General features: G+C 36.3%; 3 protein-coding genes across 5 annotated transcripts in view; 1 reads left to right on the top strand and 2 right to left on the bottom strand.

Moving 5' to 3' along the window:
* Positions 1 to 24928: 24928 nt before the first annotated feature.
* cd302 (CD302 molecule) lies at positions 24929 to 35025 on the bottom strand. The gene is made up of 6 exons (XM_079881968.1): positions 34715 to 35025; positions 32767 to 32892; positions 32574 to 32684; positions 27421 to 27603; positions 26127 to 26150; positions 24929 to 25949 (listed from the first exon to the last, which is right to left on the bottom strand). The coding sequence occupies exons 1-6, from the start codon at positions 34800 to 34802 to the stop codon at positions 25747 to 25749; spliced, it is 735 nt and encodes a 244-aa protein (XP_079738094.1). The 5' UTR covers positions 34803 to 35025; the 3' UTR covers positions 24929 to 25746.
* A 7058-nt stretch (positions 35026 to 42083) lies between these two features.
* rbms1b (RNA binding motif, single stranded interacting protein 1b) lies at positions 42084 to 121064 on the bottom strand. Of its 3 annotated transcripts, none has more exons than XM_079881962.1 (14): positions 120776 to 121064; positions 95193 to 95374; positions 84167 to 84225; positions 78464 to 78555; positions 68575 to 68732; positions 66113 to 66192; positions 64041 to 64156; positions 57057 to 57106; positions 55809 to 55896; positions 54421 to 54471; positions 51771 to 51881; positions 49958 to 50038; positions 49061 to 49139; positions 42084 to 44446 (listed from the first exon to the last, which is right to left on the bottom strand). In XM_079881962.1, the coding sequence occupies exons 1-13, from the start codon at positions 120839 to 120841 to the stop codon at positions 49068 to 49070; spliced, it is 1206 nt and encodes a 401-aa protein (XP_079738088.1). In that variant the 5' UTR covers positions 120842 to 121064; the 3' UTR covers positions 42084 to 44446; positions 49061 to 49067. The 3 variants fall into 3 exon arrangements, with proteins under 3 accessions (XP_079738088.1, XP_079738087.1, XP_079738089.1); XM_079881961.1 differs by lacking the exon at positions 120776 to 121064 and adding an exon at positions 114415 to 114540; XM_079881963.1 differs by lacking the exon at positions 120776 to 121064 and adding an exon at positions 105694 to 106231.
* A 17838-nt stretch (positions 121065 to 138902) lies between these two features.
* Positions 138903 to 142267, top strand: part of tank (TRAF family member-associated NFKB activator) — a 28627-nt gene continuing 25262 nt past the window's right edge. The window contains exon 1 of the mRNA XM_079881966.1: positions 138903 to 138988. The gene's annotated coding sequence lies outside the window, so the exon portion shown is untranslated. The remainder of the gene's footprint in view (positions 138989 to 142267) is intronic.

Consider the following 142267-nt stretch of genomic DNA (forward strand, 5'->3'; position numbering starts at 1 on the left):
TGACCTTGTTATTCGTACACGCTGTGACTATACAAATCACAACATGTAAATAGGAAAATGTTGGCGTTATTTTGTCACTTATTGGGAGCGGTATGCTAGCTGGAGCCGTTTACCTCCAGTCTTTGTGCTAAGCTAGGCTAGCGGTGGGTGCGTCAGACAGAGTTACGGCACGCATGGAGATGAGAAGGGTATGTATTAGGGCTGAACGATATTCTGTTTTAACATCGACATCGCGATGTGCGCATGAGCGATAGTCACATCGCCGGAACATGCGATGTGAAGGGTAGTAGCACTCATGGTGTATTAAAAGAACGGTAGCACACAGTAAACACGAGTTTGTTGTATGGCTTGTTGCTGCGAAGACATTTGCACGTTCCGCATGCCTGCACAGTGATTGGTTCGCTGTGCCGCTGCTCACCGCTCACAGCCAACATTCACTGGCAATCCTATAGCTAAAAATGGGCGACGAAGAGGATCCGCCGCAAAAAAAATGATGATTTCATACCAAAAATCAAAATCAGCTATTTGGAACTATTTCGTCTACAAAAAGGAGGATGTTGACCAAAAAGAGGTACTTTGCCTGGAGTGTTATAAAGTTGTGGATGGTTGTCTTTTTTAAAAAGTCTTTTGTCTTTTATTTTTCGTGTTCGCATTTATGAGGAAAAAAACAATGCTACGTGACAGTTCTCCATTACGGACGCGACCGTTATGATGCGGCACTAAAATAACTGCTTTAAAACTTTCACAGAGACCTCAAACAGAAAGCACAAAGCCTTTCTTTAAAACGAATTTCGTTTTGTATTAATTGTATCTTAATTTTAATCAGTGTTTCATTATCCAATTTCCTGGATTTAATAAATAAAAAGTTAATATAGCAGACAATAAATAATCACGACACGGAGGCGCCAGCGACTGAACAGCTTAAGCTATCATCCATGAACCGAAACCTGTAGCTTATCTATCTAAATATATCTATTATCTACAGAAATCTCTACTTTTAAAAATAACCATTCAAAACAAAATAAAACTGTATGAAATGTGCATTTCTCTCCGGCGTGTTCACTACTGCGAAGATCGCGAGTCAGTATCATCAGTATCGAGAGAGAATAAGTTTTTTTTACTTATTTTGAGGAATTAGGCTATAGCCTAAAGAAAAAACAAACATCTGTTAAGAGCGTCGCCACGTTGGATTGCGTAGAACGTTCACCGAATTCTTACAGAAATATGTTCTAATTTTGGAATAAAATATTAAGTGACCTTTTTGTCACTTGTAATGAAGCTTGTTTATTAGTGAAATTATTAATATCATGGAATGGTAATTATTGACTTTAGCCTGGATTGATGGCTCGCAATATCGCAATATATATCGTTGGGAAAAAAATATCGCAATGTGTTTTTTTTTCCCAATATCGTGCAGCCCTAGTATGTATGGACTTATCTAACTCTGGGGGATACGGTGAATAAGCTAAAGTCCCAAAAAGTCATCCTGCTCCTTTAAATGAACAATGTTGTATAAAAAATAAAACTGCCATACACAAATTGCTTAAAAATGTTGATTAAACTAAAAATAAAAAAGACTAAAAAAATATAATTATAAATTAAGTTCAAAAGTTTGGGGTTGGTAAATATTATTTATGTTTTTGAAAGAAATCTATACAGTTAAAAAGCTGAAAGATAAAGATACCCCTTTTCAGATATTTTTCAGCTTTTTAAAACACTGAGAAACATTTTCTGTTCATTCCCCGGCCCTTGCACGCACATATCTTTGTCAGTCATACCTGACTGAAACAACAATTCTAGGCTATAAATGCCTTTCATTATATGAATCTACAAAACACAACATGCTAGTCAGAGGCAGGCGATCATATACTTTCCCACAAGACAAAGCATTTCAAACGCGAGCTCGCCTCCTGTTAAGACATTCTGCATTACGACAGGTCTTTCCTGCCTTTACGAACTGCCGGAATGACTTGATTTCTTTTATGAACTCCATGTTTGGTGGAGGTCACTGCAAAAAAAAAAAAAAAAAAAACCTCTTAAACTCTTTGAAGCGCAGCGTTAAAGACACGGCTTGAGTTACAGATCGGTCTCTCTGCCTTTGTTTAAAGAGAGAGAGAGAGAGAGAGACAGACACATTGTCTTCTCATGAGACAGGACTCGTGATAATGATAGTAAGGAACAACTATGTTGAGAAAATAGAGACTATCCTGTTCATCCACACCCCACCCTATAACTTTAACTTTAACGGATTATGAGGATACAGCGTTTCCTGGTGAGACGGGAACATGCCAGCTAACAATCACTCGAGGACATTTTCATTTCTCCACCTTTACATCTCAAACTGATCTGAAGTTCAGGAACGGTTAATCCAGGGGGGGGTTTCACAAAGGAACGAGGCAGTGTCACCTAAAACAAAACCCTAAAAAGATCAAATATAAACATAAAAGTACATTAAAAAGGGAAATAAATTATTTGTATTTGGTTGTATCAGGTTTTGCTGTATTTTATCTATATTGCTACCACACTGTACATGCATATACATTAATATTATTTACTTGTATTGTTTTGTAATATACTAGTATGTTTTGAAGCAAGCATTTATAACTTTGTTAATTTTGTTTTTGTTGCTGAATCAGAGAGTAAGAAATACATCTGCTTAATTTCATCCGTATTTCTTAGTCAATATGTCGAAACAAACACGGTCTTTCTTTTATTATCTCTCTGATAGGAAAAGATAGAGTTAAAATAAAAAGATCAAATATGTCAACCACTTATTTTTATAGCATCTCTTTTGTCTCCTTTGAGCTTTCTGTGCTTCACATTTAGCTTTTAAATCTTGATTTAAATGTGACGGGTCTCGGCAAAATACAGGTAAGTAGTGATCCATTGAAATTTTGCCAGATGAAAATATATTAAAAAAATATATATTTTAGTAACCAATTCAACCACTTGTTTATCACCACTTTCAGTCACATTTGCACCAAATCAAACTAAGAAAAGGGACTTTGCACCCCCATTTCTCCACCGTATCTCATGGACTGATCATTTTGAGAGGATATCCGGCCTTCACACATTCCCTAGTCATGTACACTGTAATCTGGAGACCGAATCTGACATTTCTGACAGATGAACTGAAGAAGATCATCCTGTACTTCCACCTGGATTAACACTAATAATCAGTTCGCTGACTCTTGAAAGAAAACAGGTTACAGAAGTGCAAAAATATATTAGAATCCGTTGAGCATGTTCAGAGGTTTTCACCTAACAAGAACAAGAAACATTTTCCCCTTGCCTGTCAAACACCATCAGATAACAAAATAATATGTCATATCATTTGTAGCATTCACTTCAATGAAGAAAACGGGATCATTTTTAAACTGATTTTCAGCACCATCTATATTTAACGGGCCCCTCAGAGACAGAAAATATGACGAACTATGTTGACGAACAATATTTAGCATATTGCACATGCAGAAAAATGCAAATTAAGCATGTATTTGTTTGAGACCATCACTATTTTTAAAGCCCATATGTTTGAGCAGATTTGTGGTGTTTATTTAATTTATTCTATCTCATTCTCTAATATGACATTTCTTCTATTATTATATTTTACGGTTTTCAATTTTATTTTCGGAAATTGTACAGCACTGTGGTTTTTAAAGTACTTTATAAGTAAATTATGATTTGATTGATTTTTATTGATTGTATTTCATTAGATGGAAATGATCTAAAAATCCAATTTTTACTTTTTTTTTTTATGTGGATGATCTCTGATTTACTAATTGCAAGTAAAATAATAGGACATGTGTGCGAGATATAAATCAGATAACAACATGCTGGAGTAATCCAGGTAAAAGAGCTGTGTTTGTGTGTGGATGAGGTAAACAGCTCTCACAGATCTGTGCTGTAAAGCTGGTATTTACTGAGTGGAATAGAGCAAGAGGTTATTAACGCTTTCTGAGAGTCAAAAACAGAAGAGCAGCACATTTCACACACAGGTCACCTTCACGTCAATCTCAATAATGGGACGTTCACACAGTCAGCGATGCCAGCGATCTTATCTCGGTTCTGCTGGACATTCACACTGCTGGATGCCCTAGCGTTATTGGTCATAAGATGTCAATCTAATCTAATCTAATCTAATAATCTGTTAAAAATGTGTATTCTAGAAGGAAACATGTGAATATATTTGCAGCCATGCAACATGCTCAATCAAAGTCTGGATGCTTAGAATCAATTTCTAACATTTTTACCATGCATCACTTGCAAGCGCATAAAGACAAATCATATAAACACTGAAACCTCACAGTGACATTCACTTCTCCAAATTTCTGACACTAAATATCTGATCTATAGTGCGCTGGGCAATATCAATCAATTGCATTATAACATTACAAATAATCACAATATTTGTGTGTGCTTTTAATTTGCTCATTAAGTTTCGACTATTTTCACATTTTGTGATTTAAGTAAATGCAATGTTTTAATACTAGCATCTCCGATTTTAATGTCAGAAGAAAAAAAATTGTTTCTGTGAATCAGTTTTTTTTTTAGTTTTTTTGTCGCATTTTTCACACATTAAAATGCATTAGTAAAAAATATATGTAGGATTTTTTTTTTTTGCTGTTTATCGCCCTTTTAAACTCAATATATACATATTCAGATATATCAAAAGGCTAAATAAATCAAGATAATTATGTAATTTAATATAAACAGAATGTATAACATACATTATAAGATGAATGATTTATAAGAATTCCTATTATATTAAAAAAATGTGAAATGTCTTCACTGAAATCCCAATTTGAGGTTAAATTCCCCATTGTTTTCCCACCAGGCATTCCAGCCTATGACAAACATGCAAACAAGAGGTAAAAGCACTGGCATTTTAACATGAGCTCTTAACACCACAGGAAGCCTCAGTGACATCCAAGATACTTAAGTGACAGACGGAAAGAAAGATTGAGGGAAATAAATAAGTGTGAGAGATTGAGACAGTCTTTGCCCACACAGTCATCACTGGGTGTTACACTTAACCCAGTATCACACACACTACAGACCTGTGACTAACACCAGCAGCACAACGTCTGGGAGGACTGCACACTTCATCAAAATAAAACACAAATACAATATGGCTTGCATTTGAAACATGAACCATCTTCCTTTACTTGTAATGAGAAGCGCTTATCAACAAAAGAGAAGCTTCAAGGGCTCCCTTCGGTATTCTGTCAAAATAAATGTTTGATGGATTAACGTTTTTAAACTTTACGTATGAAATTAAAACAACCGTAAATATAAGTATTGAAATTGAACACTTGTAAATGTAAAATAAAAATTATTATTATTACTTCATACATTTATTTTACAGTGAATTACGATGGCATTCTTCTTATTTTGTTTTTATTTAGTAAGTTTTAAAAAATTTATATTTTTATTTATTATTAATAATGATACTATATTATTAACAATTATATTTTAATAATAATACAGTATTATTATATTTTTCTTAAATACAAAATTTATTTTATTTTGCAGTGAATTACAATGTAATTTTTTCTTATTTTGTTTTTATTTAGTCATTTTTATTTATTTTATTTATTATTAATAATGATCATATATTATTATTAACAATAATATAGGCTACATTTGAAATAGCCTACTAAATTTGTTTATTTTGCAGTGAAGTACAATGGTAATTTTTCTGATTTAGTTTTTATTTAGTCATTTTTAGATATTATTAATAATATTATTATTATACAGATATATAATCTGATATATAATCCCAAAATTCTGGCAAAATTGTGCAGCCCTACAAACAAGCACAGCAGACCTGGATTTGTTATTTTTTTATTTATTTTATTTTTTATCTCATATTTTATTTATTTATTTATTTATTTATTTATTTATATATATATATATATATATATATATATATTTTTTTTTTTTTTTTTTTTTTTTTTAAATCTCATTTTAAATTGCAAACAATTATCAGAGAGAGAAAGATGAAAAAAAGTATGTATATATATATATATATTTTTTTTTTTTTTTATTATTATTTTTTTCACAAATCATGCAGAACTAACATCTAGTCCATTTATTCAGCCCACTTGTACATTAAAGTGAATAAACACTGATTGATTCGAGTTCACTCAAAACTCTAAAACTCAAAACTAAGTATTGAAGATTAAAAGCCACTAACCAGGCAAACCCTAGTAATCCTGCAACTGACTAATGCACAATCCTCCTGAAAGTTGCTTGCTGTCACACAATCTGAGCACGCAGTTTTAACAAGAGCTTTCCAGTTGTGTGCGTTACGCATGAGTGAGCGGATCACGGGCGGTCCGTGGGAGTGCCGTCTGAGCCGAGAGACCATACTTAACTCACAAAAAGACTCATGTCACGTCTGCAATCTTCCAAAACATTAACCAGAAACAAAGAGGAGATATTGAATTATGCATTCAAAGCCGTGTCACATTTACTCTGCTGCATTGTGGGGTCTAACTGCTGTCTTCAGACCCCCAAACGGCCCGGCGGAAGACAGACCTCCCGAATCCCCCTGCAGGAGATCCTGATTAATGAGTGGAAGAGTGTGGAAGAGCGAGCGAGAGAGAAGTGAAAGATGGATGGTGCAGAGCAGACGCAAAACTCGCATCAAGAAATCTGCCCTAATTACTGACGGCCCTGTGGTTCATTTGCTTTAAACACACCCAATATTCCCCCTTTTTTCCAGCCAGGAAGAACATCCCCCCCTTCAGACTCATCTTAATGACCCCGTTCTCAAAACCACAGCGATTAGTCATTTCCAACCAGTAAAACATCTACATGAACTTCCCCCTCCATGAAGACCTGCACAACAGAATGACTGCTTGCAAAACATGATGTGAAAGAATAGGTCTATTTCAAAATCAAGAAGCCAGAATCTATTATTCTCACATACAGACTTTAGACTATTAGCAAATTCTGTCCAGTTTGCAACTTATTCTGGCCAAAAACTGCACATTAAGACATGAGAAGACTAACAAGAAAAGCATCCAATCACAGTTTGTTTTGATGTGCTCTTTAAGGCCGGGTTCATTTCAAACAGACTTGCACACTTTGGGGATTTTTTTGTGATAGTAAGTGTGATTTTAAAATGCAAAAAAAAAAAAAGAATAATAATTATATATATATATATATATATATATTTATTTATTTATTTTTTTTTTTTTTATCATCTATTTTTCTAAATTTTTCGCAATTTAAAATGCTTTTGAAAAAATGTTTTTTAAATATATATATATACATATATATATATATTTTTTTTTTCCTGATTACAAAATTATATTACATATATTACATATATATATAAAATTTCTTTTTTACAAAAGCATTTTAAATTGCAATCAAAATTTGCAATCAGAAAAAAACAAAGAAAAAAAAAATTACAATTAGATCTTTATCAGCCCTAACATCTGATCCACTTTGAACTGTCCACTTGTACATTAAAAGATCATCTGACTGACATGTGAACTGAGGAAACTGTAGGTTTGTTGTGGTCAGAAATGTTTTGATTATATTATATAAATAATAATAATAATATCATTATTATTATTAGCCGTTTACATGAAGGTAAACACAGTGCCACGCTTCACTCTGAAACATGCAGCACATATATTTATTTCAATAAATTGCAGCCTTTGAGATTTGATAAATCACAGTGAATGATTAAAACAAAACAGCAAAAAAATATGCACAAAAATCATCAATTATTATTTTTAATAAATGTAACTGTGTCTATTATTATTATACAGCTGTTTTATGAAAGCAATAAGCCAGTCAGTTTGAGAAAATAAATAGTAATAACTCTAATGCACAGCCTCTCGTGGCTTCATCACTGTATTAAACTAAAGCGGATAAACAAATAAATGTTGGAGAAGGCTGATAGTCTCTGTGCGCTGCGATCGGAAGCTGCATCATGTTCATTCTGTATTCAATATGAACACATGTGTGAGTAACATTTTGAATAATCAGAATCTGAGCTGTGATTCGGCTAGCATTTAAAAGTGCTGTTTCAAGCACTATTACTGTAACCTTGAGCTAATGTTGTTCCCTGCCTGCCGGGAGAGCGGAGCCTGATAACATGCACCACATTCAAATGGCACTGTGTTGTTTCTCATCCCCTTAAACACCAGACTGTGATGCAGAGTGGTTTGTATTCATGGGCGGATGTTGCACTTTCAAGGATGACAGTTCTGAATAAATCTGTGTTGACCTTCTGAATGCAACTCTGCTTTATTATTTGAATCTCTGGCCAGATTAATTCAGTATAATCTAATTTCCCTCATCGTTGCGGGTCTTCCAGCTGTTTAAGTCAAGCATTTCAGAAGCAGTGTATGTGTGCGTGCTTTACATGTTTAATTAGATTCACAATTAGGTTGTCTGGGGGAATCTCACGAAACCGATCAAGAACATGTCCGGATGCCATTCCTTTAAAAATTTGATTTAATATTGAAAAATAAGTACTTACTTAGCCTAAATGTCTAGTAGGAATTGTTGTACTGCCTTCACTGATTTAAACTAAAAATTGATTTTATTTTCAGTAGTTTTAATACAGTAATGGAATCTAATGAGAAGCACTTTCAAGAATTACACACAAAAAAAAAAAAATGTTCAGAATTATTACAGAAATGAGAATTTGGGGCAAAACGTGTTCAATTGTCATTGTCTCAAATAAAAAGATAGATAAATAATTAATTAAATAAATAAAAATCTCCCAAAATAGGCTTCAATTTGTTTGAAAAATCTAACTTGTTTTTATTTTTGGGCTATATTGTGACCTTAATTTATGAGGGATCATATTAAAAATGACAACAACAACCAAGGATCCAGAAAATATCGGCACACAGACACACAGTACAGGCTTTGACACACTTTTCTCTTATCGTTACTTCATCTGCTATTGTTGGTTCTAGAATAATAGTATCTGTCCTACTTCCTCTTTACCTCACTGTGGACTTGAGTAAACTTCTTCTAAACTCCCAATATGCATCGTTAAAGCAAATGCTCTCCAAGTTTCTTTACATCTCAAAAGATCAAGGGAAATGCAAATCCCATGATACATAAACTGAAAATAAAACCATTACATTCGCAGTTGCTGAAATAAACACAGTCTAATAAACCTTGCATGTTTTTGCTATTAGTTCATTCATATAAATATTCAACCTCAAGAGTTTTTTCATAAACGATTCTGAGCAACGCCTCCAAACTGGTTTCAGCAGAGACTTTGTTTGTGAAACTGTTTTTTTTTTTCTTTCAAGTGGCAAAAATAAAAGGTACAACCACAAAACAAGTCCTGACAGCTGTGGATTCTTCCTGCAGCTGAGATACAACAAGTACATCACAGGCCGCTTTTGTGTTCAACTGCAGCTCTACGCAAAGTAACAATAGGCATTTGTTTGCACTACAAAACGCGAGTTTGAGAGAATGTATTAGTATAATCCATGTCTCCGAGCGTGTGTGTCTAAGCAGCAAAAAAAAAAAAAAAAAAAAAAAAAAAAAAAAGGAGCATGCTCTTTTGGTTTCTTTCAATTCATTTCCACTAATGGCTTCCAAGCATCTCCACACAATCGGGCAGCTGCTGCGTGGTCGATGCATCAGCGAGGACGAGAGGAGATGCGCATTCCCAGTAGAGATGCGAAGAACACAGACACTCAGCAATACAGCTGCTCCCCTGCATTAGCTCAAAGAAACGCTTTAAAGCACTTATCATCGAAAACAACAACACTGAACGCTGTTCTGATGCAGTGTCGGGGAATAACTCACTAAACGTAGCACTGTCTCCAACTTAAATACTTATTTCGAAAGTGAGACAGCTGTTTTTTTTCTCCCACACATAAGAACAAATTATTCACAGATGCAAATTCGAATGCATTTTTAGCTCTCCTGCGTGAAGCTTCAGTGTTGAAACGGGTCTTGTGCAGCAGTGTGATGCCGAGACTTCATTCACAGCTGGTATAAAGAGCTCAAATACGACGAGATTTAAGCTCATTTCACGGATCTCTCGTGGTTTACAGCACAATGTCACGCTGTTAGGAAGACGCTCGGCTCTCTGGCGTCTTCAGTTCAGCTGGTGTCACCCGAAAGAGCGGAGCATTTGCAACAAAAAATAATAAAACATAAAAAGGGGGCAAAGACAAGGGATGAGGGAAAGAAAGCCATTGGATGAATTGCACAAACTGGTTTAAGTCCCAAAATCCTTGACATTTTCATGATAAATTGTCTCATCCAGACACAGCAATTCTTATTTTTTTTTATTTTTTTTAATAAAACACCCACTTTTATCTTTATGGCCAATGACAACAGTCTCAGTCACAGGATTGAATCTGAATTGCATCGTTTGGGTTGTGAGTACGTCACCCTTTGAGGTCTCAAGGTCTGATCGGCATATCTCACTGGACGAATCCTATGCAAGCAAACATAAGTTCAAGAGGTCAAACTGACAATACAATATATCTAATAGGATTTAAAGAGAGGAGGCATGTTAACAATACTTCTTCAAAAGTCAAACAGATCAAGGTGATCTGGCTCAATAACTCATTTCAATATCCCACAGATTTCAACAAACAAGCAAGCCACACATCACAATAAAACTTTCTAAAACTTCGAACTGTTCAGGTTTACAATACATAAACACGCCACTTTCTTCATAAATATGGACATTTTAACCCTCTGATGCATGAATCATTAAATCACAAAAGACTCAAATGCATATTTAAGTTAGAAATAAGATTATCTCACTCTGATTCTTTCCAAAATTATGCATTTTAAGAGGTAGAGTTATTTGTTTAGTGCATTAGAAGATTTAGGTCAAGAATTTATGCATCACCGCCTTGTCTAATAATAAAAAAACAAAATGACATCTAAAGAGGACAGTCATATTGTCATAAATCATCCGTGAACATCACACCCAGAATAACATCTGTAAAATCAAACCACCCATACTCAGTCTTTTCCTTTCCACTACGACAAGCTGCTTTGTTTAAGACAATATTTATTGCTAAGAATTGTATTGAATGGTAAAGGCTAATCCATAGAAAACAGAAGATCAGCAATATAGAACTAAAATATTAACATTTTCTGACAGAAAGCAAAGCTGAATACTAAGAAAAATGACACGATTTCATGTTTCACTCCTCTACTACTAACTGCAGCTGACATCAAGGATGAGGTTAGGAAGAAATTAATCTTAACCATATTTAGGGTGCTTTATTATAAGCTCCTTTAATTTGAGCGACGCAATATTTGTACTTAAAAATCCATCTGTCGTACAAAAAGGTCACTTAAATGAACTAACAGTTAAACACTTGTATGCCCCTTCCTTCATAAAATATGTAGATGTGAACATAAAAATTGGTTTTGAATGAGAAAAGAGCCTTACTGACATGTAAACTAGCCTTTAACAAGATGACGCTAATGTAAACAAAGGAACTCGGAGCACTTGACGTGTCTGTCATACGTCAACTAACTACTTTACGCACGGTTTTAAGATTGAAAAGCCGCGTTTTCATTTAAATATTTTGGACAGGCTTCGTATACTTTTTAAAAATGAGACAACCGATCACTTTAACAACAGATTATGATTAATAACACATCTTTTGGTGAGTTTGTGACTTATCAATCTGCTTCAGTGCGCAAACAACAGCAACTATCCACAAACCAACACGGGCACGCGCTCAGCGTTACCGGAGGACGCGCGATCTCCGACAGATTAACGTTAACGTTAATGAAACAAAATCACTCACCTTTTGCTTTCACTTTAATATAGACCATCCAGGGAACATATAATGTGGAAACAGATAATTTCCAACGGGTTTCTTAGAGTCCGAAAGCGTTGTGAAGATCTGTATCACAGCAGTGCTGTGTGTGTGTGAGACTTTAGAGCCCGTGTGTGTGTATGTGTGTGTGAATCTTCAACGGCAGAGTGACGGTTCACGTTCGTTTGTACTTGAAGGAAGCGGCGTGACGTCACCAAAGGGCTTATTCACAACACATCACTCCTTGAACTATAACAAGACATCCAAAAAGATAATAAGAAATTAGGTTTACAATTTTTTTTTTTTTTTTGGATGTCTTGTTATAGTTGTTAATGTTTAATGTTTGTCTTAATGTCTAATTTAAAAAAAATATATATTAAAAAAAATTATAATAATAAATAAATAAAAATCAGTGTATCATGTTCATTTTCACTTATATATACAGTACCAGTCAGAGTTTGGAAACATTAGTATTTTTAATGTTTTTGAAAGAAGTTATGCTTATGCTTATCAAGTCAAAGATAAGTCAAGATCAAAAATACAGAAAAAAACAGTAATATTGTGAACTATGATTACAATTTAAAATAATGGTTTTCTATTTTAATATAAAATATAATTTATTTATCTGTCATCATTTACTCACCCTCATGTCATTCCAAACCCGTACGACTTTCGTTCATCTTCGGAACACAAATGAAGATATTTTTGATGAAATCTGAGAGCTTTCTGTCCCTCTATTGACAGATAGGCAACTACCACTTTGACTCTTCAAAAAGTTCATTAAGAGATTGTAAAACTAATCCAATTGAATTGAGCGGTTTAATAAAAAATTTCTGTAGTGACTGAATTTAGGCTTTTATTCACATATAAACATGAATAAACTCACACATCAGTTATGATAAACGGAGGCTCAAGCATGTTTGCTTGACATGCGAGAACCAATGAGGTTCATTCTCGTGTTACGCATCATGTTTGAGCTTCAGCAAGAACCAATGAGGTTCATTCTCGTGTTACGCATCATGTTTGAACTTCAGCAAGAACCAATGAGGTTCATTCTCGTGTTACGCATCACGTTTGAGCTTCAGCAAGAACCAATGAGGTTCATTCTCGTGTTACGCATCATGTTTGAGCTTCAGCAAGAACCAATGAGGTTCATTCTCGTGTTACGCATCACGTTTGAACTTCAGCAAGAACCAATGAGGTTCATTCTAGTGTTACGCATCACGTTTGAGCTTCTGCAAGAACCAATGAGGTTCATTCTCGTGTTATGCAGCACGTTTGAGCTTCAGCAAGAGGTTTGTTCTCGCTCATCAAACAGGTTCGGTTGAGCTTCTGTTTATATTCGCTGATCAATGTCTAAATGTCAATAAAAGCCTAAATTCAGTCTGTTCATTATAAAAGCGATCGAGTCTCTTCAGAAACGTTGGACTAAACCACTCAATTCATATGGATTAGTTTTACGATCTCTTTATTAACTTTTTAAAGTGGCAAAGTGGTTGTGTAGCTGCCAATAGAGAGACAGAAAGCGCTCAGATTTCATTAAAATGAAAACGACACAAGGGTGAGTAAATGATGGCAGAATTTTCATTTTTGGGTGAACTATCCCTTTAAGATCACATGTGTATTTGAATCCTGAAGTGTATCAGGTACATGATGACAGCATGGATGTAACATATCATGAAGTAATGAAAAGCAGTGAGAACACCTGATGTAAACCAGCCTGACCAGCTGACAAGTGCACAAAACCCCTCTAAAACCAGTTTGGACTGGGAGAGCAAATCATCTTAGACTGCAGCTGATTTTCAATAAACAGTTGGAGTTAATATGTTAAAAGCGCCATTGCTTGGAGAGAAAGGATCATTTGTGAGCACAAGCCTATACATACGCTATATTTAGACTGTTTTTTAACCAGCACAAATGGTGTGAAATATTTGTCGATATATATGAGAAGGTGAAAATGACCAAGTTAACTGTTAAAATATTGATACAGTGTTTTTTTTTTTCCACAAGGCCTGTGATTACACACCTCGCTCCTTTTAACAGTATGAGTCCAATTTACTGACAAAGTCACTCCTGAATTAAAGATGTGGAAAAAAAAAAATCCTTATTCAGCTTGCAGAATTTAAATCAGGTTTCCTGCGAGCTCATTGATTTTGCCTTCATATTCTTTTCACAGAGGTTGTTGGTTTGAGCTCAGCTTTTGGAGTGGCGTTGGGGACAGCAGTGAGATGCTGTGATTGTAATTATATTGGGGAATCTTGATTGGGAAAGCAGAGGGGGAAGCGAGAGCTCAAAGCAAATTCATTACCGCAGAGGCCATACATACCGAGCTTTTCTGCATGCAGTGAAAATGTCAGCTTCACCTCGGTCATTTGTAAAGTAATAAGCAGAAGCACAATGACGGCAAGGCGCAGCAGCACAACGGGTGGGGGGGAGGGCAAATCTGGCTGTCGCCTTAAAAAGGATTTTTAAAAGAGTCTTGATTAGAAAGTATAATGAGACTGAGAGGAACGCTGCACACTATCTCTCCAGAGGCTGATGGAAAACAAATTAATGTAGCTATTTTGTTTTAATTCCTATTTTTCCACATTAGTCCACGGCACATCCTGAGTAGTTGTCATCGTCGTCCACCACCAGAGCCCATGCAGACAGAGTTATTGATTTTCTGTAGACACATCAAGGGAATGCAGAGTAATCTTTTTTTTTTTTTTTTTTTTTCAGCAAAAACAATAACCATCCAGCACAAAAAGAAGGAAGAGGACAAATGGAAAGGTTGAAGAAAAACAACAACTAATCATTCTTGTTCTTCCGAACCTTTTAAACATTGTAAATTTTGTTGTTGTGTCATTTGATCAAATGGGCTGGAATGTTTTACAGTGACACAAACCAACCAACACGACAAAACATCACAGATTTCATCTGATCAAATCATATTACTAATGTTTTCCCACCAAAATGATGTCACTTCCTGGAGGATGATGATAATTGTTTATACAAGTTAAGACTGAAAGAAAGAAAGAAAGACAAATACAGTACATACAGTAGGAATGACCCTTTTCTTAAGCAGATTGTGACCACATTTACACAGTTAATTTCATTTATTAAAATTTCGCCCCTAAAAAAAATCTAAATTAAGCAACCCACAATCACACCATTTGTTTGCTATTGTGCTATTAACCTGCATTAGATCAACAACAGAGTAATTATGGCTTTGTCTCTCTGGTAAATGTTCTCTTAAATAAAGTAATTGCTCTATTATTGCAGATGAATCTGACAGTGGCAGGAATTAATTACTGTCAAGAGATTGTACGCTGCGTATGATTTGGATGGGTGACTATAGCTGCTTGCTGACATGGATAATGTATTCAAATATTCAAACGATTCATCTCTCAATGGTGGTTTTGTGTTTGTATTTATAAATAAAAAATACCCTTTTATTTCACTGCACAATTTACATATGCATATTAATAATTCATGCATTTGAAAATGAATGAAAGCAAGTACATTTTGATTGGGCATCAAAGCAGGATGAGCATTAAGAGCGTAAGGTTTTTTATTATCTGATGGAGAAGATCATACTCATATTACAGAGAAAACAGTAAAAAGGTTCTGACCTTTTGAGATGTCGAGTTCTGGGATCTGTAGTAACTGTCTAATTGTACTAATTTTTAGGAAAATGTACAGTCAGACGGTCATTATCACAAACTGAACCCAAACAGGTTGATCAGGAATCTAATTCACTCAACAAATACTTAAGCATATCAACATGGGTTGAAATTATCTAGAAGAAACGAGACATGAAATTATGAAACATTCACTTGGTTGCTTAAAAAAAGTGATGACAAATAAAATTGGCTAAAACATGCCCTTACTTTTTCAAAACTCATCAAAAACATGAATTAAAGATGAATATAACAATGACCCCTGGTGGATGATGTTTAAAGGGGCTACATGTAAAAATCATAAACCCGTGTTATTAGCGACACCAGTGGCCGTTAAGTGAACTGCAGCTGCAGATTATTGCTCGTGATCGACATAACACACAAGAGACTGAACTTGATTCAATGCACAAAATATTCACAAAATTATTTTTTGTTCTTTGCTTAAAAGTAAAAAGGAGTTGGAAATACTTTTGCCGCGATATACTGTCAATGAACTTCCAGAAACCGTCCAGATGAGTAGCCTAGTAAATATGAGCGCCGCACTTTCCTCTCATTAACAAAATAAACACACAACAAAAATGACAGCAGTGAGAAAGCATCTGATCATAGAGATGTGGATGTTTGCAACATCTCTGCGATTCACCGCCATCATGTCGTCATAGTTTGATTATTAACTATATTTGAGACTATACAGATGTGAGACTATAGTTTGAATCAATCCCTTATTTTTTCATGACACATTGATATTACTGTACAGAACAAACTCTTTTGTCATTATCCTGAACATTAGTTTCCCGTGTCATTGAATGGAAGAGAGATTTTAGGGAGTGTAAACGTCACTTCCTTTGGATTTCCCCGAGAAACCTTCACATAAAAATCAGTCTACAGGTTTTTTATAGACAAGGAGGTTGGGGAAGGTCTCGTTTTTTATGATTCGTTTCAAGCTGCACACATTGGCAATACAAAAAAAAATGATTAATACATGAACAATTCGTACATATAGCCCCTTTAATCATGATGCATGCATATTTCTAAATGAATCATTTAGGACAGAATCCATTTTAGGGATGTTATTTCAATCAACCAGTGATGATTGTGTTTTGATTATGTTTGTCTTGAAACAGCAACAGACACACACACACACACACACACAACTGAGCACAATTGAGGCCAAACGATTTCTTAAATCTTCCAGATCAAGAAAACAATCTGGCCATTGCAAGAATCAAGTGTTATCATATGACCCTGGAAAATCCCTGGCTTTTTATCTATTAAGGAATGTTCCAAAAGGAAACACTTATCATCCAGTGAACAGCAAGAGCAGTGTTGATTTGACAAGATGAATGAGTACAGGATCACAGGACTTGTATTACCCAGCAGCCTCTTGGTTCCTTCCAGTGTGCTGTTTTAATGGTCCTGCTTGTTTTGGCTCTGGTAATTGGGGCACGCTCACAGATGAAGACCAATGCGAGAGACGGCAGAGCACGGGAACAGAACAAAAGGAAAGAGAAACACTATTGTTAAGAAACATTAATGAGTTTACCTCGACCAAAAGAAACAGATGTGAATGGAAAACTCACTTTCAATGATATTTTTGATATTTGTCCTGATTAGCTGTGTGTTTGTCCCTCTAAAGCCACAGACGTGCTTCAGAGGCCACAAATGTGCCGAAAAACACATTTTGTAAGCTTTCTATTAGCTCTATAGACAAGAGCATTGCAGTTATTTTTGACGCTTATCAAGTTCCCTTGACAAAACCCAACTGGATTTTTCCAATGGCCTTTGGATTATTGCAGAAAATAAGCTCTGTGACCAACAAAAGTTTGTGATTCTTACACATTTTGTTCATAATGACAATCTTAAATCAAATTAACACAACTTTTCTGAAATTTGTAGGCAATAACAATAAACTACACCACATCAACATCACAACCATTAAGCTTCTGGCAACTCTATTGGTTTTTATTTAAAAACATTTCCCTTGAAAGTTTGAGTTACACACGAATTGCAAAACACAATAAGGCTGTGAAAGTAGATTAGGGTGTTGACAGCGTGATGACGTTTAATGTCTCTGAAAATCTTTGTAGTCCCAATTAGACTTGTTAGCAAAATCACAAGAGAGTATTACTTTTGTATTTTATGTTGTTGAATAAAAACAACAGTGATTACAGGTGAAACTCGAAAAATGAGAATATCGTGCAAAAGTTCATTTATTTCAGTAATTCAACTTAAAAGGTGAAACTAATCTCTGAAATTTTGAACATTTTCATAAGCTGTAATAGCCTGGTTAAAACCAGACCATTCTCAGTAGTAATTGAATTATGGTCTGGCAAAGCTTCATTAATAACTAATTTCCAAAGGGGCGTCACCAACGGACGTCGCTCAAATGCCTCTGGGCGCAGTTGGATAGACCTAAAACCAATCAGAGCAATCGGATCGTGTAAAGCCATATGCTGCGTCCCAATTCGCCTAAGTTACACTACGCCATAAAAGTATGTACTCTTTTTGTGAAGAAAAGGTATTTACTTTTGAATGTGTAGCAAAAAAGTAGGCAAGCTTTGGGACATACTACTTCGTCATCTTTATCGGACGGATCTGTCGCGTGCGTCCCGTCACTTAAACTGCCCTGTCAATCATCTTGTCACAGTTAAAATCCTCTATTAAATCTAATTTAATTTCCTACCGTTTCGGAGAGAAATGTAGCAGCACGTTCATCTGCCAGTGGGTCTTTCATGGAGACTGTCCTCATGTGTTTGCAATTTGAATATAATAATGCATTTAAAAGTTGAACGGACCTCGCTCAAATGCCTCTGGGCGCAATTGGATAGACCTAAAACCAATCAGAGCGATCGTCATCGTGTAAAGCCCGCCTCAACGTTTCTGATTGGTGCCGCGATTTCTAGGCCATGGAAATGGGCTTGAATGAGCTCTTTGCCAGACTACTTCTCCAGCCAATCTGAATTTGCCGGAAGTTGTCTGGGTTTTCCCAGGCTAAAGCTGTAAGCCATAATCATCAAAATTATAACAAATAAAGCCTTGAAATATCTCACTTTGCATGTAATGAGTCTATATAATATATTAGTTTCACCTTTTAAGTTGAATTACTGAAATAAATTAACTTTTGCACGATAATCAAATTTTTCGAGTTTCTCCTGTATGCAGGTGATGACTTTTGCATGGTAAGCGCCACTCTTTTTCTTCTGAAAATGTAAACTCAAATCATGTAGTTCTAGGTTAATCATGCAAATCTGCAATGCCGTTCTGTGTGCAAACACCATATTGTCTTAACAAAGGACGTGAGAAAACGGCACATGTCTGGTGGTGTGCATGCACACGGCATCTGCTAAGCACATTTCCATGCCAACTGTCAGTTTGTGTCTTGTCATATTAACGCTGAACGTTGTCCCTTTTAATTAGCTGTGTCAGGTCAACGCTAACCTTTTCCTCCTTCATGCACCAGCATGAGAAAGCGAGAGGCGTGCGAATGAGATGCCTTTGGTGTTATTTGATCAAAAACAGGCCATTACAGCCATAATCACAATGGTGGCAGGCTTCTCCGTAATGTATGCTCCTCAGAAACCATCCATCTCCTGGACAACAGACGGCTGGAAAAAAGTAAAGAGGGAGACGGAAGACAAAAGCAAAGGTCTGTTTGAAGAATCAAGCGCCGCGTGACACCGTATAATTAAAGTGGAAGCGGGTGGCATCATTTTAAAGGACTCTGGCTTCTCCTGCATTCGGTACCAAGAGCTCAATTAATCACGTAAATCATCCAATTTGAAAAATGCATTCATTCATTTCCAATGCTATAATATTTTTTAAGCAGCAGGAGGGATTCTTTTTTTATAGAGTCAAATTAATTAATCAAACAGTGGTAAGGTCCAGTACTAAATCATCACAAATAAACAGTATTTTACTTGCCATAGAAACCTTAGTGAATCTAACCAAAACCTTTTCACTCTTAAATAAAAAACAAAACAAAAAAACAAGAAATTATATTTTGCATAAGTAACATGAAATCTATTTTTCGGTCAATTAAACTGTGCATTATTTTCATGACATTAAGTAATTTTTTTTTTTTTTTTTTTTTGTAATTTCCATTAGATTCTCTGTAATATATTCATTTTTGTTGGATTACAAAAAATATTTAAATCAGAATAAATTAATTCTGTCAAATCAATTAATCGCGATTAATCGCATCTAACATAAAAGTTTGTAAATATATATATGTTAGATGCGATTAATCGCGATTAATTGATTTGACCGCACTAGTATAAATGGAAGGCAGTGGATAAAACAACTATAATGCATAAATAATTAGAATTATAAATAATATATAAAATTTTTCACATTACAGTAGAGAATTAGATTGTTTTGCATTATAGTAATTAGAATTTGTGTGTGTGTGTGTGTGTGTGTGTGGGGGGGGGGGGGGGGGCTTTATTGTTAATAATGGCTAACAGATATGGGGTTTTTAATACCTTAATGCCAATGCAGTGAGAGCAGATTGGCTGAAACACTGTAATATAATTTAGTGATGACAAGCAAAACACAAAATTGCTGAAACATGCACGTATTTATTCAAAACTCAGAGTGGAAGGTAAAAAAAAATATTCTTAAAAAATTATCTTAAAAACAGATTTATATCCTTTAAGAAAAACATAATTTCAGGTTTTTCAAAAAAAAAACAGGTTTGTGAAACTTACTCTTTTAAGAAAACTGCTGCCACGTTGAAATCTGAAAGAAAGAAAAAAAACGGACGGAGTCACTCAAACGAAACACTTGGGTTTGTCTATTGTTTCATTATTATTATTAGGCCCCGTTTCTTTCTCTCACACACAGATGCAGGAGCCTCCCCTCTCCCTCAGAGCAGCTATTGTGTCCTCCTCTAATAAATTAGGCTTTGTTGACCTGGCTTTTGTCATGTCCTAAGAGGTCCAGACAGCGAGCCGAACCCTGGGAAAGTGTGAGAAACCAGTACAAATCACCAAACGATCCTCAGCTGCCTGGTGTCTGACAGCATTTATGCCGTTCACACCCAGAACACCCTAGCAACTGCACAGAAACACACCAGTGACCACTCAAAACACCTTAGCAATCACATGACAACGCCCTGGCAACCACATAGCAACACACTAACAACAACAACAAAGAACACCTCAGATACCAGATACAATAGCAACACCCTGGCAACCACATAGCAACACACTAACAACAACAACAAAGAACACCTCAGATACCAGATACAGTAGCAACACCCTGGCAACCACCATGAACACCCTAGCAACTGCATAGAAAGACAACACTGACAACATGCAACACATTCTCACACAGCAACACACTGACAACCACTCAAAACACCTTAGCAATCACATGACAACGCCCTGGCAACTACGTAGCAACACAAACACAACCACAAAGAACACATTATAAACCACATAGCCACACCCTAGCAACCCTCTAGAATCCCCTAGCAACCACACAGCAACACACTAACAATAACTCAGAACACCCTACTTGGAAACCACATGGCAGTATCCTGGCAACCACCCAGAATAACCTCTTAGCTTAGCTTAGCTTAGCCACCATACTGCAACCACCTAGAACACCCTAGCAAATACATAGCAACACACTAACAACCACAAAGAACAGCTTAGAAACCACATACAGTAGCAATGCCCTGGCAGCCACTCAGAAAACCTGAGCAACCCCACAGCAACACACCAACAACCAATCAGAAAACTTTAGAAACCACATGGCAACTACCCAGAAAACCCTGGCAACCACATAGCAACACTACCATTCAAGACACCTTAGCAACCACATAACAAAGGCCTGGAAATCACATAGCAACACTAACAACAAAGAACACATTAGAAACCACATACAGTAGTAATGCCCTGGCAACCACCCAGAACACCCTAGCAACCCAGCAACAACCAATCGGAACACTTGGCAACCACATGGCAACTACACTTTTGCAACCACGTGGCAACTACCCAGAACACCCAGGCAACCACATAGCAACACAACCATTAAGGGCACTTTAGCAACCACATATCAAAGGCCTGGCAATCACATAGCAACAACCACAAAGAACACATTAGAAACAACATAGCAACAAACTGACAACCACAAAGAACACACTAGAAATCACATAGCAACACACTGACAACCACCCAGAAAACCCTTTTAACCACAAATCAAGTCACCAATAACCAGCACACTTCAGCAACCACCCCAAACACCCTAGCAACACAAACACAACCACAAAGAACACCTTATAAACCACATAGCAACACCTTGGCAACCACCTACACACCCTTCAGACTACACAGCAACACACTAACATCCACTTAGAACACATTAGCAACCACATAGCAATGCCCTGACAACCACCCTGAATGCCCCAGCATTGTGATATTGAGTTTTGCACATGCACACACCAGGCCTAGTGTTTTTATGATGTTCAAAACAGTTTCACAAGACTGGAGACAACTGCAGGAAGCACAAACTGAAGTGTGTGTGTGTGTGTGTGTGTGTGTGTGTCTTCAGTTGGACTTTGCCCTGACAGTTACTTGCAAAATGATTCACAATGTCTAAACCACACACGAGATAAGAATCCTGTTACCCATCAGCACATATAGGCACTATGATATAGTTTTTCATCATTTCACAATAGATTCATAACAAAACGGAAGCACAAGCCTTCTCTCTGAGTAACAATCTGACTTCAGTCTGTTGGCATAGCCTACAGAATGTGTGTGTTCTTAACTCTATATGGTGTTTGATGCTGTTGTGTGTTCTGTATAGTGTGTGTTGATATCTCTATCACTTTTTAAAGCACTTGTGCTGTTTTTAAATGTGCTATGGAAATAAATATTGACTTATAGTATGAACTATGGAAGCTTAAGTTTCCGCCACAGGATAAAACATTTTAAAAGATAATTGCGACTTTTTATCTCACAATTGCGAGTTTACATTTACAGAATTGCGTGTTATAAAGTAAGAATTGCGTAAACTCGCAATGCAAACACGTTGTAAACTCGTAATTGTGAGAGGAAAAAAGTCACAATGACCTTTTATGTACTTTATTCTGTGGCGGAAATAAGCTTCTATGTCGAACAGCAAAACACCACATGAAATAATATTTTCATAAGACTTATGTTATCTGATACTTTTCATGAGAAAAAATGGATCTGATTTCATTACGCACAAAATGACAGTGACAAGAGTATGTCCTAAAGATTGGATTTGAGATGTGTGTGAAGCCTCATGAAGTCATGGTTGTTTACCACATAAGTGCAATAAAAATCAGACTTTGTGTCTTTCTAAGCGTCTTCGTTCTTTGTTCCATCTTGTTGAGGTTTGGTGTTGTTGACGTGTCTGCAAGTCATTACTAATTCACCCAACATAAACTTAAAACCCTAGAAATATGTGCAAGGTAAGTGCTTTCAGTTCCTGTCAACAACAGAGCGTTTTATTATCTGTCTATGGGAATCTGTGCATAGAGGCGTATCGTTCACTTCTCCTGAACTCTCTCTTTACCTGTGCTGAGAAATGTGAAAAAACAGACCTATCCTGATCCAGACCGGACACAAACGTTTTTACAGACATTCTTATCATGAATCTAGAAATGCATTGAAACAAGAGAAAGGAACAGGAAGAAACTGATTGCATGTTCAATGAAAATGCCACCTCAGCTTGTGCATGCAATGCTCAAATGCAACACTAACCATGCAATCGTGCATAGCATTTTATATTATTTTAAAAGGAAGGAGGAAATATATCCAACACATACTCATATCTTTTCTTGTTGATGTCAAAGGTTGTTTCAAACAATCTTTATGCACAAAATGCATCTGTCACGTGTTGCCTGATTTCTCTGTCTGCAACTTCAGTCCTGCAGAGTTTAGCTCCAATGATAAAAACATCTGCCTGTAGCTCTCTAGTGATCCTGAAGACCTCGATCAGCCTGTCCATGTGTGTTTGATTAGGGTTCAAGAGCTAAACTCTGCAGGACTGAAGTGGCCCATCTCTGGTCTACAGGGATCATTTCACGAGTAACAGCGTCCTCCAGTGGTCATCAGTGACAATGCCAGATGAGGACAGTGAAGTCTCCGGGTTACACACCAAAATGACTAGTTTGCATGAATCTTAAATAATGTGCATTTATAGCTGAAAAGTTTAATTAATTATTGTCAACACTACTAGCATTAATATTACATACACACACACACGCACGCACGCACCCACCCACACACACACATTGTAAATAAATTCAAACAACCCTTAAGACTCTTACAAGCCATATTTTAGAAGGATCTGTGTTATTTTCACCAGTGAAACCACTTTGATTTCAATGACAATTTAGTAACATATTAAAATATCCCCCCCCCCCCCCCCCCTCCCCTATTTAGGAAAGTTTTAGGCCTAGCTTTAGGTTTTGAGAAGGGCTATTGCATTCTTCCAAAACCAGAAATGGTGAATGCACATTATTTCTAGCTAAACTGATTAATATCAAGTTATTGTGGCTTTCTGCATTTTCTGTAAAACGATCAGAACGACTATATTAACAGCACAAAACATCTCAGAATTCATCAAATCCATTGATAATACTTATTGATGTTGTTCTGTTGTTTTCCCCACCAAAACAATGTCCCTTCCAGGACGATGATGAGCAGGATCCTATTGTGAAACCTATAGATTATCAACCTCAAATTGTGTGCCACTTTGGTTTAAATACAGATCTGACTTAATAAATCCTAATGCAGTAGCAGTCATAACATGACCAAACATGTGTAGATGAAGCAGCTGGAGATACAGAGAGAAACTGACACTTTCAGGGTAGAAACATGACAGTGATCTATAAAACCCCAGAGGCTAATTCATCTGCCCTCAATTAGCTGTCCTACTTCATCCCGATCTCTCTCTCATTACACAATACACATCCAGCACACAGATTCATCTGGACTCAGGCGTCTGCTTTTGTTTATTACATGGCTTGGTTGAATTCTAATGTAGAATGCGGTGTGTTATTTCCATAGACTGTAAAAAAAAAAAGGGTTATTTCCATAGACTGTAAAAAATGGTTATTTCTTGATAACAGACCGCTGCTAAGTATAACACACACCGTTGCCATGAAAAACAGAGCGTTGCTATGGACGCATGGATTCTAACCGTAGAGACGAAACGGACTATTTTCTTTAGCGGAAGCAATACAATCGTTTTTAAATCAATAAACTCCTTTTTAAATCAATATTTTGTGTCAATTTAGGAGCTTATTTATTCAGCAACTGTCTAATAATTCTGCAAGTCTGTGTTTGCTGAGGTTTCATTGAGCCGCCGTGTGCTTGAAGTTGTCCTGAAATTGCTTACAACAGCATTAAATCGAAGCTCATGCGTGTATGGGATGAGCAGAGCTCGTTTTTGATTGGTTGTATTCTAGGTCAGTAAAAACAGAAAACAAACTGAAACGTTCGATGAATCTTTATTCGCTTTGAAAGACCAACAGTTGATTAGTTTCTCTTTGAGAAATGGCTTGTTGTTCACGTATGGATACATTCATAATCATTCGTAACGACACAGATACAGACGACTGTCAGTGGCAAATCCAAAATCATAAAAACAACAACATTTATAAAACATTGTGATTGGAAATTAGGAAGTATCCATATCTAAAAACTTAGTGCTAGCAGTGACAAACATGTATTTGAAACCTTTCCAACTGAGAATGAAAGAAAACAAACACTGGACAAAAAGAAATCGGACAAAACTTCCCATTTAGTAAATCTCACAAACAGAAACAGAGGCAAATTTGGCACTGGCAACATTACCACATGATCTCGGTTTGATTTGAGAGCTGCAGCAAGGCTAGATTTCACTGAATTACCACTTAATCTATAAACTGACCTGGATTATAGTGCACAAGAATACATGGCATTTTTTGCCCTTTTCAGAGCTCGATCAAGATACTAATCTCACCAGATTGACACAATGCAGCTCAGAGGAAATATTAGTAAAGCAAAAAGAGTCAATAACCAGATGAGAGAAAAGAAAGATGCTGTGAAATGAAACCCCAGCAACTCTTTTATGGCATTAATACAGTATTTCCCCATCCAGTCCTCCATTCCACCCACGAGAAAGAGATCATTTGAGTTACGACCGCCTGTGGACCGCAGTTGAGGAACCAGTGAAGAGGGAAGAGTTCACGATCTCCATGAACGCCTGCTGCTTATTCTAACCTGGGAACATCATCATCATCTTCATCGTCTTCAGCACAGCATTGAGCTCTAAGGCATCTCCTCGATTTCTTCAGCTTCTACCAAGCAGGTCTGATCGTTGGAAGGGGATCTGAAGGGCGGGTGGTACTCGATCAGGTTGAGGATGGATGAATCCGGGTTGCTTCTTTGGTGAAGGAACCAGATCACAGCAGAAACAACCAGAATCAGGACCACACTGATGATGACCAGAGCTGAGAGAAGAGGACTGTTCTCTGGAGACGAGGACACACAAAAACATGAACATTTAACTCCGGCCATAATGGCTCCAGACAAATTAAAAAAGCTGATTGAGGAACTAACAACATTACACATTTTGGACATTATGTGTCTTGAAAACTCATGTACAGGTATACTAGTAAAAAATATTACAAAAATAAGATCATACTTACTGGGTGGGCTTATCCAGACTGCCTCTGAAAAATAGATCAGAAAAATTGGGGGTCAAATTAATCATTTTTATGGGTATTGATATTTAAAAATCTGATCAAAGCGGCTGTTGTCAGACTCTTTATGCATACAAAAATCTCTCTAGATTATTACAATTAATGGGAAAAGTAATCTTTAGAAATGTAAACTGATATTTCCTACTGACACACTTAAGCAAAAGATATAAATAACTGGCTTCAAACCATTTTTTGGGTGAAAATACTAACGTGCCAAAGACTCTTGCACAGTACTGAGTATATATATATATATATATATATATATATATATATATATATATATTATACCCACCCATTGATTTTACAGTAAGCTTTCTCCAGATATTTTAGAGATCCCTCCTCCCCCAACTAAAACCAAAAAACTAACTTTAGAATCATGATTTTTTATTTATTTTTACAAATATTTTATTTATTTGAATTCATTATTCAAAAACCAAAAAAATCATAATTTTTTTAATGAATGATTGAATGACTTGCTCAAAGATTTTTTTTCATTACTGGATGAATCAGTGTTTTTTAACGAATCTCTTGAATGATTCAATGAGAAATATTTTTTTAACAGTCACTTGTCGCCACCTACTGGTGTAACGATGTAATTGATATTATATTAATTTGAAGCATCAATTAACTTTAAAAAGGTGATTTACATCCGATAAACATCAGTATTTATATCCGAACTATAAACTTTTATCCCAGTACTTCTGTGACAATTTTAATTATTGTAACAGAATAATGACAGTGTGTGGTTAAAACCTGTTTGTGACGTGGTAATAAGATTGTGTGGGTGAGATTGTGATGGTTTAGCCAATAATTGTGGAGCTCTAACTAAAAGCATAATTTTTTGTTGTTGTTGCTTGAAATAAAATAAAATAAAATATCCAAAAACTAGAGGGTAAGCATCTCTTTTGTGAGAATAACTTTCATTTTGTGCATTGTGTATAGCTTGTGTTTCTATGAGAGGCCAAAGGAGAATTTCCACATTTTAAAGTTCAAACTAGTTGCCAAAGCAACATTTCTAATTTTCATTTAGTTTAACTTGATGTACTAAAATAACTAAAACTGAAAAATAAATAAATAAATAAAAAAAAATAAAAATAAAAAAAAACTATTACAAATGACCAAAAAACACACAACAACATAAGTACAAAACTAAAAAACACAATTCAAAATATACATATAAAAAAACTACAATGGTATCTCAGTGCTACTAAAATACCACTTTTCACAATCCTGAACTTACTCGTCTGACACACGACCCCGTTCTCCGGCTCTTCCGTGCAGCTGATGTTTTCCCACTTCCCGGTGTTGGAGTGAAGAGCGACACACGTGTCCATGAGAGGCAGATCCGTGTCATCCGAGCCGCCGTCCTCCCAGTTATTATAGCGCAACACGCTGTTATCGTCATGCCACTTGAAGACATCTTCTGCAGAGACACAGTGAGAGAGTAATGTTTGTAACCGGACATATTTCATATAAACATTCTCGGTGAAAATAACAGGATAGCTTTCACTGTGAAATTTATTTCACAAGATCATATAATCCTTTAGTATAATGTAAACACATAAGTTTGCTGTTGGGACTCAACTTGATCACTAAAGCCCACCTGCACAGCTTAATAATAATGAAGATATTAATAAATCAAAGAAATAAAGGTGGATATGGATTGGTAGCAGCTGTTTATGTGTGTGTTGTGACTGTAAGGAGGATTAGGTCCTCCAAAACCTTCATTTAAAACTCTATACTCTATTATCAATAAATAAATAAATAACAGAAATTATAATTCATGCACATATTTTAGCTGGAAAACAATGACATACAGTAACTTGTTAATCATTTTCAACCCAATTGCAATTCATTCTTTGGTAACACTTTACAATAAGGTTCCTTTATTAAACATTAGTAAATGTATTAACTAACATGAACTAACAATGAGCAATACATTTACTACTGTTTTTGTTAATCTTTGTTAATGTTAGTTAATAAAAATAAAGCTGTTCATTGTTTGTTCATGTTAGTTCACAGTACATTAACTAATGTTAACAAGATTTTAATAAAGTATTAGTAAATGTTGAAATTAACATTAACAAAGATGAACAAATGCTGTATAAGTGCAGTTCATTATTAGTTAATGTTAACTAATGTAGTTAACTAATGAACCTTATTGTAAAGTGTTACCCATTCTTTCATCTTCAACAAAACCTCACGCCAAATGTTTAGGTTTGACACACTAAAAGTACATGCAAATACATGATGAACGAAACAACAATGTCATTCAGATGATCAAAGTTCACATTGTCCTCTGGTTCATTGTTCAATAACTCATTGAAGTCTTTCATCACGAAGCCTAAACAGTCTGATGCACACATGTGGCGTCTGGAATGTGTTTCTATAGTTTTCACTTGAAAGCATCTGGACTCTGGGTGTGTGGATGATATATTCTTTGAATCCGCCCCTAAAATAACAGGATTTCCTTGTGTTGTGTGATGACACGTGTGAAAAGTGCACTAGAGGAAAACAGCTCGAAAAGTTACTGTGTGTTTACATGTACATTGTGTATGGACTAGCAATCTAACGAAGAGACCGAGCAACTTTAAAGGACTATTTGTCATCATGTACTCACTCTCATGCCATTCAAACCCATATTATTTTTAGTTTAGGTGATGTCAAACCTGGGCACAGCCGTCAGAACAAACAAAAGAACAGCTTGAACATTCTTCCATGAAAGAAAGAAGTGCTCAGAACGACATGAAACTGGTGCCAAAATGTGTGCTTAAACCGTTTAAAAAAGAAAGTAGCAACTCATGATTCACTCATTTAGAAGTTATACAAACTGTCAGCAACACCAGGCATATAATCCACTATAACTAAACAGACTGGTTAAGATTTTTCAAAGCACTCCTTTAATGGTCTAAACTTAAAGCACTGACTAAGCAACAGTCTGGTAAACAACTCTTTTCCACAGGCCCTGGTTTGAACAGATTAGTGAAGTTCAGATGCATTCCAGTGCAGAGAAGCTGGACCACGTCCAATAACATGCTTAAAGGGGTGGTGTAATGCCCTTATCACAAGATGTAAAATAAGTCTCTGATGTCCCCAGAGTGTGTATGTGAAGTTTTAGCTCAAAATACCCCACAGATATTTCTATATAGCATGTTAAAATTGTCTCTTTTTGAGGGTGAGCAAAAACGCACCGTTTTTGTGTGTGTTCCTTTAAATGCAAATGAGCTGCTGCTCCCGGCGCAGGGGGCGGAGCTTCAACAGCTTGTGTCCTTTTACCTCACACACACATGCACTGAACATTTCTAAAACTTTTAGCCTTTTATGTTCAAACCGGAGTCAGACAATGATGGAGAGACTCAAGAAGTGACAACATGTAGAAGCAACAGGACATTTCTGAATGGTTAGTTGATGAGTTTATGAAGCTTATGTGTAGTTATCTTCTAGCCATTGATTAGCATATTCTGTCTTGATAATCTATAAATCGTGTTCCGGGGGCGGGGTTTATGTAAATTCTAGGGTTGGTGATGTCTCTAACCCGGGAGGAATGTGGTGTAGTCTCTACCAGCCGTTTGTTGTAGTCCTTAAAAAGTGATTTCTTTAAAAGCAAATATCTCCCTTTGCTTTGAACTTTGAGCGTTGTAACTTTGCAGATGTTGTTTATGCTCAAACAGCAACATTACACACTAACTAAAGTTAGAAAAGTCAAATCATAATCAACCACCCCTTTAAGCATCTACTGCATATGTTTTTGTGTTTTTAATGGGAAAAAACATTATCTTACTTTTAGAACGTATAACTCAAGAATAAAGTATAACCCGCATATTGCAAAAATTATTTACTCAAGAATTAAATGTGATTTACATAGTTAAGAACAAAAAGTGTGCACAATAAAAAGCAATAAAAAATATCCAAACATTTATATCTATGTGTAATTTGCTTTATTTCTTTAGAGAATCCTTTTTTCCCTACTCTTTACTATTTAAATTATTATTTATAATTTCACATATTTGAAATTTTACTTCTTAAGTGAAAACAATCCTTTAAAATCAACGTGAAATTGTATTCGATTACATCCATAATCTTGCATATTTCCGAGTGAAACAGGATATTCAATGAGGAAAATATAATGTAAGGCAAGACTGATTTTATTCATGAAATTGATTGAGTGGCTTTTGAAAAGTGGGTGTTAAGGACATTAACATCAAGGACAATAACTATAATAATTTTGATAAAGTTCTAAAAAAATATTAAAAAGTCCTATCAAAATATTAAAGAATACACCACAACTATAACAGCACAGAGAAACTATATCATTGAAATCACTTTCAGAACAATTTTCACCAGCTGATGAATGCTAAAAAAATTGACAGCCAATCAGAATCCATATTTTTTTTAAAGAACTCATGCATTTAAAGTGACAGGCGACAAAACTGCAGTGTACGCTTATAAAAAAACAGTACGATATCATCCGCTGATGTTGACACTGATATGATTATCTTATCATTATATATTTATCGTTCTTCTTGGTGTGAATGTGCCTTTACTTAGGGTTGGGCCATATGGCCAAAAAGTTATCAAGATAAAATCAGTCGATATTGATAATTATCGAGATAAATATCAAATCTTTATTTATTTTTTTTAAGGCAGATTTTTGCTCCTGAGTGAAAGTGCAGATGTAAATTTATGTTCATTAACAAACATAGTCACATCTGTTGAAATTATAACAACCTCCTTTTTAAAGGGTAAAGTTTAATATAGTATTTGGATCGTTAACCACAGGTAAAACCACGCACTGCACCTCACTACCACGGTAAAAGGTTACTCTACTGTTTCTATGGTATTTATTATTAAAAACAGTAGTTTAAAGACATTTAGAATAATACAAATGCACAAAAACTGCAATAGCTTAGTAACAAAAAAAATACTGTAATTAATTATAATCCATTATCCCTTTAATGCATTTAATACGTTTGTAAACCATGTTTTCCACCAAAATAAAAGCTTGATGCAAAAATAAAAGATCATGTTTTTATCTCTTTCAAATATAGAAATTAGTACAAAACTAATTATGAAAGTTTCCTTTATTTTTCAGTGCATTTGTGTTACAATATATGGCTATTACGGTCATGGGATTAATATTATAACTGTAGTTTGCTAGGACTTTTACGTGCTTTTCCCTAATCACTGAAGTGACCTCGATGTGCGGGTTAGCGGTATCATTAGCCATCAGGCAAGTGTTATTTAAATAAACTCCTGATGTACTTACAAACTTTCCAATGCCTCGTTTTATGAGTACAGAACCTATTTGTACAACTGTAGAAGTCTGGTAGCATTCTGGGCATTATTAGTGGGGTAATTTACGAGATACAGCCTTGGATCCATTAGCGCCTGCACTAAGCCATCCGGCTGATATCTCTAAATAAGCTCTAACTTTAATAATGTTCGACCAAGGGAAAAAAGGCTTCTGAGGGGGGGACTATAAAAGGACAAATAGTCCTTTTACTTCAAACCATCCCTTTAATGTCTACATTAATAATATAATAAAAAAATCAATATGAATATCCCACATTTCTGCCACAAAACCATGGTTACAGTTTGCGTTACTAGAGTAAATCCATGGTAAATGTAGGTGATTTGTGGATTGAAAAGCCTTCTAACAGCATCATTGTTGCTCAGTGTTTCTCAATGCATTAGTGTTGTTGAGAATGTCAGCACTGTCTCATCAGGCGTTAGTTTAAATCACAAGGCATTTGATTTGTGGTTTGTATGGGAGAACTCGAACGCTTCTCACTGGATCACAGCGTTGTTCAATGGTCATGTGATTGAGACGGTCAGCGAGTAAATGTATTCGCTCTAAGCTCACGCTGCGGTGTGTTTTGAGCCGAGCTGATAAACGGTCCGTGGCGCGCAGTTAAAACACACAGCTTTTCTGGATTGTTTCCCATTTAAAGTTTTCACATACGCAACAGAAATGGCAGCACCTATCAGTTATTGGCAACAGTGTGACGGTTTGCAACACGCATTATTTGCACAGTGCATAAACATTATATCAAACACTTATAGAACTTTTGTTATTATTTTATTACATCGCAATAATTGTCACTATCATTTTATCGCCCAGTCCTAGTGTCACTTTCTAGAATGAAGGCTGATGGTTTAAAAGTAAAAGGGATTCGCGATGTCAGCTGACAATAATATTTGTTTCAGAAGTGGAGCATATTATTACATTTTGATGAAAGATTACGAAAACAAAATGTTTTCTCTAGAATAACACGCACAGATGAAACATTCACAATAAGATATGGCATCAGGAAAGCAAATATAGATCATTCTGATGTTTAAAGACTTACATCACTAGGTTTTGAGGTGTTTCTGGATGAAAATTAAACTTACCGTCGCTGTCATAGTACATTCCCAGCCAAATGTTCATTTTGCCTTTCCACACAGAAGGGCTGTAATTAACGATGAAGTCATTCTCCTCAGCGCTTTTTACTGTCAAGAGTTCTAAAAATGTAATGGGAAGGTTAAACTCTACCATATAGTGTAGAAAAACAATACACAAGTTTAGATGCAAAAAAGCAATTACCAAATCTTCCACACTTGGCTTTTGCATCTCTAAAAGTGTAGCTTTTGGCTACGTCCTCATCTCCATGGATGAAATGATAGCAGTTGAGGCCGAGCGTCAACCATGTTCGTCCGTCTGCAGGGCAGTCTATACAGACAAGGCATTTTTTGGTTAACAGTTCAACAAGTCCTAACCAGGTTTGTACACAAGGTAACAAGTGCTAAAAACAATCACTTCTATGCTAATTTGAGGTTTTGTTTTAACCCGAACAGCACATTGAACATCAAATTTGTCATGGACTGGTTTAACAGAGGTGTGGTTCGAATCCCGCTCTGAACGGTGCGAGTAGAACCGAAGGGGTTATGTTGGTGCCGTGACCCGGATTATGGGAGTGAGGTTTAGGTGGGTTAGTGTAAAAGAGGTCAGCTAGTGCAAGTAAATGTCACTCCTTGACCTCAAGAGGTGCACTAGGCCCCGGTTTTTAGCGTTCTTGTTAGTGCACTCGCCTCCAATGCTGGTTCAAATCCTGCTCGAACCGGAGTAGAACCGGAGAGGTTTTCAAGATTTTTTCAAGGAACAATTGAAGACATTTTGAACTTGAACAACAGTTCATAGTGACGTCTGTCAAACTCAAAAATGACATAAAAACCTCATAAAAGTATCACAAAAGTATCTTAGCTGTAGTTCACATGACATATGAACTGTATTTTAATTGTTCTGAAGTTCTCAGATCAAAAATAGCACCAGACAATACGTAAATGACATGCACACTCCCAAAAAATATGCTCTTCCTCAGTATTTTTGTCTTGTTTTCCAGTACAAATATCTAAACATTCTTAAATCAAGATACATTTACTTGAGATGCACAATGCTATAAGATATTAAGTTTTATTTTCTGAAAAATTAATCCAAACTAAGTGAGTTTTTGCTTAAAACAAAAAATATACGAAACTTTTTTTCGCTTTTGAATGAAGTTGTACATTTTCAAATTCTTACTCCATTGGCAAATATATTTTCTTGTTTTAAGCATAAACTAAACTAAGCAACACTTAATATCTAATTAATTTTCTCCAGTAGGCCTAAATGTATCTTGATTTAAGAAAGTTTGATGTATATTTGAAATGGAAACAAAACAAAAATAATTTCATTATTTTTACAGTGCAAGAACCAATGATGTTTTGATAATGACTTCAGAAGACTTAAATGCAGTATAGTGCCTATGTTGTATGGTAGCATACGGGTTTGCATAAGTATATGAATACATGATGATAGGATTTTCATTTTGGGCGAATTATTACTAGAAACATTTAGAGGTTGAAAAACAACTCATTGCAGATGAAAATAGAAAAGTATAAGTAAACACTACAGGCATTTAAATTACTTTACTTATAAATTAATTTCAATGACATGCATGAAAATAATAATCACAGGAAAATCAAAATCAACCCGCATATTTCCAGAAAGTTCTGTCACTGTTACCAAAAACTGAAACAACGTGAAAGAAAACTTCAGAAAGCTCATTTAGGAATTCACGAGCCGAATCATTATAGTTTTACAGTATCGATAATTATTAGGCTACTAACTAATGGTATTACTAACAAAACAACGTTTATGTGGAGCTTCCCTTTTCATTTTTAGAGCCTGACTATTTTTCCCCAGTCTTGCTAAGATAGTAGTCAAAGCTCGTGACATTGTGATGCAGAGCGACTGACACGAAGAGAAGTTTGACGTTCCATTTTAGAACTTTCAAATGTAACTCAAAAGAAACAATGTAACTGTTTCAAAAGAAACAATGTATCTGTTTCAAAAGACACAATGTAACTGTTTCTCGTGGCGAGAACACTGGAGATCTCAGATGTACTCTGGTGAAGTTCACTCCTGTTGTTTTGCATCGCCATTAAAACAAACAATACCGTAACGAGCTCAGCGTTAAACGCGTGACAAACACTCGCTAACGCAAACTACTCACCAGCACTGTCTTCTCCTCGCGCGAAACGGCACGTAAGAACAAGAAGAATGGTGTAAAACACTGTAAAATGACGAAAACTGGACTCCATGTTTTCAACACAGTGCAGATATCATGGCTGAGCCTGAGCGCTGAACGCGTCACACACAGACACAGAAACACGCGCGCGCGCACACACACACACACACACACACACACGCACAGTGTCAACAATAACTTAACTTGGTTAGTTAAGGTTTTAAATGCATTGTTTCTAGTTTTGTAATAGTATTGCTACTGCTATGTCCACATATAGCTAATCTGAGACTTTGTGCATCATTAAGTTGTATTACTGTATATTAAAGCACAGAGAGATGACCGATGACCTTTCAGATTATTTTGGCACTGTTAACTAGACTAAAGAGCCTCTAGCCATCAAATCCCACAGGAATGTATATACGTGACTGCAACAGTGAACTCATACCATTATTACACTCGGATAAAACAACCTGTCTGACTGAACACAGAGATGACACATTTATTGTTTGCTTTTAAGGTGTTCAAACGATTAATCGCGATTAATCGCATCCAAAATAAAAGTTTGTTTTTACATAATATATGTGTGTGTACGGTGTATAATTATTTTCTATATATAAACACACACATGCATGTATATATTTAAGAAATATTTGCATGTATATACTGTGTATATTTATATTATATATAATTTATATTATATATAAATATTTTATATATAAATAACTCATTTTTCTTAAATATATATGCATGTGTGTGTATTTATATATAGAAAATAATTATACTCCATACACACACATATATTATGTAAACACAAACTTTTATTTTGGATGCGATTAATCGCGATTAATCGTTTGACAGCCCTAAAAATAATACTAATAAATACATCAGAAATTTTGATTCTTCTTAATCAAAAGGACATACATATGAAAATGTTTTCCCAGATGTTTACCATTTTGAATTAAATGTTTAAAATGAAATAAGATGGCAATGTCATTAATTATACCACAAATTATTACATTTATTCATGTAAAAAATTAGATACATTTATTCATGTTTTCAGTTGGTGTTAAAGCCTAACCCACCTCAGTATTGGCATTGAAACAACACTAACTTACACGGTTTAGGAATGTGTTTAAGATTTTAAAGGAAACTTTCTTATATAAACTTTCATTTTAAGCAGGCAAACATGGAAATATTATGAATATTATATATCAAAGTCTGAGAGACATAGTGCAAAAATAAACAGAGTTACAGTTGTTTAAAGAAATGAAACAATCTCTCACTCCCCAGACGTCTATGGAATAATAATAACATTAATAAAATAAATGTGTGATGATTGCCAGCTCATCGTGCTGGGATGTTCTTCACATTTTTAAAGAAACGTACAGTATTGTGGGGATAGTCTACTTTGTGAACCCTTTTAGGTGCAGTATGTCTTTAAAAACCTGTACTCAGAACATTAAAAGCAATTATTAAAATGATTAACTTAATGATAAATAATTTATAGTTACTTCAATTTTAAACTTGTTTAGTTAGTTGCCAGAGCAATATTTGGTGTGGATCTCAGATGGTCCTGTAGATGGCGCTCTCGCTGCATGGACTGATGCAGTGCTTCTTAAAGGGCAAGTTCACCCAAAAATGAAACTATCACATAAGTGTATATGACTTTCTTCATTCAGATGAACATAATCTGAGTTATATAAAAAAAAAATATTCTGGCTCTTCCAAACTTTATAATGGGAGTGAATAGTGGCCAAGTTTCTGAAGCTCCAAAAAGCGCATCCATCCATTATAAAAGTAATCCGCTCTAGTGCCTGATGGGTTTTTGTAAGAAAAATGTTTATGACATCAAAGTACCGCGAGAGTGATTTAAGCATACGGACATGTCAGCTCTCTAATCGCTCTCGCGGCACTTTAATGCCATTAATTTAATGCTGATCAGCCTGAAGGGGTTGTATTCGCTATAACAAACGCCTCGCTCTACATTATCCCGCTTATTACATGGCTACCTACCAAATAAATCAATAATTTGACACAAAATATTGATTTAAAAAGGAGTTTATTGATTTAAAAACGATTGTACTGCTTCCGCTAAAGAAAATAGTCCGTTCCGTCTCTACGGTTAGAATCCTGCGTCCATAGCAACGCTCTGTTTTTCATGGCAACGGTGTGTAATACTTGCTATCAAGAAATAACATATAAATAACAATATCAAGAAATAACACACCGCATTCTACATTAGAGTTCAACCAAGCCATGTAATAATGTGAAATATAACAACAACAGGGACGGATTATGGCGATGATGCGGATGTCTCAAAAGGCCCCATTCACCACATTTTGCGACATTTCTTTTTTGTTGCTAAATAGTACATATTTTACGAGTTGCCCAATTAATTCATTCTGGGCACAGTAACGTTATGCAACACATGCTCCTCTCTCATCTACTTCTCTCTTTCTTCTATCAGTCTCTTAAGAGAAATAGCCTATCTCCCTAGCTTTGATTGATACAGTCTTTGCAAACTGATTATTTCTGTCGGTCGCTTAAAACTTCTATTTTAAAACCGCTGTTTTGCCTCTTATCTCGCACTGTATGCCCGTTAAGTTAACGTTAACGCTTCAGTGAACGACGGTTTTTCTGTCTACTATATTGTAGGGATTAGGAAGTAGGGGAGGGGACAGTTGCAACAGGGGATGGTTGCAACGTGTCATTTTTCTCCAATCAGAAACAAGCTAGAGTGATGACACTCATACTGAACATGCACAGTTAGACCCTCCACCCACCAAAAAGACAGTAGACATATTCAACATCTGCTGCTGCATTTATTGAACAAAACTTGTTTTGGAGGTATGAAAGTAATTTTTTTCATGAGATGTATTTTTGTCATACTGTCCTGACATTTTGTATGAATTAATCAAAACTTACTTAGTTTGAATTATTGTTTTGTTGACTTCTAAGTGACATGGTTAGCATGTGTCAAAGTCAGTGTGTCTAGCAGGAATATGATGTTCTGTCATGGCTGATAGGGTCGGGGACGGTTGCAACAAGTTATAAATTGCATGTTTAATAAAGGTTTGTTGCATTGCAAATTGTTCAATTCTTCATGTCTGACACTGAAATATGGAGAGATTGAATATCATCTGTAATTCCTGCACACTGAATCTATGTAGGCCTATGTTTTTACACATACACAAACAAAACTCAATAACTGTTATTTGATAAATATGACTAAATAAATAAATTATAGGCTACAATAATATTATTGAAATACATAATACTATAATATTATAGTAGGCCTAAAACAGTTAATATTTTCAGAATTATATGCTCATTGAGACAAAAAGCTAAAATTAATTAGAGAAATTTAAGGTATTTTTAACGTGTTGCAACCGTCCCTTGGGTCGGGGTCGGTTGCAACATCTGACTTCTTCCATTCAAATAAATACTGTGAACGATATGTCATATATAATCATCTTTAAATGGTATGGGTAATTAGCAGACAGATGCAAGTTTAATATATACAAATTTGGTTGGTCTACTCCAAATAGTCTCTGAGTAACTGAGAGAAATGCAAAAAGTGTTGCAACTGTCCCTGGTCTCCCCTATGCAGTTTTGGATGGGTGTTTTTCATATGAACCCTCAAAGCATCAGTGCAGTTTTGTTGATCCATGATTTACCACCAGGACTCATATTTCCACCGAGACCTACAGAGCAAAGTTCAGATCATTTTTGTGTTGTCATTTTGCATTAAAGATTCTTGTAGCTCTTGTTCTGCTAGTGTTTGATTGCCGCATTACTTCATGAAACTGAATTACACACCCATCTCTCTTCAATGCTCCAGTTTTTCAGGATGCACAGCTTCTCACTGAGGCGTTCACAGTATCAGTGACAAACCTTCATTAGGATGGTTCATTTAAAGATTTGTCTGAATAATTGTGCAGTCTGAAGTTTGATACTGATTTCCTGTATTAAAAAGAGTGCCGTAAACTCAGTTTAACACATTTTACTGTTTAAGTCTATTCCACACATCCAACAATTTCTTTTTAGGCCTACTTTTACTGCTATAGTTTGGGGACAAAATTGTGAACTAGGATTGAACTAAATCTAAGAAAACCTTCCTTTGAGGATGCCCTGGATTCATAAATAATTATTTTTATTTTTTATTTTATTTTATGTATGTATGTATGTGTGTGTGATTATCGTTAGCTAAAACTATTAAAAATTGTTATCGCCAATTGAAATAAATCTGAAAAAATAATATTAAAATAGATGAAAAACAAACTTGAATGAAAACTAGTAATGTTTCTTTGGCAACAAGCTGAAATATATATAAGCTGAAGTACTAAAATGACTAAAACTAAACAAATTTATTAAAGCTAAATAAAAATAGTAAAACAAAAACTAATTTATATAAAAAAAATCTAAATTACTAAAACTTATAGTACTTATAGACATAAATACTTTAATAGTATATAAATAATACTAAAATAACAGTTTTTTTATTATAATTAAAATGCATAAAGGTTTTCTTCAGGGTTTTGGGAAGTCTATAGTATTTATAATGAACTTCATATAAAAACTGTGTGTGTGTGTGTCTGTGTGTATATATATATATATATATATATATATATATATGTGTGTGTGTGTGTGTGTGTGTGTGTATGTATATATATATATGTGTGTGTGTGTATATATATATATATATATATGTGTGTGTGTGTGTAACCACTCTTGTCTCTCCCTCTCTCATTTATTGTTAAGGTTAGTTAAATTCATAAAATATCATGTCAAACTGTAATTTACATGCTTTAATGTAATTTTTTTTTTAATGTAACTAGTTAATTACTTACCTGGAGCATTTGTGCACATGTGGTTAGGCTTGGTCTTGTAGATTAGATAGATTAATAGGTTTTGATATATACATTAACATTTGAGTGAACAGTTGGATCCTGATATATCACAGTGTATGTTTGATTCTTTTAACATGTTTTTAACCTTATGCATGTTACTGAATAATAGTCAATCAGATCTAATGAATCTGGACCAGAAAGAGCAGCTCCTGGTCTTTCTTTTCCCCATGTCTCTGGAAAAGTGCTGATATGAAAGCATTACACCTAGTTTGCTCCAGGTAAAGCTGGCTCTAGTGAAGTAGTGTGTCTCAAATGACACCTGCTGGTCAAAGTGAAGAACTGCAGAGAGGGACACACTGGTCACGTGGTAAACAGCAGGCAACTTCAAATGACAGTTCTGGCATTGTATGTTGTCAAAGAAAATACCATAAACATATCATAACAGACGTGATGCTTTAGGTGAATGAACGACAACATGAATAAAACAAAATGTGTTTTTATTCAAAAAATTCTCAAAGAAATGAACAGAAATAAAGCTTAATTAACAATCTACTGGAAACAAAGGGTAAAAGGGGAGAAAAAGAGCTTTTTTTTTGGCTTCAACAAACACTCCAGAAAACAAAAGAAAATATACAGAGGAAGGTTTCTGATAAACCGAACGTACAAGATGCCACTGGCAAGCGTGTGGCACGTAAAACAGAGAAAGAAATTACAAAATCAACTCTCATATAGATATCTCTATGAAAATCTTTTTATTGTTTTTATTTTTTCAAACAGTCTGTACAAAACTTCTCTCTTCATAAATTATTACTTTTTTTTTCATATAACTTAATGGCTGTCTAGTACATGATTTTTCATATTCATGAGCAATTTCTCTCTGCACAACAACTCTTTTCAACTCTTTGACCCAGACACAGATTGGCACTTCGGATTCAGATGTTACTAGCAGCATGAGCCACACAAGAACTCCACAGAAACACACTCGCTGCCACACACACACACACACACACACACACACACACACACGCACGTCAAGAATGGACTCGGCTGTGAGCTGAGCACCACGGATACGCCGTTAAAACTCTGTCTGGACTCGGTCTGAAAGCAACAGTATGGAAGCCCATTTCTGACACATAAGAAAAGAAAAATCGAAATTATTACACAAGTCATAATTATGAGATAAAAAGTCAAACTTATGATACTAAGTGAGATTTTAAAATAATTTTGACGTAAAAGGTGAAATAATTCAGATGAAAAATGTAGTCAATTTCGACTTTTTATCTCATAATTTCAACTTTTTACGTCATAATTTTGACTTGGCATAATTATGACTTAAGTATTTATTTTTTCATCTCAAAACTGAGTCATAAATTTGACTTGTCATAATTATGCCTTAAGTATTAATAATAATATTAAGTATTAATTTATCTTTTCATCTCAAAATTTACAGTCATAATTTGACTTATTATCTCACGGTTTTGACTTTTTAAGTCATAATTTCAACTTGTGTCATAATTATGACTTTTAAATCTCATAAATATGACTTTTTAAATCATAATTTAACTCTTTAATACCAAAAATATGATTTACCAGAGCATGATTTTTTGTTACATTTAATTTAGTAACACTTTATTTTAGTGTCCTTGTTACACGTTACATGTAGTTACTGTAGTAATAACTACAAATTGTGCATAATGACATGCAACTAACCCTAAAACAAACTTTAACCGTAACTCTATAGTAAGTGCATGTAGTTAATTATTATTACTCAGTACTTAAATGTATAATTACACTAACACGGACACCTTCAAATAAAGTGTAACCCTTGTCGTTGTTACATTGTACTTTCTCAAATAAGTACTGAGTAATATTAATTAACTACATGTACTTACTATAGGGTTACGGTGAAGGTTAGTAACTTATTATGCATTATTAGGCTTATTATAATACTAATTATGCATAATTTACTGTTATTACTATAGTTAGTACATGTAACGTGTAACTACGTCACCTTAAAATAAAGTGTTACCGTTTTTTTGTGTTATGTGCGGTAAATGGGCTTCATCTCGGGAAAACCGCGACTTTCAGCATCGCTGTTTCTCACTCTCTCTCTCTCTCTCTCTCTCTCTCTCTCTCGCTCGCTCGCTCGCTCGCACGCTTTCTTGTCTACTTCCTATGGACTACTGGAATATCTTGTGATGAAAAGCAGCATTGTTTTTTGCTTTCGAAACGATGAATCTGAATGCTAAACGACACTAAAACAAACGCACAACTTTCCTTATAACGATAACAATAAAAAATTAAAAAAAACTTTTTTGTTTGAAGAAGAAGAAGAAGGAGAAGAAGGAGGAGAAAAGGATCAAAGTATCTGAAAAGAAAAAACCTGAAAGAAATCAAGTGTACATGGACAGCTCCTGAGCGGTCCGTTTGGTCTGGAGGGGCGGGCTGAACCTGCTAGCCCGACCAATTAAAACAGAGGACAACAAAACTCTGAGGTAGATAACCGGTCAACAAGACCCACCAGGTCAAAAACACAGTCTTTTGGAAGACAAATTAATGAATAAAGCCTTACTAAAGTATATTGTGAGTTTAGAAGAAAATAAAAGACATTTTCCTGTAATGGATGCGATTATTGTTTCAAAGGCCGCGTCCTAAACCCTAGTGAGCTGCCCGTCATATTCTCCCCAACGTCACGTTTTTATCACCTGAAACATGGATACTATAATGCAATTAAAGTCTTTTCTTCCCTATTGTGAACGGGAACAAATGTGGGCGGGGCTTGATTTTGTCCATATTGGATGGTTGTGGTTTGCTATTGGCCGATCTCACGTGAGTGACAGGTTGCCCCGCCCCCGTCATCAGAGAAGAGAAGAGATGCTGCAAGAGGGACGGGAAGTTATTCTGATTCAAGATTATAAGGGAAACATTAACAAAATAAAATAAAAAGATGTGCACGGATAATTCATTTATAACAAATACGGCAATATTCCATAAAAAATATAGATTTCATGAAACATTTGGATTCTTTGGTAGTTTCAGTTTCGCTTTAAGGTTTGGTGCTTTTTTTATTTATTCTAAATGTTGTTTCTAATGAATGCACACTATAATTGACGTTTGTTTTATACTTGTGTTTTTCAGTCCTGTTCTGCTCTGAATACGCTTAAAGGATTGGTTGTGGAGTGACGGGAAATAAAACACACGTTTATTGTGTTTATAATATTTGTAAATGTTTCAGTTTATTTTCCTGGAAAATACGTAAGATACCTACAAATCCTAAGGGAGCACCATATATATCCTTCATTGAGAAGGCAATCCCATAATGCATTTCGAGTAAAAAAAAAGCATGGTCGATTCTAATGAAAAAGCACTAATAATTGTGTGTGCTCTGTACCTTTACTGCAACATGCCAATGCAAAACTCTCCTGAAGTCTATTTGTATGATGCATGTATTTCTTTAACAAATCATTATGAGTTATGATGCTCCCTTAGAAGGCAGCTCACTAGGGGTTTAAAACAGTGCCGTCGTTTCAACCTGTCCTCGTTCCACGTTTCAGTTGTCTCTGCTCTGTAGTGATGTTTTCGTTTAGTTTGTGGCACTTGCTGGATCCAAATCGTCCTTCACGCTATCGGTGTCCGCACCTCGACGACTAAAGACAGCTGAATGCATATGTACAAAGAAGGCACATTCTCCAGAACTGCAATCTAGTCTGTTAAAAAGTCTCAGCGTGGCCCGCCTCGAGAGAAAACGTCCGCACGATCCGCTTGCTTTGGTGAAGTAAACTCGAGATTTGTTTGCCTGCTATAATCGAGCACTGACATCCACACGTTCACCTCTCCTCGCCCGCCGAACCAACAAAGAGGTTTAACTCTGAACGCATCAAACCATTTTCGGTCTGACTGACAGGCCACGCCTCCCTCCCGCCCCCAAAATTAGAATACGAGTCAAGCCCCTCCCCCCTCCCGCCCTCCCACACGAGTTCATCTAAAGCTAAACTACAACACCGAGATTTATAAACGAAAGTAAAAGGCGATTATCAAAAATGTGATCGTTCAGCAGAATTTCTACCACATTCAAACAACCAAAGGATCATCACCTCTGATTATAAAAACATTAAATCCTATGAAAACTCCATCAATGTCGTCACTCGAAACGGTTTGTACTCTAAAAGATCCGAAAAAGCAAAACACCGAAATCCAAGCGCAGCGAAATTTTCCTTTTTGCGAGATTGCTAAAAAAGCCCTATTCAGCTGATTTACAAGGCAGCGGCCGCACACGTCTCTTCTTCGGCCACCGTACGGGAAAGAGTTTAAGGCAAATCGTATAAGACCAACAGATCGGTCAGACCGAAGATGAAGCACACAACAGAAAAACACATCAACGACACTCACACCGCAAGCACAAACGCATCTTTCTCAGGATGTCCGGCTGACAAATCTCTAAGAACAAACATCTGTTTCAGTACAAAAGAAGAGAGAGAGAGAAAAAAACAAAACAAAAAAACAAATCTGAAATCATAAACACAAGAATAATATCCATGCACATCGAGTCGCATGATGAAGTTCCTGCATCTATGTGACAATCCTTGGTAAAAAATAATCAGTTTCCTTATTAAAATAAAACTTTTCTTTTTCTTTCCATTTCATTTTTTTTTTTTTTTTTTTCTTTGTTAGCATCCTCTGATGAAATGAATCCTTGATTTGCACCTAATGGAACTTATACCAAAATAGTTGAAGTAGTTTTATTATAAAACCAAGGAACTCATCGTAGAACCTGTGCAAAATGTTGATTCATCGGTAGAGCCGGTCCTTCAAAGGAAGCTGTTATTGATTTAGCAGTCGTCTCCTTCTCTCTCAACCTCACACAACCCTGGAAGTGAAGCACAACGAAAACTTCAAATCAATAGTTTGACACAAACACTGTAAGACTTTTATTCTGCAAGGATGCATTATATTGATCAAAAAACAGTTATAATGTTACAAAAGATTTTGGTTTCAAATAAATGCTGTTTTCTGTTCATCAAAGAATTCTGAAAAAATAAAATGATCACAAATTCCACTAAAATATGAAGCAGCACAAAGATAATAATCATAAATGTTTCTTGAGCATCAAATCATCATATTAGAATGATTTCTGAAGGATCATGTGACTCTGAAAATTCAGCTTTGATCACAGGAATAAATGACACTTTACAATTTATTACAATATGAGTTATTTTAAAAGGTAATAATATTTCACAATATTACTGTCTTTACTGTATTTGTCATCAAATAAATGCAGCTTTTTAAAAATCCCATCCCCAAACTTTTGAATGTCAGCTGATAACATCATATATTTTCCAACATCTTTAACCAAAGACCAATATCTCGGCAACAAAATATTTTAGATCTGAGCATTACTATAAAAACGTATATTCAACAAAAAAACAAACAAAATCCATGCATGAAAATTACAAGTGTAAAATTTCTATTTTTACTTCCAGGTTTTCATTCATTTACTCACTCTAATGCCATTCCAACCTCTTTTTTTTTTTCTTCCTTGACACACAAAACGAGGTTGAAGTCTGACATGACGAGTCACATGACGAGTCTGCAAGACTTCATAAATCTTATTCACGACTGTACAATAAAAAAAAACCATGCCATGGATGAATCAAAGCAGGTTTGAGATCATTGATTCCTCCATGTCAATATCCGCGTTTCCATTACCCTTCAAATTGCGCAAATTGAAATTGCGAATTGAAAATACACTCAATGGAAACACGTAATTTGCGCAAAAACTCCCATTTATCGCAAAAAAGTTTTTACTCTCGCATGAGGTGGATTTTCAGGCAATTCGAAAAAGAAATATTTCACAGAACTGCAATGGAAACAGTTTTTGCGCATTTACAGGTCAGCTGACGTAGACGACGCGTGTGTTTGGACAGAATACGAGACAGAGTTCTTTATTAAATTCATATAAAACAAAAGAATTACATGAATTCTAAACCTCAAATAAATGCCACAATCAAGACCTCGAAGCAGAAATGAGTGAGAAACACCCAGAAACACCTCATATGAGCCGCTCACAAGTATAAGGGTCTTTCCTTACCATTAATGATTGGATAACACACATATGTCTCCTTCGATTAATAATAATGGCCAGTGCAGTGGCTGAGATACAGTACATAAACCGACCAACGTCCATCGCCATGTTTTTTGGAATGATTTTACTTATCACAAGAGGAAAAAATGAAGTTTTAGTCACATAACATCAGTTAATGGAAAGGCCGTCATTTCGCAATAGTTTTTTGTCGACATTTAGAAAAAAATCGCAAAAGTTTTGCGCAAATCTGTAATGGAAACGTGCCTACTGACAGAAAATGACAATTGACGAAACCAATTAGCTGTATTGACAACTTTTAAGATACTTTTTTGTTCTTTTTGGATCTTGACAGTATGAATAACCATCAAATAATAAGTTAATAAAAAAGTCTGGAATGAGGCAAGAGTGTGTAAATGAGGACCGAATTGTCATTTTTGGAAGAACTATCCCTTTAAGTTAGATCCGACACACACATCTGGACAAGTGAAGCAGTGAAGCATGACTGCAGGTGGCTCAAACTAATACCGCATTAAACCTGTTTATACTTCCAGACCAATCGTTTCAAACGGATGTAAACCGATGATGCATCAACACTTGAAATGACCTCTAAACATTTAGATAAGGATCCTCATGCACTGCTTCCACATGCACAGGCCGTCCTCCTCCTGGAACCCAGAACGGCATTTTAATCGTCTGTAGAATACATTAGTTTCTGTGAAGAATAAGATACCAAACAGATTTTGGGTTTGACCACATCTTCTGTTTGGTTGGCTTCCAATTTCCAAGGGGCTTCATAAGGGGCTTACGACAACGACGACGATGGGGGGGGGGGAATGCAAATTTTTTGCATTGCATAAAATGTGTGCTGGTCAACTAGTCTAAAATTAAGAAACCCCTATAAAACTGTAAAAAAAAATAAAAAAATTGTACAATTAAGATAGGCTACTTAATTTATTATTCCAATATCCAAATATGATACTAAATAGCACAGGGAAAAGGGCTTCTATTTGTGACGTGCTGTCTTTGCATTTGAACAATTGCGCATTTTAAACAGGACACGCATTAGCTGAATAAATGTTAGCCAATTCAAACATATTTATAGAAAACAGTTGACAATGATTAGACAGGAGTCCAATAATAGCATAATGAATCACTTATTCTAAAAAGAATATCAAGTATACCAGTAAGTTAGACGAATCCGACATATAAGGGCTGTTAACAGTAAAACGTTCGTCATTTAACAAATTTTAAAAACAAGGATGGATAATACAAAATGCTTTCTGACATTTTGACAGAAAAAAAACAAAAAACAAAAACAAGCAAGAACAAAATTTAAATTATAACTAATGATCGTTGCGACTGAAGTGAATCAATCAAAACTAACTTTAGCTGGACAATAACTTTATTCTAGAGCTGCTGTAAAGCCAAAACTATCTCTGTCTGTTACTTTAATTTCCTATTATCACCTTAAAGCTGCTTTGAAACAATCTACATTGTTAAAAGCGCTATATAAATGAGGGTGACTTGACTTGACTTGACTATAACCTGCTTTTTGGCGTGTTCGCACCGCAGGAACTGGGATCGATTTTAGCTCAAGGAACGCCTTTTGGTGGGACTAATTAAGCTCCTACTTCAGAGTAGGCTCTAACCCAGCACAACAGGAACTACCAGTGACGTAAGTGAATGCTGATTGGCCGAATGCATGCAAAACACTGACACACGCCATTTTATAGCCTATATATTTACTGCACGAACTTGTAAAACAGCGATAGATGGACTGACGCTGAAATCCAAGAACTTCTCAAACTTTCCGTTAAGGAGGGAATCAACCTGGGCATCAACCACATGGCAAATCCCTAAAATACATTTTCATATACCGCTTAATTTCTTTAACAGTTCTATCTAATAAGGTATTACACAGGACTGTTAAGCAGATCATAAACTAATGAAGATGGAGAATGGGAGAGCTGTGTGCTCAGACGTTCTCAGCGCTGTCAAAATAAAAGTCTGCAGTGCCGGTGCGAATGCAACCAGGAAAATGGCCCTAGGGGAAAATTTAGTTCTCGTGGGGACGGCCTTGGTGACTAGTTCCTATAACTACCCAGTGCCAAAGCCCCAATGGAGACAAAAACTAAACGGGTTTCCAAAAGCCAACTATGGTTGCAAGTTCTGTCGTTACCAACACAATTCAATAGAACATGCAACCACATTTGGCTAATGATGCTTTGGGGAAACGCACCTCAGAGCATTACTGACAGACTGACAAATATATGTGAAATAACATTCATGAAGCATTCATAAGCATGAAAACCTATTCTAGTAGACCCCGAAAACTAAATCAAGACTTTGAAAAAGGGCATAATAGGTCCTCTTTAAAGGGTAACTCTCGCCAAAATGCAACCTAGGGTCTTTTTGTTAATCCACCCGAGGCGAACTTTCATTTAAAGCCACTTTTAAGATTGACCGTATTTTCGTTTTTGGTTAAATTGCCTTGTGAATGGGAGTGCTTGGGGCACTTCTATGATAACATCAAAAATCGCTATTTAAAACACTAAGAAGACTCGACACAACATGAAACTGTGCTGGAAGTGTCACCAGGGGCTCTACACATGAACTCCAGCATTGAGAACATTGTGTACACAGAGTTTACTAAAAAGCAAGATTTTGAACAGCTCACAGTCTCTGTGTCCGCCCGCATTTTGACAGTCAAAAATAGTCGATCTCCGAATGCGACGTAAAAGGGAGGAGAGTAAAGATGGAAAGCTCCTAAAGCTTAGTTTCATATAAATTCACGGATAATTTGTTGTTTTGTCATTAGTGAAAATCAAAAAGATTTTGAAAAAGGATCCTCATATATTCAGAGTCAGTTCATTCGCATTCGGAGATCGACTAGTTTTGACTGTCAAAATGCCGGCGGACACAGAGACAGTGAGTTGTTCAAAATCTTTCTTTTTAGTAAACTCTGTGTACACAAACACTGTTCTCAATGCTGGAGTTCATGTGTAGAGCCGCTGGTGAGACTTCCAGCACAGTTTCATGTTGTGTCGAGCCGCATTAGTGTTTTACAAATAGTGATTTTTGATGTTATCATAGTCGTGCCCCATTCACTCCCATTCAAAAGGCAATTTGACCGAAAACGAAAATACGGTCAAACTTAAAAGTGGCGTTTCCTTTCTAATTATGCTTTTAAACGAAAGTTCGCCTCGGGTAGATTCACAAAAAGACCCTAGGTTGCATTTTGGCGAGAGTTACCCTTTAATGTTTAAATGGTTTACAGAAAAATCTCAGTTTTCTTGTCGATTTTTTGGGTTCCAAAAGCTTATGGTAAAACGACACACGAGCCGTTACATGATGTATATGTGTGTACAGATCAACAGTGAAAGAAGTGAGTTACAGTACCTCTTCATCACTTGGCCTGCTGATAGGTATAAGGTGAATGATCACTGGACGAATCCACCTGAGGTTGTGGACTGTTCTCCTACAACAGAACATGCTTCAATTTCTCACATTTAGACACCAAATCAACACAAGAAAAGCAAGTCATCATACATTACAAGCTGAAATCAGAACAGAGATCTGAAGCACTAATCTAATACAAGTCAGAATATAAATGACTGATTATTATTATTATATAATCGCTGATTATTTTGAAGGCAATTAACATGCGCTAATGGATGAATGTCACAAAAACATGCTCATGTCACTGAAAAACAAACAACATAATAGGTTTCCCATTCTGTAATACTGTAAAAAAATAATACTATTACAATATTATACTTTATCATATATATGTATATATATATATATATATATATATTAATTAAATCATATTAATTATGAATCAATAATTGTATAATTCATATTCAAAATATATCATTGGCAGATTATATATCAATATTAATATATCAAATTAAAGGCAATACACAAAATACTACCCTAATGTATAAATACTTTAATACTTAAATTTAAATAATATATTATTATTGTCATTTTTATTATGCATCATAATTGGGAGAATGTGCTTAATTGTCATGAAGATAATCTCACAGAAAAAAAATCAATAGCTCTAAAAACAAGTTTTATTTTTTTTTAGCAAAATATTCTACTCTATATCTTTAGTTTGATTTTGGAGTGAACATGTTCCCAGGACATGTTCTTAACACTCGGCACAGTTGCACAAGCCCAGTCTGTTCTTGAACTTTTCTCCATTTATGGTGATTGTGAACTCACACAGTTCTTGAGTACAGGACGAGGTTAAATCTGTGTCTGGGAAAGTGTGTGTGGACATGAACCCACCTCTACTGAGACTGCGGTGGTCTGCATGTGAGTGTATGGAGGGATGTACTGCCCCTGGAGAGCTGGACTGGCTGGCATATACTACAGGAGACACACACACACACAGAGAGAGAAAACATCAACATATGCAGCTACAAACCTGCACACTTTGCTGCTGTAGTGTTTTTTGTGCTCTCATTCTGTCAGCGTTTTTTTATTTGGTTACTTTTGTGTATTTCTGCTGAGATCAACTGTTGTGCATGATCCATGTGTGGCCTGTATATGTTTAAATATAGGCCTATGCATTGTTTTGCAGCGTTTGGCCAATTATATGCTGAATCAGTGTAACCTCAAAAAATATTACTGCACTATAAAAATGTCCAACATAAAAGTTTAATGCGATGTTTTGTTTACTCAAAATGTATACAATTAACGAGTACATCATGAATCCATCTTCAAGACGCATGCAGTTTAGTATATTAACCGCTAGAGCGCTAAAAGTTACATAGTGTACCTTTAAATTGTTCAATACTATAATTATCAGAAAATGTGTTCTTCCATATTGTGGCCTTTATGTTTTAATTGCAATTTGATAATTCACCAGTAGGTGGCGCTTAAGGTCAGTCATGGGCTGCATCCAAAATTGCATATTTCCCTACTTTACATTTACATTTTATGCATTTGGCAGATGCTTTTATCCAAAGCGACTTACATTGCATTTCAAGATTCTTTTCAAGGTACACATTTAAATTCTTATCAGTTCTTCCGTTCTTCTTTCACCTGCTACTTTATAGCAGGTGAAAAACAGTATGTGACGAATTGTATGTCCGAATTCACAGTACTCATAATAGAGTAGCAAAAAGTACCCAGATGACCTTCTACTTCCGTCGAGATTCTTAAGTGTGCATAAGATGGACACTTTACTATCCCATGAGGCCACGGGAGAGGACGCAATTGACGCTGGTAGGTCACATGATTACATTCATACTACACGCATTCATACTACATAGAATGCACTTTTTTAGAGGTTGCAAAGTAAGTACTTGCATGGATACCTGGATGATACGGTGCTTTTGCCAAAATGTGCAGTATACAACAAACTACTTAGTAATATTTAGTGTTGCATAGTGCATTCTGTTTAAAAAAGCATAGTAAGCAATGGATAAAGGCCATTACATTCTGAACACAGCCAGAGCTTTGAAGCGTTAGCTCACCCAAAAATGAAAATTCTGTCAGTAATCACTCTCCCTCATGTTGTTCCAACCCCGTAAGACTTTCGTTCGTCTTCGGAAACACAAATTAAGATATTTTTGATTAAATCTGAGAGCTTTCGTCAGAACGGAGGCTCACTATTGGCCGACGCTGGTCATGTGTGTGATGCTGGTAAATAGTGAGCCTTCGTTCTGATGTATAACCCAGAAGCGCTGCGCTGTTACACTACGTGAACTCACTCTGAGAAACACAGAAGAAAATGAATAGTTGAATAAAGTCGTTATTTTTGTTTGTTTTTGCGCACAAAAAGTATTCTCGTCGCTTGATAAACTTAAGGTTGAGCCACTGTAGTCACTTGAACTATTTTAACGATGTCTTTACTAACTTTCTGGGATGGCAGATATCGATTACCTAGAAGCCTACGGAGGAGTGAGACAGCTCTCAGATTTCATCAAAAATATCTTAATTTGTGTTTTGAAGATGAACAAAAGTCTTAAGCGGTTGTGGGAGAGTAATTACTGACAGAATTTTCATTTTTAGGTGAACTAACCCTTTAACAGCTGCAAGTGATTCAGCAGATTTCGAAGAAACGAGACAGTAGTGTGAGAAGATTTGTGCTCACCGTTCCTGCGCTGCCCAGAGAGAGGTGACCCATCTGCTGTGTGAGAGGACTCATCATGGACGTGGGCTGCAGAGACATGGAGTGATCTATAGAGGGCGATAGCACGGCTCCCTATGATGGAACGGGACATTTACATTACATTTATTCACTTAGGAAGAAAAGGCAAGAAAGCCACATATAAGGAGCACATCCACATATATACACTTCCTTTCATAATTGGCCCATTTTTTAAAATGAAATAAATAATATTTGACTATTTTACTCAATATGTGTGTACTAGGTATTTTCAAGCAAAATAATTAGCATGCTCTTTTCAAAAGGAAACTAAATTTAAAATGTGTTGTCATTAATTGAAATAAAAAAAAGATAAATATTCAATGAAAAACTTTAATGAAGAATATGAGAAACCTTGCAACTAACTGAAATAAACTAAAATATGTATTTTCAGGCGTTTGCAGCTCTTTCTATTGTTTTTGTTGTTTTAACTAAAATGATTAAATCTCATTAATCAAAATAAAGCTAAAATAAAATATAAATATTAGATGAAAATAATTTAACTTTGTAACTTTTTACTGGAAAAAAAATAAAAAAATTCACAATTACTGTTCACACTTTGTCTTCATAATGTTTGACCAATAAAATTTTGTTACATAAAATAAAATAAAATAAAATAATACCCTCAAAGAAAAAAGTTTGAAATAAGCAACTTATTAAATTCCTGTTTTTTGCTAATTTTCACTGATGTGCTTTAAAATAAATAAATAATAATGTTCACTAAAAAACAGATCCTGGTAATACCATAGATATCTTTGAAATGTATGATAGATGATGGTTTGTGAAGTTTAATATGAAGTAAATGAGACCCGAGAGTGTGTGTCACCTGTGAAGTGTACAGTGTCGGAGATCGGGGTCTGTCTGGGATGTGTGTGTAATGAGTCCTGCTTTCTTACGCTGTGAGTCAGACTCTAAAAATCTTCCGTATATTTAAGAGCTATGAGGCATCAGTGCCATTACTGGCCTTTAAATGCCACAGTTTCCACATTAATGACCCACGGCACTCAGCTCTATATGCACTGACTCATACAAAAATCATAAGCCCATTATACCACACATTACTTATATACATTATACACCCACTCAAATAGAAACACACACATAGAGTCTCTTCCTGTTTGATGTGTCATTCATGCAGCTGAGCTTCACTTAGTACCTGCAATCTTAGTACCTCATCACTGATCTCTATCTCACACACACACACACACACACACACACACACACACACACACACACACACACACACACACACACACACACACACACACACACACACACACACACACACACACACACACACACACACACACACACACACACACACACACACACACACACACACGCACACCCCTCAGGTTCTTTATGCTGGCGTGGGCTTCAATGACACTGTACTACAGCATCTGTGTGTGATTTAGTGTTAGTGCACTTATGCAAACACACACACACACACACACACACACACTCACACCAGTGTTTCCTGCACAACCGCGGCGGCTGCTGCTCATCAAGAGTAGGAAGCACATGTCACGTATCAGGGACAAAATGTGAACTTTTATGTTGTTATAGGCAGTGTTGCTCCTAAAAGCGGCTTCTCAAATGACAGAATGGAAATAATTGACAAAAATGTTTTTGCACGTTATTTACAGTAAGACATGACATATTCGTGACCGTCTGATGACTTATGATGTCCAACTGTGTTATTTTTAAAAGAAATGACGGTAATGCAAATTTGTAAGGTTATGAAAACTTAAATCGGTTTAATTATTAATTGTTTAATTACTGGTTGTTCATATGACAACATACAGTTAAAGACATATCTGCAGCAGAGCTTTGACATGCAAATGGTATTTTTATAAACAACAACATTTTTATTGTATTTTATTATAAATAAACTAAAACAAAATAAATAAAAATCTAATAAAAAGTAAATAGAAATTAAATATATAATTAAAAATGTAAAAATAAATTTAATGTAACTGCATTAAGGTTTCATAGTTAACTACATTATGCATTAAGAACTAACAATGAAAAATATTTCTAAAGCACTTATTAATCTGTTACGTTAATCTCAACTAATATCTGATTAAAATCAAAAGTTAACATTGGTTAAAGAACCTGAACAATAAACAATTGTATTTATAATAATTAATGTTAAGAAAGATGAACAAATACTGTAAGAAATGTTTTGCTCACTGTCAGTTAATGCATTAACTAACCTTAACTAACACACCTTTGTTGTAAAGTGTTACTAAAAAATAAATCAAATAATATAAAATAATAAAATAAAATAGGCTAAATAGGCCGTGCAGAAATATATATATATATTTTTTTATAAATGGAAACTTCTAAAACTCTGTTTGGATGAGCAATGCTGTCAAATATTGATGTGCCAGCCTACGGTTAGATTTATTAACTCTATTATTTGGCACAAGTTTGTTCATTCTGATAATCGATACATTGATGTGGTTTGCAGCTTTAGTGAGTCTGTTTAGACGTCGCCCACACACTCAGTCTAAGAGCAGTTCAAGTGTAGATCTCCCACACACACACACTGTTGAAGACCAGCATGAACTGGGCCGTGAGAGATCAGACTCACCGGATGCTGCATGATGTAGGGCTGATGGGTGACCCAGGATGGATTCTGGACCTGAACGATAAAAACACAGTCCCTTAAAGTGTTAGTTCACCCAAAAATGAAGATTCTGTCAGTAATTACTCTCCCTCATGTTGTTCCAACCCCGTAAGACTTTCGTTCATCTTCAGAAACACAAATTAAGATATTTTTGATGAAATCTGAGAGCTGTCTCACTCCTCCATAGGCTTCTAGGTAATCGATATCTGCCATCCCAGAAAAGTGAGTAAAGACATCGTTAAAATAGTCCAAGTGTCTACAGTGGCTCAACCTTAAGTTCATCAAGCGCCGAGAATACTTTTTGTGTGCAAAAAAAAACCCAAAATGAGAAGAAGAATATTACTAGAGTGAAAGTCAACAAGCCCACATAAAGCCTCAAAGTGGTTATGTGATCTAGTATCATAAGTTAAAATTAGAGAAAATTAAATATTTAATGAAAGGATCTGTCCAAAAGACTTGGCAACCCATGATTACATATTTTGAGAAGATGAAGACTCTCCCACTTATTGATCAATGTTAAATATGATCACCAATTGGTTTTTTTTGTTTTATAATTATGTACAGACCACGAATATGTCAGAAAATTGTATTATTGGCTATATATGTATGTATGTATGTATATATATATATATTTTTTTTATTTAAATTTAAATTGTTATTATTATTACTATTGTTGTCTTAACTTTTATGTAATGTATGGTTAATTATTTTGGCGGAAAGGGTTATAATGGGGGGAAAGCTATAATTTTAATTGTATGAAGCTTCCTGTTAATTATTTGAAAAAGTTTATAAATAAACCTATAAATAAAGAAAAAAAGTTTATGAATAAATAATAAAAAATAAAAATAAAAATAACTTTATTCAACTATTCATTTTCTTCTGTGTGGGCCTTTCGTCAGAACGGAGGCTCACTATTGGCCGACGCTGGTCATGTGTGTGATGCTGGCCAATAGTGAGCCTCCGTTCTGACGTACAACCCAGAAGCGCTGCGCTGTTACACTCGTGAACTCACTCAGACCCACACAGAAGAAAATGAAGAGTTTTATAAAGTCGGTGTTTTTGTGTTTGTTTTTGCGCACAAAAAGTATTCTCATCGCTTGATAAACTTAAGGTTGAGCCACTGTAGACACTTGGACTATTTTAACGATGTCTTTACTAACTTTTCTGGGATTTCAATTACCTAGAAGCCTATGGAGGAGTGAGACAGCTCTCAGATTTCATCAGAAATATCTTAATTTGTGTATCCGGTTGGAACAACATGAGGGAGAGTGATTACTGAGAGATTTTCAGTTCTGACACATCCACCTCTGAGACCTCGATCGGTCTGTTCGATCTGAACTGGATTATGTTACCTGGTATGTGGACACAGGTGAGATGTATGTAGACATGGGCGCCTGTGTGATCATTCTGTTTGTAATACTGTAGGCGGTCGGATAGAATCTGTAGAGAGATGAAAAGGACATATTTAAGCAATTATGTCTGTGAGGCTGTGCAATATTGTGAATATAGTATGATAGCACTGAGTACGAGTATGCTGCCTTATAAGATACCGTCTGTTATATACATATTTGTAAATATAATTTCGTTCAAGTATTAATATGTATAAATATATAATACTTGACTATTTTACTCAACTAAAAACGTTCAAGCATTTGTAGTATGAACTGATGTGCATGCTCTCTCCAGTGTGGTTATTGTTAACTAAAACAAAATTGTATTCATTGAAAATAACTCATTCATTGAAATAAGGCTGAAATAAAAACATATATAAATATTAGATGAAAATATATATATATATTTTTATTCTGCCATGGCAACTCTATGAAAAAATAAAATAATAAATAATATTAATAATAGTTTTTTTTATTGTTAACTGAAACCAAAACTTATAAAGAGCATAAATAAGTATGAAATAAAGCTGATTTAAAATAATGAAATTAAGATTTTAAACCCAAAAACCTTGAAATGTTGCAATCAACTGAGATATAATTTTACGTTAAAGTACTAAAATTACTAAAACAGAAACAAAAATAAATGAAAGCTAAATAGAATCAAAAACGAATAAACTAGAATTAAAATGAAAGCTGAAAATATAAAAATACGAGCTAATTTAAAAAAAAATTAATAAATACTACAATCCCTAGCAAAAAATTATGGAATCACCAAACTTAGAGCATGTTCACTCACGATTTTTGACTTTATAGCAAACTATCAAATCACAGATATGACACAAAACGTTTTGTTCAATAACTTAACATTCTGGCTTCATGAAACATACCTCAAACAAATCCACTTATTTTTTTATTTATTTTTTATTAATGGAATGTCTTTTCCCGCAGCAAGTAGAGGAAAAAAGTATGGAATTAATCAAATTGATAAAAAAATAAAATAAATACAATTTATGTGGATTTGTTTGAGGTATGTTTCATGAAGCCAGAATTTTAAGCTATTTTTGTGTCATGTTTATGTTGTTTATTTGCTATAATCAGGGTGAAGATCCTCTAAGTGTGGTGATTCCATGATTTTATTTCAGGGGTTGTATAATCCTCTACAAATACTACAGTAACACTGGTTCTTTCTGAACTCTTATTGTCTCGTACCCATTTTGCATAGCAGCTGTGGTGGGGTCGTACGTGAGGGTCATGCCAGCCTATGAGAGAGAGAAATAAAACAATTATTACACTATTCAGTTCATAGCTGTTTTTGAAGTGCTCAAAAAGGAAAACAAAAAGTGTTGTGCCACTTTGTCATTGTGAATCATCCACTAAAATACACTGAGCAAAGCTGATGAAGAAAAGTGTTCAGCACAGATACAGACACTTGCTTTGATATTTTGTTACTTAAAGGTGTATTATGTTAGCCTGGGAAAACCCAGACAACTTCCGGCAAATTCAGATTTGCTGGAGAAGTAGTCTGGCAAAGAGCTCATTCAAGCCCATTTCCATGGCCTAGAAATCACGGTACCAATCAGAAACGTTGAGGCGGGCTTTACACAATGACGATCGCTCTGATTGGTTTTAGGTCTATCCAATTGCGCCCAGAGGCATTTGAGCGACGTCCGTTCAACTTTTAAATGCATTATTATATTCAAATTGCAAACACATGAGGACAGTCTCCATGAAAGACCCACTGGCAGATGAACGTACTACTACATTTCTCTCCGAAACGGTAGGAAATTAAATTAGATTTAATAGAGGATTTTAACTGTGACAAGATGATTGACAGGGCAGTTTAAGTGACAGGACGCACGCGACAGATCCGTCCGATAAAGATGACGAAGTAGTATGTCCCAAAGCTTGCCTACTTTTTTGCTACACATTCAAAAGTAAATACCTTTTCTTCACAAAAAGAGTACATACTTTTATGGCGTAGTGTAACTTAGGCGAATTGGGACGCAGCATATGGCTTTACACGATGCCGATCGCTCTGATTGGTTTTAGGTCTATCCAACTGCGCCCAGAGGCATTTGAGTGACGTCCGTTGGTGACGCCCCTTTGGAAATGAGTTATTAATGAAGCTTTGCCAGACCATAACTCAGTTACTACTGAGAATGGTCTGGTTTTAACCAGGCTAGTATTATGTAACTTTTTTTGTAAAAAAAAAAAAATCAATCAATCCGTCTTCCAAAACGTGTTTTTGTCTTCACTGTGGCAAGTCTATTATAAGTGTTTATATTTTAGAGCGGGTGGGATGGTTTCACGCAAAATTGCGTACATGTGTCACTCGCCCGTGTGTGTCTCATCATATCTGTATCTGTAAATAGAGAAAAGTTGCTCCGGCTGCTTTGACGTGTGTCTGGTGTGAGAGGTTAGGTGTGTGTGTGTGTGTCACCCATTTTAAACAAACGCCGAACAGAGGAGAGTCTGCTGGAGAAAAGAGAACGAGACAGAGCTCGTAATAAATGTGCTGGAATTTATTTTCAAAGAAGTAGCGTGTCTATTAATGGGTAAAGCTACAGTAACGTCTTTAGTTAGTCAGCTTGAGATCTAAACTGGTTATATCTCTTAACCAATATTCACATACACTGTGGATTTCAAATCAGGGTCAGGGTTAGGTCACTTCTGAGGGTAGATCTCAGTTAGGATGCTGTATTATAAGGCGGCTCCCTGTGTAGGAAGCTCACTAAGATTGAGAACAGAGCGTGAGTGTCATGATGGGCAATATCAAGTGACTCAACAGTTTACACACACACACACACACACACACACACACACACACACACACACACACACACACACACACACACACACACACACACACACACACACACACACACACACACACACACACACACACACACACACACACACACACACACACACACACACACACACACACACACACACACACACACACACACACACACAGTATCACTTGTGTAGCTCACGTAATATATGACTGTATTAGAGTAGCTTGTATAAACACACACACACCCACATGACCAGCGTTGTGTAACTTCTCTGCTGTCCGTGTGTTTGCTAACAAGGTGATATATGGCTGTAAAAAGTGACCCGGACATTAAATATGCTAATACGGGACGGTCCGTCAGCGCTCGTGGGCGGAGCATGAGCAATGTGACATCATATTGCTCAGAAAATCCAAACGGCTTGATTATTGAGAGTGTGTAGGCTTTTTAAGGATAAAAAAAAAGGAGTGAATGGATGTTTTTCATTGTATGGTGGTTGTGTCCACACACACATTTATATGCAAACACCATATAAAAGTGGATTTTGCATCCGATGACCCCTTTAAGCCTAGTAACAGTAGTAGTGTTGTCAAAAGACCCGGTACTTCGGTACCAAGTCAGTACTAAAAAAATGTATACGTCACGGTACCACGTTTTCTTAAAGGGATAGTTCACTTTGAAATTAAATTTTTGGTATGTTTTAGCTTACCTCAAGGGCATCCAAGATGTAGGTGTCTTTTTTTCCGCAGTAGTTTCAATTTTGATATTTTTAGGTCAAACCGTTCTTGTCTGTCAGTCATATCATGCAGGTCTGTGGTCACTGTCTCAAAGACCATGCACAAAGTCCAAATTAAACAATTCCCTATCGTCCAAATTAAACAATTCTCCATCGTAAGTACACATTGATGGCCTAAGACACGAAACGAGCGGTTTGTGTGAGAAAACGAACAGTATTTATATCGTTTTTACCTTTTGTAACACAGCCACGTCCAAGTGATCTGAAGGCGCGGGCGCTTCCTATTGTGTGACGTGTGCGCAGACTGGTGCATAGATATATACAATAGATGCCGCCTTGGCTAAGGCAGTTCATTGGAACGAGGCGACATCTAGTGTAATTAGTGAAAATCAATATTGACCTTGTATTTGAAAAAGGATCCTCATATAAAAACAATACTAAAATTCAGAGTAAGTTCATTCGCATTCGGAGATCGACTATTTTTGAAACGGTGCGAACTGCGCTCTCCATGATGACGAGGAAGTATCAGCAAAGAATTTATTGATTTCTAGCCCTTTGGTACCGAAATTGGTACCGAGAACCGTGGATTTTCACTGGTATTGGTACCGAATACTGAAATTTTGGTACCGTGACAACACTAAACAGTAGGATAATCATATTCATCCTCTCAGTCACGCGGAGCCGAAGCACAACCAAAACAATCTTCTTCCTCAAACTGCATGCATGCATTTTTTTTTACCGCTATAGGGCCGAAAGTTCCTTTAATGCAATAATTAAATGATGTCATTGAGTGTGGATTAAGTGTTGCTTGATGGGGCCACCGTACTTGTTATACAGTAGTTGCTGACAAATAACTGAAAACTGAAAATAAATGACGCCACTACTCTCCCCTCAAATTTGCAGCCAAATTTTTTATGTATGTATATGTATATACATATATACAGTATATATATATATATAACTGGTTCAACAACTGCTTCTATTGTTCTCCTTATTTGTAAGTCGCTTTGGACAAAAGCATCTGCTAAATGATTAAATGTAAATGTAATGTAAATGTAAACCCATAAAATTGGTTTAAGGAAATGATCTGGCGTGACAGGAAACCCATTGTGCTGTAATTACATGCTGTCCACGTCCTTCTCTGTGCGAGGCTTGCACATGATAAGCAGAAAAAAATGAAAATGTTCAAAGTCATTTTTATTAGAAAAACCACAGCATCGACTCAATTAAGGACATTTGTGATGTGATGCAATACATTTTCCTCCTGATTGTCTTTTTTAATGGCCATGTGACACAGGCATGTGTCTCGCTCGGCTCCGTAACCTAGTGAGCTGACTACACAGGCAGCATTTTAAGGCATCATATGTGTTAAAAGTCAGATAAAAGTCATTTTTCAGATAAGGCAATCCCAGAATGCACTGCGACAAAATCACTGTAAGATGGATTATAAAGCAAAGGAAATGCTGATTATATGAATACAATTAGTTAAATCCTGAAGAGATCTGTAAGAAAAAATAAAATAAATAAATAATACATAAAATAAAATAGATTATTATTTGGTTATATTTATATATTTTATATATCTATATCATTATTATCATCATTATTTAATTTATCCATATATTTATTCATTTATTTATTTGAATCATTTAAATATACGTTAAATCAAGTCAACATCTAACACATACCACACATGATTTTAATGCACCAAATGCTGATTTTAATGCACTTCACCTTCTTTTAATGCACCACCTTAGTTTAGGCATACATACAAATAGTAACTGTACAGTGAATGAGAAGAAAGGGAAAGAAAAGGGAAAAAAAAAAAAAAAGAAAAAAAAAAAAGAGAAAAGAAAAAGAAAAAAAAAAAAGAGGGGAAAAAAAAGAAAAAAAAGGGGGAAAAAAGAGGAAAAAAAAAAAAAAAAAAAAAGAGGGGGGAAAAACATGCACAATGACAGAAACTAGGAGAGGTGTGGTATGTGGTGGGTGTGTGTCACACGTGTGTGTATTGTTATTATTGTTGTTATTATTATTGTTGTTATTATTATTATTATTATTATTATTATCATTATTACTACAATAATTAGCCTATTATTGATATCACTGTCGCCGTCAACGCAAAGTGTTATCATAATCGCCATCTTTAGCATTATTATTATTATACTTTTTTTAATTTTATTTTTTATTATTACTATTGTTGTTATTATTATTATTACTATTGTTGTTATTATATTATTATTGATATAACTATTGCAATTGTACTTTCAATACAAAATATCATCATCGCCATATTTAGTATTACTATTATTACTGTTATCACTGTTGCTTTTATCATTGATATAAATGTTGTTGTTATTATTATTATTGTTATTATTGATCTCATCAATATCATCACTTTTTTTTTTTTTTTGTGTTAGTATGAGTACCAATACTGTTATTGTTATTATCACTATTATCAATGTTATATATTATTATTATTATTATTAATATTACAATTGCCGTTAACACAACTTATCACCATCCGTAGTATCATTATTGTATTATTACTGTCATTGTTATCACTGATATTACTGTTACTGTCACCATAAAATATTATTATCATTATTATTATACATGCTATTACTATTTAAATACTATTTAATACTTCTACATATTACTATCATTATTTGTCGTTGCTGTTTTTTTTTTTTTTTTTTTTTTTGTTGTTGTTGTTTTTTTTTCATTGATGTTATTACTGCTGTTTTATTGTTGTTTTTGTGTCCTGTTGTTGTGCTATGTGTTTACCTTATGTATAATAAAAAAAAAAAAAAATAAAAATAAAAAATAGATTATTATTAGTGCTGTCAGTTAAACGCGTTATTAACGGCGTTAACGCAAACCCATTTTAACAGAGTACATTTTTTTATCGCGAGATTAACGTTCTTTTTGGCCTAGCAAACTTTGTCGTTTTTTTCACATGCTGTTGCTACTAGTAACGTTAGAAAAACTACAACACCACACCGGATCTAGCTAGACCGGAAACAAAACAACAGGCACGCCACACACACTTATTTGGGCTTGCGAGCCAAAGAGTAGCCTAGTAGGCTAACGTTACGTTTTGAGTGGATGGCGAGCGCGAGACGCCGAAATGGATGCCAATAAGATTCTGAATGGAAAGTTTACTTTTAAAAAGTTGCCAAATGGTTCCATTGACAAGACCAAAGTGATCTGTGTGTTCTGTTGTTGTGAACTGAGCGATCATCGCAGCACGTCCAGTCTGAAACACCACTTGATGGCCAAGCACACACACAGCTGATGCGAATTCTCTGACGCGATTATTTGCTCCAAGTGAGAATGTTAGAGTGAAATTAAACTACAGTATATGCCAATGTTGTTTTCAATAAAAAAACATTTGCACAAAGCAAGCCGATCCACTTTTCCATGTTGATAAGAGCATTAAAATGAGAAAAGATAATAGGACAAAAAGAAATCAAAGGACATTTAGAATAGATAAAAATGTGCGATTAATTGCGAGTTAACTATGACATTAACGCGATTAATCGCGATTAAATATTTTAATTGTTTGCCAGCACTAATTATTAAACTAATACTAAGTGTGAAGAAACAAACGAACGAAAGAAAGATTTTATAAACAGACTAGTTAATTCTATTTAGATCAATATTGTTGTAAAAAATGATGAATTCAAATCAAAGAGAGATAACTTCAATATAGCTTATAAAGAAGTGTTGATTACAAATATGATTAATTAAATCCCGAAGATAACTGATCAAAATAAAACAAGACATACAATAATAAAATAACATAAAAAAGTGAAAAAAAAAATCTATTTGGATGAGGAATATCGTAAAATATTGATAAATACAAATCTCAGAATGCATTGTGACAAAAGCAAGACATTTTTTGATTATAAATATGATCAGTTCAATCCCAAAGAGTACTGATCAAAATAAAAATAAATAAAATAAATAAAAAACCTAAATATGATTAATAAAATCCTGAAGTGTATTGATAATATAAGACTTTTTGGTAACACTTTATTTTACAGTGTCCTTATTACATATGTTACATGTACTTACCATAGTAATAACAGTAAATTATGCATAATTACATGCAACTAACCCTCAACCAAACCCTCATCCTACCCTAACCCTATAGTAAGTACATGTAGTTGATTAATATTACTCAGTACTTAAATATATAATTACACTGTAAAAATGACACCTTAAAATAAAGTGTAATCGATTTTCTTTTTTACAATTTTTATAAAATTTACTTTTAACCAATATCCACATACACTGTGGATTTCAAATCAGGGTCAGGGTTAGGTCACTTCTGAGGGTAGATCTCAGTTAGGATGCTGTATTATAAGGCAGCTCCCTGTGTAGGAAGCTCACTAGGATTGAGAACAGAGCGTGAGTGTCATGATGGGCAATATCAAGTGACTCAGCAGTTCACACACACACACACACACTCTCAGTATCACTTGTGTAGCTCACATAATATATGACTGTATTAGAGTAGCTTGTGTAAACACACACACACCCACATGACCAGCGTTGTGTAACATCTCTGCTGTCCGTGTGTTTGCTAACAAGCGGTGGCAGGTGATGTATGGCTGCTAAGAGTGATCCGGACACCGAGAGCAAAAGAGCAGTACTCACGAGTCTGCTGTCCCCGTCTCTGGCCCAGGCTCGTCCGTTCTGCACATATTTATTTTGACTCTGACGCTTCTTCTGGCCTCCGTCCGCAAACTTGCACAGCAAGGGTTCTGACGGCGCTGCAGAGAGACACGGAGGAGGTGCATGAACTCTCAGCGTGATGCTCATAACACCACCAAAACCATCATAGTGTGACAGCAGACATGGCTCGAGCGCTAGAGATTTTGTTCGTTAAGTACATTAAACACAGAGTGAAAATACAGAGCAGGACAAGATATCATGACCATGATGATTTACATTTTTTTGTAGATTAAATTAAGATTCATCATCTAGCACTTCAAATTAAAGCGATAACTTAGATTATGGAAATGATAGATTTCCAGGGAATGCATGAGCTGATAAAATGCATACCTTGAGTGCAATGCATTCAATAATATTGGATTTAAACGTCTGCCAAATGCATAAATTTAAATGTATAACTAGTTTATGGAAAAGATGAAACCCTTTTAAAGAGTGCTTTCCCTTTAAAAATGCATTTCATGTTATTTGATTAAAGCATTACATGCACTCTTAAAGGAAAAACACTTTAGTTAGTCATTTTCCTTTTTTGTTTTTTTAAACAAATCAAGGTTACGTTTTACATTAACTTATATTTACATTGGTCCCACTTTATATTAAGTGGCTTTAAGTACTATGTACTTACATCGAAAAATAAGTACAATGTATTTATTGTGTTCATGTTGAATTGTAAAACACTTTTGCTACTATTGAGATGTGATACGGGGAAGGTTCGGGACAGGTGTGGTGGTATGGATAAGTATAAGGGTGCGTTAAGGTGTAAGGAAGGGTCAACTGTGGAATTACATAAATTAATTACATCTGTAATTAAATGCTGGTATTTTTAAAATACAAGTACAATGTAAAAACAAGTATGTACACAATAAGTCCATTGTATCAAATTATTAATTTCAATGTAAGTACATAGTACTTAAAGCCACTTAATATAAAGTGGGACCTTTACATTTATTCAGTGGCTTACAAATTTTGACCAGCCATAGTAAGAAAATAACTACTGCATCAGACAGAATTGCACTATTTGTGCATCCTGACATACAATCAAGTATTTTTTCTTTCTGAATATCATGTTTCATGATTATGGAAGTAAAATGGGTCGCAACATGGTGTGACTTGAAGTTGCTCTAGCTGTAAAAAACTAAACTTTGCGCCTAATAACCAACATCCTCGTCTTGACTTAACCCATATACACATTTTCAGCATCTATGATTCATTGTTGCAGATGTAATGCATAAATTGCATAGCAAAATCTCTACCAGTTACACACCGCCGATTTCCGTCTTAAAGCCTCTGAGGCTTCCTGGCTCCATCCACAATGACTTTCCCACAATGCTTTTGAGAACAGGCATCTAATGTGGAAGCTGTCTTCGTATAATCCCCTTCCTTCCTTTCTGACATGGTCAGTGGAGACTATTTCAGTCTAATAATCCAATTAAAATGCTTAGAGAGGCCACGCAAGGCCGAGATTCCACTCAAAGAAAAATTAGCACACATTGCATTCACTTGAGCCCCGAACGAACCTCCACGAATCAAATAAGCTCTCACTTGCAGCATTATGAACATCTAGCTCCACCCAGCTTTGTGGGTTTTCAGTGTTTCGTGCAGCAAGTCTGAATCTACATTCGTGCGAAAGCCGTTTGGTATGGCTGAATGGTTGCGCCACATGCCCGAAAGCCTGTTTCCATTTAGACCCCATCCGAGGAGAATCATTACCAGAGAATGAATGAATGTGCTCGAACAGAGCCGCGCTGTGCTTTTATGCACAAACAAATAGAGATAAAACACACATTACGGGAGAAGTTCACCCAAAAATGATAATCTGTCATCATTTACTCGTATTATATGGGGGGGAAAAAAAGAGGCAAGGATATTCTTTTGTGGAAGAAAAGGATTTGGAAACATTATGAGGGTGAGCAAACAATGACAGCATTTTCATTTCTTCGTGAACTATTCGTTTAAAGTAAACGTGAAGCACGCGTAACGCACAGACACACACTTACCCATAACTCCAGCTGGTGTTTTCAGAAACTTCCCATTGAAGTGAGAGATGACAGCTTCACATTTCTCTGTTGACTCCATCCTAGAGAAACATATTATCGGTTTATAGGTTTACACATTTTAGTATCAAACATCATTCCCATCATCTGCACCAGCTGCCAATGTTGAGAAAGGTGTTATAGTCAAATGAAAAGTCATATGAAGCATAGCTAGGGCTTTTTACAATATATAAAATAAACTAAGATCACGCTATTTTGAATGCACTATAAATGCATGGATGGTCATTAGCCTCGCCTTCCTTTTCTTGTTCAGACAAAGAGGTTATAATAATAGCATCTCTCAACTTCATTTAGGGTTAGATTTGGTAAGATTGATTCATTTCAGTGAATCACTTCAAACTGTTTATTTTAGTGAATCAATTTAAACCTCTGATTCAATGATTCATGCGTGCCATCACTCAAAAATGTTCAAAGAACCAGTGTTGTTATGGTAAATTAAAACTAAAACTTAAATTAAAAATGTAAAAAAAAAATCATTTTTTGTTACTTGAAATAAAATAAACGTTAACTGAAATAAAATAAAATGTAAAAAACTTATTTTATTTCAGCTAGCTTCCAAGGCAATATTTCTCATTTTAATTTAATTTAAAGCTAGGGTAGGTAATCCTGTTCAGAAACACTTTTTTTTATACTGGGTGAAATGGTCCTTCCATCCTGAGAGTAGTCAATACATTATGTGTTCAGAAAAAGGAATGAAAACAATCAGACCTCTGTAGCAGCTGCAGGACAGTAAAAACTCTGACCAATCACTGCCACTCGGTCCGAGTGTAAAGAACCAATCAGATGCCTTCAGAGCCAGGAGGAGTGTCTTAGCAGTGTCAATCAAGTTCGCGTACACGCTGATCGCCCCTCTCTTGCACAGCGCGTACCGTCATTCAAAATCAAGATTGCCAGTGTGCCGAGCAGCTGTGCTAATGGCGGACAAACAACCAAAACTACCAATTTCTTGAGTGGAACCTGCTCATACAACAAAGACAGGTAAACGGGAAAAGACCGATGACGATAAACAAGCCCGTCGGAGCCCATTGACTCAGTGTTAAAACTCTAGCCGCATAACATACAGATAAAATGTCACGCACTGTGCAAAGCAACAATTGAAACCTGCTAATTCACTGGCTTGTCATGTTGCTAAAATAATGTACTAGCAAACCTTATTTAGCATTACATATCGCTAGAATAATTATTTACATAGCCTACTGCAACGTTAGTTACCGTTATATTATCTTACTAGCTATTTATAACTCATAGAAAGAGTGCAATGTTATAAAGTTACATTACATGTGATTCTGACATGATGCTACATGCACTGCGCTCCTTCCTCTCCGCTCGTCTCAGGTAAATAATGCGTCTTCGGTCGGAGTTGCGCGTTCATGTGTTTTGGGGGCGTGGCTTTGAAAGGACCCCAGAAGGGAGAGGGTGGACTGAATGGAAATAATGAGCTGTCTTTAAATCGTTAGAGGTCTACATACACTCGATTTTTATACTTTCTTTTTCAGAATACTTACATTTTAATTATGTATTGATATATACATAAAGTTTAAACAAATTTGAAAAATAAGTTTTTTAGACCATTCTTACCTACCCCAGCTTTAACTTGATGCACTAAAATAACTAAAACTACAATAAAAACATTAATAAAAACTATATAGACATATAAATAATAAATAAATAAAAACACACAACAAAATGACTAAAACTTTAACTAAAAATATATTTTAAAATATTAATAAAAACTATAATAGTATCTCAATGATACTAAAATAACTCTCTGCGTGGCATTTTTATGTATAAAATGCATTTAAAAATATGCATTTAAAAATATATGTATTTAAATATTGCTGTTTATTTTTATATTTTGTCAAATTTGACAAAAATAAAAAAAAGTAAATAAAAATAGTTAAAAGTCATTCATCCTGAATGTCAAGTGTAAAAAAAACACTGTAATCAATTTTCATAAACATTTGGATATGTGGAGCTATGAAAACCAACATGACAGAAGGTTTGTGTTAACATTAAAAACCATTGTCTTTATTTATATCGTTGTTATCAAAAAACTTGCTTCTCTGATTAAATCAACCCGTTCAGATTACTTTTTCACTCAAGTGAGTGAATAACACTTAGTACAAGTTTTTACTTGCACCGTGTGAGTTCAGTTTCCTGGCTTTGCCATGCTGATATGTCAGATATACAGTATTTTAAAACAACTGACTGGCACTAAGAATCATGGGAGGGTCTGAGGTGTTTGTGCTGTGGTGGGCAGAAAGCCAGGGGCTTTCCAGGACGTCTGAATCCCGTGCCCTGATCGACGCTACAGTCTTGAACCATGATCGGGGAATTCACAAAGAATGATAGCGTGACAACAGGAGTTGATATGGTGATTTGGGTTCAGATATGAGGACCCTCACCTGGCGAATCCGACCCCTCGGCTGGCCCCGTTGCTGTCCCGTAGGATGCGTGTGGAGACGACCTGTCCGAAAGACTTCAGCATGGCCTCTAACTCCTGCTCATCCATGGTCAGTGGCAGGTTGGAGATGTACAGGTTAGTGGGATCCTGCTCTTGTTGCTGTCGGGAGTGTGACAGAGAGAAAAAGAGACAAAAACTGTGAAACGTTTGCCATTTTATTTGTTGTCCGTCACTGATCATCAGTGGTGGGTAGTAACTTATATGTAATTTGGATTACATAATCAGATTAATAAAAAAATGTAAGTACTTGTAATTAAAAATTAAATTATATTTTAAAATACTCATAAACAGACATATTATTCATTATTCACACAATGGCAGTAAATAATTCATAATTTATTGGTTGACTGATGTCGGGTATTGGTCATATGGCATGCAAAATTTTATATATATATTAGGGCTGTCAAACGATTAATCGCGATTAATCGCATCCAAAATAAAAGTTTGTGTTTACATAATATATGTGTGTGTGTACGGTGTATAATTATTTTCTATATATAAATACACACACATGCATGTATATATTTAAGAAATATTTGCATGTATATACTGTGTATATATATTTATATTATATATAATTTATATTAAATATAAATATTTTATATATAAATAACACATTTTTCTTAAATATATATGCATGTGTGTGTATTTTTATATAGAAAATAATTATACTCCATACACACACATATATTATGTAAACACAAACTTTTATTTTGGATGCGATTAATCGTTTGACAGCCCTAATATATATATATATACATACATACACACACACAATGTTTATATATATATATATATATATATATATATATATATATATATATATATATATATATATATATATATTGACCAAAGTGCTGCATAAAAAAGGAATACAAAAGAACACAGCAATAATCACATATATTAAAACAATAATCAGCTATAAAAGTGGGAAAGCTATTAAAATGGTTAAGTTTCTAGATTAAAAATTCATAGAAGCAGAGAATAAAGGAAAATTAAACGGCAAAGAAAATCAATATGTTTTAAGAGAAGATTTAAAAATGTATATACATTTGGGGCAGTTCTAATGTAAGCCGGGAGACTGTTCCATAATTTAGGTCCAACAACCGAAAAAGCTCTATTTTGCTCCTGGGAACATAAAGTCATTCAGAATCACCTGATCTAAGTGATCTCGACTGTGTGTACGGGTGCAGCAAGTCAGAGAGGTATTGTGGTGCCTGATTCCAAAGGGAGTTAAACAGAAATAATAGACTTTTAAAATCAATTCTATATTTAACTGGAAGCCAATGAAGTGAAATCAAGATCGGTGTAATATGCTCACATATACGCTTCCCCTTGAGAAGTCGGGCCGCCGCGTTTTGAACTAATTGTAAATGTGAGATGGATGACTAGGGAACACCGACGCACAGTGAGATGCAATAATCCAACCGAGACGTTACAAAGGCATTCATAACTGTGTCAAACTCATTTAAAAGACAAGAATGGCTTAACCTCAGTTAAAAAACAAAGATGATAAAAACAAGATTTAACCACAGCACTTTTCTGCTTATCAAATTTACGGCTGTTGTCAAGCAATACACCCAGATTCCTAACACATGTGGTACTGTACTGTGACAGGAAATCAAGATCAAAGTCACGAACACTGCGTTCATTCGAGGCAAAAAGGATAATTTCAGACTTACTCTCATTAAGATGTAAAAAATTGGAGCTTTAACTCACCCAAACAGTCTAAAACTGGCTTTAAGGCATGCTTATTCTCACACTTTAAAGGCAGATACATTTGGGTGTTGTCCACATAAAGGTGAAAGGTCACTCCATATCTGTTTGAAATAGATCCCAAAAGAAGCATATAAAGAGAAAATAAAACCGGGCCGAGAACTGAGCCCTGAGGAACACCAGGGGCCCTATTTTAACGATCTAAGCACATGGTCTAAAGCGCAGGGCGCAAGTTCACTTAGGGCGTGTCCGAATCCACTTTTGCTAGTTTAACGATGGGGAAAAATGGTCGGTGTTCCCGGTGCATGGTCTAAAAGGGTTGTCCCTATTCTCTTAATGAGTAATGGGTGTGTTTTGGGATTTACGTGCGTTAAACCAATCAGTCTCATCTCCCATTCCCTTTAAATGCCAGTTGTGCTCGCGGCATAGCGGATTCGCTATTTACATGACGGATTTTGATAGTGGAAAGACCGAACGCGTCTTCAGAGCTCAAACGGATCTGCTCGTGCGCGAGGTTAAAGTGCGCAAGCAGATCATCTACGGGACAAGCCGGAATCCACCATATCTTTATGTACACAATAATAATCTTTTACATTGTAATCCTTTTATTTGTAATATTTGGCATGTTTGTGTGCTGCTGTGCCTCGCTGTGTGTGTAATAAGCAGAGTGTAGGCGCGTTGTGGACCCGCCTATAGGCTTATAGGTTTAAATAACAAAAATATATATATTGCACCATTGACTTTAGACCAGGTTTCAGTTGGTCAATGGTGGGTGAATTTAGGGTGAACTATCCCTTTAAGGTTTTAGTTTAAAAGGGTGTTAATAGTCACACCTGAGTTACACACACCTGTAAAAACACCTGAGGTCATCAGATCTTATCATTTATTTCAATTCACACACTGCCAGAGCTCCGTCACAGTATATACACACTTTATCAGTTAAAGGACGAACACCTGGAGATCTGACAACAGAAATCACAGACCATCCACACTTGCCATTCAATAATCGCTCTATTCATAAACCTAATGAGCTGCCTACATAGATGTCTTCTTAAAGGGATACTTCACTGATTAGCATTAAGCTTTGTATCAGTAGAAACCTGGTAGTATTTTCGGGTAACCGTGCTTCCCTCCCTCATGTCCCCCTGAGGCGAGAGATTTCTGTATTGTGTGTCTGGAAAAAAACCTCAGATGATGCAAAAATCATCATTTATCTTCATCAGAGGCTCTTTTGTCCAGAGGCGAGAGACTACAGCCAGTAGGAGGAGCTCGTTCCGCATGTGTTCAACCCGCCCATAGGGGGATCTCACCATAAAACGCCGTCTTTTCAGTTTCCAGTCGACTAGTAGCCTAGTTGTATCATTTCTTCCGATACTGCCCTCTGTAACCGGTAGGCGTGGCTTGGGAGTGGCCTCGTAGGGCAGCGAAGCAAGTGCATTCTGGGAGTTGTTGTCTTTCATCCACATGAGCCAAAAATACATTTTCTAGCTTTTCTCAGTCTAGAAGGCACCAACTTCTAAAATAATTTCACATTTATACTACATAAATGACCAAATTTAAATACACATTCATCTTTCCAGTGGTGAAATATCACTTTAAGGCCGGGACACACCAAGCCAACTATCGGTTGATGGACAATGTCGGGCTGTTTTTGAACGTCGGATGGCTTAGCTTTAGTCGTATGCCGTCGGGTTTATTTGGGCCAATTTAGCATGTTGAATCGGGCCGTCGGTGAGAGAGAGAACTCTGATTGGCTGTGAATGCGTGAATGATCGAATGCGTGAATATTTTCATAATAACATGAGCTGACTGGAACGAAGAAAGTGATCAGCGTGACTGATATTCAAAATGGTAAGCAAGCGCTGCTTTGTTTATGGTGTGTATATCTGCAGTCCTAGTTTCGGTTTCCCTTTTTGAATGACGAAAATGGACTCTTGATACGCTAGTTCTTTGGTGCGGCTTGGTGTGTCCCGGGCTTTAAACTTCCTAACAAACTCAAAGCAACAAGCAGTTCGTCTGCCTAGACTTTTAGAGCAAAATATATAATATAATCACAGCCAATCAGAATTTGACTTTTAATATAGTTATGTGGAACAAGAATGTGGACAAATAGAATTTGACTGTGGGCGGAGCTACCCTGTGCATGTGGGCGGAGCTACCCAGTGCAACACGGACAATAGAATCCAAGTAACCAATATAATTTCCTGTCAATCGTTATTGGTTGGGGCTGGTTATATACTGTACGTACATATATGCTTCATATCTCGGGGAAACTTGTATCTCTGCAAAGGATACATGCAATGTTGCCTACGATTTGGAAGGTTTTGTGTCGATGCCTTAACATGCCGACTAGGCAGGCAGCTCATTACTTTTGGTAAAACTGTTAATTAAGACAATATCTAAATACACATAGCACAGGTGAACTAAATTCATAAAAGAGGCTAAAGTGAAAACATGTCTCCCTCTTCACTCTCTCTAGCTAATAAAGGGTGAGCATTAATATTGATGAGCAGGTCATTTGCATGCGGCTCTCGGCCACCCCCCATCCGAGCGGCGAAACGTCGACTGATTTTCTGCCGTAGTTTCCCTTCCATCAGCACAAACCAAAAGAGAAACAGGCAGAGAGAGACTCTCCCCAGGGACAAAAGGGCCGCTACATTAATATTCATTAACATCCTACTGCGTTCAATCTCCACCCCTAAGAGATGGAGGAAAAATGAGCAGAACAAAGAGAAGACAAGGGAGAGGCGGGATTGGATTACTAAAGTAATACGCTGACAGAAAGAAAATCAGCATAGCAGCATTAGGGAACAATGGCAGAGGGCCGGCGCGGAGCTGTCGTACCCAGAGAACGATGCTCCATCACGGGTATAACGGATGGCAGAGCAAACGAGTGCTGGAGATCCTTAAGAGTCATCAAAAATAATGTTTATTTTATTTTATTTTTTTACAAGATGTAGCTATTACAAATGACAATGTCCATATAACTAAACACCGAAGGTCGAACACTGTAGCTATTAGCGGGTGTTTTATGGGCCGTTTTTGAATGGCAAATAAATTCACAATGTGCTTGGCTTGCTCCAGGGGAGAACTAAAACACGGGTGTGGTTTTTAAACAGACGTATCCTGACCTGAAATCTAATATCAGAGCCACATACCGGTGCTAACCCTGGTCATCAGGGCCGGGCTTCACCAGACAGACGGAAGCTCTTATTTAAAAAGGTGCTGGAATAAAAATAGCATGAATAAAATGTACTAAAATTGACTGAAATATGTAGAATGATGTGGAAAAAAAGGCTTTCATGCAAGATCAAATTGATCAAGAGTGACACTGCAGAAAAAATGTATATATTTCAAATAAATGCTGTTCTTTTGAACTTTCTGATTATCAAAAAATCCTGAAAAAAGTATCACGGTTTCAACAAAAATATGAAACTGTTTTCAACATTGATGATAATATTAAAATGTTTGGTTGAGCAGGAAAACAGCATATTCTAATGATTCAGCTTTGACATCACAGGGAATAAATAATAAAATGTATTATTTTAAATAGTAATAATATTACTAATCAACTGCCTGTTGAGCCTAAGATAAAAAAAAACCTTGCTGACCATATATATACACGTGTGTGTGTGTGTGTGTGTGTGTGTGTGTGTGTGTGTGTGTGTGTGTGTTAGGGATGCATCGAAATTAAAATTCTGTGCAAAAATCGAATTAAAAATTAATTATTATTTCATATCTTAATTTCGCATTTTTTTGTATAATTGAATTAATATTAGAATTTTTAATGAAATTAATCATACTGAATTCAAGCCAAAAAAAAGTTCAAGCCAATAAAATAAAATAACCGCACTTTTATTGAAAGTAACACACTAAAATTGGAGAGAAAATATATTAATATTAAATATCCATGTATACTTTAAATATCCATGTGTTCTGTTTGCAATAGCCCTACTGTGCAAGTATTTATTTAACATGCATTTTAATCAATATGAAGTATTGATTTATGGTTTAAGGATATAGTGAGAATTATGCATTTATATGTATTTAAATATATATTATATTAAATGCATAATATTTGAATATAGAAATACAAATATAAATGCATTTTGTACATATGAGTTTCTTCATAAATCTTACATTCATGTGACATTAAAAAATAAGTTGGGTTGGTTGGAGCAAACCATTCCCTTTGAAAAAAAAGCATCATCAAGTGTGCATTCTTCCATTAGTGTTTTTTTCAGGGTTTTCATGACATTTTCATGACTATTATTAAAAAATGTGCTGAAAATCTACATACATCTATAGGCTAAGTTACGCCGGGCTGGTGCAGCTGGCCTCAGATTACCGGAGAGAGCGAGGTCGTTCAGACATGGAGATCAGCTCAAGCGCTGGAGCGTTCTGCCGGCACGCAATGCTGAATTACATCTCTCAGGTCAGGCATTAAGAGCTTTACGCTCTGATCAGTGCACAGATACTGAGGAAAGACACTACATCAATCTCACACACATCCCTATTAGCCGATCAGCTGACATTAGACATCAAATACCAATTTCCAGCCCAAAAAAACATATGAATTTTTAAATAATTAAGTCTGATATATCATACTTAGAGTAATATGAAGCAATGATCCTGAATAGCAGTGCAGGAAACATTGTTATCAGTGTGTGTGGGCTTGCATGTGTGTCACCTGCTAACAATTTACTCAACATGAACCATGTGACTTCGACAGAAAAAGCACACAATATGCGTATGGAGTAAGTGTGTGTCAGACACAGATGGTACAAGAGAAAGTGAGAGAAAAAAACTCAGTGTATATGTATATGTGTGAACAGGAATGCATGGCATATGTGAGGGTGTAAGAAGACTATGTTCAGAATATATTACTCTTAGTATTCCTGCACTATATAGTACGTATACCATGTATGTGAAGTTTCTATATGTATGCATAGTATACCCAGATGACCAACAATGCCCAAATCTAAAGTATAAAACAGAAAACACTATGTGCAAATCGTTGTTGTTGGGCAGAAATCTAATATATATATATATATATTTTTTTTTTTTTTACCATAAATCATTGCTATTGGTCACCCTGTACATCTCTCTGTGGGTTCTGCAAATATTTTACCAATGAAAAGTATTCAAAACAGCTTGTGACTGAACCTCATAACTCAAACTTCTCTGCTTGTTTGCAATGCAAGGATCAATAAAGAACTGGTTGTTTGAATAAGTACAGCGTTTACTTTACTCAAGAAACACTATATACAGATAAATAAAGGCTAATGTTTTATGTAGGCTATTTGAGGAGCGGAGAAGAGTGTCTTAGTCTAGCATCTGTCGTCGATTCATAGCCAATAAGGTCTTAAATACTTCATCTTTTATAACAAGAGATTTTGGCCAAATGACTGAGCATCCACATAGTTATAGCTACAATAAACTTTATAACCTGTCAGTTGATGAAAACGTACTGCGATGCACTTTCTGCCTCGTATATCAGAAATTTGCTGATCAAAAACCTAAAAAACAAACCAAAAAACCTCCCATTTGAGATTGATTTTGGTCAGATGTTAATAATATAATGAAACATGCAAGTGTCTGAGCATATACAGGTGAAACTCGAAAAATTAGAATATCGTGCAAAAGTTATAATTTGGATGATTATGGCTTACAGATTATGAAAACCCCAAATTCAAAATCTCAGAAAATTTAAATATTACCTGAAATCAAAAAAAAAAAAAAAAAGGATTTTAAATACAGAAATGTCGGCCCTCTGAAAAGTATAATCATGCATATGTATGTAGTTATATATGCTAAATATATTAGTTTCACATTTTCATTTGAATGACTGAAATACACTAACTTTTGCACGATATTATAATTTTTCGAGTTTCACCTGTATAAAGGCACAATATCAACTTTGACAACAGTGTTTAATTATTTAAAAAATACAGTGTTTTTTTTTTTCCATTTCCTGAAGTGTGGGGGTATTGGACACACAAGGATTCGTCCGACAGCGACGATACGCAATGCAAAAGCAACAGTCATTAATGTCTCTTTCTGAACTCAACATTTGATTAAACGCAAGATTTTTTTTTGTACACAGAACTGGACCTAAAATACAATTTCTGATATGATAACAGCAAGAAGTATGAAGTTATGTGACAACAATGCAGTATAAGATGTTTTTTTTAGAGATTTATCATTGTTTAGTGTGTACATATTTTTAAAACAATGTAGGCAGCATGAAGTACATAAAAATAGTAAGCTAGTTTTGCAAACAAAGCCGGAGTGAAGGGTTCAGACACAGTGCCGTGTCACCAGGTTACTCCAGGGGCTTCCTGTCTGAGATATTGACGTCTAACCATCTGTTTATATCATGAACAAGGTGAAAGGACGAAACATCCAAGGACAACACGCCAAGATGACTGTGCCAGAGTGAGAGCATTGTCCAAGCACCTCCATTTATAATGTGCTGTGCAGGGAGAACACTTTCATTTTTTTAGGCGAACTACTCCTTCAGGAAAAAGCCATAATTAAACACAGATAACCGTGCTCTTGAAATGATATCTTCAGCACAAACTACACTGTCAGTACTGATATACTTTAACATAACCATATCCCATCCGGTTGTGCCGCTCAGACAGACTGCAATTCAGTTTTAATTACACACTTGCCCTTTAAATAAATATGCATGTAAATTCTGATGCTCTAGTTACCTTGTTAGTGAATCATCACAAAAGACCAAGAACAACAAGTCAGAGTCAATATAAGTTGTCTTTACAAAAAGCATTTTCGCAATATACACCCTCCGTTAACAAAAACCAGACGGCAATGAAACAAAACATCTTTAATTTGTTTAGAAATAAAACTGGGGAGAGAAAGGAGCATGCTTTAAAATGTAGGCAGCTCACTTGATTTGAGAGTCCTTGAGTCACGTGATAGGGAACTGTGAGACACACCCTGACTGAGGCTTTTATAGGGCCTGATCGTCAAGGCTTCAGACAAGACGTCACCATGACGGCCTCCAATTATTTACTTCCGCAGGAATGTAAACCACACAACTGCAATGTAACACTCGGCCACAACTCCAAAATCAGTCATTTTTTGCATTACAATAAAGAGAATTTGGTAGAAAACGTGTTTAATTGTAATGGAAATGTCAGAATGCAAGAAATCTTAAAGGGGTGGTTGATTATGATTTCACTTTTCTAACTTTAGTTAGTGTGTAATGTTGCTGTTTGAGCATAAACAACATCTGCAAAGTTACAACGCTCAAAGTTCAAAGCAAAGGGAGATATTTGCTTTTAAAGAAATCGCTTTTTAAGGACTACAACAAACGGCTGGTAGAGACTACACCACATTCCTCCCGGGTTAGTGACATCACCAACCCTAGAATTTACATAAACCCCGCCCCCTGAACACGATTTATAGATTATCAAGACAGAATATGCTAATCAATGACTAGAAGATAACTACACATAAGCTTCATAAATTCATCAACTAACCATTCAGAAATGTCCTGTTGCTTCTACATGTTGTCACTTCTTCTTGAGTCTCTCCATCATTGTCTGACTCCGGTTTGAACATAAAAGGCTAAAAGTTTTTGAATTTTCAGTGCATGTGTGTGTGAGGTAAAAGGACACAAGCTCTTGAAGCTCCGCCCCCTGTGCCGGGAGCAGCAGCTCATTTGCATTTAAAGGAACAGACACAAAACGGTGCGTTTTTGCTCACCCTCAAAAAGTGACAATTTTAACATGCTATATAAAAATATCTGTGGGGTATTTTGAGCTAAAACTTCACATACACACTCTGGGGACATCAGAGACTTATTTTCCATTTTGTGAAAAGGGCATTACACCACCCCTTTAAGGATGTATATATTAACAGCGTTTTTATTTTGGCAACACAAATTGACATGTTCCTGACAGGTTTGTCTTTGAAGCATTCAGCGGGTTTGTCTAGATGCTGCACCCGTGAGGGTGTGTCTTAATCCTCGAGCTGATGCATTCACACACTCACACCCGTCTGCTGACGTCACACGGATCCAGTGAAGCGTGTCAGAAGGAGCTGCAGGTGACAGGAAGAACAGGTGTGCTCAGGTGTGCTCTTACCTTTGCCATCTGAGCCTGAACGCCGCTGGTCTTCAGAGCGCTGACGGCTTTCTGAGCAGCGGCCGGGCTGTCAAAGTCCACAAAGCCATACCCTGAGAGACAGACAACCACAACATGCCCTTAGATACACCGTTAAAGAGACAGCACACAGTTTACACATGAAAAACAAGGAGTACTAGGGTGAATTTATAGCGTAAAACTGTAAAAAAAAAAAATTATAATAATAATTTAAATGTACAAAAATTATTAATTGAGAAAATTCTTGATTACTTAATACAAAATAATACAATTTAACCTCCAAAAATGAATTGCTGTTTTGCTTTTTTCAGTTATTTCTATAATTCTCTGTGGTGATTCAAGTAAAGTAAAGTAAAGTAAAGTAAAGTAAAGTAAAGTAGAGTAGAGTAGAGTAGAGTAGAGTAGAGTAGAGTAAAGTAAAGTAAAGTAAAAGTAAAGTAAAAGTACACTGAAAAAAATTATTTGTTGAATTTAATAAAAAAAATTATTGTAAGTGGTTGCACACAATTGATTTTAGCTACATTTAAACAAATGCATTAAGTTGAACTTAATCAATTTCAAGTTCAATTTCAAGTTCAACTTAATGCATTTGTTTAAATGTAGCTAAAATCAATTGTGTGCAACCACTTACGATAAAAAAAATTGATTAAATTCAACGAATAATTTTTTTCAGTGTAAAGTAAATAAAACAAAACAAAAATATAAAAAGGTGACAGTATAAAGTAGTCCAAGACCACTGTCATAGCCAAAGAGTTTTAATAGATGGTTCTTATTGAACGTTAGCATTCTTATTCATGAAATAAGATGTTTTTAGCTATTCAACTTCAATCCCTTAGTCACATCATCCAGAAAAACATAAATCGATTAAGTGCACATTTATCCATGTAATAATGTAATTTCATGAAACGTTTTGGGAAGGTGCAACTCTGTTACTAAAAATTGTAAAGAAACTTTGTGACAAGAAAATGATGTAACTTACAGGAAAAGTGATGCAATTTACCAGACAATAAAGATGCAAGTCTCAAAAGATCTTAAATGACAGCATTTGATGGGTATTTGCTTTTTTAATGCACAAAACGCCAACAGACACAGGACCTGTTGTGAGTGTGTGCAAAGCGCGTATAGGCTGAAAACATCAGCGGTTGCCACTTTAAGAGCAGGAAGCAAAGCGGCGGGTTCAAGAGAGCATCTTATCTGTGAGTAAGTGTGTTGTGTGAGTAATCTATCACAGAGCCAAGAGTGAGAAAACTGCTGCACTATCAGTGTTTGCTTCCCCTAATGAGAACAATTAAATGGACACGAGGAAGCTGATCCAAGATAACGTTATCCTTACGTTCGGCTCCTCCCTTCACACTCCTCTGCTTCAGCCCGCTGCTATATTTAATCAGCGAACAGGTCAAACCACAAACACAGCTAGCACAGAACATCCTGACTAATAGCTCAAATATGCATGACGTACAGGACGAAGAAACACTCACTAAACGCAGCCACAGGTATGATCCATCTGCTGCGGACAGCAACATAGCAGATCAAATTCTTTATATGTAGGAGAAAACACAATGTGGTGTTTAGCAAAGCTGATTTAAACATCTTTTATGCTTTGAAATAGCATAAAAGAGTTTTGCTTTTTTCATCAGAGGAACCAACATTTCAGCCAAACCTTTCACTGAAGTAGATTCAAAATGTTTAATGCAAGAAGGTAAATACATTTTTAAATATAAACACATTTATATTGCTCAAGCTAACACAGGGAAATAAACAACATTTTCCTAAATATATATTTTTACTAAAATATTTTAATATATGAAAAATGGAGAGCCTTCTTGAGCAATGTTGTAAGTGATGTTACAAATGATTCACTGAAACTGACACTTTGAACTGATTCATGGGAAAAAGTCAAGTAAAATAAAACAAAAAATAAAATTAAAAAGTAAGGTAAAGTAAAATAATAAAAAAAAAATTATAAAAAATAATTAGCTAATCAACTTGAACCCCTTGGTCATAGCTTCCAAAAAAGCATAAATTGACAAATTTATCTTCTAATAGAAGATATCATATTTGATAAATGAATGTCTAAGGCCTCTAAATGATTCAAATCTACAACATGCCTTTTGTCCTCAAATTGATGCTTATTTTTTGTTGTCATATTGATTAGTATAATTGTAAAAACGTTCATCTTCAGCTCGTGGTTCACGTGTCTTTTTGCTGTGAGATCTTTACAAATTTTTATAAAGTAAACATAAGAATAACTTTATATTGTTAGTTCAAGATGAACACTTACTGGACACTGAAGCAACTTATTACTATATTATCCATACATCATTTAATTCTTTTAGAAAAATCATGTTAAAATGTGAGTCTCAAAGTCATCAGGCTTTCGAGAAACGTTAATTTGTTCATCTCTCAATCATCACTGTATTGCATCGCATTGGTGTTGAAACTACAAAGCTTTAATCATAAAACAGCTTTTAAATATAATCTTACTAAGACATATTATTGGGAGATATAGTGATGACTGATATTAATATGCATTTTATGCAAGCAGTCCGATGTCAAAATCTCATTGATTTACATTACAAGCAATATTTTTGTCCATATAAATATCAGTATCTGCACATTTTTCACTCAGTTTGTGCCTCTGAATAGAATTATTCAGCTCCATATTCTCACTGCATCACATTATATGAGCCATAAAAGCCTGATGTGTCAAATATGATGGAACAGTTCATTGAACCTTAAAATATTTTTCAATTTCTCAAAATATTTTAAGGTTCAATAAACTGTTCCATTTCAAAAATTATTATTATTAGACTATCATTCCACGTCTTTACAGGGTCACTCAACTTAAATGTGAAACTAGTCTAAACCAGAAAATTTGTGGTTGTGAAACTATGATCTTTAGTCAAATAAAAAGCTTATTTTTACACTTCCCGCTAAAAAAGTATATGTAGGATTGAAAATAGTCCAAGATATTTGAAATGAACAAAGACATTTGTTTTACTGTTTTCCACCCCTCTTTCTTCCACAAGGAACATTTGGAATTCCTAAAGGCACCGAGGGACTGATAGCGATCAAGGCCTGTAGGCCAAGATGTGTGTACTTCAGGGGTCGATGAACTATCACACCTTTAGTACAAGGGGGGAAGTTGTAATAATCTGATTGGTCAGTTTGAACGTCTCACATTTGGGTTAAGGTCACATGGTCAAGGAAAGTATAAAACAAGATTGTAACTGGGGCTCTCTCCTCTTTACCTCCTCTTTTCTCTCTCTCTCTCTCTCTCTCTCTCTCTCTCTCTCTCTCTCTCTCTCTCTCTCTCTCTCTCTCTCTCTCTCTCTCTCTCTCTCTCTCTCTCTCTCTCTCTCTCTCTCTCTCTCTCTCTCTCTCTCTCTCTCTCTCTCATTGGCGTAGGAACCGGGGAGGGGGGGGGGGATGTGTCCCCCTCAATATTGGAAAATGCTGCATGTGTCCCACCCAAAAATTAGCCTATACCGCAGGGACAAATACTGTACATTTGGAACTTTTATTTTGAAAGCGCGACAAAGAAGATATCCGGTTTTGCCAGCAAGTCAAACCCAGAGTGATAGGTCAAACCTTCCCATTTCATGCTATGTTTGAATAATCACCATTCGCCAATCACCAGCTTCATATTCTTCACTTTTCACCTATAATCGGAGCATCTGATTGGTAGAGAGAAGTTAACATTACACTAGGAACATACAAATACGTTACCGGTGCGCACCAGCTTTGAACTGGAATAAGACTCGACTTTGTATGAGGTAAATTAGTCTCAGTCAAGCAGTTGAAATTAGCAAGCTTTTTAAAATTGAATTATGGATACGAGGCATATGACGATTAAATCAACAATGGCACGTGTGTTATGCTTTGCGAAAGGTGCTAACTAACGTTACATTAGATAGCTAGCCACATAGCTATAGCTGGCAATCGATTTCTCTGTGTTAACCTTAGCAAAAGTCTTCTCATTTCAGAATAATGCCACCCCACAAAAATCTAATATTTGCCTTGTACAGTGCCACTCTCATTTCTGCCCACAATTACAGGGGGGCTTGTACACTTTTATGTTTCCCAACTCCAATATTTGTCTAATAATAAGCAGATTGGATGATTTTGTTTATTTATTTGCTGTTTGTGATTCCATACATGTTGTACCACGTCACCATACTGTATGTTACTATTATAGTGGTGGGATGGACGTTGATTCATAATGGCCAATATTCCCCACCCAATGTCAAAGTCATTCCTACGCCCCTTCTCTCTCTCTCTCTGGTAACATTTTACATATATGCTGGGTACAATTAATGGTACAAGTTATTATCATCATCTCATACATCTATTTTGTAACTATTTTTAACCATATATTGTCATTAAACCCTTTCAATTACAAATAATGTGCTAACTAGTTTTGATTTGCTATTGACTTTGAAGTGCTACCTATTGCAATACAATATCGTCACTCAATATAGCAACGCTCTCCCACATATTTAGCATATTTCCGTCGTTGGTATAAATAGCAGTGGGTGGTAACAGGCAAGAAATGTACAGTTTTCTACCATCTTGCTAATAACGTTTCGTTAGTCATTCGGCAGTCTTGTCGCCTGAACCCCTGCAGGAAATCCACCCTTATACAATAAGCTTAGTGTTTCGCAGTTTGATGTGAAAGTGAAAGTTGGGCTTCGCTGGTTAGATTACGGGTTGGGTTTAGATCATTTGCATGTGTGCATCACAGGGATACTCGGGGGTTAACATTTTCCATCCGGCTTCTTTAAAATTCCTGCGGGGTTTGAGAAGGGCTGGACTGCAGGAAACTAAGACGTGAAGCCGGTCCATCAACACCCTCCTCTCGGGCCTGACTGAAATTACTCAGCACATAAATAATCCACAGCGCTGTGACTAAGCCACATGCTCCAGGGCAGGCGTGCCCCGAGGTGCCGAGCCCAGGAACCCAGCCAGATCCTGGAACAAACCCCACAGGCCTCAGTCAAGACGGCGAGGCCAGGACAGGAATAACAGCGAGGGGTCTGGGAAGAGCAGCGACAGACTGACTGCGTATCTGTTTCCCCATACACCCACGACAGCATAACTGAGCAAGGGCGTAAACACACGCCTGCATAAACACTTACACATTTGCACACACACTTGTATAATATACCGCAATGATTTTGCTGGCAATATAAAATGAATCAACACTGGGATGTAATATAATGCAATGTTTTTAATTGTCCATTAAAGTGTAGAAGACACACTTTAAATGCATTTTAGTTCACGCAGTGTAAGTCAATGGAGGGACAGAAAGCTCTCGGATTTCATTAAAAAGATCTTCTGAAGATGAACGAAAGTCTTACGGGTTTGGAACGACATGAGGGTGAGTAATTAATGACACAATTATCATTTTTGGGTGAACTAACCATTTAAAAACCAGTTTCTCCATGGAGAAAATGAATGGGATTTTAATAATTATCACCACACTGTTGCACTGTGTTCTTTCATTATCTCAGCCATAAAAAGCCATTTTTTGTGATTTGTTAATCAAATTTGAAATGAACGTTGGTGTGCACATTAATACAATAAGCAGCTCTCAGAGGAATATGAAATCCCATCATGAGGAAAAACACTAAACTGCACAGATTTTGAGCCACATATTAGAGGGGAGAACATAAACACACGTACCTTTGCATTTGTTTGTGGTTTTGTCTAAGATGGCCTTGGTTGATACGATTTTTCCATACCTATAACAAGAACAAACAGAGATGTGTTATGAATTTTAAAACACACACTCACACACGGATATAAATGACTCAGGTTGAACAAAAATAAATAAATAAATCATGCACGAAACATGTGAAACGTGAAGATAGTTTGAGTGCAGATGTATACAGCCAAAATTGAACATATACTGCATGTACCAGGGTTATTATTGTTAACCCTAAAACTAAAACTAAAACCATAAGATACATTTTCATTACTTGAAATAAAATAACCATTAACAGAAATAAAATTAAATATTTAAAACAACTTATTTGATTTTTTATTTTAGATAGTGGCCAAGGCAACATAACTGTTGTGAGAAAATTATAATAAAAGTATATTAATTATACTAAAATAACACTAATATGTATTTGCATATGAATATTGAATATGGATGACCTTATGTGTGCATGATACAGCTTAAAATTTAAACTAGTCAAATGACTTTTAAAAAAAAAAGCACAATAAAATCATTGAATTTTAAAATATTTTAAAATATTTAATCTATTTCTGTATCACAGTTGCAAATTGAACAAACAAAAGTCATACAATAATATTTGAATATTTAGTTTGAAACTACATGAAGGGGAGTATATGAATACATTTAGTTTTTTTTCATTTTTGGGCGAACTACTCCTTTAAAATGTATGCCTATAAAATTGAAAAAGTAAAAGAAATGCTTGATTGTATTGAGGTGTATTCTGCACACTTCAAGTCCAGAAACGAGATCTGCAGGAGGAAGCGTCTCTGGAGGTTAACAGAGCCAGAAACCTGATTGATTTATGAGGAGGTTATAAAAACTGCAGTGGAATGCTGTAAGGCACATGTGAGTGAAAACATGACCTTTGACCTCACAGGATGGGCACCAATATGACCTCACGAATACTTCCACAACCACCGATGGCAGGAAAAGAAAAAAAAAAGAGGTCATTAAGCTCTTTCAGTTAATAACACAAATAGGAAAGCCTTCATGAGATTTGAAATCCAATTACAGCAGACTCCTAAAGTCTGTGACCTCGAGGTCTGCTTCTCCAGGGGGGGTGAAGGGTTTTTTGCACCAATTGACCTAATATTAATCAATTACGAGGATCTTGCATCGGTCTCCTGTCTCCCGAGTGTCTTATGGAAGCCGTGCTTCAATCAAAAGCTCGGAGGTGTTAGGTGGCGGAAAAATAAAGTAATTCAATGCTTTCAGGGACTCGGAGGACACGTTTACAGCGGAAAGTATTTTTCCCATTAAATATTTTTTTTCCCATAGGGATTTTTTGTTAATGAGTCAAAAGCCATGAATCAACCAACCAGAAACTACATCACATTACAAACTTTGGTAACACTTTTAGTTTAGGGTCCAATTCTCACTATTAACTAGTTACTTATAATGCATATATATTGGATATTGGCTGTTTATTAGTACTTATAAAGCACATATTAATGCCTTATTCTGCATGACCATATTCTACATCCCTTTATCAACCCAATACCTAACCGTAACAACATTACTAATTATTAATATGCAGTAAATTAGGAGTTTATGGAGGTAAAAATCTTAGTTAATAGTAGGAATTGGACCCTAATCTAAAGTGTGACCCAAACTTTTATTTTAAGCAAAAAAGTGCTTGAAAATTGGACAGAAAGTCAAATATACAAGTGTATGAAGTCAAGTCAAATGTATTTATATAACACTTTTCATAATACACATTGTTTCAAAGCAGAAAATTATAAAGTTAATACTATATCATAGTATATGAATATCTTCATGCCTTATATACATTTAGCAGATTAGAGCTGGGCGACAATATAGTTTACACTTAGTGACGATATAAGCAATCAAGCATTTGAGATTTGCTACATAGTATATGTAGATGACTGTAAGTTGCTTTGGATAAAAGCATCTGCTAAATGACTAAATGTAAATGTATATAATCGCCCTATGTGAGTTTACTGTATGTATAGAGATAATGTTGGACACTTGTATATACAACTTTATATAAAGAGCTGGGCGATAATATGGTTACATACTTAATGACTTTATTGAGGAAATAAAAAAAATCCCATATATTCGTCTACATTTCTAGAAGCGTGTATTTGAAAATATGCATCTAAATACAAATATTTAAAGGGGTGGTTGATTATGATTTCACTTTTCTAACTTTAGTTAGTGTGAAAAAATGTAAAATTATGTAAAATTTACATAAACCCCGCCCCCTGAACACGATTTATAGATTATCATGACAGAATATGCTAATCAATGACTAGAAGATAACTACACATAAGCAACATAAATTCATCAACTAACCATTCAGTGCCCTCTGCGCCTTTTGCTCACCCTCAAAAAGTGACAACTTTAACATGCTATATAAAAATATCTGTGGGGTATTTTGAGCTAAAACTTCACACACACACTCTGGGGACATCAGAGACTTATTTTACATCTTGTGAAAAGGGCTTTATACCAGCCCTTTAAATAGTTTGAGAGCGTAGAGAGACTTAATTCAGTGTGGTTGAGTGGGGGCAATTTTGGCGCAATTTTCTGTTCTGATTCTCTGATTGGTGGAAATTTCGAAGCAGAATCATGAGTAATGTCGTTGTTTTTTTTTAAACCAGGAAATCCACTGTTAAACGCAATTATTTAAAAACAAATGTTGAAATAATGTGTGCTGATTGCTTCATCAAAAGCATATACGATCGATTAACAACCTTGTAGCTCACATTAGATCTTGTCTTTAACGGATTAAAAGTTATAGTTCAAAATCAATTCCCCTATGGAGAAAATGAATGGGATTTTTACTTCTGTCACACACAAATATCAAATAAAATAACATTTAAAGCATTCTAAACAAAGAATAAAAGTGATGCCAATGTTTGTGCATGTATGATCCCTTTAAATGCTGCCTACGAAGGCAGCTCACTAGGTTTTGGCACAGAGCGAATGGCAAACGCGTTATGAAAAGTTGATAAATGTCATTCATTAATCTCGTGTCCAGAGAGACAGCACAACAGCGTTTATGGGCCTTTTTATGTGCTTCATCGCCTGGTTTACCGGGAAACGACGAGGCCATCAGGAGGAAAAACCCGTCCTAATAGGCTGGCTCTCCATTAGCTTCCACTGAAAATCTATTGCAATTGAATTGCAGCGGCCAGACGGTGGAGGAGAGGCAGAGAGACGGATTGAATGACCGAGAGAACAATGTGACTGGTGTTTCACCTGCCATTTCAGCCCCAGTCTTGATCCCATTATAGCGCCTGACGGCAGCTCCAGTTACTCTCCGCCAGAGGCGTATTGATCTCTATAGTAAGAGCTCAGGGCGATGTTTCATAACTCGGCTTAAGCAAACAGCTGCTCTGTGAACGCAGTCTTCCTTTATTTGTTGAGATTATTGGTGACCATAAGAGTATTGGTATGGTAAAAAACAGTATAGATTTACAATGCAAATACATGTAGGGTTCCCAATGAATTTACAATTCTTTTGCGAATACTAGATGAGAATTTTTAAAAATGATTTCATAGAGACTGCATATGGAGCTAAAATAGTTTCAAAAGTAATGCATTTACGATATATAGATCCACACATACACGAGGATTTGCAAATGCAGTTTAACCAATCAATTCATACAGGAAGGTGCAAACATGCTTGTGTATTCATGAATAAGTGTGCGTCTTATTTCATAAAAGTAAATTTGATTGTATCATATGTCAATATGAATTTGTGAGTTATGAGTTTGTGAATTGCTGTTTGCAAAATATATAAACCTTTTTGTGAACTTGTGGATGAGCTTATGGATTTTATTTAATCATGTTTTGTAAATACATACATTTTTAGACTATTCTAGCTCTCTCTCTCTCTCTCTCTCTCTCTCTCTCTCTCTCGGTTTGGAAATCACAACTAGCCGGTGTGGATTTTTTTTCGCAAGAGCAACTTTATAAAGGTGACATTAAAGTCACTACAAATCCACGGATCCAGTGGGAATGGTGTTTCGTAAGGATGTGGAGGAAAGAGACACTCCATCATAATGAACAAAACCTGAGAAAATTGAGAAAAGTTCGGCTTCAACACACAGATTTTCAGAGGAAACTGACCTGGCTCTTTCCACATCCTCAAAATACATTTTAAATATTAATATCCATCAAATGCTCTGTCAGAGCTTTCTCTAGTGTGTAAGCGCATAAAACACTCAAGTTTGTTAGCAACAATAATTTAATTGTCCACTTATGTCTGAGGTGTATACAGTTATGTGGAGCAGGATTTAGGTGGGAATGCTCAATTATGGAAAAAAATCATAATCACGATTATTTTTGTCAGTATTGAAATCACGATTATGTAACACGATTATTTCACATGACTTTGGGAACGTGTTGCATTTATTAAAAAGACACCTTTCAATAATTCTTTAAAAAAATAAATCGAAATTTGAACATTTATTGTACTTTTTGAACTATTAAAATAAATAATATAACAGATATCAGGCAATGAGATTTCATGGCGTAGCAGAAATGGAAACTCATGTCACTCATGGCACCTGGTTAAGACAAAAACTCAGAGGAACAAGGAAGAAATAGCTTTTATTTAGTCACTTTCTGGGTCGGATGCAGTGCTAAGTGACCCGACATAAGAACGCACAACCCTTGAAGAATGTTTGAGGAATGTTCCCTCCCTTGGAGAACTGCCCTGGTTTTGGTTCATTTCCAACTAGACAGCGTTTCCTTAAAGGGATATTTCACCACTGGTCAGTTATGTAGTAGAAATGTGAAATTATTTTAGAAGTTGGTGCCTTCTAGACTGAGAAAAGCCAGAAAATGTATTTTTGGCTCATGTGGATGAAAGACAACAACTTCGCTGCCCTACGAGGACACTCCCAAGCCACGCCTACCGGTTACAGAGGGCAGTATCGGAAGAAATGATACAGCTAGGCTACTAGTCGACTCGAAACTGAAAAGACGCCGTTTTATCGTGAGATCCCCCTATGGGCGGGTTGAAGACATGCGGAACGAGCTCCTCCTACTGGCTGGAGTTTCTCGCCTCTGGACAAAAGAGCCTCTGATGACGATAAATGACGATTTTTGCGTCATCTGAGGTTTTTTTCCAGGCACACAATACAGAAATCTCTCGCCTCAGGGGGACATGAGGGAGGGAAGCACGGTCACTCGAAAGGGTTTCTACTGATACAAAGCTTAATGCTAATCGGTGAAGTATCCCTTTAAGGACAGGCTCTTTATTCTATTCTAGTCTGGATATATGCAAAGGTGAAAGGGTCCTGAAAGCCATACTCTGATTTGCATGAAAATGCGACTTATAGGTGCTTACGTTAAGTGTTTTTTTTTTTTTTGGAGAGTAAAATCCTCTCAGCAACAATTCACAAGCACAGTTCTCATGCATTTCTGAAAATGAAAAGTTATTTTACACCCTAGCATGCTTTTAAAAAATAAACAAACATCTATGTACTTAGGTTTTAGACTAGTATGGTAATGAAGATCATATCAGGATAAGATAAGATTCTCAGGATAATCAACACAAAGCAAACTGGACTGATTCCAGTAACAGATCATATTCACACTGTGTGTTTTATGGTGGCAATCTTTACGCTGCCAAAGTATCTAAATTTAGCATATATGGCATGATGTGTAAAGAGATGCAATGCAGTTTCAGCATGAGGTGTTGCAACCAAATTCTACACCCACACACATACACATACACACACACTACAATCAACTTAGCTGTGTAAGTCATTTCAACTTAAATTACAATTTAACTGACTTCAAAAAAGTTGAATCTCATAAAAAAGGCTATATAAACTTATTTTGATGAGTTGAAGTAATGTAAAAACATATGTTGTCATGACTTATTGATCATGTCATTTGCTGATGGGCAACATTTTTATTCAACATTCATAAGCATTAAACATTTTGAATATATTTGGCTACAAACGAATAAATAAATAATCTTAATTTAATACAGTTTCAGAGCTAATACATCAATATCGAGATAGCATCAAACGGCTGAAAAATATTGAGACAAATATAACTATATCGCAGCCCTAACAGAATCGTATCGGCAGTCAAGAAAGCAGCCAAAGAATAGAGGATCAAATCCACACACTGATTGCATGGTTCAACATATTATCTGATTCTCAAAGCCCCGTAAGCTTGTGTTATGACATTGATACCTCTGACCTCACATATTTCCCAGGGATGTGCCCTGGAAAAGGTTACATCAGAAAGGTCAAAGGACAAATCTCTTTAGCCATCAGGATGAGATTAAGCTAAATACAGTGAAGGGTTAGACGATCACACCACTGACCCTCCAGTGAAAAGCCCAACACTAATCCAGAGCCTCAATCATGCCCATAGATGAACTGTGCCCTCTTTACACTGCACAGGCTTTCTAATTAAAGACAACGCTCCAATTCCTCTGAGGACAAACCTGTGAACATCACAAGGCATTCAGTTGAAAAGTTATTTGAGGTGATGCATATATTAAAAAGCTGATTTCTTAAAGAAACAAAGTGACATTGGACTCTGTACTAACCCTATAAACGTGTCTTGAGACGCTTGAGATGCAGGACCAGGACACATCAGGTCTTTACTAATTATTCCAAAGAACGACTACAATGTGATGTGAAGGAGTTTAGACTTCTTAGGGTAAAAAAGGGGTCCTTATACATGAACTTACTCAGTAAATTATGCATAATTACAAGCAATTAACCCTAAACCAAACTCTATTCCCAACCCTACCCTATAACTGATATTACTCAGTATGTAAATGTATAATTACACTGTAACAAGTACACCATAAAATAAAGTGTAACCATAAATAAGGCCGAAACAGTGTGCACAATACATGAATGCATGTAAAAGGTAGTATGCATAAAATATTAAAATAAATGTAAAAAATACCATAATAAATAAAAAATAATGTGATCAATATTCACAATAGTTTTAGGTATGAGAAAAAAAATCTAATATGCATAATATTTTAATATTTATTTATTATATTTTCCATGACTTTTTAGGCGTATATATATATATATATATATATATGCCTAAAAAGTCATGGAAAATATAATAAATATTATAGGTTATATTGTTGAGTCCTGCTTCTGTTCCTGAGTAATGAGATCTTCTAATTAGCAAACACAAAGGGCAACATGTTACAAAGTCGATGTTTGTTGATATGTGATAGTGTGTGTGTGTGTGTTTGTGTGTGTGTGTGTGTGTGTGTGTGTGTGTGTATAGAGTGGGAGGAAGTTTGATGAAGGGCTCAGAGGAGGAAAATGAGACTTCAAAGTCACATCAGTGGTCTTTCATCCAGTCTCCATCCGAGATTCAGTAACAGGATCATTCTGTGCTCAGCTTCTGCTAGCGATGCACCAAAACAATCCTTGTGGTCCTTTGAAACTATACACCTCTAAAGATGTTACGCTTGTTCTTGGGGTTTGAGCAAACAGTATACCTTTCTACACCCTTTACACCACGATCAGTGGACAGGACTGATTCACGTGTGACAGCTAAGAACAAACACGGAGTACTGCAACATTTCACAGCGGGATAAATAAATCAAATAAATCAAAAGGTTAGATATTCAACGTGCCGCATCAATATAGAAGCCAAATTATGTGCTTCAAAACATTTTTAAATGTAGATATGAATTTAAACCCTGAACTATGTTCTTTAATATGACTTTTGTAGTTTTAAGCATTTCTTTTTTTCAACTCAAATGTTTCATAATGTCAAGCAGGGTCAGAAATTATTTTTTCTGATGTGCAATATTTGGCATTTTTTCTTCTTGTGTAAGGGCATTAGCTTATTAAATGTATCTATGTTTCCTTCAATGCCAAATACTTAAATTTAACCAATTACTTTAAGATTGTTACCAATAAAATTGTATTACCACCAACAATAGCCATCTATACACTGCAAAGTTGGCATTTTTGTCCCCTTATCTTGAATTTGGTGGCCTTTTTGTTTGCATTTTTGCCCCAATCCCATGTCAATTTCTGGCCCAACTTCAAATCCAATCAAAACTCAAACTCAAATGAAAATAAAATGATTTAATTCAATTGACTATCCTTCAAAAAGTCTTCAAAAACATGGTTATTTAATGTATTTTTGCATCGAATGTTCAGCAAAAATGACTAGCTGATATATAATTGCTCATACAGTACCACTCACCCTAAATTAGACACACCGACAACACTGGATCGTTCTGTTCCTAAGTGTCCTTTTCTCTCCGCAGCAATGCAGTATGGTCTATCTGTCAATCTTCTTAGCGCCTTCACTCACAGGAGTCCTCTGAGGACCGGTCCTGTGATTCTGCTCTAAAATCACATCAAATTATCCAATAGACTCAAAGCGACACAGCATATGCCTCATCTTTTATTGATGGCATTCATCCCAGACCTCTTAGAGGGGAAAGTCACCCTCCAGCCCTTGACACAGAGTGACCGAAATATGAGAGTTCATTGAGCCGCAGTGCCAGGCTGTGTGAGATTACAATACTAAGACCACAGAGCAGAGCCATGACTCTTTCTTCATCCAACACCGTTGAATAAATCATTAATCGACAGAATGTGTGGCATCATTATTTGTTGCATTACTCCTCAGTTTATAAAAAAAAAGCATTAAGAAATAGAAATTTAAAAATACTAGATATGCACAGATATTCAAATTCTAGCCAATACAAATGAGTCAATGATTATTTAAATTTTATGGCCAATAATTGATCTTAATAATTGTATGAACTTATAAATAAATAAATGTAAATAAAACACTGAAAATCAATTGTTTTAAATGCTACAAGTGAATCCATGAATCACAAACGTTTAATTTTTTAGATTTGATAGAAATTACATTTAACAGTTTCTCTAAATTATTCATATAATTAAACGTTTTTCAATTAAGGGTGCGTTTACATGACAACGATGTACTAAAACAAAGATTTCACGTACAGACCACAACGTTGTCAAAACGATCCCCGTTCACACGGCTCCGCGAAAACGACTAAAAACGCTGCGTTATACTTCTCGGCCAGTAGTTGGCGATGTCACTTTGTGAAGAAACACTATACGCATAACAGACTGAACGTGAAATACGCATGCGCATGACATCACCATTTTCACAAATTCACATTTTTGTAGTTTGCACAGACGATAATGCTATATTTTTCAGAAACTTAAACATACTCTTCAGATGATTGCAAATGTGATCTACATGTAAAAACAAGCGAAATGAACCAATATATGTAGAATATAGATAGATTTTAAAACTATTCTTGAATATTAGCCGATAATCAATATGATTCTGATACATTGTGCATCCTTAGCAAATAATACACAGTTTAAAAGAAGATATAAGACTTTATACTAGTGTGAGAGAATCATTTACTTGTGTATCATCTTGCCTGCGTAAAGTTTAATCCAATTTTTTCAACGTCAAACGCACATAGATAATGGCGGTGACTTGACGTATTACATCAATTATCAGTATAAACATAGTCCCACTTCATAAAGATGATTTAATTGTCAAGTAATATACAGAAATCCTTCACATAAGTGCTTTAATAACAAACATAAGCTCCACAATTCTGCTTTTACAATGGAAACGTTGCTCCATAGGCTTGTACTGTCTCGCTGTAACCACAAATTGTGCCTTTTTATTAAAAAAAACACCCACAAAAATAAGTCAAAATAATTTTTTTTGTGATAATCGACATCATGCCAAAGATGCTGCTGACTCGCATCGAGTGTGAAACAGTCCTCAGATCTCAGGCAAAACATTTCAGCTGTACGTCTCTCAATAATCTGCCTCAGACAATCTCTGATCAATAGATTGAACTCAGAGCCATTCGGCCACATTGAAGCATTTATCAAGCAATAACTGCACATTGTTTCAAAGAGAACTGGGAATGGACTACAAATATGACCCTGTAAAGCAGCGATTGGATTGTGTATTCAACGGCCACAGTAATCGATCTTCATTTGGAGGAGCTGCCGTCTCGCAGCGAAACTGGGCTTAATGAGACACATGCGGATAAACTGGGGCGCTGGAGGCCACACTGTTCATCTTATCTTCTACTACAGCAAATAAAACACCTCTCAAAGCGGTTCCCTAAATCATTAAGTCTTTCGGCACTCTTAAGCGAGGGCTGTATGATAACAGTAGCTTAAAAATAATATCCTGATTTGGGTTGCACTTTAATCGTGATCACGATTTCTAGTTCTCTCGATTAATTGAGCATAATCAGGTGATATTTGACCACTGGTAAAGAGGTAAAAAGTGTTCATTTATGAGGCAAGTATTACATGAAACTATATGAGGTAAACTAAACCATGCGAGTTGACGTTGATTTGTGCTTAAAGGGATAGTTCACCCAAAAATGAAAATTAGCCCATGATTTACTCACCCTGAAGCCACCCTAAGGTGTATATGACAATCTTCTTTGAAGGAGTTATATTAAAAAATGTCCTGACTAATCCAAGCTTTATAATGGGAGTGAATGGCTGGTGAAAAAGTCGTCTGGCGGAAGCTAGTTATTTTAGATTATAAAGTTATAAATGTGGGTTTTTTTCTTACAAAAACACATGGTTTCGCATCAGAAGGCTTTTATTAACCCCCCGGAGCAGTGTGGAGTACTTTTATAATGGATGGATGCACTTTTTTGGGCTTCAAATTTTCACCGGCCATTCACTCCCATTATAAAGCTTGGATTAGCCAGGACATTTTTTAATATAACTCTGATTAATTTTGTCTGAAAGAAGAATGTCATGTACACCTTAGGATGGCTTGAGGGTGAGTAAAATCATTAAAATTTTTGGTTGAACTATCCCTTTAAGTGCAATCAATTTCTAAAATGACAATAATCGTGATTAATAAGCCTTTAACCATTACAGTGCAGCCCTAATCCTGATATTTGTCTGCGTTTTCTCCAGAAATGAAAGTTTGGGTGGTACTCACGGCTGACAGAGCTTGACCAGGTCGTGGTCGGTGGTGTTTGGCGGTAACCCACGAATGTAGAGGTTAGTTTTACTGAGCTGCTCCCAGCCGGCCGTGCTGCTGCTGCTGCTGCTGTGATTGGTGCTGCTGTTGGTCCCGGGACTGGGCGGAGCCATCGGGTGGGAGGCGGGGCCAACGGGGGGCTGGTGGGGGGGACACAAAACAAAGCTAAAGTCAGAGTGGAACCAGGTCAAAGAAAGAAAGCAGGGAAGCGAAAAGTAAACGGTGAGAAAGAAATAGCATAGTCAGGAGAAGTATATTGGTATATACTGTAGCCTATATTGGACAGAAAAAAGCACAACAACTAATCCAGCAAACGTATGAGCATCACTGAACTTACTTAAAGGGATACTTCACCTCTGGAAAGATGAATGTGTATTTAAAATGGGTCATTTATGTAGAAGAAATGTGAAATTATTTTTGAATTTGGAGATTTCTAGACTGAGAAAAGGCAGAAAATGTATTTTTGGCTTATGTGGATGAAAGACAACAACTCCCAGAATGCACTTGCTTCGCTGCCCTAGGAGGCCACTCCCAAGCCACGCCTACCGGTAAGAGAGCGCAGTTAAACAAGGCTAGGCTACTAGTGAGTCTCCGTGAAGAGTCTGCCCGGGATTTCGAGATCGCCCAAATGGATTTGGCTTTTGCGTTCTACAGTCGCCATTCATTATGTTTACTGTGGCGAGCAGGACGAGACTGAGGGCCGTGGGAGAACGGCGCGAGGCCGGTGGCGTGATTACTGATGAGCGACACCTGTGAGACGCACTGGCTATCTCTCACGGAGGAGCGGGAATTTTCTTAGCAATGTTAAAACACACATCAACCGATCACTTGTTTAGCGTTCATGTAAACACCACATTCAGATTCACCAATCGGAATGAATTCAGTTAGATTGAAACAAAAGGTGTGCATGTAAACAATGAATGGCGACTGCAGAAAGCAAAAGCCGAATCCCGGACATTTTGGAAGATCTCGGCGGCCGGACATGTCCGGGGAAAAGAGGATGGTAACCCATACTACTCAGCTTTCTCCACAGAACAAGAGCCTGTTAGCTTAGCTTCCAAAAAAGATGGCTGACACTATTTGTACATTCTGTGAGTGAGATCCCGCCTCCTATGGGCGGGTTGAAAACATGCGGGACAGCGCCTCCTACTGGCTGTAGTCTCTCGCCTCTGGACAAAAAATCCTCCGATGACACAAAATGACGATTTTTGCGTCATCGGAGGATTTTTTCTGGACAAAAAATACATAAATCTCTCGTCTCAGGGGGACATGAGGGAGGAAAGCACGGTCATTCGAAATACTACAGGTTTTCTACTAATACAAAGCTTAATGCTAAATCCTGAAGTATCCCTTTAAGCTGGACTGTGATGCTATTTTCTTCTAGAAACAAACTTTGTTGCATTATTTTCACTGTAAAGCTGCTTTGAAACAATCTGTATTGTAAAAGGTGCTATAGAAATAAAGCTGACTTGACTTGATTACTGACAAGTGGCATTTTCCCAAATTTTTAACAGAATTAAACGCAAAACAATGCAAAACAGCTGAAATGTGTAATTATTTGATGTTAAAATGCTTCCTCTGTTTTTCTTTTTTGAGAAACGATTCCATAAACACGATTTCACTCCCAATGAGTCCAACTAATAAACCAGGCACACATTTATGTTTGTTAGTGAGTTATTGGGACACACCTTGTGAAGTAAACCGGGACATCTGGTCACCAGTTATGAGATGAACAAGACTGTCAAAGAGCCGCCCAAACCTTCGTCACACTCATTATAAAGACTGAGGAGGAAGTTAAACAACCTGTAATTTAGGTTTGCTTATGCAGTGTTTTACATGAATACACCATCCTTAAATGAAAATAATTTCATTACTTAGTCACCCTCATGTCGTTTCAAACCTGAATGCGGATCTTTTAATGCTATTCAAACTTTTAAACAAAATATTAGTCTATTTTGATTTTGAAGTGTTGTACTCTCAGCTACTTTGAACACATTTTTACCATGTTTATATCCATTATGTGGTTTTCTTGATGCAATCTCAGTGTTGAAATGTAAAAATGTTTCCAGTCTAGGCCCATTAACATTTGTAGAGATCTATTTGGCCGGGAAAAAAAGAAAATAATTTTAAGGCAGACATCGATAAGATATTTTTCTAACAAAAATGCATCGCTTCGCTTCAGAAGTTATAAATATGGATATTTTTATTACAAAAAGGCCTTTATTAACCCCCTGGAGTCGTATGGATTACTTTTATGATGTATTGATGTGCTTTTTTGGGCTTCAAAAACTATTCACTCCCATTATAAAGATTGGAAGAGCCAGGATATTTTTTTTAAATATAACTCCAATTGTGTTTGGCTGAAAGATGAAAGTCATATACACCTAGGATGGCTTGAGGGTTAGTTAGTAAATTATGGGATAATTAAAATTTTTGGGTGACAAACTAACCCTTTAATTTCAGTAAATCATTCATTTTTTCATTCATTCAATCATTCATTCGTTTCAGTAATCACTATTAATTAATGCTGTCCAAAAGAGAAGGTACTAGCTTGTTACAAAGAGTAACTCCAAGTCTAATCTCCAAGAGCAAACACAAAACACAAGCTGCAACAAATGCAAAACAGGAAAGCAATGTTGTAGCTCTGATAAAACTAGACCTAAAGGAAGCGTGTTTACAGAGATGTTGGGAATTTTTTGTTGGGAAAAATTTCAGCAACAGTGCATGAGTGCAAATCTTTGTCAAGTTAAGATGGCTCATGCTCACATTTCGTAAAGATTGCAAAACATGTAAAATATAAAACATGTCTGTTTCTGATTCACCAATAGAATATGTTTGGTTTTGCATATGCTTTTCAATTTAAGCAGGAGATGCATCAATGCATTGATTTCTCCCTCCAACTCACTAGTGTACAGGATCTCCGAATCTCCTCAGCTCAAATGCTACACTGCTCATGTTTGTCAGTACTAGGATGAGTATCTGGCAGCGCTGTGATCCATATCTGCAGTGCAGTCTCTTCTACTTCAGAAAGCAGTTGTCAGCATAAAGTGGGTCCACAGGGGCCGGAAGCTCTGACCTAGGAGCAAAGCTGTCGGAGAGGACGCTTTGAGAATCTAAAGGAAGTGAATGCGGCACAAGAGGCCGAAGGGCGAGCGCTGAACGTTTCAATGTGCTGAAGCCTTTTGTAAGAGCTTGATATGTGCAGATGTACGACAGAACCAAAAGCACTTCGTTTTATCTCTGATATTCAGTACAGGACAGGTGAATCATGCTTGTTTCATTGAATGTCTACAACAATTTCAAGAGGATCACAAGGAATTATTTATTTCTACGGTCATATTTGCATGCATGAAATGCATGGGTTGCCTAGTAATTGGTGGCTAAGTTTGCAATATTCAAAATGTCCGCCCCGCTACCCCATTTAAGCAGTGACTTCAATTTTGACAATAAATTCCCACTCCTCATGCCGAACGAGAACCAAACAGCACCTTAATGAGGGACTAATATGAAGGTTGGCTTTTACTCACAACGCTTTCCTGAAGGTATAATCCCTGGGAAAAGCACTTGAGTCTTTCTCTGCAGTCCTGAGAAACATGTAAACGCAATCATAAGTTTTAATAAATTGAGTGCAAATAAAAAAGAGGCAATTTTTGCTGCAATAGAAGTGTACAGGAATGAAGGAGGCTGCTATGTGCCATTCTCATTCAAAATAAATAGTCTACAGCAGTCTATATATACTCAAGTGAAGTTGCAAAAGACTTGATTTAGCAAAAGAAAGTCATTCCTTTGGAAATAGCTTTTACATGCAAAATTTAAATATAGATTTAAATATAATATCTATCAAGCCGAAGACTGATATTAAGTTACTTGACTTTTTAATATTTGGCACAATCTAAAAAAAAAAAGGAGAACACAAATAGTGCAACGTGTTTTTTGGTTCTTACGGATGCAATAAAGATATTTTTGGTCAATGTGTTTATCATGCATGATTTATTTTGTACACATGCTAGATTCAGTCAAAGGAATGGAATACATGAAAATTCTACTAGACAAAATATCATAAAGTATGAAAGAATCTTTGTACAGTGAGAACTGGACCTTTGGATTGATTTCGCAAATATAAACGCAAAAATCTAGTAAATGTCACAAGGATCCGTACGAAAACTTCATAATCAGAACCCAAATGTGAAGCGCATTGAAAATCTTTGGGAATTTCTGAACGGGCTGCGGATCTGTTGAGGTCAATGCTTTGCTGGCTTCATTCTCCGTACTATAAAAGAGCTCTTGTGTGGTAAAGACATCACTTCCGTCCTGTTTTGTATGGACACAGATGTTCTGTGCTGTGGAGGTCTTCCTGCTCAAGTGCCCTCGCAGTTCAACTGTGATTATCCCGCTCGCTCTTTTGTGGAAGTAACAAGGAGGAGGAAGCGTTGGGAATCTCTGGTATGCAGCAGTGACACAGTTGACTGGATGAGTTTCAAGACTGGAGCGGAAAACTGTTCCCATTCTGCCTTTTACACAACTCCTGCTCCAACATTAAACTAACAGAAAGTTCATTGTGAGAACACATTCCTTTTGTTTTACATGATAGTGCACATGATTTTATTTCACGCGTCACATGACCGAAAAACACCAATGAGGAACTAATCTAAAGGCTGGTTTTTAGTAGCCTAAACATTTTCCTGACGGTATAATTCCCAGAAAAAGTCATTAATCTTCCACGTCTGTCTTGTCTGCAGTCTAGAGACCCATTTGAACACAATAAGTGTAACACAATGCTATGTCATTGTTACGTTACATGTAATTTCTGTAGTAATAACTATAAAAACATGCAATTAACCCTAAACCAAACCCTCATCCTCATCCTAACCCTATAGTAAGTACATGTAGTTAATTCATATCACTCAACACTTAAATGTATAATTACACGGTAATACTGACACCTTAAAATAAAGGGTTACACTTTATTTTAAGGTGTCTTTGTTACACTGTAATTATACATTTAAGTACTGAGTGATATTAAGTAACTATATGTACTTACTATAGGGTTAGGATTAGGATGAGGGTTTGGTTTTAGGGTTAGTTACATGTAATTATGCATAATTTATAGTTATTACTATAGTAGCTACATGTAACATGTAAACACTGTAAAATAAAGTGTTACCAAATAAAGTGTAACCAAATTATGCAATAATATGTATTTGCATATGCAACAATCTTAGTTTGTTCCTGTTTCTGTGTTATGAAAATGTAATAAAAAAGTTTATATGTAGAACACTGCAAGTTTCTGAAAACATGAACATGTACTGTAACATGACTTATTGGAGGAAAGTCATTCAAGAAACCAGCTTTAAAAATGATCTGCATTATGTTATTAATATGCAAATGAAATTTCACCAGAGAATGGGGTTGACTTTAATTTGAGAGTAAAAGTTCAACTCTCATATAATAGCATACATTGTTTGTACTGGATATGAGGCGTAGATGTCAAATAAGATTTTGGGAATAGTGCTTATGGGCTTATTTAGATGAATATTATGTCATACTATGCTGTCACTGAGCACTTCTGTTTACTTCTATTAGCATTATCTCCACTTTGACTCACATTTAACGAAACAATTCACCCAAAAATGACCTTACCTCCGAGCCACTTGGGCCATGTATTATTTTCCTTCTTCCAAGATGAAAGTAGTCTCTATGATTTATGCACTATATTTTGATAGCATTTTGCAAGAAATAGACTGAAATTTAAGTCAAGCACTCTCAAAACTCTCAAAACAGAGCAAAGTCATACGTATGAACCACTTTTATGATGAATTTAGTCTTTTTTGGAGTGTGATAATACTTCAGATGGACATGAGAATGAGTAAAATCATTTTGGGTGAACTGTCCCTTTAAAGGTGCAGTGAGCGATTCCTGGTAAACGCTGTTGATATTTGAAGTCACCAAAACAAACACGCCCCTACCCAAAAAGGATCACATCCCTATTTTGATGCCTCCACGCCCATATTCATATTCATATTCAACATTGGTGAAATCTGCCGATGTGCCTGATGTCATCAGTAAGTAAAAGCAATTTGTGTTACTATGATAATTTAGGTCGAATGTCTAATTGATATTTAGCCCCTCTACTCCTTCCATGGCAAAGTCATCCCTTCCGTCCAAAACAAGCAAACATGGTTTTCAAAAACAGGTCCCTAATATATTACAAATGTGACAAGATTAAAGGGTCATAGTGATCACTAAAAGGGGAAGCGAAAGAAAAGCCATATATCCAAAAGCCATATATTAGGAGTGTTATCTCACTTTTCGGACACACGTTAGGAGCCGATGCTTGAAATGGGCGATGGAGGAGGTTTAGACGTTCCAGGCTTTTAATAATAATAATGCAAATGAAAAAACAAGCGGAGATGACACATGGGTAAATTCAAGCAAAAGACAGCATATATTAAGTTATATAAAGCAACCTCTGCATCCGTTTTCAGGCCTTCCCTCTCCTGAAGGTCTCTCCAGCACTTCTCCGATATTCTTGTCTTGTCTGATCGTAACCCTTCTTTTTAAAGTTATATTCCTGGCCTTTTCCTCTTTTGTATTTTCTATAGTCGTTCTGCTAATGTCTGTCTTTTGCACTGAGCTTTCTCTCCTCCCCTATCATGAGTGGACACACCCCTTACTGCTGATTGGCTCACTCTCTCTCCTCCCCTCTCATGAGTGGACACGCCCCTTACTGCTGATTGGCTAACTCTCTCTCCTCCCATATATGAGTGGACACACCCCTTACTGCTGATTAACTCACTCTCTCTCCTCCCCTACATGAGTGGACACGCCCCTTACTGCTGATTGGCTCACTCTCTCTCCTCCCCTCTCATGAGTGGACACATCTCTTACTGCTGATTGGCTAACTCTCTCTCCTACCCTTACCCTAACTCTCTCTCCTCTCTCTCCTCCCCTTAACTCTCTCTCCTCCCCTTATGAGTGGACACGCCCCTTACTGCTGATTGGCTCACTCTCTCTCCTCCCCTATCATGAGTGGACACGCCCCTTACTGCAGATTGGCTCACTTTCCTCCCCTATATGAGTGGACACGCCCCTTACTGCTGATTGGCTCACTCTCTCTCCTCCCCTATCATGAGTGGACACGCCCCTTACTGCAGATTGGCTCACTTTCCTCCCCTATATGAGTGGACACGCCCCTTACTGCTGATTGGCTCACTCTCTCTCCTCCCCTCTCATGAGTGGATACGCCCCTTACTGCTGATTGGCTACATGTGTGTTTTGGTGCTTGGTCCGATCCACTTTTCAATGGCGTTTTTCAAAAATTGCTTACTGCACCTTTAATTCCCTCACAAAGGCAGAGACCGCAGTGAAAATCCCCAAGATTGGCAGGTGCTGAAAAGCACAGATCTGAGCTCCATGAAATCCAGTAGTGCCGAACAAAATATCATTTCATTAAAGGTCTACACAACAAAGACAGCATTTAGGGGTCAGGACAGAGTCAATGTCCTATTGAAATGGCCTGGAAACCCTTTGGCCGCTCTTTATGCCATTGTCCAATGCAGCTGCGTAAAGGCGAAACCACAAGACTGGATAAATAAGACAAGCTCGAGTTTAAAAAGAAGGCGGTGGATTATTAAAGGTCACTAAATCTGCCTTGATATGAATTCCTCCAACACTACCGATACTGAACATTTTATTTAACAGGGCAATTAAAGCTGGACTAAAGTTTTAGTCCAATTTAAATGCATGCTTTCACATATTTTCTGGCTTAAAGGCATAAGGAACAACAACTTTGCACAATCAACAAGCAAACCAATCCTATGCATTTTAATGCCTAATTAAGTCACACCAAAGTTCATTCTCAAGTTTAAATGAAGTTCAAGTTTTAAAGCATGTCTTACACAACAATACTAAAGTAAAAAGTACACATCCGCTCACTCCATTTCTCCATTCAAGTCGTGCTTTTGGAGCTTAATGAAAATATAACAAGCTAAAGGAAGGCTTTATTTGTTTGTGTCAGTGAAAAGAAAGGGGTGGTTAAAATACTATCCAATATGACATTAGAGAATATTGCTTTTGCTTTGTTCATGTACGGCTGATTCTGAGAAGGCACTGCCTCTCCGGCCTTGGGAAATAAAACACCGCTGGTTTCTACTTTAGATGAAAATAAACTCGTCATCCTGTAAAGCACAATGACTTTATGCTATTAGTCAAGTGTTCTGAGAGGATACGCTGGAAAACAGCACAGTTAGTCACGTTGCCGGTCAAGCGGGAAGTCCTTGAAGCGTGCTAATCTCTTTAAATGCTCGCAGGATGAATAGTTTTAGCAGAATCACATTTTGACATCCTATTCATGCAAAAATAAAGTAGCTTTTATTTTCGAGTTAACAAACATACATCGGACAGCACAACAAACACGCACAAGATTTCAGGACAGACCTCAAAAACAAAACAAGACCGCTCATCTGATCTTTGCACTGGAGAAACAGGAAATGAGGCGCAAACAAGTGGACAAAGAACATCTTTGAGGGACGAGAAACCAGTGTTTCCCCTCGAAGGTCCTCCGGCCTGACTGAAACACACACATTCCCAGAGCGGAACGGGCTTTTCTTAGGAACTCAAAGCTTGTTTTGTATCTCGCATCTGTTTGACCATTCAGCTCTGCGGGGAGAGACTGGCTTCTTATCAGAGAACCGCAGACCTAGTCAGCCCATCATATCCGTGCTGGAAATACACTGACGACTTCCAGTAACCGGCCTCACCCTGCGAGAGATCCCGCTCGGCTGCTGAACGGGCCTATGAATATATGCATAATCCTCTTGAGCGCATACCAAGTCCTTCCTCTTTCAAGCCTCCTTCCTCTTCTATCAAGAGGTCAATCTCTTCTGCTGATAAATCAAATTTCATCATTAGGAGACGCAATAAAAGCATGCAATTCGCAACAAGGCTTCCGCAGATAATGCAAGTCCAAACAGCGACACTATCTGATCCCAACATGATGCGCTGACGTGACAAGGTCACCTAAACCAATCTACACCGACCGCAAAGAGTTACGGATCACATGAAACACATCTGACCCCGAAATCAGATTAAAAACAGTATTAAATTAAAGGCATTGTGATTTGATTTGATTTTCAGTTCATTAACCAAAATTCTCATTACCGGTAATGCAGACATTTGACTTTTCAGTTTTTCTTCCCAATTCCCATTATTCTTTAATTGTGAGTAATGTGATATGTTAATGTTTTGATGCATTACAGTAAAAAATTATAATAATCATTTAAATTAGTTACAACATGTAATTGCATAAAATAGAAATAAATATAAATGTTCTCTCTCTCTCTCTCTCTCTCTCTCTCTCTCTCTCTCTCTCTCTCTCTCTCTCTCTCTCTCTCTCTCTCTCTCTCTCTCTCTCTCTCTCTCTCTCTCTCTCTCTCTCTCTCTATATATATATATAGTTTTTGGTTTGGCATTAAAGTAATGAGAATTTGAGAGGGAATTGTCATGAAAATTTGTCATATTCTTTATGCAAAAGCCAGAAATCCAGCTGAAATATGACTTTTATTTGCAGGTTTCACCCAAAAAGACTTTAAAACCGCACTTCAAAGAACATGTAACTATGAGGGCCACAATTAAAGTCAAATAATATTTTTTTACCCATTTACAATTATGTGACATCCTCACTTGGGCCAGAATTTGCAAAATATCATCCTCAACAACCGAGGGATTAATCCATTTCCACCAAAATGTTTGGAAATTTGTCATTTTCTTTATGCACAATCTCCAAATAAGGCTTAAATATGACTTGGACGTGTTAAAGATAGGTGGTGCGTGTGAAATGCATGGGATGAGATTAGAGAAGGCTTTAACGAACAGTGTCAATATGAGAACACACAAGGTGCATTAATTCAGCACTGTGACTTTTGACCATTACAGGCCGGTAAAGTAGATTAACCACTGAAACCAAACACACACACACACACACATCAGAGCGGGCAGGGCTGTGAATGTATATTCCCATCAGAGCAAAATGCAGTGACGTACATGAGACACGTAAAAACTTGTTCAAATAAGAGGCCTATTTTTAAACTCGTGGGACGGGTTTGATTGGGGGGGGGGGGGGGGTGTATTAAAATTGTGAATGAGTCGATGCAGTAACACAATAAAATTAAAAGCTAACACAACAAAAACACACCCATCAGAGGCGAGCATTTGATTGGAAGGGCACGAATGACAGCTATTCTTTATGGATTAGTTTCATGGAAGTGCTGCTTTTGGACACTATCAGTCTTTCATCCGTCGATCATCGCAAGTCCTGCCTGGATTAAAATGCATTTTGGTTATTGTTATTATTATTACTACAACAATAAAAGTGCAAAATGCACTGTAACAGTTTCCACAAACACATATACACTCCAAAGCCACACTTTGGGCCACAATTAAAGTGAAATAAGAGGTTTACCTGTTTACGATTATACGACGTCCTCACTGTGTGTCCAGAATTTGCAAAAATCATCCTCAACAACCGAATATCCCCCTGATGGATGAATAAATGTCTACCAAATGCTTCTATCTCGTATGTTCTTGCCTATCCAGGAGGGTAAAGTTGTGTTTGTGGCTCTATAAACCATAGAGACCGAGCAGTGCTGTCATATAGTCTCACTCAGACGTATCTTTAAGACCGAATCGTCGCATAGGGGGAGAAATATTAGTCTTGCGGAAGGAGAGGCATATATCCCACAAACGCTCGGTGTAGTCGGCTTGCCCAGCCCGTCTGTTTCGCTCAGTTCATTGATCTGCGGTGACTTCTCCACAAAACTACACCTCCCACTATGGAAGAAACCACTGCGTTCTCTTTAAAGGGGGGGAAGGTGTGCACACAAACGACGCTTACAAGCCTCACAAACAGCCTCTTCACTCGGATAACAATGCAGATTGCATGTTAAGTATGCATGCGTGCATTTACATGCATTATGTACAGTGCACAACAACCCAGTTTCGGAGCGAGAGGATTTGACATTACATTCACCCCCCCCTTCGCTTGCTCTTGGTTTCCTTTGGCTCACATACTTCACATTCCTGAGTGAGGCCATCAGGTTTTGTGGTTTTACAATTTCATATGTGCTATATGGACTGATTTAACGTTGTGTTTAAACATGAGAAGCCAAAACTGAGTTTGTATGACATTAAAAATCAATGCCGGTGAAATATAGATGGATATATATATTCTAAAAAAAATAGGTTTACAAAAAATTCTGTGTTTTCTGACTCCAGGAAGAGCTACAACATGTAAGCCGACTCTCCTCGATGGGTGTAGGAGGAGTAAATCCCGCGGGAAACATGTTCAGGTCACACTTAACCTTTCAAAAAAGTAGGAAGAAATCAGAAATTATATTATTTTACATAAAGAAAATGAAGAATACTTTTAGGACCATTAAGATATTTATATTTTTTGCATTGCGACATGACAATTAAACAGTTTCCCCTATCAATGTTTTACTTTTTGTAATTGATTTCATTGAATGATTTTGCATATAATAAAAACAAAATAAATTATAAAAATAATTGCATTAAATTACGCTTAATGTAATGTATAATAAATGAAAATGTATATATGTATATATATATATATGTGTGTGTGTATATATATATATAAAATGTATATATGTGTGTGTGTGTATATATATATATATATATATATATATACACACACACACACACATACTATATATTAAATTATATATATACACATTACATTTAATTGTATAATATATATTAAAGGTGCTATTTAAATAAAACTCTATTATTTGAATTATTATTATTATTCTATTCTACCAGAAATAATACCAAACATAATCCTAATCCTAAATTATTCATCAGAAAAATCAAGAATTCTGTTTACAATATGGGCTTGGGAATGAAATAAACAATCCATATGAAAAAATAATAATATTGAATATGACTTTAACATTTCTCCAACCCAATGGTTCACATCTAATCTAAATCTGCCTCAAAAATAAAATAAAATAAAATTAAGCCATGTCAATGATGACGTTAAAGTTCAAATGCATAAAACACAAAACTGTCCTCAGCATTAAAATCTAAATCTGTTTCCAAGCAAGGCAATGATGTTTCTGTGCTGCTGATGTCAAGTCTTTGATATCCAGCTGAATAAAGTGATTTGTAAAACGTGGAAACGAGTTCGCATTTTAGCGCTTGCGGCTCCACCGACCCGAAGTCAATGGGTTTTGGTTAAATGGCTGAAATGAGGTCTGTGGTGAAACATATATTTAAAAAAAAAAGTATGACAGCGACAGCAAAATACGCAAGTGTTGGGTCGGTTACAAAACAAAAACAAACAAACAAACATTTGTCCAGAAAACAAGTGTTCAATAGACATGTGGAAATAAAATATACATATCAGTAATAATATACCAACATATAGGCTATCTAATATGAATTTTTTTTAAATAATCATATTATTCAACATGTTAGCTGTATTATATCCAGTAAAATGAATTTGAAAAGTTTAAAACATACTAGAAATGTTTCGTTCACAGAATTATATGGCAAGGTTTACTAAATTCATATTTGTGTAACAAAAAGGTGATTTTTTGTTTTGTACAGAACAATAATTTAATATATGCTTGGCCATGGCATAATTTAATTGTTTTAAAAAATGTATTTCTTTTTTTACTGAAAAAATAGGCTATACTGTTGCATTATTGAAAGTGAAATAAACAAAAACAACTGTATTATTGAAGAAATAATCCTGTGTTTTATTATATTAAAAAAATAAACATAATAATAATTTATTATATAAATAATAATAATAATAATAATATTTATTATAAATAAATAAAAAAAAAAATTTTTTATTATAAGCATTGTCCATTTTGTTTAATACCATTGTGTGTTTTATTTAAAAGCACAATAAAATAATTTTGACATGAAGTGAATATGGAGCGAGTTGATCAGGAGAGAGAAATGGTCAATTAAATAAATATCTCTATAGAAAGTAAACTGAAAGAGAACTTGTTTAAAAACATTTAAATAATTTAAGTATCGAATCAATGCTTAGAAACGTTGCTTTTTAAGTTTTGACAGGGTCAGAAACGGCCCTGGCTGAATACTTAATTTAAACCTGTTTTAAAATAACAGAATTAAAAAGAATTCCAGCTCTGCTCGCTCTGGATTCAGATTCAGATTGTTTTATTTAGTGCCATATCAGCATTCAAAGCTATTTTCAATACAAATATCATATAAATACAATAAAAACCAAACAAACAAAAACAGCAAGTCATATAATACAAGATTTCTTTAAATTAACATATGATAAAAAAATCCAAAACCTTTTCAGGCATGATCTTACTAAATAAGTCCTTAAGTGAGGTAACTTCATAAAAGAGCATTCTGCTTGTATTAAGTCCAGGACAATCTAATAAAATATGTTGAACAGAGAGGGGAATCTTACAAAACAGGCATAAAGTTGGGTCTTCACCTTTAAGCAAAAAAAGCATGAGTCAAACGTGTATGACCCCTACGACATCTGGTGTAGACTTGATCAAGTCTAGTTTTAAGAGCGATAAAGAGTTTCATATGTGACCCTGGATCACAAAACCAGTCACATGTCACACGGGTATATTTGTGGCAATAGCCAACAATACATTGTATGGGTCAAAATTATACATTTTTCTTTTATGTCAAAAATCATTAGGATATTAAGTCAAGATCATGTTCCATGAAGATATTTAATAAATTTCCTACTGTAAATATATAAAACATTTATTTTTGTGAGTGAATGCAGCACAATCGTGAACATAAATGAACAACTTTAAAGGAGATTTTCTCAATGTTTACATTTTTTTGCACCTTCAGATTCCAGATTTTCTAATTGTTGTATCTCAACCAAATATTGTCCTATCCTAACAAAACCATACATGAATTGAAAGCTTATTTATTCAGCTTTCAGATTATGCATACATCCAAATTTCATAAAATTGACCCATGTGACTGGTTTTGTGGTCCAGGGTCACATATAGCTTATTATTCTTGCACATATTCCACTCTTCTTGCCACTAATTTAATATGTATCGATTAATAATCGGTCTGATATCTGAGGGAGGAATTTGACATTCATCATATTTGACATTTACATTCATGCATTTGGCAGATGCTTTTAACCAAAGCGACTTGCATTGCATTTCAAGGTCCACATTTACATAATTATCACTTCATTAACTTCCTGATTAAGCCGCTCGCTCTGGACATTCATAAACCAACTTCCTGAGGTGCATCATGGGACGCTTTTAAACACAGAACGTGTGTGATGAGTAGTATAGCTTCACTATATCTGCTGCAAGTGCAACTGGTCAATTTATACACAAATAGAAATCAAATTTTTAACTCCTTCAAATACACAGTCGTGTCTTTCTGCGTCTCTCTGAATGTAAAGCACATCTTCACACCTAAACACTGCATTTCCTGTTGTCTTCTTAAATAACTTCCCCTGAGCTCATCAGTTTTCGATTTCAGTCTGCCGTTTTGAATTTAAATGTGATCTTAGAAGCACCGAAAACACCTTGTGGTATCAATAATCCCCAGCTACGCCTGATCGTGCTTCAACAGCAGTTTACGTCGGATAGTTAGAATGTAAATAGGTCATTTACAATCCCACAGAGAGCACGAGATCTTTGCCCTTGGATCCGATCCTTTTCCTTTTTGTGAAGGAAAAAAAAAAAAAGTGACTAGAAAACATCTGCTATTCAGGAAAAAGCAAACATGAGCAGGTCAATACAAGCCACGGATTACAATCTTTCATCAAAGCATGAGGCTTCAGAAATTTATTATAAAAAAAAATTATTAAAAAAAATATTTGCACAGAAAGAGACAGAAATGCCCCAGAAAAATATGTCGCAAAAAAGGTCACTGTATTCATATTTGACATACACTACTCAACAGTTTGTGGTCGGTAAGATTTAATAATTATGTTCCAAGTAAATGTTGTTATTTTGGAGCTTTCTATTCATTAAGGAATTCTGAAAGAAAATGTATCAGTTCCCACAAAAAATATAAAGCAGCAACATTGATAATAAAAATGTTTTTAAAAAAATTCAAATCATCATATGTGTTCCTGGACCACAAAACCAGTCACATGGGGCAATTTTTTTGAAATTGAGATTTATACATCATCTGAAAGCTGAATAAATAAGCTTTCAATTGATGTGTGGTTTGTTAGGATAGGACAATATTTGGTCGAGATACAACTATTGAAAATCTGGAATCTGAAGGTGCAAAAAAATCTAAACATTGAGAAAATCTCCTTTAAAGTTGTCCATTTATGTTCACTATTGTGCTGCATTCACTCACAAAAATAAATGTTTTATATATTTACGGTAGGAAATTTACAAAATATCTTCATGGAACATGATCTTTACTTAATATCCTAATGATTTTCAGCATAAAAGAAAAATGGAAAAATTTGACCCATACAATGTATTGTTGGCTATTGCCACAGATAAACCCGTGCGACTCGAGACTGGTGACGTGATCCAGGGTCACATATTAGAATGATTTCTGAAGGATCATGTGACACTGAAAAAGTCAGCTTTGACCACAGGAATAAATTACATTTTAAAATATATTCACATAGAAAAGAGTTATTTTAAAAGGTAATAATATTTCACAGTATTACTGATTTTACTGTATTTTTGATCAAATATAATTGCAGCTTTCAAATGCAAGAGAGTTTTGTCTCAAAAGTGTACGTAATAATGTTCAATTCTAGGCCAAACTTGTGATTAGTTTAATGTCTCTGCAGACATTTCAGCAGCTGTTAGATATTTGCATTCACTGTCTCAGAGGTGAATATTCAATATTCAGCTAATATGTGGTTTTCACACACACTCACACTCACACTCAAACACACACACACACATTGCATCAAAGGCTGTATAATCAAGCATATAGGGACATGCAATTGTTTACAACGTAAAGCATTCTGCTAATATTTCCATGCATTTGGATGTTTTCAAAACAGTCAAATTGATACGGACATGTCTAAATTGTGACGTAGGCGTAGGGGTGGAATAATGTGGTTTTCTGCACTCAAAAGGACACTCTGGGTCATGACAGTGACCTGTGGCACCTTTCCCTCTGCTGTGTACGTGTTTGTATGAGTAATGCCAGCATGTCACGGGCAAATGAGGAGACGGAAAGGGCTGATTCAGCAAAAACAAAGGGTCAGAGTGCAAAATTAAACGAAAGGACAAAGGGAGAGTGAGGAAAGGGGTGCTCGTACTAGATTGTAAACATGCAAAAATACCTTGTTAAAAAAAGTGTTAAAAAAAACTTGTGAAAAAAGCAAGTGTATGCAGGGCATGGGGTGCCATTGTGTTAAAAATCTTTTTTTTGTTTGTAATAAATAATAAAAAGCTAATTTTTAAATAGAGATTGGTAAGCTTAACCTTTCATTTTTATCACTGTAAAGGCCCATTCACACCAAGGCTGATAACGATAAAGATATAGTTCATAGTAAAAATCATTCTAATTAATTAAAGTGAAAGTCATCAAAACAGTTACAGAAGACAAGTAAACAGCCAGCAATAAAATAAGAACAAAGAAACTAATTGCAAACAAACTGACAAAAAAAAATACAACAGAACAAAAATACTAATTAAATAAACATTGCTTTAGGTTTTGAGTGATTTTATCTTTGTCTTTTCTTGTTTGACTAACACGGATCTGCACGGATCCAATATACTGTTACACACACGTTTCAAACACGCTTTCTCAAATGTTTATACTGACTTAAGATATAACCGACTGTTTACGAGGATAATTACCAAAATGGCATTTCGACATATTTGTGTGTAGGCTATTTGACGGTTCAGGCGCATATCTAAATGCCCTCGGTATACTTTGCTTATGAGCGTTTCGCCCCGTCTCGGAGCGCGCCGAGGGAACACGGTTACTCTTTTGCGGCTTAATCTGCTTTTAAAGGGATATTTCACCGCTGAAACAGAAAATGTGTATTTAAATTGGGTCATTTATGTAGTAGAAATGTGAAATTATTTTAGAAGTTGGTGCCTTCTAGACTGAGAAAAGCCAGAAAATGTATTTTTGGCTCATGTGGATGAAAGACAACAACTCCCAGAATGCACTTGCTTCGCTGCCCTACGAGGACACTCCCAAGCCACGCCTACCGGTTACAGAGGGCAGTATCAGAAGAAATGATACAGCTAGGCTACTAGTCGACTCGAAACTGAAAAGACAGCGTTTTATCGTGAGATCCCCCTATGGGCAGGTTGAACACATGCGGGATGAGCTCCTCCTACTGGCTGTAGTCTCTCGCCTCTGGACAAAAAAGCCTCTTTTTGCGTCATCTGAGGTTTTTTTCCAGACACACAATACAGAAATCTCTCGTCTCAGGGGGACATGAGGGAGGGAAGCACGGTTACCCGAAAATACTACCAGGTTTCTACTGATACAAAGCAGTTAAGTTAGGGCTTAGGGAGGAACGAAAGTGCGTAAACGAAAGTTTACCTCGATTATCTTGTTCTCATAATCGTTGGAAGCCAAAATCGAAATACGATTGATTGCACAGCCCTAAAACAAAGTGAGCGATATATACCAAGGGCTGAAATTAAAGGTCTTGATTGGAGGTCGACCGATAACCGATTAATCAACCAAAAGATTTTAAAATGAAAACAAACATAAATAAAATGGTTCTGAACTTTATTAGAAAAAAATTAAAAAGTACTGAACCATGAAATTGTACTGTACCTTCTAAAATATAAATATTACTATATTCATTACACCTTGATCATTCAATGTTAGTTCATAGTGCATGAACTAATGTTGAGATACAACTTTCAAATGTAAAAATGTATGAGTAAATGTGGAAATTAACAATGAGCAATACTTTTATTAACCTTAGTTAGTTACAAATGGACTCTTATACTGAAAAGTGTTACCATTTCATATAAATCCAAACAGTCATGCTTAAAGATTCAGATTCAGATTCAGATTCAGACTGATTTAGTGCCATGTCAGCATTCAAAGCTATTTTCATGGCAAAAATTAAATTACAAAAATACAAATATCATATAAATACAATAAAAACCAAACAAACATATTATAGAAGATTTTATAAATTAACATATGATAAAAAAAAAAAATCCAAAACCCTTTCAGGCATGATCTTACTAAATAAGTCCTTAAGTGAGGTAACTTCATAAAAGAGCATTCTGCTTGTATTAAGTCCAGGACAATCTAATAAAATATGTTGAACAGAGAGGGGAATCTTACAAAACATGCATAAAGTTGGGTCTTCACCTTTAAGCAAAAAAAGCATGAGTCAAATGTGTATGACCTCTACGACATCTGGTGTAGACTTGATCAAGTCTAGTTTTAAGAGCGATAAAAAGTCTGTTTGTAATTTCCGGATGAGTTTCATATAGCTTATTATTCTTGCACATATTCCACTCTTCATCATGCTTAACGATGGCCATCTTTAAATATATCTACAAAATGGCAAACGTACTGCGGTTTTCCCTACTCCTTTGGGAATATCGTGCACAATATGACCAGGAGAATGTATTAAGAAAGTGAATTAGGTCTATTTCGGGACATTTTTGTTGACATTGCAAGGTAAACAGCAGTCCAGAAACAAAGCCAGTTAAGAACTGCTATAGTTTATAGTAGCCAAGGATGTTTAACAAGATCTAGAGGAGCTTGAAAAGCCTACAGGAAAGCAGCCCACAAATCAGTCCTAAAGTCTCCCTGCTTGACATGGTACAGCTGTCCGTGCTGAATGTGCAGAGAAAACAAATGAAGAGGAAAGCGCTAGCCTCCCCCACAGGCTATCAGAGCTACAAATCACACTCTAACCTGCCAACATGCATGTGCATAAACCCATGCAAACTTACATGCACACGGCCTCTTGATGCCTACAACACACATAAAACACATGGAGAAGCTTTTGAACTCCAATGCAACTCTAAAAAGCGCCACGTAAAAGCGAGCTTGCCCAGACCACATTCTCGACATTCTCCCTTGTAATGGAGAGACATCTCAGCCCGTTGACTTCCTCCCAGAGAATCTCGTTCTGTCTCGGTCCATTCGCAGAGTAGAAATTAAATGTTGCAATTTCTGCGCTGTTGAAACAGTGTTGACTACATACCTTCCTGCCTCTGCCGTCGGGCCCCAACCGAGGGCCCCATCTTCTTAACGGGGGCCACATTGTGGTCATCAACAGCGACAGCTTCGAGTTCGTCACGGCACTACGAAAGCAGCGTGTTTACATGTGTGTGTGAGTCTGTCGCACAGGAAGACGCCTCTTTCACACGGAGAGTCAGTGACAGAACGAGAGAGAGCGAGAGTGTGGATGTGTGCAGGACTGGTTGGAATGAAACACAAGCTTACTTGCTACTTGCTGAATACTAAACAGTGTGCACTGTACACTGCCTACTACGTTTTAAAAATAGTACATTACAGTTATGCATAATGAAAATGAGCACCTTCAATTCATTCAGTCGTGCTCGAAAATCACTAAATAATCGCTGAACTTTTGGCATGAAAACACTATTTTTTGAAATTCTTTAATTTTATGTTTTAGAAAACTGAATAGGGGCAATAGACAAACACAAATATATATTTTTTCATTTCCAGACCTGGAAATGATTTAAATCAAAATCCAAACTGCGTATAGGAATCGTATAGGTGAGCCAATATAATGTAGAATTAAAATGACGCCAATTAAGATGAAGACAAAATGGCTGGATTTAATAAAACACTTATTTACACAGTATTTATTTTATACAGTATTGTGTCTTTCGATGCTTATTTCTAAAGATAATGCTGATATAGACATAATGGGCCCTATCTTGCACCCAGCGCAATTGACTTTGCAGACCGACGCATGTATCATTCCTATTTTGCACCGGCGCACAGCGGACTTTTCCCTCCACAGACGCACGTCTGTAAATTAGGAGGCGGTTCAGTGAAAAGAGGAGGCGTGTTCCGGCGCAAACGTTCCCTGGTGCTATTTTGCAGGTTTAGAAAACAATTCCACCACAGACCAGGAAAGATCTAGTCTAAAGTCAGTGGCGCATGTTATTCATATGCTATTTTAAGGGCGCATGCTTGACCATAATCAATGTAGCGTGTGCACAACGCACACACTTTGCTTATCTCATCTACACACAGACGCAGCAGTTCTCATTTTTAGAAAACCATACATTATTACAAGGAAAAATATTAACACACGAGGGAACATCTTGTTGTGTCCATGAAGATGTGAAAAAATAGGCATAAATCTAGCTTACACATTTACCCAAATTATTATAGCCTACACCTGTTTAACCGAAGCTAATTTGGGTGTGTTTCTCCATCCCCAATGTCACTTCTCTGTGTTTTCATGTCGGTCTCCTCGGCTGTGAACCGCTCCTGGCATGCGCCTGGCAAATCTGCCGTTATAATATCAATCCGCCATGGAACAAGCGCGCCTGCTCTTAAAGGGAATGTGAGATGACGCTCTGATTGGTTTATTTCACGTGACGCCCAAACCACACCCATGAATAATGAAGCTACTTCAGAACAACCCATTTTAGATTTGCGTCGGGCGCAAGAGTCATTTATCCCGCCGGTATAATAGCAACAGCGCCCAAGACCCGCCCACAAAGTTACTTGCGTTTAGCACTTGATACTTGCGTGTCAGATCGTTAAAAAATAGGGCCCAATGTAATTTAATGAGACGTGCACAAATATGTGGAAATTAAATCAACTTATTTTACATAATATTTAATGTATTCATTGTCAAGGCTGTTGGAAGATTTAGAAAATGACACATGGGGAACTAATACTAATACTAATACAATAATCAAGAATTTGGCAACATTCAAATGAGTGAATATTACTTTGACTTTCAATAGGTTATTTTCATAAGTAGTCCACTCAAAAAAAAGATGAGAAATTAGCAGACCAGAAGATAATTTGGTGCAAAGCTCAGAATTTATGCGTGTAATTTATTTATCATAACACGGCATGCTGCGAGTGTGAACAGCTTCTCTGATATCAAGGGGAATGATCTAGTTTCGTCCAATTGCGCGGCATGTGTCCAGTGTAGACATGGACGTTGGACGTGCCTTTAGCAGGCCTTTCGTGTTTGATTTTCCCTAAATTGGAATTGGAAAGGGGCTCTGAGAGAGATTCAGTAAAATGATATCCTAAAATTCATGACTTTAATATCATTTGTTTATTTGCATGACACAAAACACCATTTCGCTCCTGCAACCCACACATGTAATTTCTAAACAATCACGACAGATGAGATATTTCTCCAGAGAATATCCGAAGATGATTATGAAGTATCATTTTTGCATCAAAACCAGACAATCAAATGCAGCATTAATAATCCCGCCGTCCTGGTAATATTCATCTGCTCAAAGTGAGTGTATGTAAATAACTCTGAGGGAAAGATGTCAGTTGTTGTTATGCTTTCAGACAGCACTTGAACAGACAAAACACTTTTTGAGGGTGAGCAAAAACGCACCGTTTTGTGTCTGTTCCTTTAAATGCAAATGAGCTGCTGCTCCCGGCACAGGGGGCGGAGCTTCAAGAGCTTGCACTCACACACACATGCACTGAAAAATCAAAAACTTTTAGCCTTTTATGTTCAAATGTCCACTTCAGCTTTACCCCATGTTTCTTCATCTTTTCCACATGTAAAAATAGTAGGCTATATGAACTGTACATTTCATGGTATAAAATAGTCCTGTCCACTGATACCCACACAAATATATCATCCACTTTAGCAGAATCTCTACCAGCTGACAGATCTCGGTATATATACACACATTCACACAACCCGGCACTATTCGACAGGCCTCCAATAGCCTAGCCTTTGAGCAAAACTATTTTTCACCCCATTCGATCTTCACATATTTACTTACACATTTACTGAATTGCCTGTTTACACAAAGTAACAAAGCAAGTCTATTAATACCAGACGAGTCTGTGTGGGTCTCATTGACCTTGTCAGTTAAGCTGAAGGACTTTGGAGCTCTCCGCCTGTGTTTGTGAGACAGGCCCTTGGCAGAGTGCTTCGCCACCATGGTGGTTATTATTGTTGAGCTGGTCCCTCATTTTCCTCATGTCAAAAAGTTCCCAGAATGACTATCATAGGAGAACAATTGGAATTCTTTCAGCTCGGCACACACATAATGAGCTGGTTAATTGTGTACATTCCGCTGCCAGGCAACTCTTCAGACTGTATTGTAAACATTGTATAGGGCTTTTTCAGGCCTTTCACAATGGCTTTGTTTGCAGGCTCTGTGTGTAATGTCCAATGGCAGTTAATGTGCTAAAACCCACCCCTCGATCACAGGCTTATGTTGACACGGCCGGCCCACCTACAAGCCATGGAAATACTTCAGAGCTGGTGGAAAAACTGGCGCTTTTGAATTATTATTCATATTATTAATGAACAGTTATGCACCACTGGTGATAATGCAACAGCATGTCTCCCTCGACTTGTAAATTTGACATGAATACATTTATTACAGCTTAGTTGCTTCTCATAATTTCTAGTCTATTTCATGCATTCTCAAGAAAATGTGTGGAAGCACATTTCAATCTCACAAAAACATGTTAAATAGGGAAAAAATACATTAGGCATTTGCAAAGGAAATTAAGCTTTTTGCATTTGCTGCATTGTGACATTATTCTCTTGATAACGAAGCACAAATTCACCCATAATTCCCATTACAGTAGCGCATCTGTATTCTGTATCTCCCCTTATACTCTTGTTAATAAATTGCTCTACTTATTCTTCACAACTGTACATTTTTCTCCTTCTCCTCAATGTAACATTTTGTATGTGCTGTTATACTTTCCGGATTACATTTCCATACTGACATTTGTACCTGGTTGGCAATTTGCACAGTTCAATGAAAATATAAATTAATTTAATATAGACCTAATAAAAAAAATGGCTGTGATACAAATGCTTAACATTATTGAATTTGGCGCGAAATGTGATTGAAAATAATGTCATAATGCAAAAAAACGTAATGGTCCTAAATGTAAGTGTGAAATATGACGGGAACATGTTTTTGACTGGTTTTGTGAGATTGACCCTTCAATTACACAGCTAATCACAATCAAATGCGCTCACATGCTGTAATTGGGTTGTTGTCTAAGCTGTAGCAGAGCACCATATAAATGTGTTATACCTTTCCGCCTTTCAAATGAAGACAAAAGCTGCTGGCTTCCAGCCTTGAAAGAAATCAAGTTGCTGTAATAATAATAAAAAAGGTCATTCCTCCCTTCCCTGTCAAGGCTTATCTTACAAAAGCATCTCAACTTCCAAGCTCCTACAAGGGCACATGTCCAAAAATAGCAAACCAGCCAACAAACAAACGTTGGATATTTTCTGAACACGGAATGAAAATCTAATTACAAATAATAAGAGATGAATGTGGATGAATGATGTGGACTAAAAATGTGCTCTATTTCTTCAGGCCACTTCATTGTAGAGTTTATGAAGCGTTAATGGACTCTACCTTGTATAAGTACGGCAGTATTTGGAGTTTCAGGACGCTTTTGTATATACTGTCGGCCCCCACATAAAGTCAACATACTATACAAGCTTCCTAGCATCTAGCAGAATTTATCCTGTTTACTTTCCCATCTTTCTGGTCTTATTGTGCATGATTCTGCCATGCATATTAGCTTATAAAATCTCTTTTGCCTTTGCAATCAAAATGTGCATTCAATATGCATCTGAATCAACTTTCATGTTTGGATCACATCATCAATGACTCGGCATCTCGCCTCCAACCACCTGAATGCATCTATCATCCACTTTTTACAATCCAATCAATTCCCGATGGATAAAATCAAGTCCGGTTTCCCTCAGAAATACGTCAGATTGACTTTGATAAGAGTGAAATATGAGGCCTTAATGGAGACAAGTGCATGAAAGCTCAGGATCTGATACTCACAGGACTCGGTCAGCAGACATCAATATTAACAAGGCAAACCAGTCAGGTCACACAGTGACCACTGCATTAACTGTGAGTTTTTTTTTGCAATGCTTTGATTGACAGAATGGTTGGTGGTTAAGATTTATGTTTCCTCTGTGTCATAAATCAATGCTTTCATAAAGCTTTGTACAATGTGACATGTTTTTGGAAGGAACTGGATCTTTGATAAACGAAACCAGATTAGTACCATATCCATAGTCAGGCAGCATATACACTCCACCCAGTATTGATCAGTTGTGATGTCTGATAAACAGCAGTATTTATTACTGGTCGACCAATATCATTTTAATGGCAGATGCTGATATCTAAAGTGGAGAGTGCATGCATTAGAATAAAAACACTTTATTTCAAACAATATTTACTCAATTTAAAAAAACAAAAAATACATCAACGATCTGGGAATGGTTATCGGCTAATAGGCTACCAAACACTCTCAAAATATTCAGTTGCCTGCACTATTAATAGAGCAGATTGCACAATTCAAAAGAATATCATAGTGAGTAGTGACAGACGAACAAGACTGATCAATCAGCTATTATTTCACCATCTAAAAGATTATCGGACAATGACCACTTGGATGAAGTAGCCGAAGAACTTAAAAAGTTTTCATTTCTAACAACAGTCTTATCAATGGATAAAAAAATATTTTTATTTTGGAGAGAGATATATTTAATATGAGTAATTTATTTTTTGAATAAGTATTTATTAGACTGTGATATATTAATTAAATATATTTCATATTAATTAAACATTTTAATACAATAGTTTATGTCATTAGCTATGATTCTGAATTAGGCTATCTATAATATAACCATCAACCTAGATACTCTAGATATCTGCATCAGCCACTGGAAACAGACCTTTTCAGAATAAAAAATAAAATAAGTGAGAATATTTTTTATATATATAATTTAAAAATTAAGCAATTTTGATTTTTGTAATTGTAATGTATGTCGGTTACCCTTATCGCCTATATGAAACACCATATCGGTCGACCACATACTGATGACTGTGTACAAACGAACAACACATTCAGTCTTTTTACAATTAAACTATGATTATATTGTCTTACAAAACACAACAATGATACTTAAGGGGATAAACTAGCATGATAAATGAGTAAGTTCACAAGAGAGTCGATCACAACAACACAAGTGCTGGAGTTCAGACTTCAGCCAGCGCGCGATGTCACGTCACAGGAATTCACTGGCAGAGAGAACGAACAAAACCTTTAATAACGCCAAAAAACGACGACCACAAAGAGTTTAAACCAGCACTGTATACACAACAGCAGCGATTAGGTTATATCTGTACCTGACAGTTCATATCTGATAAAAACACGATTTAAAATGTCCGCCCGAAAAATCATCTCAAGTACGCAACAAACTTACTACAGCGTCACTCGATCCATAACGGACAATATCCAATAAAACACGGTACACACCAGTCACATCAACAAAAGCGATATCAAACAAGAGGTAAAACTGATTTTCGTACCTTGGCTTGAAGGTAGGGGTAATAGTAGGTATATTGGGGGTACATCTGCCTCCAAACCTTGCCCATGAAGATTAGCGGTAAATAAAAACGTGGATGTCACTACTGTCAGACCTGAAACCTGGAGAAAATCAACACCGGTTCTGTTCTCGACGTCCGAAAGCGGAGACTGAGGATGGATGTGGGCGGTGGAGCTGCAGTGGAGCGAAACACAGCAAACAGCCTCCCTTCAGTGCACTCAAACTCTGCTGAAAAGTCTGCAACACAGACTAATAAACACCAACCAAACGCTGTATTTAAAGCACCAGAGTAAGAATATTTAATATTCTGTGATAAATGTTTTTAATCTTGCAGTAGATGGTAAAAAATAGATTCACAAATGTTCTAATGTCTTATATTAAGTGCTTATCTTAATGAGACATCATAAAGGCTATATAGCCTATACATATAGGCCTAAGTGCTCATCTTGAATTATTAACGATAATCTTTAAAATAAGACATATATATATATATATATATATATATATATATATATATATATATATATATATATATATATATATATATATATATATATATATAACAAATTTAGGTCAACGTCATGGCCTCCTCATGTTGTTTATGAACCAAATAGTGGATACCGGGGAAAGTTTTGAGTCTTTACAATTTCTGAGGGTGGGTTTATTTTTCAGTTTCAATTGTGTCAGTTTCTGTATTGACACAAATCTTAAAATCTTAGTCACCATGAAATCAAAATTGTCAATTCTTGTTTTTGAAAGAATATTTCAGCTTTTATTATAAATGATTTAGGCCTATTCATCTGTGCACATCATTATATATAAAAAATGTGTAATTAATGTGCATCTTTAATCAAAATAACTTCCCCCTCCCTCTGACGTGAGGGCGGGGCAACCACTGATCTATATAGAATGACATTCTATATAGATCAGTGGGGGCAACCTCTCACTTACACGAGATCGACCAATAGAGGGTTTGCACCTACGTCATGATTTGGTCAGTTACCGGATGCGCGGCCATATTGGAGGTACTCGGATGTAAACAACGGCATGGATTGCACTGTTTTATGTACTGAACACATTGTTACACTAATTTATGATGTCTAAACCATGGAAAAAACACATGGACGCTGCGAAATCATATAGAAAAGGACTTAGTAAGCAGGAAAGAGCGCGAAATTGACAAACTTAAGTTAATATGTGGTAAAGATCCGAACGAGCTAGCTTCTCTAGTCCTTACTGCAATTCTTCCTTCTATTTCTTATCCCGACATTGGCTACGTTCAGATTACCAGTCCAAACAAAGCACATGAAATCCGTTTCAATCTACATCCATATGTGGTTTGAAATCCTATTCAAATCACATATCAGGAAATCCACTTCAGTCTGAACGCTCTGATCGGATTTCGCGTGGTTTCTGTGACTTTCTCATGCCACGTAAAATGTAAACATCAGACGTTGTTATAGGGAACATGCTGAAAGTCGCTGCCGAAACAAGGCTTTGTAGTTTCAAAGTGCCGGACGAGGAGAAAATTATTATTTTTTAAACGTATTTTGAAACCGGCGCAGAAAAAGAGTTTTGCATACCAGCCTCCTACAGTTCTGCAGCCGGTGTAGTGCCGAATTTCGACCCCCGCCGAATTATTACCCCCCTAGTATTGGTAGGTTTAGGATTAGTTGTGGGGGAGGGGTTAGGATTAGGGGTGGGGTTAGGATTAGGCAATCAGGTACTGACTTCAACGAGGGGGGTAATAATTTGGCAGGGGGTCGAAATTCGGCACAACACCGGCTCAAGACTCAAGTAGTCCAGCACGGCGGCTACACATTTCCATGTTGTACAATTTAAATAAGACAACATTTCTATTGCAAATGCAAACCCCTCCATCAACGCAACATCATTGCCGTATTGTCAAAGAACTGCGTGGACACACAAATCGGATCTGAACAGTTGCGATACACAGTGTGGACTGGACATCGTTTTAGATCATATTCAAATCGGATACAAAGATAATCGGATTTGGACTGACAGTGTGAATGTAGCCATAGTGAACTACTTTATGTCAACATTTTAGCCATAGTCAACGCTTCATTTACAAATGTGGCTGATGCTGTGCCTCTCTCAACCACAAACGCCATCTTTCATCAGTTTTTTGCACTCTTCTCTTTAACTTTCGGCAGTCTATAGAACTCGAAATGTTTTTTCCCGGTGCGACCGATTAGTACAGACCAAAACACGACCATTTTTCAGCAGCAAAAATTAGCCAAATTTGCGAGTCCATTCAGTTCAGTGGCATTGTTTACGTTCAGTGCCTCCAAAATGGCCGACTTCCGGATTGATGACGTGTAGTGAAAACCCTCTATAGCAAACCACAACCATCCAATCATGGACAAAAACAAGTCCCGCCCTACATTTTTTCTTGTTTGAGAAGCCATTTCCCTCGCTTTTCATGCTGATTTTGACTTACAAAAAAGAGAATATTTTCACTTATTGAGGAGGAAGAACAAGATACAGTTCATTTAGAACTTGCCGAGCAATTGCAGGGTAAGTTAAATAGTCTATTATAGGCTTTGCAGCTCAATTTAAACAGTAAAACAATTTTGAAACACCCCAAACTATTCCTGTTACAGCAAAAAAGGGCCACAATAAGGTTATAAACCAAAATCAAACCACATCGCAAGACCTGAATGTGAGTTTTCAGTGAGTTGTGATGGACCACAGTGTCATTTTTGATTAGACTTTTTGAATGGGACCTGGAAGCTGAAGGTCAAGTTCTCAATCCAGAGCATCTTCAATGGTAAGCCCTCCATTTCGAATCTATTCTTATTTTAACATTTCTGTGCAAATCTGTATGAAATTACTATTAATTAGCATTAAATCATTGTTTTATCAAGATTAACACAATTTTACAAACATTATCGCTTGATTCGGAATGCCAGTGATCCTACAAGAGACATAATAATCCATGCAAACAGGGTTAAATGCTGCTTTAGCAATATTTTGCAGGCCTCTAGTTTGGAGTCCAGCCAGAAGCTCATGTGAGTGACGCTTCCTGTTGAGCATCAGGAGACAGGAAACATCATGCATGTCTAAGCGCCCTGTGAAGAAGGGTTGGACCAAAGCCTGCAGTAAAAAGCCAAAGCCTTGAGTGATGAGTGCAAGATCTTAATCCCCTTAAATCTCAACGGCAGAGAGAAAGAGAAGAGAGGGGAAAAGATTACTAAAGTCATATAATTAGGTCCGTTATATACCTGAAATTGAATGTTTTGCTGAATAGCTGTCCCTTTCCAAGTTTACAATTGCCTTGCTATTAGTCTCAGACGGCACTCCCACAAATCTGTCTGATGCGTATTGCACAAACAAAGTGACCTTATTTTATTACTTAAAACTTTGGTGCAAACTTTTATTATACTTATTTGATGTGCATTAAACCTGCTCAGAACAGCTCCTCATCTGTAATCACAGAATGAGACGCAATGTCATCCTGTGTAATGCGTGGGAAGGGCCTCTTCGGGTCACCTCGTGTTTTTTGTGCCTGTCCTGCCCAATTCATTATACCCGCTGTTCCTCTGCCCTGATGCCAACTTCCAGATGGAGCTGCATGACACACTCATTTATCACAGAAAAAACACTCATTCCCGGGGTTAAGACAAAACATACACAGACTCTATACACTCATTTATTGCAGTGATTCAACAAGAAATCTGAGTTATACCAGATATCTAATGAGAACAAATGCATGGGTTTTTTAAGTGTTAAATTTATTTGATTTTGCAAAGTAGTCATGTGCTGTCGGTCAAGCCAAATGTCAGTTCACTCTGCCTTTCTCAATCATGTGAGCACGGCTCTATCTCCTATCGTATTATAAACTGTGTTTCCTAAACTCAAATTACACAAACCTGTGTTTTTTTTTTCAGCTGAGTCCAGCTAATGTGTAGGTTCTTAAATTGTAAGGGGAAGATTTCCCTGTTCATATGAGTGCCCTTGTCTATACTGACTATACTAATATAATATTTGGCCCAGTGCTTGGTCCATGTGTTTGGTGAAACGAACTGTTTAATTTTATTTAAAGTAACAATCACAAAAAAAATCTTATCAATTACATTAGATGCACAGGAAAAGGCAAGAGGAAACACAAAAATTCACCAAATAAAGTGCACAACAAACAAAGACAATCACATGGGTATGAATATTCTAGACACCTGGAATTTCTGGAAACAATCCGGATACAAAGACATCATGTGATCCTAATACTAGGATTTTACACGAACACAACATAATAACAAGACACAAGACACTATATTATTTTAAATCAACTGCACACAACAACAACAACAACAAAAAAACTATTTTCCTTTTTATCCATATTCAGTTATAGCCTATAATTTTGCATACTCAGGCCTGTAGTTTGTGGTAATATTAATAAATTGCACTGTAGGAATCATTTGCTGACATCTTGTATGATTTTGGTGCTTTGTTGGTTCACCACATGATGTCAATGAGTGCTGAAGAGAAATCAGTTGAGAGTCACTGAGCTAAATGAATAAATACACATATAAATGTAAGTTTAAATATATATTTTTTGCTAAAAAGTTTGCTCGTAACTCAGACTCAGTTCTCAGTTATTTCTAAAAATGACCCATATAAGATAACTGTTTGCATACAGCAAGAGACCTCAAATAAATATGGATAACATAACACAATGTAAGGGTTCTGTTAGTTTGTATGTTGACCTAGTTTCCTAGTGTGTGCCAGTTAATCACTTATTAAGTTCACTTGTTGTTCATTTAGTTTCCTCGCTAACCCCTGTGTATTTAATTTCTGAGTTTTGTCTGTTCTTTGTGTCGTCTACAGTATGTTAACGTGGTTGTGTTATTTTGCTTATTCCTGTAATCTCCTGCGTATTTCCGTGTTGGATTTAAAGTCCATCTGTAGACAATAATTTTATCCCGTTTTTGTTGTTTACACGGGGACCATTTTCAAAAACTTGCACTTTGAAACTCGTTTTCAAAAGGCATTCAAAACGCTGTTGTCGTGTAAACGAACGGCCAAAATGCGTAAAAAGTTTAACGTTTTTAGTTGAAAACGGTGTCATGTAAACATCCCCTCAAAATAGCTTGAATGTAACTCTACACCCTTCATTTAGTATATGCGGTTCTATGAATATGCAAATGAGCCCCGTCTCCACTCACTCACACCAGCTCAGAGATCCACTCGTTGACGATCACACGTTGATCTGATTGGTTACAAGGTAGTTTGTGACGTCAGAAACACCAGCGATTTCAAACCGTGTTTTTGAGACTGTCTTTGGTTCACTGCAGTTTTAAAGGTGCTCTAAGCGATGTCACGCGTATTTTAGGCCGAAACATTTTTTGTTACATACAGCAAATATCTCCTCACTATCCGCTAGATGCCTGTCCCCTGAACACACTGTAAAAAAACGCGGTCTCTGTAGACAGCCCAGGCTCCACAAACGGCAACAAAAACAAACTGGCCCAGCCTGGTCCACGAAACATAACAAACAGTGTTCTCGCCAATAACCGACAAGAATGATTTGGGGGTGGGGGTGCACATGACGGGGGGTGTGGGGCGTGGAGGAGAGAGAAGCATGAAGAGGGAAGTTAGCTAGAGGAGAGATGTCCTAGACAACAACAACGACTAATGTTAGAATTATATTCTCTTGAATTTTGATATGGCCGACACACGGCCAAAGAAACGACGCTCCGATGAACAAATAGCAAAGAAGAGGGAAAAGGAGAAGGAACGCGCAAAGTCCCAAATTTACATCGGAAAAGCCTGTTTCAGGAAACACGGAAGGGAGGGGGAGGGGGAGGGGACGGGATGAGGAGGAGGGAGGGTCGAGCTAGCCTCCGTTTTGTTTGACAATACTTCGAACGTCAACAAGAAGTGACGTCACCCAACATCGCTTAGAGCAGCTTTAAGGAGAAAATACTCAGCAATGCTGTTGACTTTTTTGCACGTGGTTTGTCTCAAGTAAGAGATCATGTACATCCAGCCGGTTGTTATCTGGGAATAAACCCTCGACAGGGTGATGAGGTCTTGCATCAGCCTGAAAGGGGTTTATTCTGAGATGATAACTGGCTGGATGTACATTATTACACGGATAATTGCCACATAAGTAAATAATTAGACACAAAATATTGATCTGAGTTGAAATATTTTATTAGGTCTTTAAACGCATAGCTTCCGCTGATGAGAGCAATCGCTGCAAGTGCAAACTAGACGGATATTTAAGAGATCCGGTGTACAGTCATAACACTTATTACACAGCATTTCAACACATAAATAATTATGGAGATAAGAGATATTGATTTCAGATTAAACTGTTTTAAAATCGTACCTGTTTGTATCTTATAATCCAACAGTGTACAAAACAATAGTCACAAAATGGCCGCCGCTGCGTTTGCATGAAACAAGAGAGAACGAGACATGATACTGGATGGCATAATTAAATAACTGTACACAAAATATTGATTCGACTGAGTTTTAATATTTTATTAGCTCACCAAATGCAAAATTTCCACAAAGAAAAACCGTTCCTATAGCGCTGCTGATTTCAGTGACCTGGATGAGCCTGTGTTTCTGTTTTCAGCGGTATGTGTTATTCCCAGATAATCGGATGGCGCGATTGACCAATCAGAATCAAGTATTCCACAGAGCTGTGTAATAATTGAAAACATCACATAGACATATGAACAGCATTAAAAACTTGATTTTCACCACAGGGGGACTTTAATATTAAAGACAGTTTTCGTTTGATTCCTCGTCTTTGACATCATGCGTATTAAGTGTTCAGTCTTTAGATGTGTAGTATCTTTACGAAGTGACATCGCCAACTACTGGCCTGCTATGAATAATACAGCATTTTTTGTCATTTTCACGGATCCGTGTGAACGGGGATCATTTTGCCAACTTGAAAAACGTTTTTATTTTTAATACGTTGTTGTCGTGTAAACATACCATTAGAAGATAAGTTGGCACTGGAAAAATTTTAATGAGAAATGTTTGATTACATAATGAGATCTCTGACTTTTGATTTTTGGTGAATTCGAGAACAAATCTCTTTTCAAACCGTAGAGACGTGACATTACTAGGTTGTTTATCTCAGAAGTAATGCAAATGTCTTAATTTGATCTTCATTTAGTTTCACTGCTGATGCTGTTTGATGCCCCCCCCCCCCCCGTTTATGTAGACCATATGCAAACCTCCCTTGATTTGGGAGCAAATGCAGGAACATATTAAGTGTCAAGGTTCACATGAAGTAACGGCTCAGTGAACGCATGTGTTTCTGAGGACGTTCATTCTGCTGACCAGTGCTTTGTGTTGTCATGGCATTTTGCAGAGCTCTCATTCTTTAGCTTGTTTTCCCTCTTGTCCATCGACTCTGTGACCTTTTTGATGGTGCAAGCTCATTGGTCAGCCCGCTCCGTAGGCCACACCCCCCAGGGAAGTTTAGAAAACAGCAGCAACATTTTAGAACAATGTCAGTGCGTAGCTAATTTAAGAATCTGTGACACAGTTAGATTCATGTGACAGGAAATGACCGTTGGAAAAATCTCAGAAGAAAGCACTGGCTGCTTGTGATTCACTTTTTGTGTTTGTAAAAAAAAAAAAAAAAAAAAACGATCTATTCCTGAAGTGCAATCCACCAAACAGATAAAAGTTACCATTCCCACGAATCATTGTGAATGGCATGACTGAGTCAGTCTCCCAACACTGTTAAACTACTGAATATTTTGCAATAACATATATTGTTTTTATACTCTTAATTATTGACAGTATATCAGTCGTTTTATTTTATTAGATTGTAACTCACAATGTTTCATTGGATTGCACTTTCTCTCACAATTTCTTTTATCTTAGGTCTTTTAAAAAACAATTTTCACATACTTTTTTTGCGTCAAATCAAAGTTGTTATTAATCTCAGAGCTGATTGGTTTGGTTTAAGACTTTATAAAACTCCTTATTGATGATTTTTAATCCCTAAGAGAAAAATAAATGGGGAAAAAATGCTTACAAAAAGTACCACAGACTTGGTTGCAACAGTATTTTCCCTGTTCTGTTACACTTTTTATCAGGGAATTTTAAAACGGTAATTTCCAGGCTGGGAAAAGTCATAGAAATTGAGTAAATCTTCATCATTATAGATATGAATTCTATGATGATGATGATGATGATTGTTATGCACATCTCAAAAATAGTTTGATCGATTGAAATTGCTCTTTTTTTTTAGTGCAGTCGCATTTTACAAATTCACAAACTACTGGAATAACATTTCTGTGGTCTGGGCTTTAGTTTGGTCATGTTGGCAAAGAATACTTTAGAAATGACACAAAGAAGTGAAACTTGAGCAATATGATGCCAGTTGAGTCATCACCATAAATAGAGCATACAATCTGAGCCAAATGACTAAGTTCCTTAAATGATTTTTTATTTTTCCTGACAGCGGAGATCAGATTATTGAAGATTTACATGTTAAACTTCTTTTTTTTTTTTTTTAAACAACTGACCACCATGATGCTATCTATGGTTGCTTGATATGTGGTTGATAAAGTGTTCTCAGTGGTTTCTAGTGTGTTTCTATGGTTGCCAAACCTGAAACATTAACATACGACAGCCAGCATTTACACGTCAATGTCTATTCTGTGTCCAGAAACTAGCTAGATACTATTATTCCCAAACAGCAGTAGAACTAGTGAACATTCTCTCGGCTCATCCTGTGGCTCCGTGAAATGTGATCTTCGAGTGTTCGCTCTGCATTCCTGAGCAAGATTCCTCATTACGTCTCCCTCCCGTGGGACGGCCGGCTCTCAGCCGTGCCCTTTGTCTGATCCCAGACCTACAGCAGTCTGTTTATTCTGCGCTCTCTGAGACATGTGGGGGGAAACAACCGATGTGACAAAGGTTTACCAGCACCGGCATGTCAGCGTTTCATTCTGCATCACTCTGACTGTGTCCATGAAGAGGGAACAAGAGACAAGATAAACACAGAGACCCTTTATTTTCTGAATGCATTAATTGCTGCTTTCTATTTTAATCTGCATTTTTCAATGGCCGATGCTAACAGACATAACTAGATTATATAGATACTGATACAAAACAAATTTGTACAAAATTTACAGAGTACATTTTTTGAACTCAAAATTTACTAATTTTGTATATCCATTAAACGAAGATGGCTGATATATCTGGCTGAGCAATATATCGGCCAATATATTAGACTACATATTATGTCACTAGATATTTTAGTTTTCATTTTTTTTTTTTTTTTGTAAACTAATGTTCATTATCACAATCACTATTTGCACATTTAGTCATATCTTTAGGTTATTTTTCATATTATTTGTTTATGTAATATAAGTTTTTTTTTCTGAATTTGGCAATTGCTGCTTTCCGAGTTGTTTAAAAAAAAATATTTTGCATTATTTTGACATGCAAACCTGCCCATATGACACTCTGGGCCTAAATATTAATATATATATATATATATATATATATATATATATATATATATATATATATATATATATATATATATACATATTAATATTTTAATTAAATATTATTTAATATACAACTAAATTTTGTAATTATATATATATATATATAATTACAAAATTTGGATTAAAATTAATCAAAAGTTATATTAAACAAAGTAGTTTATATTGTATATAATGTTTTTTTTTCTAATTTACTATTTTTTTTTAGTTTATTGTTAGTTTATTGTTAGTATTGTTCATTTACTTTCCACAATGTCTGACTGACAGGCAGAAACCTGTAACTAGGACTGGAGATAAAAGCAGCAATGGGTTAGATTGTGCCGAAAGCCCTGCCGACTACGCCAAAATGTTAGAGAGGATGGATTTCCATGTCAGAAATATCAGATATATTAGATCCAACCCCGGATGCCGAAACCCTGCCAGAAGATATCCGTCTTCTTTCAGCCTGAGAGTTTGACTGAGAAAGCCAGGAAAGAGCAGAAACAGAAGACAAAGGGATGATAATAAAAAGAGCAGAGTTTATTGAATAATCTTAGTTGCGTATGTTTCAATGCCAAGACTTCGCCTGACCAGTACAATTCCAACAAGTGTTATTATACCTTGATTTGGAGATATTCTTTTACCAAACACTCAATCATGAGATTAAACAACAATAGCAAGCATTGCAAGAGCAAGGAAATAAGTAAAATAATGAGTAATATAAAATATAAAAACATAAACCCCTGGTTTCACAGACAAGGCTTAGTCTAGTCCCAGACTAAAATGCATGTTTGAACTGTTTTAACTGAAAGCAACTTGCACAAAAATATCTTAAAATGTCAGTGCCATTGTTTTGTCTCAAGATGCACACCAGTAATAAAAAAGATTTTCTAAGGCACGTTTATAAAATACTTAAATGTCCTAATTGAGCTAAGGCCTAATCCCGGATTAATCTAAACCCTGTCTGTGAAACTAGGCCAAAATGACATAAAGCAATAATGATAAAATGATGAATAAATGATCAAATGATAAATTATATAAATCAAATAATAATAATATTAAACGATAAATCAAATGACAACCACATAAATGACTAATGATTATAAATAAAAAAAAACAAAGCACATAAAACACAACACAGATGTGTGGTTGCTCTCTTAAAGTGTCACACACACACAGGTTGTTATTGCGAATCCTTTGATCTTTTGGTGACCCTTTGCTAACCCTCATGTCATCTCTGTCCCACGACTTCAAAGGAACGTATAATCGTTACACTGACGAGGACACTACAAAAACTCTGAGTCACACTGAGATCGATACATTAGTGCAGGTTTTCTCACTGAAACCATAAAACTACTGAAGAGTAACAAGACATTGCACACAATTTTTGATCCGCTTTAGTGATCAGTGATGTTTCCATGTGTGAATAAATAAGATTTCCCCTGGAAAATACCTATGAGTGATTCTAGCTGGTTCTTCATCACCTGACCAGGCACTTGAGAACGATCCTGTCAAACATGATATCCTACAGAGTATAAAATCTGCTGTACGTGCAGAAAAATGCATGTCAAAGAAATGTGACACGTAGATGTCAAGCGGTGAGGAGAGCTGGTGATCTCAGAGGTCGTGGTTTACACATGCAACCACACTTCACTTCAAAAACACTGTGTGGCAAAGGGTACAAATAAACGTTTTGATATTGCATGGTAGAGCTTTATGAAATATTTGTCCAACACTAATAAAAAGTGGAGGGTATATCAGCTGCCGTTCATCAACTCACTGTAGTCTTTAGTGTCCAGAGTTTGAGCAGAAAGTGCTGAGGGACGCTGCTTGTGTGAGTTTCCACAAATCAGGCTAAACAAGAGCAATAACACAGTCTGTGATCTACACACACACACACACACACACACACACACACACACACACACACACACACACACACACACACACACACACACACACACACACACACACACACACACACACACACACACTCTCTCTCTCTCTCTCTCTCTCTCTCTCTCTCTCTCTCTCTCTCTCTCCCACACACACACACACCTCCTGCTTAATTACAAGGAGATGAGTGTTAGTGTGGATATATGTGTGTGTGTGATTAAAGCACATGGCTGTGAGTGTGACCTGAAGGAAGGGTGTGTGTGTGAACGCTGTGGATGACGAGGCAAAGACACTCGACAGGGAAACAGCAGCAGGATCTGTCTAGCAGGATGAGTGTGTGTGTGTGTGTGTGTGTGTGTGTGTGTGTGTGTGTGTGTGTGTGTGTGTGTGTGTGTGTGTGTGCTGTTTAATCATGGCATGCGAGAGGCTGTCAGACTCAGATCATTGATTGGGAAGCTGCCGTTGAGTGGAAGAGAGCAGTGTGTTTGTTCATCACAGGGTGTGTGTGATGGAGGATTTTAGTGATATTTCCCAAACGCATTGATATCTACTCACTCAAAAGAGCAACTTACTGTAGATGATTCTTTGATAGCTTATTATGTTTTGATTATTGCAGATCTATCTATCTATCTATCTATCTATCTATCTATCTATCTATCTATCTATCTATCTATCTATCTATCTATCTATCTATCTATCTATCTATCTATCTATCTATCGTACTCCTCCTAGCACAGAAACATTGCCTGTGTTGTTGTCATATTAAGGTGAACTGTCCCTTTAATTATCCCTCCCCATCTGGAAAGCATTTCAGGAATTCTTCTTCCTCTTAATTAGAGTGTATGTCGTCAGTGGTTCGAGTGGATAATATGTATGGATAGTTCCTCGAAGGTTCTTGGCAGCCAGAAAACCATTAGCTTTCACAGCAGATCTTAAAACGAGGCAGTAAAAAGATTTAGGCCACAAAAAGGCTTCATGTAACATGGTGATTTTTTACTGAGAGAGGGATCTGATGTGACAGAGAGAAGCTTTGCATCTCTCGAAGCTGCGGGAAATTCTTCATCGGTACATGTTCTGCCTCCAGCCTCCTGTCACAGCTTTCAGTAGTGCTGTATTTCATTATGACAGCATTTTACATAAATTACTGCATTATAGTAATGTGAATCTAATGAGAATCTCCACTGAGATGAAGGTAAACTGTACGTAAAATTAAACGTAAGTAAAGAATCCATGCATTTTTTTTTTGTCATGAAACCAATTTCACAATGCTATCTTGATGTCCTAAAAACAGGCATCATTTTCTTCATGCAAAATATGATTTCTTGTTTTTCTTCTAGGCTAGGGGAAATGTGACCTGGACATGTTCCTGACATGATTTATTATGTACAGAGGGGGGTGAATCTGTCTGCGTTTTAAAGCTCGGAACATGAAAACACACTTCGGAGGCCCATTTCATGCAAGAAGCCTTTTATTGCCGGTTTTGTGAAACCGAGTCCTGGCTTTTATCCTGCTAACCTCTCATGCTGCCAGAGTGTTGAGCCAAATGCTGAAGCTGAACCCTCTGACCCAGCGCTCTGTCTGCAGGTCTAGCAGAAGTCTCTCTGTACCATCGCCCCATTCAACCCCATTTAAAGGGGTGGTTAATTATGATTTCACTTTCCTAACTTTAGTTAGTGTGTAATGTTGCTGTTTGAGCATAAACAACATCTGCAAAGTTACAACGCTCAACGTTCAAAGCAAAGGGAGATATTTGCTTTTAAAGAAATCGCTTTTTAAGGACTACAACAAACGGCTGGTAGAGACTACACCACATTCCTCCCGGGTTAGTGACATCACCAACCCTAGAATTTACATAAACCCCGCCCCCTGAACACGCGGGCAGTGTTGAGAAGAGGAAGAGTTGTTGTAGTCGCACATTTGTGAGTCTGTTCAAGCTGTCGCATCCTTCTTTTCACATGCAATACAGTACGTAACACAAATGCAATGTCATGTCACTCTGTAGGAATCTTACAACAGCGCCCTCTGTGCCGGGAGCAGCAGCTCATTTGCATTTAAAGGAACACACACGAAACAACACGTTTTTACTGACCCTCAAAAAGGGACAAATTTAACATGCTGTAAAAAATTATCTATGGGGTACTTTTGGCTAAAACTTCACATACACACTCTGGGGACAACAGAGACTTATTTTACATATTGTAAAAAGGGCACTATACCACCCCTTTAATGGCTCTTAGTCTTAATGCCCGTGGATTACTGATTGACAGGCCGCTGATGAAGGTACAGTACATGCTGTACAGTCAACAGTCGAGAAGTCTTTGATTCAGGTTACTGTGTGCTAGTGCAGGTCAGGTACTTTGACTGACTGCCAAAGAAGACTGAATGTACCTGTGATGAGTTCAAGCTTGAAATGAAGGAGAAAAGTTTCAGTTTCAAGATTAGACACAAACATTGTGTTGCTCTTGCTCTGTAATTAATTTATGCAATTTCCTTAAACCATCTTTATTGCATGTTTTCCTAACCCATATGAATTTACTGGTAGCAGTAAGAATTGAACACATACGAGTATGTATGTGTTTGTTTATTTATATATTTTTTGTGACCCACATACATTAAATCTTTCCCTATTTTTTGTGCCTTGCAGTATTTCTAGCACAGAAAGAAACATTTTCTATATTGTCATATATTTATATTTATATTAATTTTATAATATATATTTATTTGATTCCTCAATGTTGCACATTACTTTATCTTTTTATGTTGTAAGAATATTAATGTATATTAATGTAAAGTAATTAATATTTTTGCATTATGAAATATATATTTTTCTAAATGTGTTTTTAATTTATTTCAAATATTTGTGATTTTATTTATTTATTTATTTATTTATGCATTGGAATTTTATGCAGTAAGAATATTCATTAATAAAATATATTTACTGTATATATATATATATATATATATATATATTTCTAAATCTGTATTTATTAAAAATGTTCATATATATTAAGCTTTTGTTTTACTTAATTAAATCAAAATAAATAATGAATACATATTTTTGTATTTATTGTAAACAGGAACATCCATGAAAGCAGAATCCATTGAATCACACACACACACACACACACACACACACACACACACACACACACACACACACCTAAATCTGTATTTATTAAAAATGTTCATATATATTAAGCTTTTGTTTTACTTAATTAAATCAAAATAAATAATGAATACATATTTTTGTATTTATTGTAAACAGGAACATCCATGAAAGCAGAATCCATTGAATCACATCCACAAACACACACACACACACACACACACACACACACACACACACACACACACACACACACACACACACACACACACACACACATGCACACACACACACACACGCAACAAAGGTATATAATAATGTAGCAGCAGTCTAACAGTCATTTGTACACATTAACATTCAGGCCAACACAAAAAGAAATACGCCTGCTTTAGAGAGCCAGACCAGACAGCTCACCTCGCAATTTATCCCAGTTCTTCAATGAATTATTCAGGGTGGCGTCTCAGACTGTCGAGGCGTCAGACGCACCTGCTGGAGACTCCTGGACCATTATCAACACAAGCAGATCATTGCTGGGTTTGCAAAGTTGGAAACTTTAGCAACATGTGAATCTAATTGAGGATTTAATAATATAACAAAATATGTCAAGACTTTAACACTTTTATTTTGCTGCTGTGCAAGTGGTTTAATTGATTTAAAATGTACTTCAAAGCAAAACTTTAAATTTGACATTAGTACAAAGTGTACTTTCTGAGAAACACAGTTGATTTTTGAAATCAACACGCAACAAACACACCCCTCCCTTCATTGCTCCGCCCCCAAAATACAACCGCTCTGCAACACAGGCAACAACTAACAGCATCAGACAGCTCACGCAAGTATGGATGATTCAGCTGTGATTCAACAACAACAACAGCATATCTCTATATTATTATATCTCGGTTCTGAGAAACATAGCAAAACCAATGTTACTCACGTCATGCACGCATCAAGCCAAAACAGAACCTCAGCATCCGATTTCAGGTCTTCCTGCTCGTTAACGTCTCTCTCCTGCACTGGAAAGCTTTTCCAATATTAACCCGGGTCCCAGCTTCTTTCCAGTTATAGTCCTCTGACCTTTTTCTTTTTGGTAATATCTCATCCCTCTCTCTTTCTACAAATGTCCCGCTTGCTTGATCTTTCTCCTCCCCATCATGAGTGGACACGCCCCCTACTACTGATTGGCTAACTCTCTCTCCTCTCTATCATGAGTGGACACGCCCCCAACTGGTGATTGGCTCACTCTCTCTCCTCCCCCATCATGAGTGGACACGCCCCCTACTGGTGATTGGCTCACTCTCTCTCCTCCCCATAATGAGTGGACACGCCCTCTGCTGGTGATTGGCTCTTTCTCTCTCCTCCCCCATCCTGAGTGGACACGCCCCCTACTGGTGATTGGCTCACTCTCTCTCCTCCCCTATCATGAGTGGACACGCCCCCTACTGGTGATTGGCTCTCTCTCTCTCCTCCCCCATCATGAGTGGACACGCCCTCTACTGGTGATTGGCTCACTCTCTCTCCTCCCCCATCATGAGTGGACACGCCCTCTACTGGTGATTGGCTCTCTCTCTCTCCTCCCCCATCATGAGTGGACACGCCCCCTACTGGTGATTGGCTCTCTCTCTCTCCTCCCCCATCATGAGTGGACACGCCCTCTACTGGTGATTGGCTCACTCTCTCTCTTCCCCCATCATGAGTGGACACGCCCTCTACTGGTGATTGGCTCTCTCTCTCTCCTCCCCCATCATGAGTGGACACGCCCCCTACTGGTGATTGGCTCTCTCTCTCTCCTCCCCCATCATGAGTGGACACGCCCTCTGCTGGTGATTGGCTCTCTCTCTCTCCTCCCCCATCCTGAGTGGACACGCCCTCTACTGGTGATTGGCTACAACATTGTTGTGGCGCTCAGTCTGATTGGTTCGATCCACTATATTTTTTTTCTCCTTTTTACACACAATTAGGACTATGTACAAAGTATTTTTTTCAGCACACACACAGAACAGACATCTAGCAAATATTCACAAAATTGTTTGTTTAGTTGTAAATTTTAAATTTTAAGTTTCTCAGAAATCGCTTACTGCACCTTTAAGTGTGTTAAACAGTCATGAACGTGTATTATTAATGGGATTGTTCACCCAAAAATTAAATTCTGTCATCATTTACTCACCCTCAAGTTGTTCCAAACCTTTATGAATTTCTTTCTTCTGCTGAAAGACAAAAGAAGATATTTTGAAGATATGGGTAATAACAGATGGAGAGAAAAAACACTATGGAAGTAAATACCGACATTTTACCGACATTCTTCAAAATATCTTCTTTTGTGTTCAGTAGAAGAAATAAATTCATACCGGTTTGGAACAACTTGAGGATGAGCAAATGACAGAATTTTCATATTTGGGGTAACTATCCTTTTAGGGTAAAGTATTTGCAACAGTATTTGCTTAAAGAGATGTAAATGTTGTCATTTCTGCATCACAACCTGATGACGAAAGTCTCAGTGAGTTAAAAACAAAAACTCATGGGCATTTATATAGTTACCAGCATCAACACAGGCCGAATTCACCGAAACTGAGAAGTATTGATACTTTGCATGTGACGTCAGTTGTACTGGCTGGCGGGCAAGAACGTCATTCTCTAGCAACGAAAACCAGTAAACTAATCAAGGATCTTGCCAGAACATTGCCAGTTTTAATATACAAAAGTTGGTGTTTTGAGGTGTACACGACATGCCAGATAGTTGTTGTGCGATTGGATGCACTAACCGCGTTTGTTGCCCGCCAGATATCACGTGACTGCAAAGTATCAATATGCAGGTGTGCATTCACCTTCAAATGGCAGCCTGCTATAAGATTGAATCTACTTCCTGTCAGTAAGAAGAAAAGATCTTTTAGTGAGATATCAGTGTGAGACAGGAATGTCAAGCATGTGTGGTGTTTAAACGTTTGGTCTTAAGGCGGCGTCTCACTTTCTGCCGAGGAGGGGCACATTCTTCGTCTTCATCATACCTTCCTTGAAAAGCTGTTTGTTGTCATTCTTGCGATTGACAACTCAAAGGAAATCCTACAAAAGAAGGAGAATTTGAAAAATGCGTATGTATTTATACTGTAAAAGCTGGTAGCAGATTTACTCCCAGACCAAAATAGGATTTTCAATGGTGAATTAATATTGACAGTGTGCTTCAAATCCAAGGCCAGGCTCAAGCTAGTTAGTCTCTGGGAAAATGACCCCATTTTCTTTGCAAAAGCAGCAACACCATAGCGCTGTGAATATAAATGCTTTTCTGAACATGCAAACTGCATCTTGAATTATTTACCAGGTTGTAACTACTTACATGGCAAACACTTGTCTAAACAGTCGCCTTAGGCTGTGCATCTGGCCCTGGGAGAACAGAGACGGGAAATAAACCTGAAAAGCCAATTAATATGCAACAGACAAAAAACAAGGCATCAAAAAAACAAAAAAGGGTTGTCATGCACTCAAGAGAGAGAGAAAAAATGAAGAGAAACACAGCAGCAAAAACCCTTCTCTTTATCCATCCGCTGACTGCAGATGTCGAGATCTTTCCACCAGCGTCAGACACGTGTGAAGTCATACATTAATGCATGCGCACACGTCTCGTGATGGTAAATACACACTCTTTGGTGAGAGATGCTGTGTCTGAAATCACATACTCTCTTCTAATTACTTCACGACTGCTACAAAGGTATGTTATAGTATGAGTGTGTGTAGTATGAATGTAATCGATCACTCTCAGAAAAAAAGGTACAAAAGCTGTCACTGTGGCGGTACCTTTACAAAAGGTACACCTTTGTACCTAAAGAGTGCATTTAAGTCCCTCAAAGGTACATATTAGTACCAAACGTGTACATATTAGTACCAAACGTGTACATATTAGTACCTAAATGGTACATATTAGAACCATTTTGAAGGATACTGTCCCAGTGACAGCTTTTGTACCTTTTTTTCTGAGAGGCTACATCCGCCATGTTGTCATTATCATGTGATCTACCAGCTTCAATTGCTTGCATCCCTTCACTGTCATTCATAAATCCTCTCCTGTGGCCTCATGGGATAGCAAAGTGTCCATCATAAGCACACTTCAGAATCTCGCTGGAAGTAGTAGGTCATCTGGATACTTTTGCTACTCTTTTATGAGTACTGTGAATTCAGACATACTTCTTTTGTCACATACTGTTTTTCACCTACTATATAGTAGGGAAGTATGTGATTTCGTAAAAAGCCGCAGTCTCATCTGAAGAATGCAAGGAATGCAGAGTTGCATGACCGGTGACATGCTGGAAATATTTTACCCTACTAAAACTGGATCAGTTTCAATAACCGATTGATTTCTAAAAAGGCACTTTTAACTAAATGCAATACTTTTTATAGGGTGCAAAGGTGCTAAAGGCCCTTTGGGATGAAAGGCCCTTGATTTCATGTTCTCCCAAAACACAACACTTTTCCAAATCCCTGTCTGTCAACACGCACTGAGGATTTTTTCTCATGCTGAGTATTTTTTAAGCAGTATACGAGTATTTTGAGCCTATATCAGGGTTATTATAGTTAAATAAAACTAAAGCATGTTTGTTACTTAAAATAAAATGAACATTAACAGAAATAAAAGTTTTAAAAAAACTTTTTAAAACTAGTTTAATCTACAAAAGTAACTAAAATCGCAGCAGTTACCCCAGTTCTCGACCCCTAAATCCTTTCTAATTATCGTCCTATTTCAAATCTACCGTTTATTGCCAAATTAATTAGAAAGTACTGTTGCCTCCCAGCTAAATATCTCTAAATAATCTCTTAGATCCCTTTCAATCTGTTTTTTGCACTGAAACTGCCCTTGATTGACCTTCTACTACTTTGTGTTGACTCTGGCTCTCTCTCAATACTTCTACTACTCGCCTTTGACACTGTCTGCCATGATTTACTTATCTCGCTTCTCGGATGTGGATATTTTCCGACTGATAGAAAATTTTACATTTCAATGCAGGATTTTAGATCTCCGACTGTCCCCCTGAAGCAAGGTGTCCCCCAGGGATCCGTACTAGGTCCATTATTATTCATCATTTACTACCTCTGGGTTGGATCTTACATCGAACATGGTTTTAATTATCATTTCTACGCTAATGACTCCCAGATATACACTATGTGTACGCATGCTCTACTCAAATTGATCATATCTGATGTAAAAGAATGGCTCAGCTCCGATCTTCTGAAACTAAACACGGACAAGACTGAAATCATTATTACTGGAACCCCTTCATTCACAAGCAAATTTCTTACTGACATTGCTGGTTCTCTCATCAAACCCAGTACTGTAAAAATCTGTTATTTTTTATTTCCCTCTTGAAGCTCATATCAACTCATTCACCATATCGGCATTCTTTCACTTACGACACATTACCAAGCTCCGTCCCTTCATTGGTGTTAAAGGTGTGGTATAATGCTCTTTTCACAAGATGTAAAATAAGTCTCTGATGTCCCCAGAGTGTGTGTGTGAAGTTTTAGCTCAAAATACCCCACAGATATTTTTATATAGCATGTTAAATTTGTCACTTTTTGAGGGTGAGCAAAAATGCACCGTTTTTGTGTCTGTTCCTTTAAATGCAAATGAGCTGCTGCTCCCGGCACAGGGGGCGGAGCTACAACAGCTTGTGTCCTGAAAATTTCAAAAACTTTTTTTGTTTATGTTTAAATTTATGTAGTTGATGTGGAGTTAACTATCTTCTAATCATTGATTAGCATATTCTTTCTTGATAATCTATAAATCGTGTTCCGGGGGCGGGGTTTATGTAAATTCTAGGGTTGGTGATGTCACTAAACCGGGAGGAATGTGGTGTAGTCTCTACCAGCCGTTTGTTGTAGTCCTTAAAAAGTGATTTCTTTAAAAGCAAATATCTCCCTTTGCTTTGAACTTTGAGCGTTGTAACTTTGAAGATGTTGTTTATGCTCAAACAGCAACATTACACACTAACTAAAGTTAGAAAAGTCAAATCATAATCAACCACCCCTTTAAAGACGCTGAAACGGTTATGCTTTCGTTTCATCCCATCTTGACTACTGCAATGCCCTTTCCAGACTGCAATATATTCAAAACTCTGCTGCATTAAAACTCGTTCTGCATATATTTCCCCTGTTCTGTTTCATCTCATTCTCCACTATACCGGTGGACTATCGCATCAAGTACAAAATATCCTACTACCACTCACTTTCAAATCATTGCATGGCTTGACTCCTAGCTATCTCTGTAATCTACTTCTTCCCTAGATCCCGACTCGATCACCTCGGTCATCTGAATCTCTGTCCCTCGGTGTCGCCTCTCTTCTATGGGAAATAGATCATAGTGTTTTTGCACCCAAACTATGGAATATTCTACTTCTCTGCATAATATTGTCTGTCACTATTAGCCTGTCTATTGTGTGTTATTACAACCATATTATTGTGATCTTTTTCTCATTGTATCTATCTATCTATCGACTTTGTAAAGCGTCCTTGAACAATGAAAAGGTGCTATATAAATAAAACATTATTATTATTATTATTATTAATACTGTGATATTTTTCTCATTGTATCTATCTATCTACTTTGTAAAGCGTCTTTGAGCAATTGAAAGGTGCTATATAAATAAAACATTATTATTATTATTATTATTATCATTATTATTGAAACTGAAATAAAAATGAATAAAAAATTATGAAGACATATTAAAAAAAAAACGAATAAAAATAACAAAAAACACAACAACATTACCTAAACATTAACTAAAATTAAAAATAAAACTGCTTAAAAAATTATATTAGTCTCAATGATATTAAAACAACCCTGGCCTCTCTATATATAGCCTTGTTGTACCTCGTTGTTTATCTTATTTATTTATCTTATAAGTATAAATGATGATTTATCTCAAATAGGCCAATCTAAACTTGAACAAAATTATGTTAAAATGGCTTAAACATCTGAGGTCTGTGGACAAAATAT

The sequence above is a fragment of the Squalius cephalus genome, assembly GCF_949319135.1.
Source record: "Squalius cephalus genome assembly, chromosome: 9".
Taxonomy (NCBI): domain Eukaryota; kingdom Metazoa; phylum Chordata; class Actinopteri; order Cypriniformes; family Leuciscidae; genus Squalius; species Squalius cephalus.

Excerpts from the sequence above, each read along its gene's own strand:
- cd302 (XM_079881968.1), bottom strand. The coding sequence starts at position 34,802 with ATGGAGTCCAGTTTTCGTCATTTTACAGTGTTTTACACCATTCTTCTT. Across the intron at positions 32,893-34,714 it reads GCGAGGAGAAGACAGTGCTG|ACTGCCCTGCAGACGGACGA; the intron begins GTGAGTAGTTTG and ends TTGTCTGTATAG. Across the intron at positions 32,685-32,766 it reads AGCCAAGTGTGGAAGATTTG|AACTCTTGACAGTAAAAAGC; the intron begins GTAATTGCTTTT and ends TTACATTTTTAG.
- rbms1b (XM_079881961.1), bottom strand. The coding sequence starts at position 114,483 with ATGACCACAATGTGGCCCCCGTTAAGAAGATGGGGCCCTCGGTTGGGG. Across the intron at positions 66,193-68,574 it reads CGAGGGGTCGGATTCGCCAG|GATGGAGTCAACAGAGAAAT; the intron begins GTGAGGGTCCTC and ends ATGTTTCTCTAG. Across the intron at positions 54,472-55,808 it reads CACCTGTGTCCACATACCAG|GTCCAGAATCCATCCTGGGT; the intron begins GTAACATAATCC and ends TTTATCGTTCAG.